This window comes from Sander vitreus, chromosome 6 (genome assembly GCF_031162955.1).
Source record: "Sander vitreus isolate 19-12246 chromosome 6, sanVit1, whole genome shotgun sequence".
Classification (NCBI taxonomy): Eukaryota; Metazoa; Chordata; class Actinopteri; order Perciformes; family Percidae; genus Sander; species Sander vitreus.
In genome coordinates this window covers 33,561,376-33,705,554 of record NC_135860.1, presented here as the reverse complement: position 1 = coordinate 33,705,554, position 144,179 = coordinate 33,561,376, and the positions used below count along the sequence as shown (strand labels likewise).

The following is a 144,179-nucleotide window of genomic DNA, read 5'->3' as shown; positions in this document are numbered from 1 at the left end:
CAACAATGGCAGCAGTTTTATCACTGGACTGGGCTTTTGACCGCCTAGAATGGAACTACTTGTGGCAAGAAATGGAGAAGCTTGGTTTGGGAGCCAGATTTATTGACATGTTACGTACTTTGTATGCAAATCCCACGGCCATAGTCTCAACCAATGGCCTGCATTCTCAGCCATTCTCCATCGCGCGGGGCTCGAGACAGGGATGCCTGCTATCTCCCATGCTATTTGCAATCTCTCTTGAACCGTTAGCCCAAGCCATAAGGCAAAACAAAATATGTAATGTCCAGATTAAATTCAATAACAACTCAATATCGTTATTTGCAGATGATATTTTGCTGACCTTGAGGACTCTGTTCCAAAAATCCTTAAGACCGAATTTGGCTTAATCTCCGGCTATAAAATCAACTGGAATAAATCTAATCTGCTCCTGTTGAACAACAAACAGGTGACATCAGCCACTAGTGATACAATATTACATATTTGGGCATCACCATCCACGCATCGCTACAGCGAGTTGTTTCAGGACAACTATGAAACTATATTAAGTAGTGTTCAAAAGATCTGACTAATTGGTCTGCGCTGCCGGCATCGATACGGTCCAGGATTGCTGTTGTTAAAATGAACATAGTTCCTCGTGTGAACTTCTTAAGTACAATGATCCCCTTACCCCCACCAATAAATTTCTGGAAGAAACTTGATGCCGTAATCCAGCAGTATATTTATATATATATTAGTATACTTAAAGTGTACCGTAGAGCCTTTCAGCTACGGGAGTGTGGATAGACCCCTCATCTACAGTCCCATGGAGAGAAATCGAGCAAAACCTCACTGGAAGTCTAAGACTGCAAGACTTCGCCTTTGCAGGTGTGTGTCCAAAAAAGTGTATGCTAGCCTATGGCCCTATTATCACCAACACATTGACCAACTTTAAACAGGTGGAGGAGCAACTTTGCTACACCAATAAGTGGCATTTGAGCACCCCAATTTGGCACAACATGCACTTAATGTCTGGTAACAAACCTTTTGTTTGTAACCAGTGGAGCGACAGAGGTATGTATACTCTAGACCAGTTATTCAATAGGGAAGGTATGTTAAGTTTTGAGGACCTGAGAACTAGCTCTGAGATCCCTAGGACATCCTTTTTTCCTTTATCTTCGCTTAAGATCAGCCCCAAAATGTTATGGAGTACCATGGGAAACAGTCTCGAGACCTACAGTCTCGAGACCTACCCAATCAATAAATGGCTTGTTGATTTTCCTGCGGGAGGATTGGTGTCCAGGATTTATGCTAAATTGATGCAAGTATCTGTAGAACTCCCAATACTAAAGAAATGGGAGCGAGAGCTGAGTCCGGAGGGGAACATAATTAAATGGCAGACAGTTTGGGACAACATTTCCCACTGTTCCAAGAACCCAAATCACCAGCAGATCCACTTCAACATATGTCATAGGTAGGGCTGTCAAAATAAAGCGTTTATGTCGATTAATTAATCTGAGAAAAATAACGCGTTAATAATCCATTCCATATTGACGTTTGACCCGGAGCCGTTCTAGCCACCATTCAACTGTAAAATGAAGGAGGGAGATGAGAATGTGCTGCCTGGATCATTAATTGGAACATTTACTTATAAAAATCGTATTCCCGCCAACCCTGGCTACCGAAATCTGGTGCCACTGACATGTCTGCGCTTCTCTCTGATGCTTTGAAACAGACGATACCGGCAACACAAACACCGCTGCACGTGACGCTAGTTAACACTATACTCGACAGCAGCTAACGTTAGCCTACCGCAAGCTAGTAGCTAGATTAAACACGGTTACAATGCTGAAAGCTAACGCTAAACGGTGTAAAGTTTGACTGTGTTTTACTGTAGAGGATTCAACACTGGTATCTAACAATCTGCAGCTGCCGTCAGAGAGACAACACAGACGGTGCGTTCAATGAAACTGGTAAACTACAGCCTCGTGGTGCATTTGAAGTTATTGTAAATGTCCTTTTCCCATCTGGTGGTTGTTTTTGTCGTTCAACACCAATTTATTAGTGAAATAAGTTATTGTTATTGTTATACATTATTATTAAATCATTTAATTTTGACCATATGGCCTTAGCAATAAACAAGCCGTTCTTTAATGTCACCGACTGTTGTTTAGTACCCTTTTTTTTCTTTTCTTTTTTTACTTTCTTAAAAAGTATCAGTTCAGGGACCGTTAATTATGTATGCGATTAATTTTGATTAATTAATCAAAGAGTATGTAATTAATTAGATTACATTTTTTAATCGATTGACAGCCCTAGTCATAGGACATACTGGACTCCTCAGAAGAGATATGTCTCTAAAGGCATTCCTACTCCCTACTGCACGTTCTGTCAACCTGAACAAACTGGAACTTTCCTGCACATAGTCTGGGAGTGTGAACAGGTGCATGAGTTTTTGGAATAAAACATCAATAATATCTGATGTGATAGGATGTCGAATTCCTACTGACCCAATGTTTTTGTTACTTAATGATGACTCTAAATTACATTTGCGTGGGAGACAAAAGAAAGTTTGGGTTAGCTGGCTCAACCGCGACCAGGAAAATGATAGCTCAGCGCTGGCTCCCCCCCCCCCCCCTCGCTTTGTATAAAACAGTGGTTGGCGTATTTTCTGGACATAATTATGCTTGAGCGTTCTACAGCAATGATTAACAAAGCTAAATCATTTACTATAGACCTATGGAAAGGTGCAGCAGCACAGGTATCAGTCCTAATGACCTCAGCATCACAACAATTAGAGGAGAGTGACTAGGGAAGGTGTGATCTCTGTTTTTGTTTTTGTTTATTTGTTTTTTCTTTCTTTTCCTCAAGACCGCGGGGGGTGGGAGAGAAGGATTGTTCTTGTTCAAGTGTGTTTGTCTGTTCTGTTGTTGTTGTTGTTGTTGTTTAAAATGAAAAAAATAAATAAAAAATTGATCTTAAAAAAGAAATTAACATAGCAGGATGGTCAAAGCAGTGTCCATTTTATGTGTGCCATTGCAAAGAACTAGTCAAATGACCTTGGCAGCCCCGCTTCCCCCGTTTGCTGACCTATTCTACACCTGCAGTTGTCGCTAGCCTTCTGGCTCAAAAGACTCTCTGTCGTCTCCACCGAGAGTGGACACCTGTTTAGGCCAGTGAAAATCACGTTTGCTGCTTCCCTTCCACTAGTAACCACGGCCTGGGGGTCAACCACGGGGGTCAACCTGCTTCCTGCTGTATAAGCTCGCAACGCTCACAGCTTTTGATGTGTGCGCCAACTTTGGTGAGTTTGAGTATATTAAGGGCATCAAAAAATTTGGTCAAAGGTTAAATCTAATTAGGGGGTGCTATAGAGTTTTCATGCATCCTAAAATCCTCAAACGTGTTCGCAAAATGAAAATGAACACACAAAATCCAAGATGGCTGACTGTCGGGCAAAAAAGGTTTCAACAAAATTTATATATGTTCCTCAAGATGAATGAATAATCTTCTCACCAAATTTCGTGAACATAAAAATAACTTTACAGGGGGCGCAATTGTGCCAATGTAGATGTCTTCAGGCCTGAACTATCATAATGTAAGAAAAATTTGGGGTGGATCGCACAATGTACATTTAAGTTACAGCTTTTTTCATTGCGTAACATCGAAATTAATTGTGTCCCCACAGCAACACCGTTCAACGAAAACTCCCAGTCTTCAAAATAAAGCATCATCAAGGTCTTAAACAGTATCTTAATTTTTTTTTGTTAACCTGGGCCCTATTTTCCTATGTTTTTGTGTCTAGGTAACTGATAGAAACAACAATCTGTGAAATTGTATTAAGCAAGATCACTGCAGGCGGCAGTCAGCGAAACAAGCTACAATGTAAGTTGTTGGGCAATTGTGCACCCTCAATGTATGTCCGCAAAAGTGTTTGTTTTGCCACTGACAGGGTCAGATTATTATTTAAAGTTTCTGACAATATAATAGAAAGGATTTACATGGTACCTGCTCGACTCGCCTCGACTCAACACACTGTGCGTCCGTTTTCCATTGCAGATGTTAGTACCGCCTCAGCGTGGCTGGTCGTTATATGCCGGCTCGACGCAAACACCAGCGCACAAGTATAAACATCAGGCCACTTGAGCTTGTTTTACAATTCTGTGGAGGCTCCACGCAGAGCTTTCGCCGTATACTATGTAAGCGGCCTGATGTTTATACTTGTGCGCTGGTGCGTGCGTCGAGCCGGCCGTGTGTGTGTGTATGTAGGCTATGGCGAAAGCTCTGCCTGGTGCCTCCGCAGAACTGTAAAACAAGCGGCGCCGCAGGAAACTGCCATGACCTAACGCGACACACAGAACGTGGAAGGTGTGTTGTTGTTGCCACAGCCAGAAGACACATTTAGTTTCAAATGAAGCTGGAGGCAGCAAAAAAAAAACACAGCTGGCTAAACTATTTAAAAATAGCGGGTTTGTTCAGGACACCCCCGTCTGTCGCTTTCACGTCACCTTTTCGGTTCGCCTCAGCTCGCTTGGAACCTCGACTGAGGTGGTACTAAAAAAAGTACCTGTTAGCAGGTACCAGGTACTTTTTTTCATAATGGAAAACCAAAAAAGGCAAGTAGAGTCGAGGCGAGTCGAGCAGGTACCATGTAATGGAAAAGTGACTTTAATATGCATGTGAATGATGCGAGCGTTATGTTCGCATGCTTCATTCTTGATGATGATGCTGGTTGTATTATTTTGCAACAGCATCATTTCATTGCAAATGATAGCATATGAGTCCATTAATGGGAAACCCACTGCAGGGGCTACCTTTTTCCAATATCTGTAGGGGGCGCTATATAGCCAATTTGCCACACCCACGCCCAAGACCCATATCAAATGTAAATTTCCAGCACTTCTGATATGTCTGCAGAAGTTTCCTAACTTTTTTAGCACATTTAGGCCCTCAAAATGCAATTCATTTGATGAAAAAATAATAAAAAACTAAGCCCTAAATATCCTTTAGGGCCCTTATAATCCTATCAACTCCAATTCTGCTGATTGACGGTGTCAGTGCTCAGGTCCTAATACAAAACAAAGAAAGAAAGAAGAAACATATTTTGAATTTCAATAGGACCTTCGCCCCCGACATTGTCAGTGCTCGGGCCCTATTTAGGGCTGCAAACAACAATGACCAGGCCTTTGCAACTCCCTGCACATCAGGGCTACTGGTGGGATGCCGGTTGACGTTGCCATGCATTTCTACAACCAGCACCAGAAACACAAAACTGCGCAGAATGCAAGGTGCTGGATATGATGCAAATTTTGGATCACATGAATTATGTTGCTTTATATCAAGTTTAGACAACACAGTGCAAATTTAACGTAAGTTGGATAATGTTTATCATAAGACTGACTTCCTGTTGCGAGTGCTATCACTATGAGTCAAATTTAGCAAGTAGATGTCCTCAGGCCTGGACTTTTATCAAGCATGTGAAACTTCAGGCAGATTGGACAATTGAGTTACACCAACTTCCTGTTTCAAGGCAAAACGTCCACTTCCTGTGTCCACAAGTGTTAGAAACAGTTCACGAGTTATTAAAAGGGCCGTGGAAAACCGTCACCAATGTAAAGGAACTCTCTGCTGAGTGTAATGTTGCCTCACAAAAGAGTCTACATCAAACGGTTCATTAGTTATGAAAGGGGCGTGGCTAAAGTAAAGTGGGCGTTGCAAACTGTCACCAATAAACATTTTGGGCAGTTTGGACACTGGAATTTGTACAATTTCCTGTTTAATGGCATAATGCTCAAAATTGCCATCACGCAGCGGCAGCGTTGTTTGACAAAAAAACATCACAAAAAAAGTTTTTAATAACTTTTCATCTTTAGCGTGTTTAGATTGCACAGAAAACCTTTTAAGTCAATTGGGAAAAATCTGTAGGAGGAGATCATGAAAGTACAGTGCCTTGAATATAACGCTGACTTCCTGTTGCCAGCATGTGGTGCCAGTATTTGCAGTTAGATATCCCCAGGCCTGGGGCCTCATTTATAAAACCTGTTATGCAAGAAAAAGTTGCGTGAAGCAGGGTGAAATTTGCACTTGCAACATTCTTCGCAAAAGTCGGGATTTATAATGAATTTCCATGCGTAAAAATGTGCCCAGTTTTCCGCAACGTTTTGACCTTGCGTGTGACAACCTGATCTCACAGAATTCTGTGAAATGAACACGGCCCCTTAACTCTAAGTCTGTGGCAGTTTCACGGAATCGCAAAACATTCCGTGATGGGCCCACAGAAGAATTCCGTGAAATGAACACAGATCGCCGAAAATTCCGTGATGGGCCCACGGAAGAATTCCGTTAAATTCCGTAGTATGTAATTTCGGCCTTACATACTAATCCCGTTCTTTCCAAGCCAACCCAGAGCAGGTCGCGGCGCCCAGCGAGGGGCTGCCAGCAACGGGGAGAGGCAGGGGATCCTCCCACACCGCGCAGTGGAGGAAATGCGCTTTTCCTCTGCTGCTCTCCCCTGCCTCTCCCCGTGAAATGCGCCCCCTACAACGGGGAGAGGAAGGGGATCCTCCCACACCGTGCAGCGGACGCTAAACGAGACTTTTAGCGTCAATAAGAACGACAAAGGCACCTGACCAAACATCCATATTTTACGAGATGGGAGTGAGAATCTGTTGATGTGAGTTCACTCTAAATTTTAATAATAAAGCACAATTATGCTTTTTATTATTTCTTCTAACTCAAACTCTCATTTTTCTGTGAAGAACATAAAAAATAACTTATTTTCAATGACTGCACACGGTACAACCCCCTACACATAACTATTACATATGAGGTGTTGGGGTCTACTGGACCCGAGTGTAATAACTGTAGGTGCTATGAAACTTAACTGTGTCCTCCTCCTAACTAACTGGGCCTGCTGGGGGCGTCTCTGTGTGTGTCTGTGCATCAGTTTGTATACGGTTAGAAGATGACTGTGTCTCATGTGACCTTGTTATTTGTACATGCTGTGACTATACAAATCACAACATGTAAATAGGAAAATGTTGGCGTTATTTTGTCACTTATTGGGAGCAGTAGGCTAGATGGAGCTGGTTACTTACCTCCAAGATCTGGGCTAAGATCAGTGTTGGGCAAGTTACTTTTAAAAAGTAGTTACAGTTACTAGTTACTTCTTCCAAAAAGTAACTAAATTAGTTATTCAGTTACAAATTATAAAAGTAACTAGTTACTTCAGAAAGTAACTATTGCGTTACTTTCAAGTAAATTTTTAAATGCTCAAATGTGACCACACCTCCACCCCTCTTTAATGGAACTTAAAATACATGTGCATGTTCAATTATTTATGATAAATCTGAATATTATAATGAAATGGACACTTAGGGTGGGGGGGGAGACGAAAATCTCTTAAACTGACCTTTGTTGATCTGAAATGAAGACAGATTAAGCAACTGCAAGGCCTATTTCTCCCTTAAAATGTTTTCAGAAACACGTTTCGGGGAACTATTTTCGTAAAAAACGAGATCGTATTCTGAACGAGCCGCCATTATGCTCTGTTGTAAAATCCGGGAGAAGCCAGAGCCACGTGACGCGTTCGTCCAATCAGCTGCCGGTCGACGTCCCTGGTCCCTCCTCTTTTCACTGCGTAGTCAAGATGGCGCCCGTTTAGTGCGCGTAGTGTCCATCGTTCCCAAGGGGGTAAGCTTCTCCTCGGACCGCGAACCTCCTATGGCGCCATTTTGATGCTAATAAGCCATCACCTCCCGTTAGCATTCCATTGACTGCCATTCATTTTGGCGCCACTTTGACAGCTAATAACTTTACATCTGAAGCGTTTAAAAACTCTATTTGTCCATTGTTTATTTCTAAAGAAACACGACAATGTATAAAAGGCTCCATTACCTTGTACCTCACGTTATGGCTCCGTAGCAGACGTTTTTGTAAAAATAGGCTAACGATTGTGTCATAACCACGCGACTTACTGTCGCATAGTAGAGGAATTACCGTATAGTACAGGAGAAGCGCGCAGGCAGTTTCGTCTCACATTAGCTGTTTAACTTTAATTACTAATGTTAAACTAGCAACTAGCAATAATTAGCCTGTGTCCATGTTATCTCCTTACATATAACTATGCTCTCCGTCTCTGCAAGATTGGGAATAATTGAGATTTCTCTTGGCACAGCTACCAGAAGACTTACAACTTTCAGACACATTGCTCACGGCACATTTACGTCGTCTCTCTCAGTTAGAGGCTGCGCAGTAATGCTCAGCCATCACCGGAAAAGTGCTTCTAAAGGCCTTCACTGGTCTCCGTCCAGAGCAACGGGATCTGTTGGTCCATGCTTATATACTGTCTATGATCCGTTTTATACCGTTTTTAGGGGGTCATCCGGGTACTTTCAGTGCACTGACTTTTTGCGTTATCTACACTATATACTTAAAACTAAGTGTTTGAAGTGTGCAAGTACGCGGTTTGAGACACAGCTAAAGTGTCTCCCCTGTTCTTTCTGACCACGGTGGAAAATTTGTAGCAGGAAAAGTTAACCCTCTCCTTGATTTCATAACGCCATACCTGTCTCTCTCTCGTTGACTGACTTGCTTGTGTTGTTCTTGTGTGTCCGACTATGCGTGCTTTCGAACACCCGCCCAACTCTACCTCTGATTGGCTTACAATGACATTTTACTCAACCTCAGCCAATCGTCAGCATGTATGCGCTTGAGTCGTGCACTGCCCACTAACAAAGGAAGAACAGTAAAAAAAAAAAACTCTGCCTCTTGGCTCAGACTCAGAGATCTAGTTGGTCTGATGAAAAAAACAGCTTCAAATATAGTAACACATTTTTTGGCAGTAACGGTAACAGCGTTATTAAGATGGGAAGAGTAATCAATTAGATTACTCGTTACTGAAAAAAAGTAACACCGTTATTCCCATCACTGGCTAAGATAGGCTAGCGGTGGGTGCGTCAGACAGAGTTACGACACGCACGGAGATGAGAAGATTATGTATGGACTTATTGAATTCAATTCAATTTTATTTATAGTATCAAATCATAACAAGAGTTATCTCAAGACACTTTACAGATAGAGTAGGTCTAGCCTCTTAACAAACAGCTGCATTTTCAAGCTTTTTGGTCTAAACGTCATACCCAAATTAAAAGTGGTACAGCTCCCATATACTTTGACACTCAGGGATGTGCCTGGTATCAATGGAAAGGAAACACTCTCAAGTTGTTGTTACAAGTGTCAGGGTGATTCTAGGCCTTACTGACACAGAGTTACAGAGGCTAGAATGGAGGGTTTTTATTTCCGTCCAAGTCATACATCTGTAAAATTATTAAAATACACTGCTGTAAAATCCAGAAGCCAAAAGACTCAAAAATGGATTTTATATGAATTTTCTTCTACATATATGTCTGTGCGTTTTTCTGATTTCCATTTGAAAAGTGCAAAAAAAAAAAAGCCAATAAAATACAAAATAAAACACTTCTCAAATACACAAACACACCCACATCAATCATACATATACTTGAAATAACTATATACATAAATATATAGAAATAAGTAATCATACATTGCACAGGGAGCCATATGCTTATAGGAGGTCCTGTTTTTGCTTTGACACAGCTCCAGCCATTACAGGGTTAAAATTCCAATGGCATATTTGGTATCTATCGACTTGTCTGCTCATTGGCTAAAAATGTAGATGGGAAAAATGCACATTTTATTCAAAATGGCTGACTTCCTGTTGGGTTTAGGACATACCTCCAAGAGGCTTTTTTGTATGTCTGCAGATGTTACATATGAACACCATTGTTTTTTTTTTTAAGATTATTTTTTGCCCAATTTTCCGCCTTTAATGATAGGAAAGCAATGAAGGGGGAGAGAGAGGGGGAAGACATGCAGGAAATCGTCCCAGGTCGGACTCAAACCCTGGACCCTCTGGTCGAGGCATCCTGGCCACGATCTTCCTCAAAAGTTATGGGCTATGTATATGTTTACCTAATCTGTTGGCCAATACTTTTGGTAAACTTTTGTGAACAAAATTGAGCAAAGAAATAGCTGATCCATGGGATATTTTCCTTTTTTCAATAAGACATATGTTTGCCTCATAAAAAGAACGTAGAATTTTTCTGGCAGTTGAATCATTTATCATCAACATCTTTTTCCAGAAAATGCCAATTGCTCTCATTTAGATGTGTCAGAGTTACAATAATAATAACTAAAGAACTGCTTGTGGAAGTAGATGTATAGAAATCAGAGTAAAATTATTAAAAAAGATTGATGATGAAAGTGTATCACTTAATTCAAAGTGTTTTTTCCTTGTGTTTAGTAGCACACTACTAATTTCCCCACTACTGATTTCCTCTCCAAAGACATATTCAAATTTTTAGAATCTTGATATAGTCAGACTGTACTAGAAATGTTTTATATATGTGCTCTATCTTGTTCAATTTCTGTCAGTCTTATAAATATAGTTTTTTTTCCTTGAGGTTTCAAAAGAAATAAGTCATCTAATGGTAACTTTAAGTGTTTCCCAGAGAGTCACGGCTACTATTGATCAGGCATATGAAAGAAATAAACTCGATATAAAACTCAAACATTAACTCAAACATGCCTTCATCACCAGAGCTACTTATGCAAACACACCTATTCCAAAACCCATACATATCTGCACTGTCTTCCTCCTCTCTTATTAAAGGTGCTGTAGGTAGGATTGCGAAGATCCAGAACTTAGCCAAACATTTTTAACAAGGACAACTTCTCAGTCCCTCCCCCATTTCCGCTAAGCCCAAAACGGTCTCATAAGCCCCTCCCCCAACAAGGGAGAATGAATCCTTGTGCATGAGCAGTGATTGACATGCAGTTAGACACCCCCCCTGGCCCTGATTGGTGCAGGGAGGTGTGGATTTTTGCAAATCACACTACAGGCCAGCCCAGTCTCATGGCAGTTCATGAAATGGTCACGTTATGTTATGTTCTCGGGGACATTTTTCTCGTTTTTTTCGTGGTGGCCAGTACGAAAATGTGAAGTAATGTATTTCAATGGGAAGCATATTTCGTGGTCACAGCACAAAAATGGTAGGGAGTAGTATGAAGAGCCGAAAATCCGCGTAGGGAGGTTGGTCGGGGTGGTGGATGGGTCAAACAATACAGGACTTTCATCAGGATCGCGTCCCGCGTGTGGCGTTTTGTTTCCCCATAGTCTTCCTAATCACAACCGTCCCGTTATTGTCGCATGTCCCCAGCGGCCGTCTCCCGGCGTGTGAGGCGTCCTTTCCCCGTAGTGTTTTTCCTAAACCCAACCTCCGCCATCCCGTTATTGTCGCGCGTGTGAGGCGTCCTTTCCCCATAATCTTCCTAATCACAACCGTCCCGTTATTGTCGCGCGTCCCCAGCGGCCGCCTCCCAGCATATGAGGCGTCCTTTCCCCGTTGTGTATTTTGTGCTGGCCACCACGAAAAAAACGAGAAAAACATCCCTGTGAACACGTATCAATAGATTAAAAATAACGTGACATTTACACGAACTGCCGTGAGACCGGGTTGTACAGGCTGTAGGTGGTGCCAGAGGAGCTGGATTCTTTTTTTAATTACCTGCTTCATGTAGTTCTACTCGAACATAGGGTCAGTTTCAGCAAATATGACAGAAAGTTAGTTACCTTAAGTCTTACCTACTGCACCTTTAAACAATTCTGCATTTGTCTTTCCCTTCATTACCTCCCTAGTTTCTCCTCTTTCCTGTTTTTTCATGTGCTGATGATCAAACATAACATTACAAGGACTGAAAAGCTATGCTATTGGATATGACTCATAATCATATTATCTATCCTCCCACACTGCGTAATGAGGCAGATTACCTGATATTTTTGGGCTCTGCAGCAGGTTGATAAGATCCCTAAATGCCATTAGCTGGAAAAGGTAAGACATATATAGTATAACACACAGCTGGCAAAAATATGACTGAAACATTGTAAATTCTTAGAAATGGAACTGAGTATTAAAGCCTCTGTCTATTATGTTTCTATGCACTTGAAATATATCATGTTTTCAATGATTTCCTATTAGAACAGCTTTAGTGAGCCACGACAAAGGAAGAACCAACACTCAACATTGGGTTTCCATTGAAAGATGATCAAAGCCATTTCAGCCAGAACTGCACAAAGTGAAAGCAGGAATGGCTATGGACAGTGTCAGCCCTATTCACCTCTGCCATACTTTCATTACACAGGAGTAGTCGATTTTAGTTGTTATATTCTGCTTGTACTTAAAAGCTTTCTCAGTAATATATTCGGTAGCACTTTATAATAACTATCCATAATTCGTCATTTATTAAGCATTAGTTACCTATTACTTAATGGTTTGTTCATTATTATGTATTTATTGTTCATACATAATTTATCATTAGTAAAGCATTTGAGCACACAGTTTTAAATGGTTTGTTCATAGTAAATAAGCCTATTAGCTAATGGTTTGTTAATCATTAATTTATTGTTCATACATAATTCATCATCAGTAAAGCATTTGTTCACATAGTTATAAATGGTTTGTTCATAATAAATAAGCCTATCTAAAAAAATATGTTTGTAAGTACATGATTTATACTTAACAAATAATGAAACAACCATTTATAAATGAAATCATTTTCCCATTATAAACCAGTTGCAAATTATTACTAAATGCTTTGTTCATCATTTGTAAAGCATTGCTCGTATGCTAATTCTCATAAATAAAGCATTTGTATACACACTCATAAATGGTTTGTTCATAGTAAATAAAGCTATCAATAATTATGTTTATAAATAGAAGTTTGACACTTAATAAGCGTTGCAAAAACCATTGGTAAATTAAATAATATTCCCTTTATAAACTACTATTTATTTGTTTATCATTTGTAAATCATAGTTCCTACATTCATTCTAATCAGTAAAGCATTTGTAAATACAGTTAGTAAATGGTTGGTCTATAGTAAGCTCATGTAAAATGTTTATCAGTTTTATTTTTTTAATAATTCCAAAATGATGCATTAGCCATTTGTAAATGAAGTAATTTTACCATTATCAACTAGGTACTCAGGAACGTAAAAGGTTGTTTAAAACTAGGAAGTTAATGATTAACAGACTACACCTACATTTGTTCATGTCCTAAATAAAATTAACACATCTGTTACAAATACTTACCAATAATGTAATCCATGACTAATTCAGGAGTTACTGATGATTAGTTAAGTATATTGTGTGAGCCCATCTAAAGTGAGCACTTTCTATGCTTTACAAAGCATTTATAAATGAGGTGCAAAGGCTAACAGAACCTGGACACACACGTATTGTTCTAGTTGGACATGCCTTCAGAAATATGCCTATGGATAGTTAGTGTGTTAATGCTCTTTAACAAGCACTTACCAAAATATCAATTCATGATTAACTCATTAGTTACTACTGATTAGTTGACTACATGGCGTGAGCCCATCTAAAGTGAGGACTTGCTATGCTTTACAAAGCATTTATAAATGAGTTGCAAAGGCTAGCAGATACAACAGAAACACAAGTAAAAACAGTATTTGTAAACCTTATTACAATGTAGTAAGAATGTACATTCATGAAATAGCTCGTAGTAGTGTTATTTAGTTGATATCAGTGTGAATTTGGACCAGAACCAGAAGAAAACTCGATTGTTAAGAGCCAGAGAATTGAACATCAATAAAGAGACTAGCAAACCATGATAAAGTGTATTAATATACACAGAAACATGGCATACACATATACAGATAAACAGGTATGAAAAATAACAACTAAAATAATAAAGTGCGCACATAAAAGAAACCCTTTTCAGTTCTATGAGCTCAATTGTTCTTTGATGACAAGAGTTCAGAGATGTTCAACGTTGGGGCCCATATGAGTTTGGTTTCTGTTTGTCCTACCACCATGAAGAAGGAATCCAGGGCAATCTGTATAAGTTCAGAGTCTCGATCCTGTAGCTCGCCACCCAGCCAACTGAACTGGGAATCTCTAAACCCTGGAAGACTCTGGGATCTGAAGAGTCAATGTGATCCAATATCCCTCTCTAGACCAGACCTCCCCTGTGTAGCGCTTCTCAAATCTCCACCTCCTCCACCTGTAGATAAGGCCAAATCAGTTCTCTCAATTACTATTCAGTAATAAAATCAATTGCTTAGGCTACAATGAAAATGAAATGAGGTGATATTTCGTTAACCCATATTGAAATATCTAAATCTCTATTCAGTTGTACAACTGTTCTTAAACTTCTTCTCTTAAGTATCAAAAGTATATAAATCCCTTTCAGGTATCAAAAGTACATTTATATTAATAGGTAACCTTCATACAAAAAATACATTTCTAATTCAAGTTGTACGGAACCTACCTTAGTAACATTAACACTATTCTTAATATAATTGCATAAATTGCACGTACAAATCTCTCAAATTGTATTATTTTCCCATAACTTAAGCTACAGTGTTGTAATCTAGAGGCATTAAGACATGCGTGCTTATTTATCCCTCCCTGCACCGGTAACAGTAGAAAGAATGCACTAAACACTAGCCTCTTTAAAGTTACTTCTCCATAAACTCCAGTTAAACAATTAATCTCACAACTTGTACTAACTTTCATTCAATAAAATACCCACAGCTAGCAATAGTGTTGAAAAGCAACATTACTTTCCATAACCAATAGATAGAATTATTAGCCTTTTCATAGGCAATACACAGTACTCTGCTAGCCTTTTGTGGTTAATTACCCTATTAGCATATGAATACAGCACCTTAGCTAACCCGTTAGCTTTGCACTATTAGCACCGTTCTCTTAATACATCCATGATTAGCACCGATTAGCATCGATGCTAGCGAAACTCAAGGCCTAGTGCTAAGGAATGACTCACCATTTTAATGGAATTCACTGCCTTTAACTCTGTGACGACAGTGGATTCAGGCACAGCTCTCTTTCGTTCTATTCACAACAAGGCATAGCCAGCATTAGATAGTATATTATATGTAGAACTGATTTAATTCACTAAATGCTGTTCTTTTTTCTCTTACCGAGTGAATAACAGCAGCCTTATACGACGTTCCGATGTAGCGCCTAAAGGACGTGAGGGGACGTAAATCTGGCGATCTAACATAGCCTAGTTGATAGCTGATTGGTCAGCTCACAGACCCAAGTTCACCCATTGGCTTATTTACAAGCCCATCAAAGTCAACAATAATGGCACCCATATTTTATTTTATTTTGAGACATTCCTTTTGTTTTCCAAGTTATTAAAATGTGGTCAAAAGTAGTTGGTAAAAGCTATGGGAGAAAATAGTGGAAAATGATTTAACTTTCACTTACCTTTGATGGGCTTGTAAATAAGCCAATGGGTGAACTTGGGTCCGTGAGCTGACCAATCAGCTACCAACTAGGCTACGTTAGATCGCTAGATTTACGTCTCCTCACGTCCCTTTTGGCGCTACATCGGAACGTAGGTGGCCGTTATTCACTCGGTAAGAGAAAAACAACGACATTTAGTGAATTAAATCAATTCTGCATACTACATACTATCTAATACTGGCTATGCCTTGTTGTGAATAGAACGAAAGAGCTGTCGTCACAGAGTTAAAGGCAGTGAATTCCATTAAAATGGTGAGTCACTCCTTAGCACTAGGCCTTGAGTTCGCTAGCATCCATGCTAATCGGTGCTAATCATGGATGTATTAACAAAGCCCGTCTACGGAAAGCCGCTCCACTCCCTATTCAGCCCCATTGTACCTACTTTGGATGCAGTTCCACCAGAGTTCCACTGGGGGTGATCACGGTCCAGTGCAAAATGAGAGCTAACGGCTAAATTTGTCTCTTTCGCCTGATTGTTGTTGAGAAATCTCAGATTTGATTGTAGTTTTTGCAAGTTCAACATGGATTATAGGTCAAAAGTTGAATGAACAAGTACTTATGCCCTTTCGATTTGTTACAGGTTGAGTCGTTGTTGCCCATAACACGCTAGCATTCTGCTAATGAATGCTGATTGGTCAGTGAAGGACTGATTACGATCGGAGATCCCACTTGACGGCATCCGAAGCAGAGCCAGAATGTCAGAGTGAATATTTCGGCGTGGTCTTTAAAACATTAGCAAACCTCTTTCTAGCACGTGTATTAACAGGGAGAGGCTAACCTGTCAGCTGTGTTGTCGATGCCTCGAGAGAAAAAAGAGCTTGCCGTAAAGCAGTATCTCTGGCCGTATATGTGTATGATGTCATTGACATTTTTAGAACAAAAAAGCCACTTTAAAAAAATCTAACACCCAACAATGTGTATTTTCTTAGCCTCCCCTTTCGAATGCAATATTCAAATTACTAGACAAAAAACTATATCCTGAGAAAAGTGGATTTTGAGGGGTATAGCTCCATAGAGTCCCATTCATTCTGCACTGGCCTGTGAGCGCCCCCTATATGGAACTCTGGTGGAACTGCAACCAGTTCAGAAGCAGGAAGTAACGAGAGAGTGGAACTTCTTCCCTTATTAGAAATTCTTTGATGTTACTAAGGTTGGTCCCATACAACTTGAATTAGAAATGTACTTTTTGTATAAAGGATACCTATTAATATAAATGTACTTTTGATACCTGAAAGGGATTTATATACTTTTGATACTTAAGAGAAGAAATTTAAGAACGGTTGTACAACTGAATAGAGATTTAGATATTTCAATATGGGTTAACGAAATATCACCTCATTTCATTTTCATTGTAGCCTAAGCAATTGATTTTATTACTGAATAGTAATTGAGAGAACTGATTTGGCCTTATCTACAGGTGGAGGCGGTGGAGATTTGAGAAGCGCTACACAGGGGAGGTCCGGTCCAGAGAGGGATATTGGATCACCTTGACTCTTCAGATCCCAGAGTCTTCCAGGGTTTAGAGAGTCCCAGTTCAGTTGGCTGGGTGGCGAGCTACAGGATCGAGACTCTGAACTTATACAGATTGCCCTGGATTCCTTCTTCATGGTGGTAGGACAAACAGAAACCAAACTCAAATGGGCCCCAATGTTGAACATCTCTGAACTCTTGTCATCAAAGAACAATTGAACTCATAGAACTGAAAAGGGTTTCTTTTATGTGCTCACTTTATTATTTTGGTTATTTTTCATACCTGTGTTTTATCTGTATATATATATATATATATATATATATATATATATATATATATATATATATATATATATATATATCTGTTTCTGTGTATATGAATACACTTCTCAAACTTTATCCTGGTTTGCTAGTCTCTTTATTGATGTTCAATTCTCTGGCTCTTAACAATCTAGTTTTCTTCTGGTTCTGGTTCAAATTCACACAGATATCAACTAAATAACACTACTATGAGCTATTTCATGAATGTACATTCTTACTACATTGTAATAAGGTTTACAAATATTGTTTTTACTTGTGTTTCTGATGTATCTGCTAGCCTTTACAACTCATTTATAAATGCTTTGTAAAGCATAGCAAGTCCTCACTTTAGATGGGCTCACGCCATGTAGTCAACTAATCAGTAGTAACTCATGAGTTAATCATGAACTGATGTTTTGGTAAGTGCTTGTTAAAGATGCATTAACACACTAACTATCCATAGGCATATTTCTGAAGGCATGTCCAAATAGAACAATATATGTGTGTGTCCAGGTTCTGTTAGCCACCTCATTTATAAATGCTTTGTAAAGCATAGAATGTACTCACTTTAGATGGGCTCACACAATATACTTAACTAATCATCAGTAACTCCTGAATCAGTCATGGATTACATTTTTGGTAAGTATTTGTAACAGATGTGTTAACACCCCAGCTATTAGTTTAGGCCTTTTTCTAAATCATAACATTTTATTTAAGACATGAACAAATGTAGGTGTAGATAGTCTACACTTCCTAGTTTTAAACGACCTTCTACGTTCCAGAGTACCTAGTTAATAATGGTAAGAAGACTTCATTTACAAATGGTTAATGCATCATTATGGAATTATTAAAAAATAAACTGATAAACATTTTACACGAGCTTACTTACTATAGACCAACCATTTACTAACTGTATTTACAAATGCTTTACTGATTAGAATGAATCTAGGAACTATGATTTACAAATGATGAACAAATACATTACTAATAGTTTGTAGATAGTTTATAAAGGGAAAATTATTTAATTTACCAGTTGTTTTTGCAATACTTAGAAAGTGTCAAACCTCTATTTATAAACATAATTATTGAGAACTTTATTTACTATTAAACCATTTATGAGTGTGTATACAAATGCTTTATTTATGAGAATTAACATAGGAGCAATGCTTTACAAATGATGAACAAAGCACTTAGTAATAGTTAGCAACTGGTTTATAATGGGAAAATGATTTCATTTATAAATGGTTGTTTCATTCAAGTATAAATCATGTACTTTTGTATGTAAACTATGTATGAACAATTAATAAGTAATAATGAGCAAACCATTAACTAATAGTTAACTAATGCTTAATAAATGATGAATTATGGATCGTTATTATAAAGTGCTACCATATATTCTAATATAACCTTGATTGGTTTGTTCTCTTCTAAGTTAGTTACTGGGTTTCTGGTATTGTACAGCTATGTGACTGTGCACTTACAGTATTGCACTCCTACATTCTGTATCCATAGACAGCATAGATGAACAGCGTAGATGAAAATTTAGTTTGAGTGTCCCTGCTGAATCCTTAATGACATTGTACATGTAAAAGCTTGAATTACATGAAAAATATTGTAAATTCCTTACTTGTTCCTCACGCTGCTGCTGTCAGTCAACTGCTGCTGAAACATCCTTCTGATTTAGAGGTCTTGTAGAAGATAATTTGTAATTTTTTTGTCATCATTTTTGCAGAGCATTTTAACCAAAGGCACTCATATAAGAGCTGAATTGTCTTTACAGTAAGAGGGTCTTATGCAGTGGATAGGGTTTATGTGGGAGAGACAGGGAACACTGTTGCTGTAGCCTTGAAAGGCTGCCTCGCCAAGGTTCTGACACGTGTTATTTCGTCCGTTTCTTTGTTTTTCTTTTTTTGTCAGTATGTTCATTTAGCACAAGGCCTCTCCCCATCTCTCTCTCTTTTCCTTATTTCCTGTCTGTCTAGACCAGTGGTTCTTAAACTTTTTACACCATGTATCACTTCAGAAAATATTAGGCTAAGTACCACCATTATGGCCCACGTTAAAATAGAGTAGAATAGCCTACCTATTTAGCTACAGACAGTTCACACAGGACACAGGTTTATTCCTAAAAACTATATTTATTGTCGACAGCCACAGCCACGCTGTACTTCCTCCGTCCTGCTCCAACTGAATCCTGAAATTTGAGGTAACTCAGGGTTATATCTCCTTACTGTTTTGCATCGTTTGCAGTTAGCAGGTGCTGTGGAGACTAGCACTTGCGCTCGTCCACTATAGTTTCAACAGAGCTGCTTGAAATATTACACTTAAACAAACTAATTTGTAGTATTTCTATAGTATTGTTTTTAAATTAATTAATAAAATTTTTTTTTTATATATTTCAGAGATTTTATCCGCATCATGTCTCATTCTATTACATTTGATTAATTAAATGAAAAAACACCTGGTGATATAACAAGTTTATTGTCAAGTCAAGGTGAGTTCCAACCTGAACTCTAGGATGAATAACTCTGAACTGTTAAAAACGTGAGAGCGTGGCCACGTGTGGCAGAATGTTTCCAGTTTCAGAACAGGTGATAAGAATTAGGTCAATCAACTTTCCGTTAACCCTGGGTAAAGGGCGTGCACAAGTATATAGAAATCCCTCATTAATGTGCAAATAATATGATACATTATGGCAACAGGAGAAAAAAAGCTTGAACCTCCTATATCTCCACAGTGGAGTTAGAAATATTAATTAAAGCTGCAAGCAGCAATGGACAGGCCCTCACGCCTCTGCGCGTGTCGGGGTTACTGGCAGACACCGCTCCTTGCGACCGTGCATTTGCGCGGCACTTAGACACTGCAAATCATCACCAATAAAAAGGGAACTCCCTGCAGAGTTCAACGATACCTCACACAAGACTCTACGTCATACAGTTCATTAGCTGTGAAAAGGGGCATGGCTAAAGCATAGGGAGCGGGTCAAACCATCACCAATTAAAAAGGAACTCTCTGCTGAGTTCAATGACACCTCACACAAGACTCTACCTTAGATGGGTCAGCATTCATGAAAGGGGGCGTGGCTTAAACAGGGGGCGGGCAAAACCATCACCAATGAAGAAGGAAGTCTCTGCTGAGTTCAATGATACCTCACACAAGGGTCTACCTTAAACAGTTCAAATGTTATGAAAGAGGGCGTGGCTTAAACATAGGAGGCGGGCCAAACCATCACCAACGAAGAAGGAAGTCTCTGCTGAGTTCAATGATACCTCACACCAGGGTCAACCTTAAACGGTTCAAATATTATGAAAGGTGGCGTGGCCTGAGTAAGTGGGCGTGGTTATATTATAGGGGCCGGCTTAGTATCACATGTAGAACACACATTCTAAGTTTCATTTAAATCGGATGTTGTCATATAAGGCAGATTTCCTGTTGCCAGCGGGGGGCGCTATGACCAAAAGTCAATATTGGCCTGTATATGTCCTCAGGCCTGGACTGTTGTTGATTGTGTGAAATTTCAAGCAGATATGACAATGTATACTGTAGTTACAGCCACGTCCTCGTTCATCGTTAAACACTCAAAATGGCCGCCATGCCACGCCTACACCGTTTGACGAAAAGTTTTTCTTTTAATAACTTTTCATCTTTAAGGTGTTGGGATGATACAGACCAGGTTTGAAGTCCGCCGGATGAAATCTCTAGGAGGAGTTTGTTAAAGTATAGCACCTTGTCTTTTAGCCCTACTTCCTGTTGCCACTAGGGGGCACTATGACTTTAAGTAAATATCGGCCTTTATTTGTCCTCAGGGTTGGACTCTTATGAATCCTGAAAAGTTTCGAGCCAATTGGACAATGTACACTCAAGTTACACCCACTTCCTGTTTTGATGGCGAAACGCATAAAATGGCCGCCCCGTCACGGCCACGCCCTATGACGAAATTTTTTTCTTTTAACAACTTGTCATCTTTAACGTCTTAAGATGGCACAGACCGAATTTGAAGTTGTTTGGATGAAGTCTCTAGGAGGAGTTCGTTAAAGTACGACATGTGGAAATGGCCAAAATCGCACTAATTTCGAACTTTGAAATTAAAATGGCAGACTTCCTGTTGGGTTTAGGCGTATAAATTACGTTTTCTGTACATTTTGACATGTTACATATGTGTATCAACTTCTGTGAGTCTACGTTAAACACACTGCAGGGGCAAATTTTTTGTAACTTTGTAGGGGGGGCGCTAGCGAGCCATTTTTGTGCGCCTATTCCCGAAACCCTTAAAATACGTAAATTTTCACAAGACTTGATGCGACCGCCAAATTTGGTGAGTTTTTGAATATGTTAAGCCCCTCAAAAAGGCAATTCATTTGCCGGGAAAAAGAATAATAATAATAATAATAATAATAATAATTCCTTCAGTTCCAACAGGGCCTTCGCCGCTGTCGGCGCTCGGGCCCTAATAATTCCTTCAGTTCCAATAGGGCCTTAACTAGAACTGCAAGCAGGGGTTCAAGCCTCCTCGGCGCAAGTCGCCCCCGATGAGCTGCGGACTCTGCAAAAGTGGAACCCAAAGCGCGATGGCGGCAAGGAAACGCTATTGTAGGTGTGGCCTCAGGAGTGGCCCTAGATGGTACTTTTCGTATAAGTAGTGCCTACACCCCAATCTTTGCCAAATTTGTTGGCTAGCCCCATAGTGTCATGCCGAACAATTTAAGGTTTATATGTAAATTTAATTTGGCCAAGATATGTAAAAATTCGTGTTTTTGTAGCTAGCTACACAAATTTGTTCATCCGTGTGTTCGTGTCATAATATAAAACAAATGGAGCAGTGTGATTGATGGTTAACCTTACTTTATTTTGGAAATTGTTATTGATTGATATAGCGATTTTTGCTTTAAAACTTTCATATTTGTTTGCTGTGATTTTTCCTTGTTTGCTGTGGATTAATTTATTATATTGTTTGCTGTGGATTAACTTTTATGTTGTTGCTGTGATTTTCCCTTGTTTGCTGTAATGTTGCTGGACAATTGATAGTACTGTTTTCCCTCTTTCACGAACTGCAAAAACAAACACTAATTGACACACCTGTAGAACCCGGTTCACATCAGCGATCAGATTTGCCAGCTGATCAGACCACTCCCAATAAAAGGAGGCTAGGGCTGCGTCTCATTTTTCTGTCTTACCCCTACCCCTTACCCCTACCCCTTAGTTTTGCACGCTCCCGTGAGAGTAAGTGCTGTCCCAATACTCATTTTGGTCGAGGGGTAGGGCTAAGGGGAAGGGCTATATACCCCTTAACGCCAAGTAAGGACGCGAGCTTACTTGAACAGCAAGGGACCCAGATTCATTGCGCAACAAGGAACATGGCTGCCTGGTCGACCAGAGAGATCCATAAATGTAAGTATTTTTGGCTTAAAGAATTGATTTAAAAATTACGACGGTCTTGTTTTGTGCTCTACACAGTCCTGTACATATATATTTGCAACCATATTTGTAATTGAAACGTTTTTAAAAATCGCTAGCTTGCTATGCTAACACGTTAACGTTAACGTTCGCTACATTGCTTATTTGCACAACGGTCCCGCATTTCTCTGCCTTGAATGGACTCCATGCATGTCTACAGTGTTAACTAAACTCCATTAGCAGCGAATTTCGTTTGATATCAGTGTATAACACTACTTGCTTTGGAGACATCGATACGTGCTTTGTCCTGTATCACACAGGGACGCTAGAGGAAACCCAGCAGCTGATCCACTTTCTGAAAATGAGCAGAAGTTTCTGCGTTCATGTTGTAGCCATTCATTATTGTATTGGTACTGTATTATTGTAAACATGTGTAATTCATTCCTGTTCATGCACCTGTACATTGTTGTTGGTTATGATACAGGACACTAATGAAAGAAATGGGGTATGAGGGGAAAGGTTACTGGCCAACAGGCATCAGAATGGGGTCTGGAATTTCAGAATAGCTGTAGTTTTTTGTTTGTCTGTGGTCTTGTGTCTTTTTTTAGTTTTATACATTTGAGTGCCTTTTTTATGTGTGTGACATGTAAGTTATGGTTCTAATAGTTGTAATAATGTTTACTTTATTGGGCAATAAAGACAGCTTTTTGTTAACAAAGAAAGTGTTTCTGAACATCAATGACATTCAAAACAGTGATAACTGAAACCACTAATTCAACATTTGTATGTATACGCATGTCTTCATATGTATTCAGGTCAAACCCAACAGGCACAAAACACACTTGGCAGCAACGTAAGATGGAATATAAAAATATATACATCAAACAGGTATAATTTTATTTCAAGTAATGGTGATGTTTAGCCTAACCTACAGTAGTGGAATTTTTTTAAGAGGAGTACATTTTTCAGCCATCTCAAAATTGTCAGTATTTAATATTGTCTTTAAAAGTAACATTAAGGGGATCACGTGACCAGCCACCGCTATGGTTGCAAGAGACTGAGGCTCCCACACTCACCTCTATATTTCATTAAATAACCAGGTCTATTACTTTTTCTTCGACGCCAAACCGTTTTGTCTGATATCACGGTGACTCAGTGAAACGCCTACAGGCACGAAAAAGCGGGTCTCGCTGTCGCCTAAACTATTTTCTCGTTCAGAGAAATTTGTTAGCATGGCGGCGGCTAATGAAACGTTAGCTATTGGAGCAACTGATGTGAGGACTTAATCGCTCGGGTTTTGGAGAGGCAGCTAAGTGTGCTTGAATCAGTGATCTACAACACAGTGAAATGAGTGTTGGCGGAAATTAATATCACATCGGAAACACATCGAGGCAGAACCTGAGATGCAGGAAATTATGGTATGTGAGCTGGAGCAATCTGACTGTGTCACATTCACAATCCAGCGGCTTCGGGTGCCTGAAGGGACTCAACACGAACTACACGCTGAACGCAAATCGGACTCGTTTAGCCGTCTGCCCGCCCTGGGAGCAATCCACGGAGGGAAAGGGTTCGCCTTCGCTACAACCGCGGAGCCGGGTGTTTTCTGGCTGGAATTAGAAGTGGAGGAAGACGCGCTACATGCACGGGTCGCCCCACGCCATGGACCGTTACCGACAGAGGAACCGGAGGGCGGCAGTGAGACTTTGCGTTCGGTTCCGGGGACGCGACTGGAGGACTCAGCACCGGTGGACTAACGGTATTTGGGCTACTGTACCCAGGGGCGCCGCTGGGAATATTGGGCCCCATGTCAGCTAGCGGTTAGCCGAATTAGCTGTTAGCTAAACTAACGTTAGCTTCCCGGCAGGAAGCGCGGAACAGATCGTCATTTGTGCAGTGTCGTAAATACTCGTGACGGATCGTGTAGGCAGCACAGATCGGGTACTGACACCCCCCCTCCTCACCAGCATGAGTTCCACCAGTCAGAGGCATCACTGTGGGATTGTGGGATTGTTCAGGATTGTGGGTAATGTAGTACTTATCCAAGACATTGCGAATAAAAGACATTTATCTCAAAACAAGGGTCGTGCCCCATGATTTGTGGCGTCTATATGAGCATATACAATCACTGAGTCATGTCAGCATGCTGGTTTTAAGTCTACCATCGACGGTTACGATTTTATGGCTTATACTCCAATTTGTCAATGGAGAAATTGCATTGTATTTTTACTTCCGGAACCCGCTGGGGGCGGGACTGTTGAGCTCTATACGGCGCCCCTGACTGTACCGAGTTTGACTGGAGGACGCTGTGCGTAGGTTTTGGAACCAACCTTTGAAGGGACATCTAACCAGAATGTAAGAAATGATGAATGCTGGCTACTCAGTCTACAGTGTAGGCTTTTGTGGACATTTAATCGGGCTGAAAAAAACATGATAAATCCTGAGGATACGGTATGTAAGTTTCAGAGCCAGGCTTAAAAGGGACACTTAACCAGACTGAAAATACATGATAAATACTGGCTGGTCAGTTTACAGTCTATGTTTGGAACATTTAGCTGGACTGAAAGAACATGAGGGATGCCATCTGTTCAGCTCATAGTCTGCTTATTGCTCCCACTAGATTGGTGTGTTTCACACACAGCTTATTCCATAAATTGTTTCTCACATAGCCTACTTCAGAACTTAACAGCTGGTTGAAACCTAGTTCTAAGGTGTTTATAATATTGTTCATGTTTAACATAAGAATTCACTAGACCTGTTTCAATTTAACCTGTGACTTAAGACAGGAGGTGCAGTTTTGAGCTGGAGTTTTGCACAAACTGCGTTTAATGTGGTCACGCATCTTACCGGCAATTTCCACTGGATGCATAACGGCTGACGGAGTCATTAGGTTTCCATTAAAGTCAATGTGTGTATTTCCACTGACTGCGGAACGTCTGCGTCCCTACTCCGTCCCAGCTCCGGCAGTCCGCAGCCCTCCGGAGCAGATACGCAGAGCTTCTATTTTTGCCGGACGCCGGAGAGCTCCGCAGCAATTCAGCACACGGCAGAGACAGGGACACGGGACAGGAAGTCGAGCACAGAAACAAAATAAAAATCCGGTTAATTTTCTAAGTAAAATACACCGTGCTCACGGCGGATCATATTTCCCTGCACTACACCTTGAAAACACAGCACAGAGTTGTTTCTCCTCTACTCCTCTGGATGGAAACAAACTGTTGTTGGTTTTGTGGTTTTATTCTACGTGAATTCGCGAGATATTGTGGGTCCTCGTGACTACAGCTGTCAGTCATGACAGCAGCTGTGCCACAAGAAATCTGGACCTAGTGGATATTGATGGACGGCGGAGCACGCAGCCGTTCCGCAGCGGAGCCGTTCCGCAGTGGAGCCGTTCCACAGCGGAGCCGTTCCGCAGTGGAGCCGTTCCACAGCGGAGCCGGTCCGCAGACGTTCCACATCCAGTGGAAATCCACAGTTACAGATAGGGGAGGGGGTCTGCGGTATCAGGGGGTTAGGGGATTCATTTTACTTTTTATGTTTTTGTCACACCTTGCTTAGAGCTAACAGTTCAACTTTTGCACCGGCTACATATGAGGAAAGTTTCTTCCCACGCCTAACCAATGAATTGCTCTCTCTCAATGAATATTAACTAATTATAGGGGGAGACATGAATGCAGTACTAGATTTAAACCAGGATAGATCAGAGGTCAATCACACAAAAGCCCAAAAAACGCATATCGGACATGTTTAAAGCAGTTGTGGAATCCCACCATTTTACAGCCATATGGAGGATGCACAATCCTACTAGCAAGGATTACACCTTCTTTTCCACACGTCACCAGCAATTTTGTCTGATCACAATGCACTGATAACCATATTCCGTTGTGATATGTTAGGAGAACGATCTAGGAGATGGCAATTTAACAATTCCGCTTTATTGAGAAGCTAGTCCACCCCGACCAATCAGGGTTTATACCAAAGCGTCAAGCTGCAGACAATATACGCAGATTATTCCATGTAATAGAAGAAGCCAAAAACCTTCCAACAACGGCAGCAGTTTTATCACTGGACGCGGAAAAAGCTTTTGACCGCCTAGAGTGGAACTACTTGTGGCAAGTAATGGAGAGGCTTGGTTTGGGAGCTAAATTCATTGACATGGTACATACTTTATATGCGACTCCCACGGCCATAGTCTCAACCAATGGCCTGCATTCACAGCCATTCCCCGTCACATGGGGCTCGCGACAGGGATGCCCGCTATCTCCCATGCTATTTGCGATCTCTCTTGAACCGTTAGCCCAAGCCATAAGGCAAAATAAAATATGTAATGTCCGAATTAAATCCAATAGCAACTCAATATCATTATTTGCAGATTATGTTTTGCTGTACATCTCTGACCTTGAGGACTCTGTCCCAAAAATTCTTAAGATCTTTAACGAATTTGGCTCAATCACCGGCTATAAAATCAACTGGAATAAATCTAATCTTCTTCTGCTGAACAACGGACAGGTGACAGGTGATCAGCTATTAGTGATACAATACCAACCCAAAGCTAAATTAATGGTGGTGTCTGTTTTTCCCCTCCTCTGTTTTTGTTTTGTCTTCTGTCTGTTGTGTGCTGAGTGAGTGTGGCGCTCCTGGCTCTCTCTCCTTCCTCATCAGGACACCTATGGCTTCCTACTCACCTGAAGTATATCCAGTAATCACCACTCCTGTCTAAAACCCCGGCTTCCCACCCAGTCTCTGCCAGATCATCCGTTCACCCAAGTGGTAACACTCGCTACGGCCAGCTTTAGTGGTTTTTGAAAGTCTGCCTTTTTGTATTTCCTGTTGAAAGCTTAGTTTGTCTCCTGCTCTAGATTCCTGCTTCAGCTCTGGAAGCCCAGTCTGCCTGCCTGAGCCAAATTGTTTTTTTGTTGGACCTCTCGCCTGCCTGCCCCAGAGGATTTCTAAGCACCTACTTTTTTGTGTTCAATAAACCTCTTAACCTGTTCCAACCTTCTCTCTGTGTCCGCTCCTGAATCTGGACAGCCCAGCCTAACAGTACGATCTGGCCATGACGGATTCAGCGGATATGGAGTCAAACTCTATTTGTCACCAGAAACCAAATTGCCATCAGCAACCAAGGAGCACTGCTCGGACAACATGAACAGCTGATCCGGACTCTCGTGGAAGACAGGCAAGCCATATCTAATCAATTATCACTTCTGACTGAACAAGTCTCAGCCCTAACCCAGCTAATTCAGCCCCCCACAGCCAGCCCCTGTAGCCCTGCAGCCTCTGTTGGCCCCGCTGAGGAGTTGTATGCCCCGGACCCTGAACCTTTCTTCGGTGAATTCTCTAAGTGTAGAGGGTTCCTGTTGCAATGTGCCATGGTTTTTACTCAACGCCCGCACACATTTGCTTCAGACCAATCCAAGGTACGATACATTCTGGGATTGTTAAGGGAAGGGCACTAATGTGGGCTGAGGCGTTTAATTCAGACTCACCTGTTGCCACGCTGACTCTGTGTGAGTTTGAGTCTAAATTTAGAGACGTTTTTGATCACCCAAACCTAAGCGGGGATACCACTAGGCGGCTATTAAACCTTCAGCAGGGCTCCAGGAGTGTTGCTGATTTTTCTGTAGAATTCAGAACTGTAGCTGCCAATACGGAGTTTAATGATGCAGCATTTTCAGCAGCTTTTTATAAGGGACTGAGTGAGAGGATCAAGGATGAGCATGTGTCACATGAAGAACCCACTAACTTTACCTCTCTTGTCTCCTTAGCTATCCGGTTGGACAATCGCCTGCGTGAGCGGCGCAGGGAGAGAGCCAACCTGCCGGAAATCTCTCCCCAACGGCAGTTTCCGCCAACCAGGTTCCCGGTTTCCCGTGATGCTTCAGTTCCCTCAACTCCACCCGAGGCTGAACCAGAGCTTATGCAGGTGGGCCAAGTTCACCTATCTCCGGCCGAACATCCCCACCGTAGGAGATCCGATGAGTGCCTCTACTGCGGAGGGAAGGGTCACTTCATTGCGTTCTGCCCCGTTCGGCCAAAAGACTGGGAAAGACTCCCCAATAAACGTGGAGGTATTGGAGAGCCAAAGTAACCTCCCCATTTCTAACCCCACTCGTATGCAGCTTCCAGCCACCCTTTGTTCTCCCCACCTCTCCCTCTCTGTGCTAGCCCTGATTGATTCTGGTGCTGAGGGCAACTTTCTGGACTCAGAATTAGCCACCCAGTCGGGGTTCCCCATAGAGAAACTCTCTGAGACACGCACTGCCAGGTCCGTGGATGGCAGAATTCTGGCCCATGTAACTCATGTCACCCTCCCCATCAACTTAGTTCTGTCTAGCAATCACCATGAAAAAATATCCTTCAACCTTATCACTGCTCCCAGTACACCAGTTATCCTAGGGTTTCCCTGGTTAACGTTACACAACCCACACATGGATTGGTCGGCTGGAAGAATCGCTAGTTGGAGCCCATTCTGTCATTCAAACTGTTTACAGTCAGCCCTGCCCCCTGCTGGAAGTACCAGTAGAGACACTTGCGCTGAGCATCCTGATTTGTCCACTATCCCTTCTGAATACCATGAGCTTAGGGAGGTGTTTCGTAAAGACCTGGCACTTTCCCTTCCTCCACACCGACCCTATGACTGTGAGATAAAACTCCTCCCTGATGCACCTTTACCCACCAGCAGGCTCTATAATCTGTCACGGCCAGAGAGGGAGGCGATGGAGAGTTACATCAGGGACTCATCCATCCGTCCTCCTCTCCAGTTGGGGCAGGGTTTTTCTTTGTCGAGAAGGATAAGACCCTCCTACCCTGCATAGACTATTGAGGTCTTAACAACATAACTGTCAAGAACCGGTACCCCCTACCTTTGATTAACTCTGCTTTTGAGTCCCTACAGCAAGCCAAGATCTTCACCAAGTTGGACCTTCGCAACGCCTATCACCTGGTTCGGATTAAGGAGGGGGACGAGTGGAAGACCACATTCAATACGCCCCAGGGTCACTTTGAGTACTTGGTGATGCCTTTCTGTTTGACTAACGCGCCTGCGGTATTTCAAAGCCTTGTTAATGATGTGCTCAGAGATTTTTTTTAACCGCTTTGTCTCGATGACATCCTCATTTTTTCTAAAGACACTGCTGAACATGTTTCCCATGTCCGCCAGGTGCTCCAGAGACTACTCGAGAACAAGCTCTATGTGAAGGCGGAGAAGTGTGAGTTCCACGCTAAATCTGTACGTTTTTTGGGGTACATTCTTGAGAGTGGGCAGATGATTCCCACTTACCGTAAGCAACGCTTACAACGCTACAACGCTTCCTGGGTTTTGCCAATTTTTATAGATGTTTTATCAGGGACTATAGTAAGGTTGCGGCTCCGCTCACTCGACTCACTTCAGTTAAGAGCCCATTTACCTGGCCTCCGGAGGCACAAACTGCTTTTTGTTGGCTTAAGACCCTGTTTACTTCCGCACCAATCCTAGTCCATCCTGACCCCGATAAGCAGTTCATTGTTGAAGTGGATGCTTCAGACAGCGGGGTGGGGGTAGTACTCTCCCAGCGTTTTGGACCTGACCAGAAACTGCACCCATGTGCCTTTTTCTCTCGCCACCTTAGTCCGCCGGAACAGAACTATGATGTGGGGAACAGGGAGTTGCTTGCCGTGAAGTTGGCTTTGGAGGAGTGGCAGCAGTTCCTGGAGGGCATTGTTTTTTTGGACGTTTTAACTTTGTGTTAACCTACAGACCCAGCTCCAGAAATGTTAAGCCGAATGCCTTGTCCCGAATTCATCAACCCGTGGAGGATATCCCCTGTACAGACACTATCCTCCAACCCAGTTGTGTGGTAGCGGCTATCTCCTGGGAGATTGAGGCTTTAGGAGATTACATATTTGGGCATCACCATTCACAGCAAGTTGTCCAGGACAACTATGAAACTATACTAAGTAGTGTTCAAAGAGATCTGGGCAATTGGTCTGCGCTGCCGGCATCGCTACGGTCCAGGATTGCTTTCGTTAAAATTAACATAGTTCCTTGTGTGAATTTCTTAAGTACAATGATCTCCTTACCCCCACCAATACATTTCTGGAAGAAACTTGATACCGTAATTCGGGAGTTTATTTGGAATAATAAACAACCTAGGCTAAATACTCTACCCTGCAACCTACCACAAACACGGGAGGCCTGGCCCTCCCCAACCTTAAAGTGTACCACAGAGCCTTTCAGCTACGGGCCCTCAGAGTGTGGATGGACCCCTCATCTACAGTCCCATGGAGAGAAATAGAGCAAAACCTCTAGTCTAAGACTGCAAGACCTTGCCTTTACAGGTGTGTGTCCAAAAAATGCACTTGCTTCGCTGCTCTGAGTCCACTCCCAAGCCACGCCTACCGTTTACAGATAGATAGATAGTCATTTCAACCATATACACGAAACAACGTTTCACTGTAGCTCAAGTGGTTACACAATTCAAATATATAAGTTTGTAAGTTTATTTGATTAGTTAGCACATTAATCAACATTTCTGTAAATACACCAGTGTTAGCCAGTCGGCTAATTTTCAACTGTAGTCCTAATTACCTAGCATGCATGTCTTTATGGTGGGAAGAAACTGGAGCACCTGGAGGAAACCCATGCAAAAACACGGGGAGAACATGTAAACTCCACACAGAAAGGCCCAGAACAACCACCTGGATTCAAACCCAGAACCTTCTTGCTGTGAGGCAGAAGTGCTAACCACTGAGCCACCGAGCTGCCTAAAAATGACATTATATAAAAACAACATACGAAACACATTATATGCTCCGTAAAGTTCAGCTAACACATATTAGCATTAGCGCTTGGTAGGCTGTAAACAGAGTATAAACACAGCCGTAAATTTGCATGGAATGTAGAATGGTCTCATCTAACAGTCACAAACTCCACCAGTGGTTAGCAGTTAGTTGGATACAAGCACCCCATTTCTGCAACAGTCCATGTTAAAAAAAAGCCCACCTCCACTAGCTAGTATTACCCGGTGACAGTGCAGCACTGTTGTTCAGCCATGTTTCCACAACAAAAACACAGCAGTCTCTGAACTCGCGTTGGGAGTTTCGTTGAAGTTGGATGTAGTCCAGTTTGTTGTCCAAAGAGACACTTGCAAGCAGGATTGATGGGACAGGTGGCCGGCTAGCATTAGCTTTCCACCTAGCTCATACTCCTGCATATGAGCTAGGAGTATGAGCTAGGGACATCCTCCGCGTTTCACCGCTGAGGATACCCCCTTACCGGTTAGCGGCATCGAGCAACACTGCAGGCTGATGTGCTGGCCTCCGTAGCAGGCGAAGCCTGTCAAGTATTCCGGCTAGCGGCACCGCAGGCTGAGGTGCTGGTCTCCGTAGCAGGTGAAGCCTGGCACATGTGGCTGGCTAGCGTTAGCTTTCCACCTAGCTCCAACTCCTACCCTCGTCCCACTTTCCGCACACCGCTGAGAATGTCCCCCTACCGGTTAGCGGCATCGAGCAACACCGCAGGCTGATGTGCTGGTCTCCGTAGCAGGCGAAGCCTGTCAAGTATTCCGGCTAGCGGCACCGCAGGCTGAGGTGCTGGTCTCCGTAGCAGGCGAAGCCTGGCACAGGTGGCCAGCTAGCATTCGCTTTCCACCTAGCCCCAACTCCTACCCTCACCCCGCTTTCCGCACACCGCTGAGGATGTGTCCTTACTGGCTAGCAATGTATCCCGGTGGTACATGTGTGCGGTAGTTTGAATGCACATAATTGTTGTTCTAAAATTTCCTTCAGGATGAATAAATCTGTATCTGCTGAGAAGCTAAGCGATGATTCAAGATGGCTGACACTAGTTTTTACCTCGGCAATCTCCGGAAAAAGCAGACAGTCCAACCCCCTATGGGCTATGCGGAAGTACTGGCTGTAGTCCAACGCCTCTGGAAAAATGTCTACCGATGATGTAAAACGACAATTTTTGCATCATCGGTAGACATTTTTCCAGACCCACAATACAGAGATCTCTCCTCTCAGGGGGACATGAGGGAGGGAAGCACGGTCATTAAAAAATACTACCGTGTTTCTACTGATACAAAGCTTAATGCTAAATTGGTGAAGTATCCCTTTAAATGATCAACCAGCCTGGTTACAAATTGAGCAGGCCTCATGTCATCTTACCTCTGTTAGCGCACTGCTATTCTCCTCCCTCCTTATGCCATCGGAATTTGTTAACACCAACCCGGTTGTAAGACAGTCCCTTAAAATTTGGACTAAAATAAGACAGCATTTTGGATGGCATGGACGTTGTCTCCTTGCTCCTCTTTGTGCAAACCAACAATTTCATCCCACCTATTAGAAAACTCTTTTCAATTATGGACTCGCAATGGCATTATCAAAATGAAAGATCTTTACATAAACAACACGTACTGCGCAATACATTCAATCTGGCTCAAACCCATCGATTTTTACAAATTCGTAATTATATTAGATCAACAACCACTACCTTCCCTAGTGCACCAGATAGCACCCAGATTGATTCTTTTTTTCTTCGGTGGATCCTTTGTCTATGGGGTTGATATCGTATATCTATAACTATATGTCCAATCAGTTTGATACATCCCTAAATTTTTTTAAATCTGCTTGGGAGGACGACTTGGGCATTGGCTTAATGGAGTCTGTCTGTAATGGAGTCTGTATCAGACCATGCCTGGCATGGTCTGATACAGTTCAGGGTGTTGCATTGTCTCCATCTTTCGAAAGTCAAGCTATCTAAAATGTACCCTAATATAAATCCTCTATGTAACCGATGTGGAATATTTCCTGCTCGTTGGGGCACATGTTTTGGTTGTGCCCAAAGTTATCCAGTTTCTGGGACTCAATATTTAAAACTTTGTCTGATATTCTGGGACACAGTTAAACCTAACCCAGTGTTGGCTGTATTTGCACTACAGGGAGAGGACAGTCCTCTTACAGGACCCCTTCTCTCAGTAGCAAGATTAATAACCCTTCTAGTGTGTAGATTAATTCTATTGAACTGGAAACAAGCACAATCTCCTACTTTCACTATGTTGATCAAAGAGACCTGGTGCTAATATGGCACCGGTGCCTTAACGACCGTTATCTACCGGACCGAATAGCAACGCGGATTTTGGTGCCTTATTTAGGTGCCACTTAAATGCCTGCGCTTCTCTCTGATGCTCCGTCTCTGTGTGTGTCTGTATGTGGGCGTTTTTGATTATAGGTGTCTGTGTTTGGGAATGTTGTCTTTCTGCACCTGCTATTCCCACACAAAGTTACAACATTGTTACAGTTCAAGCACTTTCACCTGTTCTGATTAAGTTCTAAGAAATAAGCACCAATAATGATGAAAAAATCTTGTTTCTATTTTTTACCTTTTTTATAATTGAATTTCCTTGTTTTCTCACAAAAAAACGAAAATGATCATATGATCATAAATGTGATCTCACAGGGGTAAATGGCAAATATGAACCATAAATGATATATCATTGGTAATTGAGCTAAATCTGTTAAGTAATTTTACATAAATTGTTATGGCTGTATTGATTTAAAAGTCTAATAATGTGGTGGGTTAAGACCTCCAAACAGGATTTTGTTTCGATGTTCTACCTCTGTTAGGAGCACCTCGATCTCACAATCACTGAATTGTGTTTTTTCCCCATTTTTCCATTTCATGTTTGGTTATTAAGGGCTTCTTTACAAGGCTGCAATATTCATTGATTGATTAACATGGACATTATTAGGACAAATATGGAACGACCTTGGGAGGAGCGTGAGGCTCATGCACGGCCGCATAAGGTAACGCACGTCCATATTTATAACGAGAAGAGTGCGTACTGGTGTGTGCCGCAAGGTGTTATAAATCAGAATTTTGTTTTTGTGTACGAAAATTCTGACTTTTTGGCGCACGAAATCTTACAGAATAGAATCTACGCACAGTTTTATAAATGAGGCCCCAGCTCTTCGACAGACTCTACCTTCTCCATCAGTTCCCTCTGGGAGCTTTGTACTGCCTGGAGAGTCTGCTCCAACTTATCAAACCTGTCATTAATGTGTTTGAGGATCTTGTCAGAGACCTTCTCCCAGATCAGCGGCAAATCCTCCATGTCATTGCCACCTGTAGCCTGACCAATAGCTTGACTTGGAGAGCCACCGCTAATATTGGAAGCGTTAGCATTAGCTGAGGCTGATTGGAGCGTTTTAACGTTAGGCTTCGTAATATTAGGCATATTGTTGCGAAAAGTCAACTACCCGGACTCCACCCGTATCAGGGAAGTTCCCTAGGCAAGTAAAATGAGATTTGAGACTATCAAAAATATTAAATATGAAGATTGGCACGGAGGAGCCTCTGGAAGCATGTCTACTCCCTGCGCTGCTGACTAGTGCCCCCCTAAATCCACTTCTTATGTTCATTTTTTCGCAGATTTACTGTATCTTTAGCTCCTTAAACTCATCTCTCTGTTTCCTGGTGTCTGCACTCAAATCTGGATATATGCTGATTATTTTGCCCCTGTACATCAAAGGTGCTCGTCCTGCTGCAGAACGAATAATTGTTGTTTTCAGCTCAGTGCTGTACAAGCGGACAATCATGCCGCGTGAGGTCTTGTGGGAGGTGGGCTGGTACGGTGAGCAGTAACTGCAGGTGAAATGGGTCCCATTTTCTCCTTTCCAAACAACTCACAAAGAAATCCATTAATAAAGTTAGTAAGATTGCTGGCCTCGTTCTCCAGACCCAGGAGATGTTGCTTTTTTATGGGAGTGCAGGTCTTTGTTCTCCCTTTGTAGAGCCTCCTGATCATTTTCAAGTCGAGAAAGCCGTTTGGCTGAGTCATTAGCAAAATATTCAAGTGATCCCAAACTTTCTTCACATTTATCCACTTTTGATTTTAAGCTTGTAATTAGTTAATTTACAGGTTGCAACTTTGTATCAAATGCTTCTGATATTTCCTTGCGGACAATGTCACGCAGTGTGGCTGCCAGCTCAGTGTTGCAAATTGTTTGTTTGGATTTCGGCATTGTTGAAACAATTAATAAATTTGTAGAGTGACCGAGGAATAAGTCCTTATTTAATAAGTTGTTTCATTATTTACGGATCATCCATGAGGGGGTTTCATTCATTCATTCCATCGGAACCAGAAAAGCAACAAAAGAACCGGTTTACCTACTGAAATGCGCTCTATAAATACAGTTGCCTTATCTTAGTAGTATCATAGCAGCCAATGTACCTACTCAGACTGTGTATGTGTACTATGACTGTTGCATGTCAGTGCATCAGGCCTTAACCTGCACCAAGCATTGCAGAAACCAGGCTAAGTCTGTGAAGTTGCGGATTTTCTTCTGCTTTCTTAATCCTGGGCCAAGTTCAGCATCGACAAAACGTAGCAACACGTTTTTTAAAACTGAAACGTGGGTACGTTGAATACCATGTTGTGTGCGCAAGCGCTCTGCCTTTTTATTACGAGTTTACAGACACATCTCTGGTGATTGGGTATCACCTGTGACACAGCAAATAAATGAGAAACACACCCACCAAACGAGAGAAAACATCTCAAAGCCCCTTGCACACCATTCCGAGGACACATGTCGTTCAACCAGGAAACTGTAGCAAAACGGTGGACACCGTTTTCAGATTGAACGTGCCCCAGCTCACATGTTATTCGGCTGCATCAGTGAGAACAGATGAAGAACTTAGTGGCACCGCCGCTTGCACTGACTGAAACGTCATTATCTATATAAGGGAAAAAACACAGGGACAACCCCAGAGTAATCACTTTTAAAGTTTTATTCATTACACTGCAGTTTGACTACAGCATAAGTACAAGCATAAAACCTTTGACTACAACAGCACTTAGAGCAACATTTTTGATTTTCTTTCTTCTTCTTTTCTGTAAAAGTATTGCAATAACAGACCTTAGGCCTAAAACCTATTACATTTGCACAATTATCACAATTGCTTAAAGAAAAAGAGGCAAAAATACACAACAATTTTACCTCTGTTTGTGTGTGTGTGTGTATATATATATTATATATATATATTATATATATATATATATATATATTCACAGCACAGAGGTGGGAAGGGGGAACGAGGATTCATTTAGTAAATAAAGCGAACTGATGTTACAATACCCACGATGGAAGGAGTTCTATAGTAACTGTCGAGACAAAGAGAATACCAAACTGCTGTGTCGTTTCATGTTATTATTATCATCATTATTATTATTAAAATCTGTAAGGACAAAAATAGCTACTTGTTGTTAGCAGTCGAGAACGGTGGAAAAAGGGAATGGGGGTGGGTGTGTGTGGATCAAATAAAATTCTGTCTGAGCCCCAGTCAATTCTTCAAGCTAGTGCAGGAAATGAACAAAAAGGTCTATTAAGAAGAAGGAATGGCACTCCAGCCAAAGTTACAATAGAGACTTTTCCAAATTGAAACTACATTACTGCCACTATTTGGTGATTTGAAGAGAAAATGTGGCGTTCCTATGTACACTATCTATAGATAAGAATGAACATGCTCTGCGGTTATTGTACAATGGAGTTCTTTTCAGTAAATAAATGCTGCAGATTAAAAATGACTTTTGTTTCAGTATACTGTGTCACATCTAACATTGTAATGTAGAAAATTAAAAACAACAAAGAGAGAAAAGTCAAATGACAGTTTTTCCACTCGCTTTACACTGGGGCACGTTTCCAATCTTGACCAAAAAGGGAATGACCGCTTTTCCTTAAATGTTTAACACTCTTCCTGTTCAACTTTAATGCGCCCAACATCCAGCCACATATTTTGCAGTGCTGAGTGTGCTCCACAGATTTATACTTTGGCAGATATACACAGGTTCAGCTGAAATTAACTAAAATGTTGTTAAGATCTATGAGTACGGACACATATTGTTCCATATTTGGAAGTGCTGACGGCTCTCATGTGCAGTGGTCATGTGATGCGTCTTTCAAACTACACCGCTTCGGCTTTTTGTTCAACAATAGAGTAGAAATTCAACCAGAGCCGGGCTGAAGTCGTGGCATAAACAGCAACTGATGTGTGTGATTTCTGTTTTCCTAAAAGATCTGTGGAATAGAACTATACATTTGTTAGTCGATTGTGGTGAAAATAAAACCACCAGCCGATACCCAAATGGTGCAAGAACTGTGAAAGCTTATTCTTAGATGAGGAATCCAGTAAACAAGTAAATAATATCCTTTCTCAACAACTTCCTTAACACAGAGGTTATCTAATTCTTATATAACAGACTATTATTTATAGCAAAATATTATAAGTAGTAATTTGTATTTGTGTTGCAACCATATTTTTAGCATAATTTGCAAATCATGGTTTCTCATAAAAAAAGACAAAGCACTTTAACTGTAGGCATTTACAAATTTGATGCTGCCTTCTTAAAATTCTTATATTGTCTGTACATTATATTACATTATTCACAAATTCTTTTGTGGCTTCTACCCATTGGGTAGGATATGTGCATAATATATTCAAGTTATATACAGCACCTTACAAACAAACAAACAAAGACAGACTACTGAAAAAAGCACCGTTGGAAGTGAGGCACAACAAAGGTGGGAGCTTTTTGAGTGCAAGTGAGTTCCTATGTCTGCTCCACACGCTGGTCAAATTACTGGTTGAAATGGTCTCGGTTGCTTTGCAAAGAGTGACCACTCCTGGCTGGCTCAATGGAAGCAGGCAGGCTGGCTGCCCATGAACACCGCTGGTGCACTTGTATGCTAAAGATAGTCAAGGTAGAAGTGCAGTTTAAAGAGGCAGCCGGTGCTTTGCTGACAAGGTACACTGCTGGTCCTGTGGTCACTAAATTTATAACTTCATGTAAAGCTTGAATTAAATGTTTTTGTCCACTTCACTGCAGGGTCAGATTCAGTCTGTCATCAAACAGGAGCTCAAGAGCTGAATGAGAAACCCAGACCAGACTCCTGAAAGAAAGTCACCACTGTAACATCTGTCTATGACTTTACAAAAAGACAGGAATTATTATTTTTGGCAAACCTAGCTAACGTTTTCCCACATATTTCCGTTCCATTCTGCCAGACAGCCAATCAGCCTGAGACAAAGCACCTGCAAGGATTCCAAGCAGCAGTTTGACTGAGGTGTGGTCTGCTCAAACATGAACATTAGGCACCTTATTTACTCGCATAATAGTAACATGCAAACCTTGTAGAAAACATATAATTCATCTTTATATCCTCAATTTACTAGCTATGACTGTGCGGACAGAACAACCCGAGAAAACAACAAAAAGAAGGAAGAAAAGAAGGGTTTAAAGCAAGTCTGTAGAGTCAAAGGCTAAAGTGTTGGGACAATCTCTCTTCACAACTGAGCCGCCCAGGTCGGGTCTTACAGGTAACAAGACCATGTTTTGTCTCAATACTTGTGCTTTTGACGGCAGATGGTCAGATTTCTCTTCTAGTTTTTGGACGAGTTGAGGGGACAGGATGGACAGTGGGGGTGGGGGCAGTAGCAGCAGTAGCAACAATATTAGCAGCAACAGCAATAGCAGCAGCAATGTAGTCACACACACGCACGCATGCACGCACACACACACACACACACACACACACACACACACACACACGCCAGAAATGTCCAGCAATTTAGCTTAGTTGTTACAATGTGACCCAAGTAGGGAACTTTGGTCACATGAGAACAAGTGGCAGTATATATATGGGGGAGAGAACCTAAAGCACTTTCTCTGTTCAAAGATAGCCTTTGGTGTTGGGCTAAGGAGATTCATGTCCAATGCCAAGGACCACCTTCAGAAAACACAGGCAAGTGGACGATGAGTCAAGAATTCTTTGTCGTATTGAGGCAAAGTAACACACTGTAGGTTTTAGTCTTTTTGTGGGATTTCTTAAAAATAAGAAACATGAAAGAACACCAGCCTTATCTTCTTACCTCATCAAAGAGATAGCAAATTGTTTTCCAAAGATTTAGTACTAAAAACATCCTTCTGTGTTTCCTTTGTGCACTGCATTGACAACAAGCATTTTTAGTGTACATACTCGGTGTGTGAATCTACTGTAGTAACTGCTGAGTTTTCCTTGTGTTGCTTTAAACGGAAGCTGTGGAGTGGAGTGGACCGTGACACTCTTTTACACTGAGGTTTAATGAAAGCTTAGTTAATGATGTGTTAATATGGACAGTGCCAAATAAGTTACATATCCTTGAATCTCTCAGACAAAGCAGTCGATTATTAAGGAACATTAAGTGCTTTTTTGTATTGTTAAAAGGACACACACACACACACACACACACACACACACACACACACACACACACACACACAGCCAAAATAATGGCTCCAGTCCAGTGTCCACTTTAAAGGGCTTGGTGGACTCTGCATCATTTGAACACACTTTTTCTGCACATGGATGAGAGAGGGATGATAAACAGTGTTTACCAGAGACACTATTAACAAGCTGAGGTGGAGAACTGATGTTGAATGCTAACATAATTAAGAGACAGAAAGCGCAAGAGCAGGGTAGAAGGCAACGATGAGCAGAGAAAAAGGCAAAATTTTTAAAAAGGCTTTCTTTAACAAAAAGGACTCTCCCATAGCCCTTTAACTTTGACCACAGACAGTTTTCGTTTAAAATCTGATCACTGTGCTGGCAGATGCAGACAGGAATCTTCACTTTGTTGTCCTGTTTTTTTTGTGGCTTTAGAAATGTGAAGAAGGAGAGCTGAGCCTTCTTTTTTTGTTTTGTGTTTTCGTTGTTGGCTGGGTTTGTGTTCAGTGTGGCTGTTGGCAGAATGAACTGTGCATGTAGATATGAGCGGTGAGAGGAGAAGGTGGGGGTGAGGGGTATTGAAGCAGGAAACAGAAAAGAGGAAGTGTTAGGTGCTCAGATTTTGGGACAGAGTTAAAAAGTGGATGACCAGTTAGATATGTTTTTTTGTTATGGAGTTATGTTATTCTTGGTTAACTTGATATCCAACCATCTGGTCAGATTTGTTAGTATGGAGCATGTTGGATCTCGCCACCAGCTCTCAACTTTTGAGAAACTTTTAACAAACTACCAGAGAAAGTAAGAAATGTTCCGTCCACCCAGCAGCTGGCACGAGGCAGATTTCTTTCTCACAGACATGAGCAGTACATTGTTATTCTCTTACTAAGTCTCCCTGTCCTGTGGTGTAAGCAGACAGAGATGTTGTAGGCTGGGTACGAGTATTGTTTTCAAAGAAGGAAGGACATAAGCTTATAATAATTGTTTTTTTTTTTGCTCCCAACTGTTTAAACAGCTTTGGAGGCAAAGTTCAGTCAGTCAGTCCATTCATGAAAAGGACGAAACAAAAAAGAGAAAAACAAACATCATTATCATCACATAGCATAATTTCCCTCTTCTCTTTTACAACAAAAATATAGTGCAACTTTTAGATAACTTTTCTTTTTTGTGTTTTGAATGTTAGAACGAGTCATTTTTACCTCTTTGTTTTGTTTCCTCATAAACCTTGGCACTAAGATTTGGGTTTGTGAGTCTCTTGTTTTGTTGTGTTCTCTGTAAGTCCTTGATTCTCAGTTCTCGCTTTGTGCACAGATCCCGGTCCGAAAAAGGAACAAAAAATAAAAACATCATCCTCAGTTCCCCGGGACAGAGCCATCACCCCAGAGGACAAAAAAAGAAAATCGTTTCAATCTGTGCTAGCAGTATGTTTTTATCTCGAACGTTGGAAAGAAAGGAAATAAAATAAACTCTTGGTTCCTCTCTTTCCTTGTTTTGTTGTAGCTAAGATTGATTTTTATTTGTGCATGGGAGTGTGGAGAGAGGACATGAGAGAGACAGAGAGTGCGCAGGATAGAGAGACCACAGCTTACAGGTGATCAGGAGTGAAGTTAAGAGACAGTTTATAGTCTTGGGTGGTTGGCCCCACCCGCCCCCCTACCCTTTTCTTCATACCAGGTCCTTCGGTTGGCCATCCTTGGCCTTGGCAGGTACTATTGTGCTTTCTGATTGGCTCCTGTCCCCCGGGCTCCTGTCCCCCGGGCCCCCCACCCTCTGGTTATTGCTGTGCTGGTGTAGAAAAAACGCTGAGCCAGGGTAGTGGCCCATCACCTCGCTGTACGCTGGCGGGGGGCCCTCCATGCGCTCGTGGCTGCTGGAGTTGACCGCACTGATACCCGAGTTACTGCTTGGCGGCCTCGGACCGCCTCCTCCTATTCCTCCCACCCCTCCCAAGCTTCCGCCTCCTCCCATGTCGATCAAGTCACTGTCGTAGATGGTCCGGTTGGGCGGTGCCCTCACCGACTCACGATTGAGCTCCATCTGCTGCTCAGGGTCGCGGAGCTGCAGGGTACAAGGCCCCTGGTAAGGCGGGGGCTCCTCGCCGTCCGACAGCGAGATAGTGGGTGGCAGGTCGATCTGGTGCTGCAGGTAGGGGTAGGTGGGCTGGAAGCGACTGAAGCGGTCACGCTGCATGAAGGAGGGAGCAGTGAAGCGATCCCTGGCCTGGGGCGCATATAATACCTGAGAGAAAGACAGAGGGAGAGAGGGAAGGAAGGGGAGGCAGAAAGGGAGATTCAGAGAAAAGAAGGCAGGGGAAAAGAAGGACGGAAGAGGAGGAAGATATTATATTTTCAGATATATACCACAATATGGCAAATGTATGCATATAAATACCAGCTCAAACCAAAGAATCGCGACTTGCAACTACTTGCAAATGTGCCAGTCTGCAACGTTCTGAAACCTGCCAGTTTACACCAATGCAACGAGACGAGGCAGGGAATCATCTCCAAGGCAACGCCTCTCTGTACTTCTGTTCTAATTTCTGACTTTTTTTGTAGCTGGATATATAATTGTTGCGTCTAAATATGAATGGGGATAGTGATAGTGAGATACTTGCCACAGTGCATTCCTAGTAATTAATCGGCAAAAACGTAGTAATAAAAAAGAGAGGGTCTTCAATTTGGAGCCATCCGTGGGATGAATAGGCCGCCATCGTGGTACACGGTATCTTAAGTTTCTTAAAACTTGACTCCCAGGTTGAGACCTGACTAAACTGTATCTCAAAATCAGACCTCATGACATGTATTACAATGGAGTATGCCGAGACAATAAAAGGAATATATTTATACTGTATATATATTAACTGCTCAGAAAATACATTTGTCTGTGTCAAGTATACCTACATTTAATGTAAACACTTGATTTCAATGAATGATGATCCTGTTGCAGCAACTGCACTCACCGATGTATCACCAATTCATTATTAAAGATATTAAAGTGTAATAACAGTAAAAGGGGACACTGAAGGGGAGAAAAGATCCATTGTGCCTTCTACAACCGGACAACATCCAACATATCGGTTCATCCTCCAGCTTTTGTCTTATCTTCACCTCAATAAGCTCTTAAGACTCTGATTGCATGGTCCATTTCTTAATTTCTCACATTTCTGTCCAACTTAACACATTTCTACTGTGGCAATTCATTATCAGAGGGAACCCATTTCAATTAGTGACTGTGGCTCTAATAGTCAACCCCCACTGACAAGGCAGCCTGGATGGAGAGAACAACAGACTGGGAAAAAAACATCTAGAGGATTAAAATAAAGAGACAAAAAGAGAAAGAGTGGAACTGAAAGGATTAAAAAGAAAAGCTACAGAGATAAGGACAAAGGACGAGAGAGTACTGAAAGGAGAGAAGAAAAAAAGCCATGAAGGTAAAGAAGAGCTAGAAAGATAAAGACAGGAAGAAACAGAACAAAGAAAAAAAAAGAAAACATATGAAAGAAGACAGACAGATAGACAGACAGGCAGACAGAGGGAGGGAGGGGGAGAAAAAAAAAAGAGGTGCATAGCTGATAGAAGGTGCATAGCTGATAGAGGGCGCAGAGCAGGGCAGCTCTCAGACGGCTGTCTAGACAGTGTCAGGGGAGGTGTTGCTGATTAATGGGACCGCCCCATAATGGAACCCCCTCCCCCCCACACACACACACAGCCCCCTTCCTTGAATCTATCAGCCACCTACACTCATTGGCTTTGTGTCCCTCTGTGTTTCTCTCTCCATGGCCTTTTCCTTTTTTCCAGATCTTTCTGGGTGCTTCTACGTTGACACTGTTTTTACCTGCCTTCACCTGCCGTCTATTGTTTTCTCTCTCCATCGACCCTTCATGTCTGTTTCTCTCACTTCTCCTTTTTGTTTACACATAAGGCTTTTCTGGCACGGAACTCCAAATGAAAGCAATTTTTTGTGTGTGCTTGTTTTGGTGTAAACCTGCCCCTATGCCCACACAAAGTTGCAATATACTATTGTCTGGGAGTTATCAACAGTATCATGTGATTAGTTGCATTTTCAAATGTTCTTTGAATTGAATGTTCTCCTCCCACCGCAACTTGTAAGCTCTTCCATCTGGCATTGGCGCAATTAAGCAGGTCACCAGTCACAGTGAGTATACTGGCATTTGTTTGCAATTCTGTATTGGAAATGTGACACGCTTACAACACTATTGGAATAAAACAGAGACTGCCAAAGGCCTTGTCCGTTATATCACTTGTTTATAGCAATTATCGCAAATTATATTTAAATAATTATTATAAATTATTTGACAGTGATTTCTTAATACGGAATAATACATACAGCATCTTTTAAAATAATGCTTCAAGTGCGAGTCACCTGACGTGGTTGGGGTAGAAGAATTATCCTGCTTTTGTAGTTTTGTGGAGACATTAGTTGCGTTTTTTTTTTTATAAAAGATTATTTTTTGGGGCTTTTCCCTTTATTATAGTGACAGTGGATAGACATGAAAGGGGGAGAGAGATGGGGGATGACACGCAGCAAAGGGCCGCAGGTCGGACTCGAACCCGGGCCACTGCAGGACTCAACATGGGGCGAACGCTCTTACTGGGTGAGCTAGTTGCGTTTTGACACAGAAATAGGAACCTTCTAACGGAACTCATTGCATTTTGCCCGCAGGGACCAGAGTCTAAATTAAGCGCAGAGGACATTTTTTACACCCCCAAAAGTCTCTGATCAGAGGGTAGTACTTTCTGAAAGTACAGGAATCTTCAGGGTGGGATTTGCAGGGATGCGCGTTGCCGATTGGTCAAACACACACAGTGTGGCTGATTAACTCACCTACTGCTTTATTTAAGTACTCTCAAATCGATTTATATCCATTTTAGATGAGGGGAGAACACTCTTTGTTTGATCAAATAAAAACTGCTTTTTTTAACCCCGGATCCAATCAGATTTTTTTAATATTGAATATCTGCCGATACCGAGTCCCGATCCGATACTTGTAGTTGCTCAGTTAACAGAGCTGAACACGTTTTTTTTGTTTACAGAAATGACTAAGTAACTAAAATATCTTAAGCTTAAAGCATAACTCTGGCCAAAATGCAACCTAGGGTCTTTTTGTGAATGTACCTTCAAACCTGTCAAACTTTCGTTTAAAAGCATATTTAGGACGGAAACGCCACTTTTAAGATTTACCGTATTCTCGTTTTCGGATAAATGGCCTTTTGAATGGGAGCGCTAGGGGCACTACTATGATAGCATCAAAATCACTATTTTTAAAACACTAAGAAGACTCGACACAACATTAAACTTAGCTCCAAGTATCACCAGGGGCTGTACACATGAACTCCAGCATTGAGAACATTGTTTGTGTACACAGAGTTTACTAAAAAGAAAGGTTTTGAATGACTCACTTTAGCAGTTGTTTACGCAATCCGCCATCTTGTCAGTCAATAAATGTCGATCTCCGAATGCGAATGAACGGACTCCATAGGAGGAAATGTCATTCTTATACGAGGCTCCTTTTTCAACTACAAGGTCAATGTTGTTTTTCACTAACGACAAAACAACAAATTATCTGTATATTTATATGGAACTGAGCTTTGCGATCATAGTAGTGCCCCTAGCACTCCCATTCAAAAGGCCATTAGACCAAAAATGAGAATACGGTAAATCTTAAAAGTGGCGTTTCCATCCTAAATATGCTTTTAAACGAAAGTTTGACTCGGGTACATTCACAAAAAGACCCTAGGTTGCATGTTGGCGTGAGTTACGCTTTAATACATTAAAACTGTGCAGCAAATGAGTGTTTTTTCTCTTTTGTCTCAACTTCCCCGCTGGACAACGAAAACTTCACTTAGTCCTCTCGCGCTTAATAGTCAGTCTTTGATAAAACTAAACTTAGTGACGCATCTTGTGCTTAATAGTCAATCTTTGATTTTCTTATTATGTTTACCAATGTTGGCTCCAGGGAATGACTGACTGTAAACTGGTTTCCTGGTGGAATCACGGAATAGTAATCCACTTCTGTAAAAAAGGGTGACTAATAAAGACGGACTTTTTTACTTGTTGCCAAGACATTCTGTGGACGGACACTGGTGAGTGGTCGCGCCATCTTGGTTTGAAAGTGAAAATCCAGGCAGTCTGCCAAAATCGGCTCCGATCTGATACTGTGATTGGGACATCCCTAATTAAAAGTAAATTAAGGCTTTGCTGTCGGCTTTCCGACTCATTTTTAAAAAGACTGAGAAAAAGGAAGATAAACTGCGCGAGTCAGCGGACACTGAATTAAACTGATGTTGGTTGCGAGCTCTGGCAAGCGAGGAGAGCGACAGAGAGAGAGAGAGAGAAGAAGGACCTGGAAATTAGAGAAATACAACTTTATGTTCTGATTGTATTACAGCGGTTATGTTCTAAAGCACTAATAAATAACCATCAAACACTCAACAGATGATTTACTGTGGAGACAGATGCTCTTATAGTTTCATTCTCCTCTGCATTTCATTCATATCTGTGCAGCAGTAAACAAGAAAGTAGGCTACTCTAGCATCGATTTATAATAATTTTAGGACGAGGGGAGAATGGCTTTGCTGTTGGCTTTTCGACTCATTTTAAAAAAGACAGAGAGAAAATGAGAGATTTGCGTGAGCCAGCGATCACACTGAACAAAAGGGTTCAAAAACCATTTTTTATCAAATTACCGACATTGTGAGTCTCTTACTCACCTAAATGTCTTGTAGTCTTGTAGTAAATTAAACGGTTGAATTTTCATAATTGAAATTAAAAATAAATCCATTACAACTGAAATTACTCACATTCAAAGATCACTTGCTTCAAACTATGCACTACCACTTTCTCTCTAAGCTTTATCAACAAATGAAAAAGTATGTTATACCATGTAACAAACATGCATGGGATGATTATTAAAAAGCTTTGCAGGAACAAATAAACAAAGACCGCAATGTTGAGGAAGGACAAATACTGTAATGTGCTGACAATAAACAGTTTTAAAAGTCATAGGAAAAAGCTTTTTTAACCTCAATTCTGAGAGGTAAAAATTACTATTAGTTTTTTCCCCCGTTGTGAGCAGAAATGTGCAGCCCTGAATTAAACTAATCAAAGTCCATTCAAGTGAACAAGGCTTGGCTAGGGGTCAGTGTGGTGGTGGTCTTACCTCTGAGGCACCTTGTCGAGAGCTGCTGTCTGAAGGCCACAGACACCCATCCTACACATCGAGACAGACAAAACAAAAAAGAATAAGAACTTTTTAGTTCCCAGGAGGCTTTAAGATTGCTATATACTGAAGCTTGTAAGCAAGTTTATGTTTGAGCTTTAGAGTGATTTTTACATATGTATGATATGTATATTACAAATATATTACTGTATCTTTACTTTTAGTGTTGACAAAGTTATCAGTTCTTTTGAACATGCCAGATTTACTGCCACTGATAAAGCTTTAGAAATCAGCAATCATTACTGCTTTCTTGTTTTGCTGTGAGACCAACATACAAACTTTCTTTCTTAACAAAGAATGATGAAGAGGGATAAGAAACACTCAAAAAGTAACAACTTAATGAGGATGAAAGATGAAACAGCAATGCTGAGAAACGCCTGATGGCTTCAAACCCCAAATCTTGCCCTGTTTATGAGCGAGGACAACAAGAGGTGGGATAGTGTGTAGAAAGACAACTATTACATGATTGTAATTGCAGTTTTCCTTTGTCTACGGTTGACTTGAGGATTATTTTGGTGGTGCATATTTAGTTAGAAAAAAGAAAGGAGGACAAACATGCATACATCCTTTAGTTTATGTCTGTTAGGGATAAAGGCTATTGCCCTGCTACGCCCAGCTACGCCCTGCAGTGCCCTGCTAAAACCTGCTACGCCCTGCAGTGCCCTGCTACGCCATGAATTACTACAGCAACTACTATTTCTAGTCATAGTTCCATTATCGCCACTGTTCATCACATCCCCAACCGGAACCGCCTACCAAGAGTCTGGGTCTGTCCCAGGTTTCTCCCTAAAAGGAAGTTTTTCCTCGCCACTAAATGCTTGCTCTTGGGGGAATTACTGGAATTGTTGGGTCTTTGTAAATTATAGAGTGTGGTCTAGACCTATCTGTAAAGTGTCTTGAGATAACTCCTGTTATGATTTGATACTATAAATAAAATTGAATTTGAATTGAATTTGCTATTCTTACAAATTGCACTCTCTCTGCAACGGGTCTTTCTCTGCTTGTTGGTTTCGGATGTTGCAGTTATGGCATTCTGTTTGCATAATATTTGTTTTGATTGGACGGTAGAGAGCATAGAGTGAGAGGAGAGATGAAAAAGACGGGATGAGAGGACGCAGAATATAAATTATCTGTAATGGGACAACCAAGCATACAAAATCTTTCATCTGTTTTTCTGATACTGGTCAAGAAGCTGAATATATCAATGGACCAATAATTTTGAATTATGGATCATATTATGTACCTGAGCCTATTTCACTGGGTGCAATGTTGAAATCTGTGTATAGGCAAGTTCGTATGGGTGTGTATTTGTTCTAAAGTGTCGACATGTCAGTATAGGGGCAGAGCTGCCGCTGTCTAGACAGCACTGAAGTGAACAAAACAAGTCCTGACAGAGTCTGGCTCTGAAGAAATCAATTCAGCAACTTCACCTAACAGACTGGAGTAAAGCGGTTACCTCAGTGAAACTGGGACAGAGATTTTGACTGGGATAAAAGGATTTCATTTAGCTCAACGCAGCTTTACAAACTGGTGAGCTACATTTGTCCTAGTTGAGAAATAAAGAAATATACTGTCACAATGCAGGGACATTCAGTGAAAACAGATATAAAGGCACACACGTAGTTTAGATCAAAATGTTATTGGCATGGATGCTGAAAGAACTGCCAGAACAACTACAGTAGATACAACTAAACAGTATCTTTTAGTTTGTCATTTACTCTCACACACACAGTGTCACTGACCTGCTGCAGGGCATGGTTGTTCCTGCGGGCCTGGCTCTGCCTTGTTATGAAGGACCAGGTGGAGAGCTTGTAGTGGTTGAGCAAGCAGATGATCACCACCACCATCACTGTCATCACCACAATGATGATGACGATCTGAACAAACTCCAGTTCAGCTGCACATAGACACAAAAGGAGAGGGGGATTAGCATCAAACATTTACAAGAGATGTGGGTACAAAATATCTTTAATCAATGTACATTTTAAACAATATTATGCACACCTAATACATCTGCACAGTTACAGAAAGCCTACTTTGAGACTAGCTGTGAAGTATGAAATGTAAGTACAGGATAAAGATAGAACGAAACCTACAGCCTGGTAACAAGAAGTCATTAAAGTGCAAAGAAAAAGTGAACATCTACAAATCCACAACAGCTGGCCAACTGCGCTGAGGGAGATTGAGTGATTGAATCAAAAGCTGCAGAACAGCTACAAAATGGACCTTGTGGTTTGATTTTGTTGTCAGCAATCTGCTAATTGTTGTCTTTAAGACACTTTGAAATACTTAAAAGTGCTCATATTATGCTTTTTGGCTTTTTCCGTTTCCTGTGTTGGGTTATATATCTTTTTTGTGCATGTTATAAGTTTACAAAGTGAAAAAGCCCAAAGTCCACCCCAAAGGGACTTACCATCTTCCAGAGAAAACACTGTTCACAAACTTCTCCAAACAGCTCTATTGTAGTCCAGCATTTACTTCCATGACGAACTTGCGTCACTTTGTAACACACGTTATAATGCTCGCCTAGCTGCTAGCATGGCACTCACTCATGCTCTGCAACTGACTAGCTAGCAGTACTTACTGCGCATGTGTGACTCCCAACAAAGATGGTACAGAAGTGAGATGTCTCACTCTGTAGCTAAAACAGAGAGCTCAACACACAGGGTGAAAAGAGGAGCTGCAGCAATGTGCAGTACAACAAATATATGGTGTTTTCTGAAAATTAAACCACATAAACCTATTCTAGTACAACCTCTAAATACAATTATGAACCTGACAATTCAGCATAATATGAGTACTTTAAGGCAGTAGATTAAATTATTATTGGCTTGTAACCCTTATATAACAAGTAAACATGTCTGCTGTGAAAAAGGCCACTTGTTTTAAGTGATTTAACTGAAAATGTTAATACTTTGTAAGGAGTCACATATTCCCTGATTGAGTCACTATTCTAAAAGGAAGTTTTTCCTCGCTACTGTCGCACTAAATGCTTGCTCTTGGGGGAATTACTGGAATTTTTCGGTCTTTGTAAATTATAGAGTGGTCTAGACCTAGTCTATCTGTAAAGTGTCTTGAGATAACTTGTTATGATTTGATACTATAAATAAAATTTAATTGAATTATTCTGACTAATTGTTATAATTTGTGTTCACCAGCAGAGGGCAGCACAGGTCAAACTCTATATGTGCGAGTGTGGGCCTGAGGGTTCGACAGAGGAAAGCTTCAAATCACAGAAAAGATGAGTGTTGAAACTCTGGTGTTTGTCCCAGCGTACAGTGGTTTCTATGTGGAGATACTGAATAACTATGGCGTTTCTGTCCTCAACAAGCAACATTCAGTGACACACACCAGCATCAGAGCTGATAACCTCCTAGATCAGGGCACCACTTGGAGACAATGATTGCTGCCTTACAGTCACATCTCCCTCTCGTCTCTTGTTCATTGTTTTATCCTTTTTTTCTTCTCCTCCCACTCTCTCTTTGAACCCTTCCTGCATCTCCACTTGCCCCTCATCTCTCTATGCAGCTTTCATCTAACCCAACTTCTCCACCCTCCTTTTTCTCTCCCACAAGTCTCTTTTTGTATTCTCCCAACTATGTATGCCTTTATCAATTCACCCACCATCATTCTTTCTCTTTAATTCTTATTCCCCAATGTCTCCCACTTTAAGTATCTCTCTTACTCTGTCTATCCCTCCTTCCTCTCTCCCTGCCCCCCTGTCTGCAGTCTGAGACTCTTTTGTTGTGGAGTTGTCGGTTCTGAGCAAGTCTTGACCTTGTCTGGTCTTGGCACCCAGTTTGACCTCTGACTCACATCTTACTCACTGCTGGACACTCGCGTATTTTGTGTGTTTGTGTCCTTTTGTGTTCATGCAGCTCTGTAGGTGTATACACTCAGCTATTTGAATTACAATGTCTTGATTCTGTTTGACAGCTCCTCCAAAAATCTCTGTACAATTTTTGAAGTGTATTACCCACAATCTACCTGGGCAGTTTTTGATACAATAGAGATTTGTTTCAGGTAAAGAAAACAGTAAGTGAAAATCCAAAAGAAGAAGAAACTTTCAGTTTTGAAAAAATAATTATATACATTCAAAACAAAATAACATATGTATTCTTACAAAAAAATGTAAAACATGCAGGAAACACAAAAATTAAAGCCGAGTCCAGTAAAACCCAACCTATGCCAGTCTTCCCACACCACAGCAGCCACAGGGGAGGGGTGGGGTAAGACGGAGAGGAAGAAGGCCATCTACCCCTCCATATACCATATTGAGGGGATGAAAAAGAACGAAACCTAAGCCAGTAAAACCAATCGTCATTAACCTCCAAAGAGTGAAGGAATGAGTGCAGAAAAATAACAGACAAGCTCAACAACTTTTCTTTTGAAAAGTGCCCATTTTTTTCACCAGACATTTGAAAATGAGTTTTTAAGTTATTCGTAAGAATATGAGTCACCTAATGTGGAACAGGTAGGACTGAGGTAACAAAGTGCTCAAAGTGAAGATGAAGAACCAAAATGGCACTAAATGCCCCTCTGGCAATGTCATCAACCTAACATAAGAGGAAAGAAGTGGAGTGTTCTGGAAATACTAAGTGCCCTGAGCTTGTAGAGCCAAATTTGCCATGAGGTAGAGAGGCTGAGGTAAAGTTACATTCCAGGAACCAGTGCTGTGAAAACTAACATAACCTATTATAGCTGGTTTCTTCAGGTCAGGTGAACCCCTATATCCCTGGTTCCCAATTTGTTTGTCTTGTGAACCAGTAATGTCGTGTACAGCACCTTTAAACAAGGCTTATAGTGAAGTGACAAGTGGTGAGTGCATTAGAGCTGAAGATCTCTGCCCGAACCCGACAGGACCCGATAATTTCTATCATTTTACACGGGCTCGGGCCGGGCTCGGGCTTGCGCTCCAGATTGCGCTCCAGATTGCGCTCCAGATTGCGCTCCAGATTGCGCTGTAAATGAGCGGTCAGGTGATGCGTTTCGATTAGCGTGTAAATGGATGCTGAGGAGGTGAAATGGAGGCTGGCCTCTGGAGGACTTATTTTATTTCTTTGTTCCAACTTCCAAGTGGCCTATAGCCTACGTTAGTCATGAATAAATGATGTTAAAAAATTTATAAATGACGAAAGACAAAAGAGCTGTGTGCGTGCGGCGCAGTCTCTTTTTTTCTTTTTCTCCCTTTTCCGCCGAGTGGGGCGTGTGCCCACTCGCGTTGTGAAGCGTGCGTCTGCGCTATTTTCCGACATGCACTCTAATCACTGCTGATAGACGGCCTTTTGTACAGTCGGGCTGTAAATGGGTTCGGGCTTTTAAAAAGCTATCAATCAAAATGTACTTGTTGGGCTCGGGCCAAATTCTGTCGGGCTTGGTCCTTTTCAGGCCGAACTTTTAATCCTTGTGTTGTCTTCCTGTCAACCTTGAAAAAAACACTTTTTCCCCCGACGTTTTTGACGCCTTTTTTGTTTGTTTTTGCTTTTTCCAACGTTTTAAATTGTTACAAATTTCTTCTACACATTTTCAGAGCTTATTTCTACGTCCCATATTTTCTGATATAAAACGGGTCAATTTGACCCAAAGTCAACACACATTAAGGCCCGATTACAGCTCTAGGGTGCATCACCCACTTTGTCACAGTTTTGTGGAGCTGATAACTGATAACTAGCTTCGTATCAATTCATTTAGCAATGGCTTGAATGTAACAGACGTTCATTAACATAAAATAGTTGCACACTATAGCTTTAACTATGTGTAGCTTGACACGTTTCATTCTCTTCTTCCTCTATTTAACTGCAGCCATTTTCAGTATAGTACTACGGTGGCCCTGAAGTGCAAATCACAACAGCAAATAGAAAAACGCAACAGCAAATCATAAAACACAACGGCAAATAGGAAAACACGACAGCAAATATGAAAACACGACAGCAAATATGAAAACACAACGGCAAATAGGAAAACACGACAGCAAATAGGAAAACACGACGTTGTGTTTTCCTATTTGCCGTTGTGTTTTATGATTTGCTGTTACGTTTTTCTATTTGCTGTTGTGATTTGCACTTCAGGGCCACCGTATAGTACAGTAGAGCAGAGATCTTCAACAGGGGTCTGCGACTCTTAGGGGGTCTTCTGAGTTACTCCAGGGGGTCTGCCAAATTTTTGTTTGCTAAAAAATGTAAATGTCTGAAAATATACATTAATATGAATCCAACATACATACATTCAAGCTTAAGGATTCACTGTGCCTACCACATGTATGTTTAACATTAAAACATGATGTATAAATAATGTATGACTATCCATCCATCCAGTTTAATATGCAACTTAGTTTTATTCAATATATGCAGTAGGGAGTCGCAGCTCCATCTCTCTTTCAGCTAAAGGCTCTGAAACACCAACCCGATGGCCGACCGTCGGCAGAAAAGGCAGTCGGACTGATCAGTTGGCTCCCATCTCTCAAAAAAGTGCTTCGGAACACACTGAAGTGACGACTTGAGCGTACGTTCTGCGGGTGTCAAGATGTAATTCGTCTCCATAACAGCAGGCGGCGCTAATCTGTATTGTCGCCCAAAAAAATGAAAACCAAACATCTCTCTAGACATGGTAAACACAGAGCACGCTCATTCTCAGTCATTGTGCACTACAGAGTACATCTCTGTAGTGCAGACTCTGTACTACACTAAATATTACATTTAAATAATAATACATAATTAATAAATAACCAGCTTTTCAAAACAATAGTTGCAATGTGCAATTTTAAGCTCATTAAACTATTTTCAAAAAAAGTGCTATAACAATTTTACTGGCATTGCTCCCATTATCCTCCGTGACACGCACTTTTCCACTTTGCCTGACAACTCTTCTCCAAAATAAACAGCTCTGTGATAATAGCTCAGCCCATAAATTCACTCACTCAAGCAGATAGTATGCGTGAAATAAAAACAGGACACATAATTTCACTGTGTGTAGTGTTAACTACGCTAACTAACTGTGTATTGTGAACCGCGTGTAGTGATTAAAACAGACAACAGCTGTGTCTCAAAGACCGGGCAACAGCCCATCACCCCGTCTGTGCCCGGGCATGCCCCAGCTGCCGCACATTTGTTGATAAACTCCGACGCACACGCAACGGTGAAATGACGATTTATCCCTTTAAATGTGAAAAAATGACAGTTACAGTCACCGCCAGCAAATGCTCTTTCCGTTGTGATTGGTGGTATCTTGACAACTCGCTGTTACCTTGTTTCCTACAGACTGTGTTGATGTGACTTGTACATTACAGCCACTCAAACAGGACAGAGTAACACGGCGGTTATATATATATTTTTTGAAGACTCAGTTAAGGCGGGCCGCCTAAACTGCAAAGTGCTGCGGGAAACCCTGGCGTTGTCAGCTCTCGGGCTTCTTCTTGTGGAAGAATCACTGATTCACTAGTCAAGGGCTAGCACTCCACCAATCAGATTGGTCATTGAGTCCGACTGCCCACTGGCTGATTCAACAAGTCAAATCGGCCAAAATGGATGCAGACGGCTCCTCCGACTGACGACGGTACGGAACACACCGAACAGACTCGAGTCACCGACCTCGCTAGACTGTCTGATGGTCGATAATCAGGTTGGTGTGTCAGAGCCTTAAAAACGAAGACCCCTGCAGTAGAGAACTAAAGCAATAGTAGTTGTTGTAGAGACTCTGGCATTGTTAGAGACTAGGGTTGGATATAACTTAAAATTTGTTTTGATTTAATACCCTAGTTTCTGCCAAAAATGTTATCTTTTTTGATATCTTACTTTGAGGAACATAAGTATGTTGCTTTTGTCTACAAAACCCTTTATTTTTAAAATGATGTTTCTTGGCATTATTACCATTATTTTGATAGTCAATAGTAAAGAGGTGATTGGAAATTAAGGGAGAGAGAAGAGGGATGACAGGCAACAAGGTTCCGGAGTTGGACTTAAACCCTACATTCAGCTTTCAGGACTTGTCGGTTTTTGATACTCGGTGCTACAGATATATTATGGTCAGTACTAAAAAATATTGAGGTTTAATACCCAGCCTTACCAGACCCAAACAGCAGTCACAATAGCTTGTCCCAATGTCCTTTCATAAAAGCTAACACTAAAATTGAGAATAAACAGCATGGAGAGAGAGTGCATACAAAGTGACCCAATGATGGCCCTTTGACCTTTGGCTGTGTGTGTCACACAAGTCAGCAAAGTGAATGGGAGGTCAAATAGTTCAGTAGACCTGTCAGTAAAAAAAGGCAGTCGCTATCAGAGCACAACACTGAGGAAAAATTAAGTAAAATACAAGCGATATAATTTTTATGATGGAACATTAATTACTCATAATTACGTAGTAATAAGTAAGTAAATAATCCGTATATTTCATTTCTCCAAGTTTTGAGATATCAATCTTCAGTACTTCACTGCAGATGTTTTTCAATGGAATTCCATAGAAGCTCAAGTCAATTGTTTTTTGAATGGGTTTTTGGTTTGATGCCCGAATGCCCCTAAGTAAGGTCTGTGGTTAACACCATATAATTTATAAAATATGGACATAGTCTCTGTGGCGTCACCCATAGGTTTCTTAAGAGCCAAAATTAAGCTCAAAGTGGGCAGCAAGAATTCCCCCGCAAATGACCTACCATATTTCGTCAAACACCAAGGTGGTGCTGTGTGGGTGCTGCCGTGGCGGGGATAGGGTATGCACCTCCGATAACCTTTAACGGGCATTGCCCAAAAAGATACGGAACCCCGACCCGAGTGCGATGCGGTGGCCTCACCCTGGCCGTCCTCCGTGCACCTCCAGGTAGCCAACTCTCGGAGTACAGATATGTCAGTAAATTTAAGTAAAAGCAGGCTTCGCTTATCCCGTGCAAATGCGCCACACGAAACTCAGATGTGCGGGGAGTAATTTCTAAATCACACAAGGTCCCCAGATGATACTTATCCCATACAAATAGGGTTTAAGACTACATACGTCATCACTCCTAAACACCCAAAATCAGTATGAAGCCGTTGGAAGCTAGTGGTGCATGTGAATGTGGTGTAGTCATTTATAGCCTTACGTTAGCTTTTTACTTTTGGCAATTGCATTTATGTTTAAAAAAGAATCATAAAAATCGTGTTTATTTGTGTAGATTATCTTGCTGAAAAAAACTTGTAAGTAACAGTAATGTTTGTTTGCCACAGAGTTTATTTTCTGGGTGATGCTAATTTCCGGCTTGGCCTACAGAAATACGTCATCCCCACAACACTATTTAGTACACTCTCATCTCGAACATGGATCTGTTTGCTATTCCCAGCTATCTTAGCAACAGCCTGCCAGGTAGGCTACAGGGAGGTCCGAGTGGATGTGATTGGGTTGAAAGTCACAATCATAAGGGGCAGTGCCTCCCTTTGTTTCCTCCCCCAAATTGTCAAAAGTCAGATGTAAATGGACTGTATTTATATAGCATCTTACCAACTTTTAGCGAGTGCTTTTACATCGTACAGGCACCATTTACCATCCACACACACATTCATACGCTGCTGGCCGAGGCCGCCAAACAAGGTGCCACCTACTCTTCAGATAAACATTCACACACCGATGGCACAGCAGGAAACAGACAGTAATGACTGGGATTTGCGTTAACAATAATCTAAATAAATAATCATCTAAATAAATAATCATATATATATATATATATATATATATACACACACAGAATACAGTATATATATGCTTGCTACTGTAGCCAGTCTGACTAATCAATAACAGAAATATAGAGCCAACTGGGGTGTAAGAAAACTCGATACACTTGAGTATCACAATATTTTATTTTGCAATACTGTATTGATTTTCAAAAACGCAATAGCTATATTATTTTTTTTTGTTTACGTGCAAAAATATTCATGTAAGACAGTGGTTCACATTTATGTTGTGTTTAAACCCCCTACCGCTAGATGGCTATGTTGAGACGCACCACTAGTGTCCTTGCCTGACAGTGCCTAGCAGTGCCTGACTTTTTGCTAGAAGCTAACAATGCAGCTATGGCTGAACTTTAGCCTACTTTAGCATATAAAAATTTGCTCACTAAGAACCTATGAACCACAATCCCAAACTGCCGGTTTGATTTTCTGTGTACTGAATTGTTTAACTAAAGTAAACTTCTTTGACTTTTATGCACATCATATCTTTTTTGAAATATTAGTTTTTCTAAAATTAAACTTTTAAAAAATCCCAATATATCGCCTTACGCACAGTATCGAAATATATTGCAATATATTGAATCGTGACCCATGTATCGTGATACGTATCGTATCGCCAGATTCTTGCCAATACACAGCCCTAGAACCAACTAATGATAACCAAATAAAAGGAATGCAACGTTTCTGTCGTCTGTTCTGTCGCTGGGATATTCACATATCTAATGTACCCTAAATGAATATTAGAGCTGCCTTAGCTAACAGTCTGACTAATCTGTAACAGAGATTTAAAGCTAATAAAGCTAATAACGAGTACAACGCAATCACAAATTCCATCATATATAACTCCATTTTGCGGAACATTAACCAGGCATACATATGGCAGAATGTTTTTTATTATTCAGCATAAGGCTACTTCAAATGACTAACGTTAAACGGTTCATGGTCTGTGTGCATACGTCACTACGGTAGCGAGGCTAACAATAGCCATGTAAGCTGAGGCTAGCTCTAATATTAACTTTGAGTACATCGGGAAGAATATTACTGACAGCTGCATACCACCTCCACCTGCCGTTAAATGGTTTGCCGGTAGAGCACAAGCGGCATGCCACTCCGCTGACCAGCACATACCGGTGTAGTGAGCGGCCTGTGCCGCCAGGAGCTCAGCTTATGCCTCTGTGCCACAGTGGCATGACATCAGCCTCTTTTCGATCTTGGTGCTACTGTGACAGAGGAAGTTCTGCAAGTGTGATAGTCCCAGAGTCCCAGGAATTCAATCTGTGGGTCTACTTCTACATGTACAGTATATCTGTAAACTATAAACCTTTATTATAATATATGTAGAAGGTAAAAAGAGACAGAAAACCCAAAATAAATGACGCTGTCTTTGCTCCAACTTGCTCATCCTTCTCATGCTGCCCAGAGAGCTCCAGCCCAGCTAGAGGCCTGCTGAGTTCACAGTCTGCTGCCCACCACACACACACAAACACACAGCCCTCTCTACTGCCACTGCCGTTGCTATGGTAACCCTTGGGCACGGTGCCGTGATCAACAAGGCCCGAAGCTGCTGGGGCGCCACTGCAGCGACCTGGCTGGCACACATGGTGGCACAGAGAGAGATAGAAGGAGACAAGGAGGGAGAGGAAGCGAATGCTAAAAAGACAATGGCAAGTTAAAGGGAAGGAGAGCGTTTAGTAGTAAAGGGACAGAAAGAGAAAAAAAGAGGTGTACACACACACACACATACACACACACACACACACACACACACACACACACACACACAGCCAGCCTCCCTTGGGAAATGTGCACTGTAATGTCTAGACGGTTGGTATCAGCCTAGCAGCAACAGTGTGTGTGTGACACAGCATGTAGTAGATATCAGCCTAGTTACCACCTCACCTCCTTCACTACAGTCAGACAGTCTCTCTATAGAAATAAATTTTGGTGCTGCTTAACCTAGCGGTGAGAGGGCCTGTCCGTGTGTGTTCGTGTGTGTTCGTGTGTGTGTGTGTGTGTGTGTGTGTGTGTGTGTGTGTGAACGTGCAGGATACTCAGCCAGGTATCTCGGGGTCAGGAAGAACATGGAGACAGCGAGGAGAGAAAGAGACTGGAAGGAGGAAAGAGGGAGGAGGATGTAATGAGTGTGTCAGTGATAAAGGGAAATGCAGATACAGGAAGAGACACTGACAAAAAGAGAGACAGAGAGAGAAAGGTGCCAGACATGCAATGGGGACTCAGGCAACAAGAGAACAAACAATTACAGCTATGTCTCTTTTCTCCACTCGCTCTCCTCTCTCTATCCATCCCTTCTTGTCTCGCTCTTACGACACAGAGAAATCAGACAGCCTGTCTATGCTTCACGACAGAGACTAAATGGGATTAAAAAGCAGGTCTCATATATGATGTTCTAGTTCTTATTTGTGCATAGGACAGGAGACATTCTGCCATGCTTTACTCACATACTTTTTTATTTCGGAACTTGAAAAACCAGCAGCAGAACTGCACACAAACACATTTATTGGTAGAGCCTGAAAGGTTTATGACAACCTCGTAGGGCGTATAGGACATACTTTAAATAAACAGAGCACTGCTTTCACTTCCATGTTGTGTTACATTCCTGCGAATTTACAAATCTTTGCATCAAAATAAGTAGAGCTGGACCCAATTATTCAACTATCCGTTGCCATACTTTCCAGCATTTTCCTGATTCTCCTGCCTTGCCGTGTTCCTGAAAACCAGACCTGTCTTCCGTAACTGACTATGATTCCTGCCTCAGCCCTTTCTGTTTCTTGTTCTTCTTTTAGACCTGGATTCTGTGGACTCTGTGTGAGCGTGAGCATGCCTTCCTTCAAGCCCTGTACCTCTCTGTTGCAATCAAAGACTCTGCTTCCCAGTATTCAAGGCAAGAGAGCCATAGCAATTTGAAAAAAATAAAAAGGTCTTTACCAACTTTGCCAGTTTTCTAGTGTGCTGCATTTGGGTCCTAACCTTACCCGTAACACTTGCCCCACTGGACTTCTTTTTATTGATGGTCCCTTTCCTAGAATTAAGCAATTGACTTATTAAAACATTGTAATTTCCCCTTGCAGGATTAATAAAGTATACATTATTATTATTATTATTATTATTATTATTATTATTAGGTACAATGTTATTTTTTTTACTAAAAACATAAATAAATTCCAAGACACAGGATTTATGAACAATTTCCAGAGAATTAAAAGGACTCCACACGTGAAAATTGACCACTTGAAGTTGTAGGGATATCCCCTAAAATAGAATCATCAATTGAGAAACCCCAGAGTTGAACCTCATTTTGTCAGCTGAATAATTGCACCTTTTGTTGCTGCATCATTGTACACTGTGCAACATCGTCAACATCAGGCTATAAACTTTTACAAAATTGGTCTGGTCTCAAAATCACCTAACTATAAAACTAATTTTCATAGAAAATCAACTTGGACAATTCTGATTCATGTACAGCCCTACTAACTTTCATCAAACCATCATATCAGACAAAGAATATATTGATACTAGGTGAAGGGAAACATTTAGCGGTACATGGTTATAGTCTAGCCTCAGATTGTTTCACTCATTTACTATCATTACATTCAAGACACACTGTTTTTGTGAAAGATAGATTCCTAGTAATTTTTCAAAAACCCAGGTGATTTAGTTTCTAGTGCTGGGTAATGTTTTGCAATATACTGAGAAGTGTTTCTAATATGTTGACCACCCCATTTATATCAATGAGGCTACTAAACATTAGGAATCCTCAGTATATCAGTCATGGCTCCAGACTGCGGCCTTGCATTTTGCAACCATGTTTTGAGACGTTGAGACGTGCAAATTTGACAACTTTTTAATTTTTTTTATTTCATGTTGAAACACAAGTCTGCCAGAGTTGGTCAATTTGTGTAAGAGGGGGTGGGTCTGTGAGTGTTTAGCTGCATTCACATTGCCTGCATTTGTCGTTCGACGGTGCAGCGAAAACACAGGTCTTTCCATTCATTTTGAATGGGGGTAGTACGTTTAGGCTGCAGTGGGGGGGGGCGGGGGATGCTGCAGGGGAGAGCTGGAATAAATGAAGCGGCCTGTGGCGAAAAGTTGAGACCGAGTCAACCTTTTTGAGAAACGCAACCAGTCGTCATGCTGTGGTGGCCAAGCATGTAACCAGCAATCAGACTTGTCACAGCGGAAACACACAGGATGCGGCCACAAAGCAGAGCTGTTCCACGTTATCCAATCTGTCAGTTCATACCAGCTGCGTTCAGGAGCGGAGCGGCCCCGTTGGCCGCACGCTACAGCGATCGTTTCGGCGTCTCCTCTATTTGTTCCGCGAGTGTGTCAAGCCAGGTAGGTAATCAGTATCACATACAGAAAGGCCACAGTGCAGCCGGATACTTTACAAAATAAAACACATTTCAAAATAAAACACCCAGGTTTATGGTGATTTTGGCACACGGAGAGAGAGAACGAACAACGGACGGACAGAGAGACAGACAGAGTGACACACACACACACAACCATTCACTCACAAGGAGAGAGAGAGAGAGAGAGAGACAGACATTCTTTAGAGTGGAAAAGGAGAATGATCGCTTTGTAACCGGCGCCAAGAAATAGGCGGCTGGTATGAACAGCCAGACGCGATCAGGCACAAATCTATGCGAAGCTTCACAGCGCTTCGCAGGCGGTGTGTTCCCGGCATTAGTCGGTTTTGAGGCGGTGAGAGAGTCCTGTACAGGAAACATTAATGTCTCAATCGCTGCCACAAGAAAGTTTTAAAACCCCAAACACAAGCACTGAACTGCCCAAGACTATGGGTAACAGCTGAATGTTTGCCAAACAACAAAGTACAGTTGATCCGTCTCTTTTCTTTCTCTCTTCTCCGTGAAATAAAGCTATATTCAAGTGTGGTCGGGAACTACAGTACAGTACTCCCCTTTCCATGGAAGTTTAATCACCTTAGATATAATTGCTATTTCAGTGTTAACAAAAAAAAGGAAACAGATGAGGGAGGGAGAGCCTGTATGAGGCAGAGGCAATGATACATTACATTGACAAAAATAATTGTTTACATTTCTGAATGTGCATTTGTTGAGCACCATTCAATTAAAATGTGACTGTGAACTAAAATATGACAGCAGATTGTAGTCTGGAGCCCTGATAGCTCAACAGCACCACAAACTACATCCCTCAAACTAACAGTTGAACGAACACCTCTCTAAAACAGTTTAAACAACTATAACTTTCATAAAGGTAGAATTTATTGCAGAACTGTTGCATTAGACTGTTTTAGTTTTAGCTGGGTGTACCTAATTAACTGGCAAGTGGAGTGTACGTATGTGATCCAGATGGACAGAAGAGTCTTTACGCATTACGTTTAAAACCTGTGGTAAGTGCTGATAGCTCTGTGACTCGATTGTAAACATAATACATGAAAGACACAAACTGGGGTTAGGTCATAGTCATTCCTTGCTGCTTTCACTCTATAACATCAGCCTATTCATTCTCGTCTATCACATTAACTAAACCTTCTCACTCTGCCTCTACATGCATTTGCGTTACAGCTAAATGTTTTTACCATATTTTCTGTAATCATAGATTAAGTTTGATTATTGCTGAGGTAGGCCAAATTAATGAGACTCTATGCTGAGCAGACAATAAAACCCCTTTAGCTCCTGAAAAGGACTAATGTAGCCATATCAACTCCATCTACATGAATATAACAGGAACAAAGATACCAACACAACTGGGGCTCTGTGGTTACATAATATCAAAATTACAATATAGTCTAAAATTATCAATATTCCAATGATGTAATATTCATGAACAGCAGTAAATCAGAGAGGGGAGCAGTGTTTAAGTATTCATCAAGTTGGTGAGATGGCAGACGAGTGGCTGGCTAAACATGTCACTTCACACACCTAAACACACGCTCCCCTGCAGTCTCTTAGGTGTGTGTACACATATCAGAGCCAGACAGACAGGATAGCGTCTAGACACCTCTACCCTCCAATCCTACTGCAATAAAGCAAGGCTGACTACACTCTCTCTGATTGATTGCACCAGACTGGATGGTCGGTCAGGGTTAAAGTGAGTGTGTGTGTGTGTGTGTGTGTGTGTGTGTTGGGGGGGGGGGTTGTTGACCTGGGTCTGCCAGGGTCAGAGCATGAATGTGTGTCACATTAGTGATGAAAACACTATAATGTAGAATACTTTATCATTAATGCGAGAAGTATCTGAAAAGAAAAAAAGAAGTAGTAGCTGTCCCCTTTTCTCAACAAGGCAAATTCCTCGTTTGTGGAAAAAAAGGCTTAGCAATAAACCTATTTCTGATTGCCTAGGTGCTTGTTGTTGATAACTTCAACTATATTTTTAAAGGAGATTGGGCAGTCTGTTGCACTATTTCTAAGCATGCTAGTAGCAAATGACTGAAAGACAGAAAGTGAAGGCAATCAGTCTAAAAATACAACAATAGCATGGACCCAAAGCCCAAGCAAAAACAGCAAAGCAATAAGCTGTGAAGGCCACTGCATGGAGGGTGGGGGGTTGGGGGTCCAGACAATGTTGTCCGACAGACCATAATAACCTAGAGCAGATTAGGAGGATTCGAAGGGTTTGTAGTAATGTGCTTTAACCTGGAAGCAGAGCTTTGACAGTGAATGGCAACGACGGGCTTCATTAGCCTCATTGCTAACATACTCACCATCATCAACCTATCCTGTCAAATAAAGACCAAAAGGCAAGCACATGGATATAGCTGATATTAATATTGTGTTTTACTCATGTAAAGATCACATTTGCAAACCCATAATAGGCTAAATAATCGTAACGGATAGGTCTGGCAATGTTCTTGATTTTTGTTATTGTCAACTTACCATTAAAAAAAATCAATTATAACAATGAATTGATGTATTATAGTTAGGGATGTCCCGATCCCGATCACAGTATCGGATCTGAGCCGATTTTGGCATTTTTTAACTGATCGGGGATCGGCATTTACCCCAATTACCTTAATCCGATCATTATATAAGCTTGTACTGATCGCCTCCTTTAATCACACACGCCCTGCACCACAGAGCCATGCCGGGACTTTCAAACCAAGATGGCGCAGCCACTCACCAGTGTCCGTCCAGAGAGTGTCTCATAGCTTGCCAGCCCTTGGCTTGCCAGATTGCACATTGTGCCAGTCCCTGCTAACTGTGTGTCTAATGCTGCGTTCCAGGCAACCCGTAACCCGTGTTTTCACGACCTTCTACCCGTGAAAGTGCCCTGGAACGGCAGTCAAACCCATAACTTATTAGCCGTGAACTCGTACCAGATCGTTGTACTCCCAGTTACAGTTTTTGACGTCACACACACATAAACAACAATGGCGACTTGTGTTGATGCTGTACAGGCGCTGGTGATTAACGGTGAAAAATAGAAATAAATAGACATAAATAGGTTAGGTAAGTAATTCCACACATTGTAATCAAAACAATACACATACGATTGTGTACTACTATGGAGAAAATATTTATTCATAATTCAAATTGAAAGTCCAAAGAGAAAACGAAGCAAGATCAAATTAAAAATATTATTATTTGACTACGCTACTAGGAAAAATCATGCCATAATTAAATTGAAAAAAGAAAAAGGAAACTGAAAAAGCAAAGTTGATATGTAAAATGATTTATCTTTTGAATTTTCCATTTTGCTTTTCCAATTGGATTTAATATTTGGCTTTTCAATTTCAATTTAACATTTGGCTTTTCAATTTCGATTTAACATTTGGCTTTTCAATTGGACTTAACACAGGTCAATGTAAATGATGAGGCGTGGCCCAAAGGCTGGTGGGAGGGTCTGAAACGAAAGGGGTGCAGAGGCACCTTATGAACAGCAGGGGGAGCTGACAGCTGGGGAGCACACTGTTGAGCAACTGGCTGCAGCTTCACCACCAGGCTGACTTGGCCTCTTGTTTCACATGATAGAAACTGATGATGTACGCTAAACACAAACGACATTTCATGCAACAACAGTAAAGTTTTCATGTAGTTACTATAATTGGGCCTGTGTTAGTGAGGACTAGATTAGGACTGTATTTAAAGCTGATTCTGGTTTCCAACTTCGCCCCAGGTGTGTCTGTTTAAAAACACGGACGGAGACAACTTCTCTCTTTGATGTTTTATTTAATTAAGAAACAGTAGAAACATGGGTGTGGGTAGCTCTGCTACGTGTGTTTGTGTGTGGTCAGATCTTGAGGACGCGCACACACACATACACACACACAATCTCAACCGGGTAGCCATCGTCCAAACTGCGACCTCTCCTTTCTCTTTCTCTCACTTTTTTCTCCGGGTGGTGCGCGTGGTGTGAGGTGCGTGTCTGCGCTATTCTCCGACATGTACTCACAACAATCACTCCTGATTGACAGCCTTTTGTACAGTCTCAGAAAAGCCTCAGAAGTGAATTTAGTGGTGAAATAGCAGACAAAAATTGTAAAAAGTTTCCAGTTGTTTGCTGCTGCTGCTACAGCAAACTCCCGATCTAGATTATAGAATCGATTGCTTTTTTATAATTTCCATCTGCTATTTCACCACTAAATTCACTATTGAGACTTCTTTATTAACTGTGTAGAGTTTGAATATGGGCAGTTTTACAAACATTGATGGCCAACTGCACATTTTCTCTGATGTTGTCAGAAGCTTCAGTCTGACGGGACAGCCAGCTGGTGGCGGCTGGGATCGCCTCCCTGCTGGCCGACCAGTGATGCTCACAGACACCGCTGTCAATAGAATCATGGACATGTTTTTTTCCTGAAATATGGCTCGTTTTCCGTTTGAACACATTGTCATCAATATTAACAAGGTTTAAAATGACCCATTCTTCAAATTTGGATATCGTTTCAAAATCGGAAATCAAATGAACGAAAAAGTACACGGGCTGTACAAAAGGCCATCAATCAGGAGTGATTGTTGTGAGTACATGTCGGAGAATAGCGCAGACACGCACTCACACTGCGCACACCACCCGGAGAAAAAAAGTGAGAGAAAGAAAAAGGAGGTCGCAGTTTTGGACGATGGCTAACCGGTTGAGAGATGTGTGCTCCCCAGCAGTCGGCTCCCCCTGCTGTTCATAAGGTGCCTCTGCACCCCTTTTGTTTCAGACCCTCCCACCAGCCTTTGGGCCACGCCTCATCATTTACATTGACCTGTGTTAAGTCCAATTGAAAAGCCAATGTTAAATCGAAATTGAAAAGCCAAATATTAAATCGAAAAGCCAAATGTTAAATTGAAAAGCCAAATGTTAAATCGAAATTGAAAAGCCAAATATTAAATCCAAATGGAAAAGCCAAATGGAAAATTCTAAATATAAATCATTTTACATATCAACTTTGCTTTTTCATTTTCGTTTTTCAATTTAATTATGGCATGATTTTTCCTAGTAGCGTAGTCAAATAATAATATTTTTAATTTGATCTTGCTTTGTTTTCTCTTTGGACTTTAAATTTGAATTATGAATAAATATTTCTTCCATATACTACTAGAGGTTATGTTTATTAAATAAGCCCAAAATATGTCGCCGACTAGAAATCGCTAGTATCAGATAGGGCTAGCTAACGTCACCATTAGGTAGCCGCTAGCTAACTTTGTCGTAACTTTGCCTAGAACGCTACCAAGTCGTTAGTCGTGACTTGAAGTCGTAACTTATGGGCTGTATAACTGTGTTCAAGGTATCTGCTGATGGAGCCTGATTTGGAGCACAGGAAATAAAAGGCCCAGCTTCCCGGACTTTGGCCTTTCTTTGCTCTCTCATCTCTGCCGACACCAGAAGCCCTGTTAGGGTTTTGTTTGTTCTGTTGTTCCTTTTTGCATTACAACACCCTACACACATTTTACACACATCCACACGCACGACTGATGTTACTGATTTTCGCACCTCATATTTGTATTTAGTTTAACCTTATATATACTTTTGACTCTTCCTAGTTTTTGTCATGACCTAGAGCAAGGTTTATGACAACATTCACATAAGCACATGCGCGCACACCATATCACCCTACTGGCTTCTATCAGCAACTCAGCTGGCCATTCAGACACAGGAACTTGTTTTGGTGGAACATGTGTACGTTCAAAAGTTGTTTTAGTCGTGCAACAGAAAACTCAGATTGGACAGATAGTCTAGCTAGTTGTCTGGATTTACCCTGCAGAGATCTGAGGAGCAGTTAACCATAGTCGTCATAAATGGACCGGAGTTTAGAATGCCACCACAAAGAAAGAGGAAGGTGACGGACATCTGGCCGAAAATGAAGGATATCCGGCGGAATTTCCGGCGGCACCGGAACAATATATATATAAAGGCTTGGCCACCGCAGCATGACGTCGGGATGCGTTTCTCAAAAAGTTGACTTGTTCTCAAGTCTTCGCCGCAGGCTGCTGTATTTTTTCCGGCTCCCCCCTGCCACAGCCTAAACGTACAGCCCTTATTCTAAATGAATGGAAAGACCAGCGTTTTTTGCCGCACTGTTTGATGGCCAACGCAGGCAATGTGAATGCAGGTAATCACTCACAGACCCACCCCCTCTTACACATGTTGACCAACTCTGGCAGACTTGCTCTGTCCTTGTGTTTCAACATGAAACAAAAAAAAATAAAAAAGTCATCAAATCTGCAGGTCGCACATGTGCGAGTAGTTGTAAAAAGTATTTGCACTGTCTCAAAACATGTCATAGTCTGGAGCCCTGACTTACTACATACAGTCAACCCGATTTCAACATCAACATATCTTTTAAAAGATCTACATACTTACACATTACAAAATAAACTAATAAAATACCCTATATAGTAAAACCTATGCTAATTTAAAGGATATATACCTCTCTCCCTCTCTCTTTCTCTTCACTGTGTTAAGAACTGAGCCTCCTAGCAAGCTAGATAGCAATCTAGCCAGCCAGCCAGCAGGCCAGACACAAAATTAGTAAGTGAGGGAAGGAGTGAGGTAAAGGGACCCTAGGGTCTATGCTGCCGCAGGCTGATTCGGCTGAGAGTTGTATTGTATGTATCATAGCAACGGTTTGTACACGGTTTCCTTTTTTGAATGACGAATAGATTACCGCTGCTTGCTGGCATGTACAGTTATTTCCTCTCACGCAGGAGTATGTGCTAGTTGGCCGTCGACTGTAGTCTTTGCACTGTGCTCAAGTGCAACCTTTTGGCCAAAACACAGGCGACTTAAGTGGGTGGGGTGTCACGGTGTAATATTTCAATATGCACTCATTAAAGTTAATTAGACTGTCAAAACAGTTAAAGTCCTTCTTACATTACACAATAATAAAAGTCTTAATTTTTAAGAACTAAAAAGTTTTGGATAGATTTTTACTTCTTCCAACCATATGTTAAATTAAGAGTCAATGTACATTTACACATTGCAATAATATCATAACCCTACAATGAATCATTGTGAAAACAAAACTTTCTAGATGTTGTGTTGTTACTTTGGCCAGGTCATCATCAAAAAAGCGAATTAGTACATTCATGATTTGTCCATGTTGATATTAGTTGCTTCAAGTACATTTATTAAAAACGTTGCATTGCATAGCTTTTCACATAGCTAGACGTCTAAACTCTGGGACAAGGCTGCTATGTTTAAATAAGTGCCATGCTGATTCCAAACAGACAGCTTTATCAAGGCAGTTTGGGCTTCAGATAGCTTTTACACAGTGGCCATCACTAATGACAAATCGTGTTCCGCTATGAACGTGCACACACATATTGTTTGTATCACGGTCGGTCAGTGAAGGCGCAGTCGCAGCGGTAGCCGTCGTTGCCGGTAACTTACTCGTATGACAGAGTGCACGGACCAAAGATTTGTGACTAGCAAGCAATTTCTTACCGCTGCTGCCGTACAGTGTCTTCCTTGAACATGAGCTGCAGAAGCAAGCACCCGACTCCCTCAATTTGAAGCACCAAGTCCGAAACAGCTTCCCGTCTCCACCCTTTTCCTCTTGTCCTCTATTCATTCCCAGCACCATTTGTTTTTAACTCTTTTCTCAACTAAAGCTGTATCTACATGGTTAGGTAGAGCTGCGTTCCTCTCATATGATTGGTAGGTGAAATTCTTGACTTGAAAAATCCTAATTTTATTTGATTTTTTTCCTCACGGCCGCACGCCGGAGATCCGGTGTGCCAGTTTAGCTGGTGATCATGTTAACTGGTGATATTTGCATGAAATCAGTGAATATTCAACAAGGCCCTGCCCTGAGTTCTGCTCTGCCTCCACCCCTCGAGTGCCAGAGGCTCACATTTTCCCTAAGTGTTTGCAAGTGAGACAAAATAATTGATATCGCTGAAAACATCACCAGTTTATGTGTAATACATGTCCGTTTAAGCATTATCCACACAAATACGACACATACTGTATGAATGGAAAGAAATAAAACAACGCACTAGAGATCTAGCTGAGATTCGAACCTTGGATGTCATGGACAAAAAAGTTGACAGACTAGCTTCTATGTCATCTATACCACTACACTACACTACACATCACTGAAATACTTTTGTGATTTCTATCTATATATTGGACTTTTAGTCTAAGTTAACACAGGTTGAGAGAACATATGAAAGAAATATACGCCCATGTTAACTGGTGATATCACAATTTAACATTAAAGTAGGTTCATCTTTGCCTCACATACCAAAACCTAACTGATGTACAACAAACTGGCATGACCCCAATTAACACTTTATCCCGTTTTGGGACCAAATATACATTGGTATGTGTCATATTTGTGTGGATAATGCTTAAACGTTAAACGTAACGTAATGTATTACACATAAACTGGTGATGTTTTCAGCGATATCCATTATTTTGTCTCACTTGCAAACACCAGGGGCGGAGGCAGAGCAGAACGCAGAGCAGGGCCTTGTTGAATATTCACTGATTTCATGCAAATATCACCAGTTAACATGATCACCAGCTAAACTGGCACACCAGTGCCAGAGCCCTGAAAACGTGCAGAATGCGAAAGAAACGGCAACAAATGGTCCGTATTTGTTTCATTTTCATTTAGTCCTTGGTGTGAAAAGGCCTTAAGATGGTTGCCATATGGTTCTATACTGAAATGGCAAGTCAGAATGACATGTCATATCTAGTTTTATATCTATGATGGCCAAAAGTATGTGAACCCCACAACATCTCATTCCTTTACTAGGGGCATTTTATTTTATTTTTTTTACATTTTACAGAGTAAACCAATAATCATGAAAATAATGATATTAATCGATAATGAAAAAATAATCTAATAGTCTAATATATCATTGCATGCAATATCATTAAGATTTCCCTAAGGAGCCAAGTCCAAACTCTAACCTTTGACATTTTAAAGACTGAACGGTTAACTAAAAAGAACATGTAAGAAGTACATAGAAAAGATGAATGAAAGATGAATAGATAATGCACATATTTGCAAGAGATATACTAAAAAACAAATACGTGGACTAAAACATCTAAAACACATAATGAAGAAACAGAGAGCTCTGTGTCGTCACAAGAGAAATGGCCTCCTCCTCTGGTGTGTAATTATACCCCGTATGTTTCTAATAACTCAGTTTAATCTGCTCAGCTTTTCTTTTCTTTTTTTATCTTTCACAGCCAATCACAACTGGTTTTCATTTTGGAAAAAGATGGCTTCTCAACAGCAACATATGCTTGCGTGGCGTTTTATTCTGCTATGACTCACTGTAATATTCGCTGTCTCTCCACCAAGTTGGACTGTCTCTCTCTCTATTTTAGTCTGCGTTTCTCCTCTCTCTCATTATGTCTGTCTCTTCTACTCTTTTTGTCACAATCCTCTCACTCTCCTTCAGTCTGTTTATCGGTCTGATTTTTAATCCATCTATCCTTTTTCTTTCATCATTGCTCTCCTTTCTTCTGTCTCTTTCAGCCTCCTCTATCCCACCTCTTCTCTTTTACTTGACTATATATTATTTTTGCCATCTTTTCTGCCTCCCTCTCTCTTAACCCATCCACTCTCTGTCTCCTACCATCCCTCCCACTTTTTCCTCCTCTCCCACTCCCTCAGATTGTCAGATGAAAGGGTGTGTTGCTAGCACTTTACATTACAGCTCAGTAATACCATGATAGGTGGGGTAATAGGATAATAGCCGTAATATTGAAGTAATACCATATAATTACCAACCAGGTAAAAGCTTGGTATTAACAATGGGTAAATCTGGGTAATATTAGACTGAATGTATGTAGCAGGGTAATAAGGGGCCAAAAACAAAAGCTAATACCAGGGAAACATGTAAAGATGGCAATTAGGCAAAACTTATATAAACTATATCCATGACGTTCCACTTCCGGGATTGCTCTGGTGCCACCAGATATTCCGCTGGATGTCACTCTTTTCAGCCGGATGTCTGTTACCTTCTGCTTTCTTTGTGTTGGCGTTCTAACCTCCGGTGGATTTCTGAGGACTATGGTTAACTGCTCCTCAGATCTCTGCAGGGTAAATCCAGACAGCTAGCTAGACTATCTGTCCAATCAAAGTTTTCTCTCGCACAACTAAAACAACCTTTGAACGTACACACGTTCCACCAAAACAAGTTCCTTTCGGAGGCTATTTTGCAGCGGCATCGTGGCTCCGCGACTACGTCGGTACTACCGAGGACTAAGGGTGTCACCATTAAAAAAAAATTTGATCGAAATTAAGTCACAATCTTGAAAATCGAATAAAAAAAATGGAATCGTCAATACTGCCACGCCCCCCATGTCACGTCCGGTTGGCTTGTCAAGCGGAAAAAAAACGTGTTGAAGTGCTGCGAGTCAGTCAACCTCCTGTAACTTAGCTAGAGCCAGTCAAAAGATAGCATGGCAACTGCAGATGCTGGAGACCCATCGACAGAACTTGAGCCCCCTCCTCTTTCACTGAAGTGTGTGAAAGTGTGGAAGTATTTTGGATTTCCAGTGAGTTATGTTGACAATGTTTGTGTTCTTGACAAAAAAGCCACAGATTGCAAGCTCTGCTATGTGCGTGTACCATATTCTGTGTGTTTACCATTGAATATTAGCCTAGCAGCTAGCGGATATTCGTTCTGCTTATAGTTTTATCCCAACAAAACCGCACGGTTGAATTTCAGCCTGCATGCACGTTTTGTAGCCTAAACAGTGCAGCTTATATTGGTTATATTAGAGAGGGCAACAAGTTAGCGAACTGCCCGAGTCGCCCTCTTTGTTATCGGTCTGCTCAGCTGCTGTGCTGGTTCGATGTTGTTTTAAGCCCCCAACTAAGCCTTCAAGGCAGCGTTACCTGGAAGACGATGTTGGGGGCTTTAACACCAAACTCCGTGTGTGAATAGTCTGCCCTCAGGATTGTCGGTAAACTTTTTTTTTCTTTTCACTTTATTGACAAATTGTTAAGTTTCCAATTGACTGAAGACATGTTATTGTTACATTATGTTGTTAATAAATGTTTTAAATTTGACAATGTAATGTGGTACATTGCGAACGAAGCAAAATTATTTTAGTAATCGAGTATTCTACCGATTATTCCATCGATTAATCGAGTAATCGGATAAGAAATACTTAGTAAGAAATACTTAGTAAACAGCAATAGTAAATATTTATTATTGCTGTGTTCTTGGTGTCCCAAATCTTAATATTTTTCACCTCCTTCCCCTTCTTGCCTCTGGCTCTTTGCACTGGATATGCAAAAGAGCTGTTCATTAACCAGAGGGTAAATGTGACGGTACAAAGCTTACAGCAGAGCTATTCAACTACACTGTTCTGGGGGACACATTTTAAGAAGGCTAATACTGAGTGAGGAGAAAGAATAAAGAATGCGGACATCACCGGCATGATGACGTCATTCACGTGCATATTAAGTGGCCATGCTGGGGGGAGAAGCCGGTTTGTCTCCGGCAGCAGTTAAGTTTCCAAAGATTAGTAGCAAACTAATAAACAGTTAGACTACAAACTGACAGCTTTCGTTTTAGCTTGTTGGTAAAACATCGCTATTTGCAGAGTAGCATGCTGTAGGCTAGTTGTGTAAAACAGCGCGGTGGACGAGAGCAGCAGACATTAGTTAGCTACCTTCTGTTGGGTTTGCTCCATGGAATGGATGAGTAGACTGGATGTTTTCTACAAAGATGATGTAGTAGCATGTTTGCAGCTTAAAATGATCCCAAACTTTCTGTCGTTTTCTCTCGCCTGTCTCTTCTCTTAGACCCTCGCTATTTTCCTCTTCGTTCATTTGTAATCTGGGTCGTCAGTCTCGTGCATAGACAATATATAAACGTTGTGTGTCCACAGAAGCGTCAACCTGTTGTGTGCGCTAGTAATTATCCTCCGTGCGGAAACACAGTGAGCCGTACAACCTTAAACACATTGATTTAACAAAGCTTCGAGGCAAAGAATTTTGCTTCGAGGCAAAGAATTTTGCTTCGAGGATTTTTTGTAATCGAATTATTCGAGTTATTCGAGGAATCGTTTCAGCTCTAGTCAGATATTATATTACATCTATATATATATATTACATATGGCTTTTTTAACCCATGGGAAATCATGCGTTTTATTAATTTGCGCTGTCCCCTTCCATAAATAAACTAAACTCAAACATACAAGTCTAGTCTAAAAATGAGATAGCAACCTGTGCTTTAAAAAAAAAAAAGTAAAAATCGAGAATCGAATTGAACCGTGACCTTAAAATCGAAAATGTAATCAAATCAAGGATTTGGAGAATCGTGACACCCCTACCGAGGACCGATTCAAGCTAAATCAAACGGTACCAAATTTCGATACCTGAGAGCGCGTAAGGTCAAGCTTATCTGTCCTCACTGCGTATTGACAGAGAGCGGAGCTCCGACACACACGCACTCGCAGAGGTGCGGACGGAGTAAACGTGGGCTCTGCAGTTTTGTTGAAGTCACAGTGAGTCACGGCAATGCCGATAAAGTGGTTTCAAGTGTGGTTACAGTTTTTCAAAACTTCACGCAGACAGCTGACATTAATGGCGAGGCGAAAGTGGTCGCAGTGCTGTTGACGTTACACTTCCTCTGAGACAAGCAGGCACAACAGTTGTTTCTATGCCCTGGTGGCAGACTGACAGGCTGAGGTTGTAAGGCAAGGCAACTTTATTTCTACAGCACCTTTCAGCAACAAGGCAATTCAAAGTGCTTTACATAAAACATTAAAGAGCAATTAAAAACGGTCATGATGAAAATAAAACAGGCTAAAAAAGAATAATATACAAACACAAGAACAAAAGTTACAGTGAGTAAGAAATGAATAATTATTCAATTGTTAATAGGTTGTAGGGACGGGTTTGGAAGGAGAGAGGGAGGGGTTTTATTTTTATTTTTATTATTTCTTTAGAGTGTAAAATATTCTAAATAAATAACATAATGTTCTAAGTAAACAGGATAAATAGGTTTGGAATTATTTTTACAACTGAAATCATTTTTTGTAATTACAGAGGGAAAGTACCGAAAAAAGGTACCGTTGGGTACCGGAACCAAATTTCAGGTACAGGTATCGATACTGGTACCGATACAAATGTGAACGGTACGCAACCCTATTTAGTAGTAGTATAGTAATATTTTGGTAACGGTAACCAACAATAAAATGGTTATATCAGTGCAATAGCCTGATAATATTGAGGTAAAAGGTTGATGTTTGGGCAGTGGTCAATGAAGAGGAGGTGCCTGCAGGAGTTCCCTTTGAAACTCACCACGTGTCAATTGTCTCGAGGATCAGGTTGTAATGTCTCACAGATCTTCCAGTGATTTTGTTTTGACTGATCTATGCTTTCCATTTAAGCTATCCTGAGAAGCTAAGTGGCTTCTTTAAGTTCATCCAGGTTGTCCTTTTAAACCTTGATGATGGGAGAAAGCAGCTCAAACCTAAGTTACAGGCTTTGAGAAATTAGCTACAGAGTAAAGGTATCAACAGGTTCTGTTGTTTAAGGTCAGCAGTGTTCTGAAAATTATCTTTTGGCTTGCATGCCAAAAACAGTACTTGTCTTACATAATCGGTTGGCGGTAAATTTCAGCTGTAGTGGAAAAACAAGCACAAATGAATACACTGTTCCGGCAAAGTTTTTGTATATGTATACTTGTGAGGAAACATTTAGAAAGAAAGAAATCTAACCTCACAACATTAAAAAGAAGAGTGAGTTTTAATACTCAGATTTTGACAGAAGTATACATAACTAGACTCATAAAACGTTTTGTAGTGTAACAACAGCGGCGCTCAAATATTGATTATTCAATAATTGATTATACAATTGAAAGACAAAGTGACACAGTGATAAAGACAAGCGAGAAACAGAAGAAGCAAAAAGGGGGATAAAAAAAAAGTGAGTTGCAAAAATAGACGAGGAGAAAAATGCAAGACAAAGAGAAATACATGTGAAAAAAAACCTTTTCTCCTCGCTAGAACACTTGGCCGTGACCGCGGGCTGAACCTCGGTATGGTGCTGAGCAACAGCTGCCAACAACAGAGGAAACTACAAAAAAAGAAAAGAAGCTGCAGAAGAAGAACAAGCAGCAGGCAGGCAGGCGGGTTTCGGCAGGGAGTGAGAGCCATTCTCTAAGTAATAGTGGTGGTGTTTTGGAGACGACCAGGATGTTTTAGGCTTGCTCAGGGAGGGATGCAGGTATAAATAGACCTGGAGTGGGGGGCGGAAGGGGGATTGAATGGGTTCAAACAGAGGGGAGAATAGTTAAATGAGGAGAGCAGCTTGTGCCTTCCTTAAAAGCAGAAAAACTCAAGTCCTCTGGGCAAAAGACCAGTCCGGATGCTGCAGCAATACAGTATCTCTCCATACCAGCAACTGACTGCTTCCCTTAACTAAAGCTAAAATAATAAAAAATATAAAAATAAGGTTAAGAATTTCAAGGGGTTGGTTCACCAAAATGAAAAAAAATTCTCTCACTAACTCTAGCGCCGGGGTCAGCAATTAGGTTCAACCATGGGGCAGTGTTTTTCAGCATTGTTCAATGGGGGGGGGGCAACATCGTTTTACAGGCATGGTGGAGATACAGCCCTATTTGTTGTCATTTGTTTGTTATTATTGTTTTTGTAGTATTTTTGCAGTTTTGGTATGATCTGCTCTGGTTTTAAAATATCCATCTCCAGAGTGGTGACTATTAATTGATTAATCATATTGTCTATAAAATGACAGAATATAGTAAAAAATGCCCATCACCATTTCCTATCGACCAAGGTGATGTCTTTAGATTGCTTGTCTTGTCCAAAACCTACAGACAGTCACTTTACTTTTACATTAGACAAAGAATGGCAACAAATCCTCACATTGGTGAAGCTGGAACTTGGGAACGTAGAATGTTTTGCCTAAAAAAATACTACAATGATGAATCTAGAATCAGTTTTAAGTCATTGCGTTTAGTAGGGGTGACCCCAAATAGTCGAATATTCAATGCTTCGATCGAAGGAGCGCGATTTGACTGCCAATCTCACAGTCAAATCTTCGGAGGCGTAAAGCCCAGTCCAGACCAAAGATCTGCGGTGAGACGAGTTGAAACTTGCAATGTGCCAGTCTGCAACGTTCTGAAACCTGCCAGTTCACAACAATGCGACAAGATGGTATATCATCTGCACAGCAACAACTCTGTGTACTTAAGTTCTAACTTCAGACTCTAACAGGCATTTTTTGTAGCTGGATATCATCTGTTGTGTCTAAATATGAATGTGGATAACGTTAGTGATAGTGAGATACTTGCTACAGCTGCTTTTCTAGTGGAGCTGAAACGGAAAAAACGTTTTATTTCTCTGATTCACTGCTTTGTTCTAAGGATACTCGCTCTCTTCAGTCACTCTCTCTAAGTCGCTCAACCATATACCGTGCTGGTGGGTGCTCGTTGAGCCTCCGGGCCGGTTCTGACCGCTGCAACTTTTCCCTGCAACGTTTTAAAACGGTTTTGTCTCATCACGAATCTTTGGTCTGACTCTAAACTGGGCTTTATAAAACGTGGTTCATGCCATTTTGGCTATATGGGGGTGCTCAATGTCAGATTTTACAAAGAACTACCCGTTTTCTCCCAATAAGTTAATATCCAGCCTATTAGTAAATAAAAATGTGAAAAGAAAATAGCTTTCAATAAATCTTTTTAAAGTGCATGAATGAATCCAACCGCCCCATGACATTTTTAAGTTTCACTTTCCATGATCCGATTGTTAAATCACAACAATCAACATTACAGCTCAACAAAACACATTAAGCCCAATGCCCATATAGATGAACATACACATACAAGAGCAAGAACACTGAGGCTGGGGATAGAGGTTCAGGTAACCTAATGTTTGAATACAAAAATTTCCAAAACTTGCGTACCGCTTCATCAATTTACAATGTATGTTCTAAATGTATAACATAAAAAGTGGATACTGGTAATTATTTCATACAATATAAAGGTTGGCTTGGTCAGCAATCGTACTACTTACGATTCTAGGCTAAGTCAACTTAGAGTGCAGCTGAATTGTTTAACAATTTATCTATAAATATTACTTTAAGCTATTACTTTTAGCTAACTATTTCAACTTTTAACTATTTTAACCGTTTCTCCATCATTTTAGCAAATTTTAAACAGCATCCAAACTGTCAGGTCATTACTTTTAACTAGTTATTTATTTCTACCATTCATTCATTACTTTTAGGAAACATTCTGTGCTCACTTGCTAACTAGCTTTCACAAATTCTTACATAACTGCAACACATACTGTAGTGTTTAGGGGTTACAACTCACTTTGTGTTAATATGTATTCCAATGAAATCATAGTTTCTATTTTTTCAAATTAGTTGAGCTACTCTACGATTTTTCCACATACCCCCTGGCAACTGCAAAAGTATCCCTGGTTGGGAATCACTGAACTATGTCATGGTGCATTGCATTTCTGGCAAACCGCATTATTCATTTTCAACAAGGAGCATAAAGCGACAAATCCAAATCAACAGAGAACCCTATAGAAAATAATAATACAAAAACAAGTGTAGTGAATCACACTGTGCACCTTTAAGTGCAAAACTCCAGGAGTTACTCCAAATAATGTGATTCCTGGGTCTGCTCATATCTCATTACTACAAATATTAAAGAATGTTTCTAAGATGGCCGACCAGAATGGTACAAGACTTGGGCAGCTCCAAAACTTATGGTACAGAGTGGATTCATCCAGAGGCCTGTACTACAAAGCAAGATTTGGCGTTAACGAGTTAACTTCAGGTTCAACCCAGGGTTTTGTGTATCACGAAGGTGGATCAGTCGTTACTGGGTTAAATCACCGTGGTAACTTATGCTGAACACCTAACCTGCTCGGGAGCAGGTTATGTTGGTGATTAGAGATCAACCAGTGTAAAAGTACTGCCTACTGACCAATTAATACTCAGTGTCACCGTTCTTAGATCCGGTGGAGCTTGTTGGGCGGAGAGAGAGAGGTGTGCTCATAAAAGTTAAAACATTTAGAGACCGACAGCCCCGTTAACATTCCCTGATGGGTATTTTAATGAAAGATATAGATGTTCAGCGGAGGTAATTGGCTATTTGTCAGATTGTTTAACCGTGTGTTGCCAATGCGCACATCGGTTTGAATTATGTTTTTATATTTTATATTTGCTCTTACGATCGCTTCCCACTGCCAGGGTTGCAACTGAAATATAAGGCTAAAGCAACGGCAGTTTATGGAAAGCACAAGTGTAATTATGGTCAGATCTTGGTCCTGACTGATGGGGAAGTGATATTGATAAGCGTTGTGATTTACGCATTTACAGCATTGGCTATTTTTTTGCCAGCTTTACTTCCTGTTTTAGGAAGCAGCGACTGTATTGCGTTTTGCCTGTAAAACCATGTCTGTGTTCTTCATATTTAGGGTTCTTTGTGCGATAGACTACAGACTCTGTACTACATTTAACAATTATTTATAACTTAACTTAAAAAAAATTAAATAATATATAAGAATAAATAAGAAAGTGCAAAACAACATTCAAAATGTGCAAAGGTGATCACAGTCACTGCTTATGGCAGAGCTGACATCTAGCATCGCTACAGGCTATGTAAATAATGCACATAAAATACAAACGTGAACAAGGGCGTGCAACAATCGCCATTATATCAAATCAACAGGCACGTGCAACCTAGCTAGCAGGTGAAGAACTCAAACAACAAAATCACCAGCTAACTTACTTTAAATTTGCAAGAACTATAGACTAATACAATAACAGGCTTAAATAAACCCAAAACATAAGTTATACGACCTACAGTTCTCACGTGGACACGAGCAATATCCACTGGCTAGTTATCCTCCGGACAGCGATGGACCATGTCTCTTTTTCATTCTCTCATTTCGGGCGTGTGGCGCGCGTGCCCGCTTGCGGTGTGAAGCATGTCCGCGCTATTCTCCGAGATGCACTTGACGGCCTTTAGTGCAGGAAAATTTTTTTTTGACGACCTAGTTAAGGCAGTAGAGTTCCCCAGCTTAGCCGGGCCACCCAAACTGCAAAGTGCTGCGGGAAACACTGGATTCATGACTATGGGTACTACAGCTACTACATTTGATCCTTGGTCTCCTTTCTGTTTTATGTTATGTACCTTGTTGTACTGTTTTCGTCGGTCAAATGTACAAAAACTCAATAAATACATGTTTAAAAAAAATCTAAAAAAGTGATCCCGACTGGTCCTGGCTAACGCTGCCATGCTAACCCTGCTAACCCTGCTAACTGCTACTGGAAGACCAGGCAAGCGGACCACAGCTGTTCACAACGTGTAGCCTGTTCAGCAGCCATAGCCAACATTGGCGAGTTATTTTAAGCCAAGAGAGGGGGGCTGTAAATCGGGAAGAGACAACCGTGAGTTTGCAGTGCGTATAGCGATCTGTGCCGTAATTCTAAGCCAATAAAGTTGGGTGGAGAGTACAGCAAGGTTGTTGTGTTTTTAGCGGTTCCTACCATAATTCTAAGCCGAAAAAGTGTGTCTGTCAGTTTGGTACAGAGCTCCGCGTGAGCATGGGCTTTTATAACTGTCAATATAGCCAGCATCTAACGTTAGCTACTCCATTGTGCTGTGAAGTAATGTCTGGCTACATGAGACGTCTAGCAACATTGTTATGAATGCTGCGGTCTCAACCTGGCAACCTCTGTGAACTTCTGAGTCTGGGGAGGAGGGGGCGGGGGAGACGGCTCTCTCCAGTATTTTGAATTTGTACTGTAGTAACTATTTTAAATAGACATGCACCGATTACAATTTTCTAGGCCGATTCTGATTTCCGATTTTTCATTGAGTTTGACCTGCCGATACCGATTTTAGCCGATTCCGATTGAATTTCTTCTAACACTTTACAGCACACACACAAATATTTATTTTCTATCTTTTCTTTAATAAAACATTTTACATTTTGCATAGAACATAGATCATTTTTTTAACAGATAATCGATTGCTATTAAATAGAACTATATAAATTACTATTATCTATTATCTAAAGTGCAATGTTATGGAAGAACCATTTCCTTCTTTTCACATCCAATATCCAACAAAAAAATGTGATATATTTAGCAAACTAAACCGTCTATAAGCAGTGATTGTTAAGAGTGCATGTCGGAGAATAGCACAGACACGTGCTTCACACCGTGAACGGGCATGCTTGCATGGAGGATATCTAGCCAGTGGAGTTCGCGTGTGTGCGCGTCCTTGAGAACTGTAACTCGTATAACTTATGTTGTCAGTTCATTGTTAGCTGGTGATTTTGTTGTTTGTATTCTTCACCTGCTAGCTAGGTTGCACGTGGCTGATGATTCAATATAATGGCAATTGTTGAACGCCCTTGCTCATGTTTGTATTTTATGTGCATTATTTACATGCTACAGTAGTTACACTGCATTAAGATAATGTAATTAATAGTGGGTTTATTGTTATTATTTGCTAGCATATATATATATATATATATATATATATATATATATATATATATATATATATATATATATATATATATAATTCCTATGCATTGTGTATGGTAGCCTTTACAATGTTATTTATTTACAGCATTTGACCGGCATAAAATCGGCATATGTCAGACTAGGCCTGCACGATATTGGAAAAAACTTACATTGCGATATTTTTTTCCCCTGCGATATATATTGTGATATGAAAAAAAGACTAACTTTTACAAGAGGACATAAATAGCCCTATTTAGAAATACTAAATCATTCTCAACTACTGGGGTGATTTTGTAGGGGAGTGCATCTACAAAGAAAATAAAAATGAAAAAGGAAATTTTCTTATGTGAACCAGTCTTTGTTGAACTTTAATGCTTTACAAAAACCAAAGCAATTAAGTGCTGTGACTACTCTTCTGAAGTGATTTTGGAGAGGGAAATTAGGAAGAAATATACTGGTTGACTGTCATGACACCATTGTATTCATATAATATCAATCCAGGCTAAAGTGAATGATATTAATAATGCATGCATGTTGCAATTTCAGGTTGTAGTCGACTAGCGGGGCCTGCTTTGGTTGTTTGATAAATTGATTCAAATTGATCATGATTGGTGGTTTGCTGTGCATGCAGAGCCTGTCACTGTGTATCCAAGAGCACTTAAATCAGTGTAAATTACGTTATATCAGAAACAGACTGCTGTTGTAGATTAGTGTTACGTTTCCAGCGTCACATCTCCGAACCATAACGTTAGTTGGGACAGACGCCTTCTTTCTTTAGGCTAACTATAGCTAAGTTAGCTTTTGCCTGGCTGGTAGCAGCTTTCTGCGGTGAAAAATGGCCGGGATATGTCGTGATTACGTTGCATTAATTAGGTGATTTAGTTTGTCTTTGCAGTGAACATAAAACACTGACTACTGTAGCTTCACTACCCATGGAAAAGCATGTGCATCACTGTGTCAGCGGCAGCCCTATGTCAGACTGACCGGCCGGTCATTGAAATGTCTGGCAATCCGCTGGCCCAGAAAGACTTTTCCAATAGAATTTACATGGCGAAAGAAACATCTATATTTCAGCTGATAATTTTGGGGTACATCTACTTACAAGTCCGAACCATAGACTGTTATATGAATATGAATGAATGTTGAATATTAATGGCCAACACATCCTGTTCAGCGAAGTGCTGCAAATGCGGAAGTGCCTTAAACCTGCATTCTATCTGAATTCCAGCAGGGGGCGACACGTGCGGTTGCAAAAGGAGGTAGGTTTCTGTAGAAGTCTGAGAAAGTGAGACACTTCTCACTTGATTTATTACCTCAGTAAACATTTTCATAATGAGCTTATGGTCTCAATCGCTAGTTTTAAGACTTCTGCAACACAGAAATGTTAATTTTTTTAATTATGGTCTCGTTGATTTTAAAATTGTCAATAAAGCAGGGGGTGTTTTAGGGCGTGGCTATGATGTGATTGCTAGTGAAAGTGTGTAACGTAGAGTGCAAGCAGCTCCTCCCTCACTCCTCCCTCTCGTCTAAAATCGTCACATCCGCAACCAGGATGGCTGCACCCGTAACAGCAAACTCGACAACTCATTGCAGATCTCCACAAACCATGGGTGACGTCACACATGCTCTGTCCACTAATTTACAGTCTATGGTCCGAACACTTAAATTAAATCATGATGTTTTAAATGTTTTAAGACCCAAGGGACTGCGCCCACGTCGCCCTGCACTGCAGGCTCAAATGACGGTTCTCCTGAGATCCATTCTGTAGCTGTAATAAGGGATATAATGGCTGTTTTCATCATGTGTATTATCTTACAATACATCTGTATGCTGTAACACTGTATGCTCATGATGTACCGTTATTAACGGCTCTGTTCCCAAACTGTCGGGGCTATCGGCTAGTAGCTAACGTTAGCGGTAGCTAGTAGCACAACATAATGATTGCATATCCTTGGATCTCTCAATACATCCATCGTTTTAGATAAGCATTTAACAATGAGAAACAATGAAAATCCAATGTTTAACGTTAGTGAATATTTTAGATGAATGGTGAGTTCTCCACGTATACTTGTTTCTATTTATCCAAGAGAGAAGCTCATGAACGAGTGGTGTTGCTACGACAACTCAAACAAACTGTCGCTAGTGCACGTGTCCATTGTGGTCAACTCACAACTATAACGACAACTGCAGTGGCGAACAATATTGTTGGTATCAGTTTCAGAGCGATTTGATGAATGATAGAAACACTGACAGCCAATCAAAATCCATCTGAGTTTACATGTCAGGGCAGAGACACTGTAGAGAGATTTCTTTCACACAGGTGGTCAGTGGCATGACATGACTTTTCCCCTCGATGGGGCTACGATCCTTTAGCTCAGTGTGTTTTTGTATCTTTAGTTTACATTAGTACTTTGAAAGTACTGTATTTATCATGTCACAGAAACCACTGAGAGTGAATCTTGTGTTTTGGGTGTTATTATCATACTGTCTGTGTTTTTGTTCCAGTGTTCTGCACAGATCTGACACCCGCCCGCTCCCATCACCGGCTCTCTGGAGCTCTGTGCGCCACTGTAGCCTGGGTAAGGCAGCGGTGTCGGCACCCCAGGGACCGCTGGTAGACTTTTTTGGTTCATAAAATGTACCTGAATTTACAAATATGTAGGTACAGACATTCCTGTAATCTTACGTTGAAATGTCTGCTTTATTAGTGTATTATTTATAATTATCAGCTGGAGCGTGCAGTGTGTGCTTGACGCCACTGTTTGCAGAACGTTATCGTTAAGCAGTGTGGATGCTCACATCGTTATAGGTATGGCCCTTTACACATCTTAATCCCTTTCTGAAGATGTAAATTCCTATAGGCTGTTTTTTCCTATTGCAATATATATCCCAGACAAAAAAGATATTGCAGTAAGTTTTTTTTTCCAATATCATGCATTGGCTGTAATAGGCAGTAGAGGCAGTGCCTGTACACTTGAATTGACACCTAAACTGAGACCATATTTTGAATGTGTTAATCACAATGGGGTTTGTCAGGTTTTTCTTGCTGAGAGGTACTAGTGTACAGAGCATAGATGTTGACGACACTGAAATACATGAGCCTGCTCCATCTCAGCCCATACTGGTCCATTGCTGTATTTGTGAACTGACCCTTTAATGTGTTGGGATTATTTTCGTCATATTTTTCTTAAAAGAGAAAAGTCTATATAAAACAGTCTGTGTGTGTGTGTGTGTGTGTGTGTGTGTGTGTGTGTGTGTGTGTGTGTGTGCTCGCGAGGGCGTGTGTGCTGATGATAAAATAGGATCGGTCCATTTGGGGGGGTTCAGCTCACGGCAGTGAGTGAATATTGCAGAATGAAAAGAAGCTTCTGACTCAATGAGGTAGAACTCTTGGGCAACACAAAGACAGTGTAACCAGAGATATTAACAACTTAACACCCACCTACAGACACACGCTTTAATATCTTTTAAGTCATCTTTGCAGTACTTCTTGTTTGTGAAGGAAAGTCAGGTCAAAATCATGGTGAGTTTTCCATTTCCAATTCATTGGACAGCTTTAAATAAATGTTTTTAACTGAGGTGTTTTTACAATATGAGTAAACTTAAATCTGAGTAAAATTGGGATTTCTTTAACACTAGCCCCGTAAAGCATGTTAACCGCCAAGTCTGACGCCCAAGAGTGCCTGTATACTTTTGTTATCGCTGATGGGCAATTTACGCTTTACCCCTCTCCATCTCTATAGCGCTGCATTAATCTTTATAGCAGCAAGGACACACACAGCCCACACACACTATTCACAGCCAGATAGCTTATCTAACAGCTTGAACCCACACAAAAGTGGTGTACTCTTAGCAGTGTAAAATGTGCTATTTTAGAAAAAAATATTTTCACGCTGCCACCCGATTATAGTCCGGTCTTTTGTGCTGTGTGTCGTTCAGTTCAGTTTAGTCAACACAAAATGTCAGGGGTTTCTGTGAAACTCCCACAAATAAATCAATTTTGATGAAAAAACACATCTATTTGGTTATATCTGATGCTGTTTTGAATTGTAAGTAGTGTATAACCTGCCGCATACAATCTAAAAGGCATGAAATAAATGCTGAAACATTAAAATAAACTAAAAGGTAAATATAATCACTAGGCTTGAACCAGTGTAAAAATGTTCAAACCGGTTTGATTTCAAGCCAAACACCGGAACAGACCAGTATACTGGCACTTGCCTCCTTTCAGATGCTTCAGCATAAGGTCAGTTGTGCAAATGTTACAGTTCACCGCCTTTTTGTTAGCATTAAGAGTGGAATGCTCCCTTACTTTTGATGTTTTTTGTTATGACGGTGTGGCCATCGCATCGCACTGTTTACTTTACTTTACTCACCTCACGTAAGTGGTGTCAAGGGCAGTGACTGATGACGTCACTAATCAATGACTAAATTTATTGCAAAGTTCAATGGCGTGGGCTATGACAGTTCTAGTGTTAAAGCAGAATTAGACAATCTTGGATTGAGGCTGATTCATTGCCATTCAATGCTGCATGGAGACTGACTGACTGAAAAACAGCTGAAAGGGCATGTCGGTCTTTAGGGCTGTGACACGCACGCACGTACACATAATTGCTGTAAATGAGCAGCCCCGGGTGCCACATAACTGGTAGGGGTCTAAGTGTTTATGGAAATAATCATTAATTATTATTATTATTATTATTATTATTATTATTATAATAATAATAATAATAACAATCACAAATGCACAGGACTTTTGACAATTTACAACATAAGTGAGTGTAACATTTAAGGATTTGCAATATATAGATATAGATAAAGGCATCGTTCACACGAAGGCACAGATGTGTAAGATTTTGGGTGGGGCCCCTTTATGAAGCCTCAACTGGTGCAGACCTCGGTGTAGGTGATCCGCAGGGTTAATCTGGCCAACATATGGGGCAGGCTATGGGTAAGCAGGGGCCGTGTATTGGGTACATACTGTGTATTGTAGTGTTGGGACCGCACTGGGCTAGGCCAAGCCGGATGCTGTGACTATGACCTATATAAATAATTCATATGCAGGATCTTCATGCTGCTCATTGGCAACACTAGCCAGGATGGCGCCTGTTAGCTTTCAACAGAATGCCAAGCGCAAAGTTAAGAGATGGAAGATGGGTAGAAAGTATATCTGTCTCACTCTCAATTTTTCATGTGTGTAATTTAAAAACAAAAAATATCTCCTTTATATAGTGAGAAAGGCTGTGTGTGTGTGTGTGTGTGTGTGTGTGTGTGTGTGTGTGTTCAGTGCATGTACTTCAAAAAGTGGTAAAGTTGAACACAAATGGCCACTTAAACTCAAGTCAAATGCTGCAGTTAGCCTACATTATACATTTGTCCCTTCAGCTTTCTCTTCACAGCTCCTGACTAACTTTTTTTTTATTTATTTTTTTACTAGGAGCACTGTAGCCCCTAACTGAAAATGACCTGCATTATAAAAAAGCTCCCTATATTTGATCAAATCACATTTGAGTATAAGGTTTATTTATTTTATATCATTTGGCACTCAGTACCAACTAAAAACGCAAATCTTTTAAAAAAACATCAAAAAGGGCTCAGTAACAGCTGAGCACTGTTGTTTTTAGCAAACATGAATCAAATAAGAGTAAATAGAGTGTGTGTGTTAATGGTAATGAAGGAACGCATCACCCAGTGTACCAGTGGGGCTTATTGATGCGTTTTCATAGGTTTTGGACAACAATGGAGCTCTATGGCACAGAGGATACACAGACAATACTTGTTATCAATAATTCATTGTTGGTTTTTCATAGTATGTTGACAATAGGAAAATACAGAATATTTCCAGCCTTATACTTTAATCAAGAGTACTTTTCCAATCTCTTAACACCAGTTCATTTAAGGGAACGACCGATTACAGGCCTCAGCATTTTTACGATTATCGGAATCTGTATTTTTTTTTATCGACTGCAATCAAACAAATTCATTTTAAATGTACTACTTTGCTCGAGGCCTTGATCATGCTGCTTCCAAAACCAGGAAAACCTAACACTAAATGTGAGAATATGCGACATATAGGTTTAATAAACACTAATACAAAAATCCTCAGTAAAATTTTGGCGAAAAGGCTAGAGGTGCTTCCACGTATTGTGGGGATGACCAAAATAAATTTGTAAAGGGAAGGCTAGGATTCCATAATGCACTGTACTGCCAAAAAAAAGACACCAATACCTATTTACTTTCACGCTCTCATCTAATTTCACATATTTGGGCATCAAAACAACACCTCGTTCAGAAACTATAGCACCAACAAACTATGAAATAATAATGAACTCAGTCTCGGTTCAGAACTCAGTAATTCTATAGAAAGATTGATGCCCTTACCTATGTAAGATATATGATAGGGAGAATAAATATATTAAAAATGAACATATTGCCTAAATTCTTGTATTTATTTAAAAATATCCCTCTCGCTCCACCTGCAGGAATGTTTAAGAAAGTCACAGCAGGAAGGCACTTCAGGAAACTTATATGGAATAAGAAATGTCCTAGAATCCTCTTATCTCTGCTGTATCTTCCATTTGATACTGGGGGGCTGAAATGTCAAAATCTTTATTGGTACTATTTAGCAACACAATTGAGAAAGAGATGGTCCGTCATGGAGTCGTTCTCCTTAAAAGGTACCATTGCATTTGTACCTGTATTCAGCTAAGCTAAAGTACTTAAGAACACATACTGCTCACCCTAGAGTTCTAAATATGATTAATGTATGGTATGAGGTAGAAAAAAAAAATGACCATATTGGACTCTCTGTCACAGTTCAGCGTGTGGGGCAATGTTTCATTTAAACCAGGCAAGCTGGATGCATGATTCCAGATATGGGGAAAAAAATAACCTTTGAAGAAATATCACTAATGTATGACATTCTCATCCTTAGAAGAAACTATAACAAACAATTGCAATGAGAGGGGTTTGATTTCATCAATATAACTGGCTTGCATCTGGCTCTAAAGAAACATCAATAACCAGACTTAAGACATGGAGGGCAAAAAGGACTATAGCTCTCATCTGGAAGAAAACTGAGGCACCTACACTTGGTGCTTGGATCAGGAATATGGTGCAATGTATGTTAATGGAGAGATTAACATATATATTAAAAAACAAATAGGGGGTGTATGAGAAAATCTGAAAACTATTTGACCAGTTTATGAAAAAAGGAGACATAGGGGAGCTTCTACAGGAGGGTAAAAGCCAGACAGGATACCTAAAATTCAACAAGTGGTGAACCCCAGAAGGGGAAAGGTCTAAGACATGTCTTGGAGGGAGATAGCAAAGGTGCAATTCTTGTTTGTTTTTGTATGTGTGTGTATCATGGCTTTGCTGGAGGTGCCATTGTTCTGTACATGTGATACTGTCGTACAATTTGCTTTTCATTTTTTTGCTGTTAGACTACAACAGAGGTTAAGAGAGACATTTTATTGTGGGCTGGGACGTGGGGTTGTTAAAAGTTGTAATACAAATAAAAAAAATCAATTAAAACATAGTACTACTCTCTGTCTAAAGTTACCACTGTAGTCTGATTAGTTACACGTTACGAGTAATAGCCTATCAACACTGAAGGCATATGCCTCTGATGGGCAGACGACAAACGCATTTGCAGACTGTAGTTGCTCCAGTGAACAAGCAGAGCTGTGTGTCTAACATAAGGCAGCATATATTGCTGATGTTGAAATAACACCCAGTGTTTCCGCCACGGCAAAAAGAGACGCACGAAAAAGGTAGTTACTAGATGTAATGTAAACTTCAGTTCTATGAGTACTGCAAGGAGAGTAAGAGGGAGTGAGAAGCCATTGCAGGTGTGTGAGAGGAGATTCAGATAGATAGATAGATTCAGACAGATAGATAGAGAGACAATCACGGAAGCAGCATGCTGTAGGCTGACAGCGGGCAAACCACACACTTCGACACGGAGAACACTATTGAAGACAAAAACTCTGAAAGACTATTCTTGTTTTCCCAAAACACAAATTTTGTAAATACACCTTTTAAAACCTTAAATCACCAAGGAGCAGGCTCTCCTTGCTGGGGCTACTGGGAGCACAAGAGCCGGCTGTCCCTCCCGATGACCGAAGCCAGCAAGCCTGGCTTCAGAACGCGGAACATGAAATGACACAGCAACTGGGTGAGTCAGTTTAAAGGTGGTGACACACAGAGCCGATAATCGGCTGTCGTACCGTCTGGCGAGGTCTGCGACTCGAGTCTGTTCGGTGTGTCCCGTGCCGTCGTCCGTCGGAGGAGCCGTCGGCCTTCATTTGGGCTGACCCGACATGTTCAGTCGGAGACAGGGCAGTCGGGACTCACCCGGAAATGACGAGCGAATGAGCCTCTCAAAATCTAACTTTTAAACTGACCTTTTTTTCTATCTGAAATGAAGACAGATTCAGCAACTGCATGGCCTATTTCTCGCTTAAAATGTTTTCAGAAACACGTTTCGGTAACTATTTTAGTACAATATGAGATCGTATTCTGAACAAGCCGCCATGACAGTCTGGCTGTGAATTTCCGGAGAAAAAAATAACCACGTGACGCGTTCGTCCAATACAGGCTGTGTGTGGGGCTGCTGTCTCCGTCGACGGCAATGAGACGGGTCAGAACATGCCAACCGTAGTACGTCTTTAAGACCCGAGTCCTGTACGATGCTGACAGGTCTGCTGTTAGTTGCCACCCGTTTCGCAAGAGCTGTAGTAATTTTTTGGTATTTGGTTGCATCCACAGGTCGGCAAGTAGGCTAACGGTAGATTGTAATGGAACTAAGCAGCACTTTCTACCTTCAAAAATCGCAAATAAAAGGCTTCTAAACCAAACACTCCCAATTGGATGTTCCAGGAGGAATGCCACCCGATATTGGGGAGAATTTAACAAATTGAACAAATTCTGTTTGCATGTAACGTTAGCTACTATAGTTAGCAGTGGACACTAATAGAATAAAGCAGCACTTTCTACAGTCAAAAAATCGCAGATAAAGGCTTTTTAACCAAATACAACCTAACCGGGAATGTTTAAGAGTAATGTGACATGTAATTGGGGAGAATTTAACAACACTGGCAGCCAAGATGACATTTTACTGCCATTAGCATGTTCTAGTTAACACCACTGCAGTAGCGTAGTAAAAAAACACTCTAGTCCTGCCTACCTGGAGCAGATGACCAATCATAGGAGGGTGGCTTAGAGTTGCTTGACCCTTAGCCAAGAGTAGAAAAAACTGTTGAAACCGGAGTGTGGAAATCTGAACGTTTTAGCTCATGGGGGTTTCTCTAAAATACGTTTACCTCATTATTGGAAAATATGAAAAAGCATATGTCCACTTTATACAAACCATCCTCTCCACTGGAGCGGTAATTCCATCTGGCTAATTAATATGCAGACTTTGTGTTTTTCATTCTTTCTAAACTTAACTATAGTATTTTGATATCAGGAATTATTTTATTGACAATAGCTCAGGGAAATGTCCAGTCCCTGGGCACTGAGCTGTCTGTGTCCCTGCCAGGCTCTCTACTTTTTACAACTTGTTTATTTACCAGTTATTTAAAAAGTACAATCATGAAATACATTCTTAGATATTAATGTAGCTGAACTTGTGCTGAATAGAAAAAAAATCGTGGTGCTTTAAAAATACATCTTAGATTTATTCAACAGCAATATCAGATAACAATATCCCGGCCGCTCTATACCAGTAATTGTATCCTTTATTCTGAGATTTGGCTCATTTTCAGGTTATAGAGTTAATATCTCCAAAAGTGAATTATATCCGGTTAGTGCTCTGGCGTGTCAACTGAATCAGTCTAATATCCCCTTCAGATTGAGCCCCTTAGGTTTTAAGTATTTAGGAGTCAATGTAACCAGAAAGCTAACCTCCCTTTTTCTGCCAATTTCTTCCCTTTAATGTCTAAAATTAAGTCTGACCTTCAAAGATGGAGGTGCTTACCTTTGTCGCTTATAGGAAGGATCAACACCGCAAAAATGAACATTCTGCCCAAGTTCTTGTTTTTATTCCAATGTCTCCCTCTATTCCCATCAAATATTTTTTTTTTTAAACTATTGATCAGGATATTTCTAGATTTTTATGGTGTGAAAAGGCATCCAGAATAAGTAAATCTCTTCAGAGATGTAAACTTAATGCCGGACTCTCTCCCCCAAATTTCCAACTATATTACTGGGCAACACATATTCACAAAATCTCATTTGGGTCCAAATCTACGCATCCCCCATGGTGCAAGTTAGAGATACATTAATGCAGCTCATCCTCTGTTGGCTTTGCTCAGCTTTTCTATTTCTACCAACCTCTCTGGCTTTACAGATAACCCAGTGGTAAATTCCACTGTAAAAATCTGGTACTTCTCCATCTACTTCAGCTCCTTTGCTAAAAAAACATTTATTTCAACCTGCATTATCTGATCCCACATTTTCTACATGACATGACAAAGGCCTGAAAACTTTTAAAGATCTCTACAGGGATGGTACTTTTCGTAGCTTTGCAGATTTGTCAAGTGAATTTCAACTCCCTCTATCTCACCTCTTCCGTTATTTCCAAATTAGACTAAATCCTTGTTCCCAGCTTTTCCCTCTTTACCCCCAATTCAATTGTGGGAAGAGTTCCCCCTCAGAAGTCTTTCATTTCAAAAATCTATAACAAACTCCTGAATCATGATAGCTCACCCACCACTAAAGTAAAGGCTGCCTGGGGGTGAAGTTGGGTTGAAGTTGCATGAAACTTGGTGGGACATTGGCCTCAACAAAATCCACACTAGTTCAACCTGTGCCTGTCTAACTTTGATACAATTGTAAGTATTGTACAGGATCCATTTTTCCAAGGCACGTCTGTCACAAATCTTTCCCACTGTCACTGACAGCTGTGACAAATGCCATGCTATTCTTGCTGTTAGTTTTTTCCTTCTGGCAGAGGTACTCTGATACCATCTCCAAAATACTTGTGATGAATGTAAAAAAGTCTCTTTTTAACTTTCTTTAAATCTCTTCCTGTTTACCCCGATGATGAACACCCCCCTTATTTTCATTTATCAATTATTGGGTTTTTTTTATTTGTTTTTTTCTGTCTGTGTGTATTTGTGTATGCCTGAGTTTGAATTTTGTATTTTCTTTGCTTTGTGTATGTATGTTTGTTTAGATTTTGTACAGTTAAAAAAAACAGCTAAGTATGGCTCTCTTTTTTGTTGACCTCTTAAGATACACAAACAATATTTGACACAATTACTTTTTTGTTTACTCCTTCCCTTTAATTGTGTTATCACTACCTCACTGTAATGTATTTTCCATTGTGCCATATGTTTCAATAAAAATATCTAACAAAAAAAGAAAAGGGGGATTCTGATGCCTACACATATTCGTTATTAGTGTTAGTTACGGTTAGTATTGTTATCTGTTGGGAACACGTCAATTTCCCCTTAAACAAGGTAACTTAAAATCAGATGCATAATTCTAATATTTGACTGCTTCTGACAAGTCTGAAAGACAGGCAACTGTATCTACCTAGATAAAGTACAACCAAAGGCGTGGAATTATCATGTACTTACTATACAGTTATGATTTAGCCATTTACAGTCTGATCACCAAGGATACATCTTACTATTATCTGGTCAGGAAGGGTTTAAAATTGTTAGCATCTTAAACAGTCAAACTGTGTGTAAATAGATGTTGACCGAGACAACAATCTACAAACGACCCCCATCACAGTCACACACACACACACTTGATGGATGGCCTGTCTTCAAAGCATACTAGGACTACAAATCTGCCCTGGTCCCAAGGGCATTTTGGGAACTAAGGGACGAGGTCTGGGGTGTGTGTGTGTGCGCCTGTGTGTGCGTGCGGTGGGGGGTGCAGAATCTAGACACAAAGGCAGGATTTTCCCTGGGTGTTTGGAGCACTTAGGTGCAAATGACATCAAACGCTCATTAGCATGTTGGTGACATCATTGCGCAATTATTTGTCTAAAGCTTAGTGGTCGTCAGAGATCTCTAAAGCGAAACATGGAGAAGCAGCTTGTTACTAAAATGAGAATAGCTGGTCCACCTTAAAGCCAACCCACCTTAAGTTAGTAACCCTGTGCTGAAGTTGTCGCTATCTCCATGCCAGCTAACCCCATTCGCTTTAACCAGCAGATAGCAAGCAAGACACAGGAACTTGGCTTGGGTATCGAGTGTTTATTAATTTATTCACCGACAGATAAACTATACACACTCTGCACTGTTACATTTACAGCTACAACGTTACTGCTAATTTCATACTCACTGACAAACCCACCTCCCTCTCTTTCTCTCTCTCTCTCTCTCCACCGCACACTAATGTGTGGGCTGCAGCTGCCGCTGTGTGTGCAAAATGCATGGTGTGTGTGTGGCTGTGACATAGTGCCACTGTGTATGCAAACCGTCATGTGGCACGTGTGCAGAAGACAATGAGCGGACGCCTGTCGTGTACGTCGGCTCCTCTACAGTCTATGGTTGGCTCGTCCAGATGTTCTCCATTTTTTACGTTCATACGCTGCGCAAAAACGCTTAAGCGCTGCACCTAAGCGGTATAATGGCAGAGAAAACCTTGCAAAGGGAGCCCCAGCAGCCCATGACAAGGTTGTGATTGCTGCTGCTGCTGGAGCACTGAGCAGTGAAGGTGCGGCCAGGACATTTGAAAGGACGCAAGGACTGACCTTTTTCACTGAGACACATGCTCGGACACACGTTCCGCACTCCATGTCCGCAGACAGCTGCAGACTACTTACCGGATGCGCAGCCATTATCATCCATGCATTATCGTGGACACATGCAGCCACTTTCCTGAAACCGCTTGCAGGGCCGACACAGCGGTCCACAGCGGTTAGTGGCGTTGAGCCCGTCTCCACTCATTCACCTGCGAGTGTCAGCTGTATGTCTGCCTGCTATACTCTGTGTGTAGGATGGCCGATTTAACCCATTAGTCCTAGATATAGTGACATTTAGCTCTCTGCTGTGAGCACTCTCCAGCAGAGAACCACAAGCAGAAAAAGCTTAAAATGCAACTTGCTAGTGCAAAGTTAGCACTTTGCAAGTTAACTACCAGTTAATAAATAGATTGTATAGCATATTTTTTCATTCATTTGAATTCACAACTATGTAGAATTACCACATACATCACATTTGTGTTCTTAAGTCGCAACGTCTGCTGTGATAGCCTAAGTGGTCAAAGCAGCCAATAAAAAAATCATATATACAGCACAGTTGCACAATACAGATCAAGGCAAACACAGCTTAAACATGTTTCACCCTTTTTTGCCATTACTTACTTTCCGCTCAACCATTTTCATATTCCTTCAGTACATTACTTTTAAACAGTTAACTTACTGAGTGTCCAACATGTTTTCAATTCCTCATGACAGCTGTTCCATAGATTTACTGCTTTAACTGAAATACAATGATATTTTGCATTGGTGCTCACTAAGTGTATTGAATTTATAAGCTCCTCTTAAATCATGTTGACATCCTCTTATTGTTAACAACTTTTGGATACTTTCTGGTAATTTGCTTTGTACATGATTTGTAATGTTTTTAGTTCAACTAAGTCTTTACATTTTGGAGCCTTTATTTCAGTAAACAAAGAGTTTGTTGGTTCCCTGTAGGTGAATTGTGTTTTATATGTAGTTCCCCATACTTCCACACAGTAAGTTATGTATGGAGCACAAGGGAACAATACAGAGTATATAATGATTTTTCATTTAAGAAATCTTTTACTTTATATAGGGGTGCAACAGATCATAAAACTCATGGTTCAGATCGGATCACGATTTTGAGTCACGGATTGGATACATTTTTGGATCAGCACAAAAAAGGGGGGACAATATTTATAGGCTTAAAAGCCTATAAATATTGTCCCCCCTGATGATGAAGTTCACTTTGCCAAAGGAAAACTAAGGACTTTTACCCCGGAAATGCGTGTTCCTTTGGAGAGTTTCAATCCAAACCACGATCTTTTTCCTAAACTTAAGTCATTTTGGTGCCGTCGCCCCATAACACTCACTTTTTGTCGCCTAAACTAAAACCGTAATGTCCACCGAAACGACGCAGCTCACTGTGCCGTGTAACCGACAGCTCGCTGTGCCCTGTACCCGGCTTAAGTTCCCCTATTCTCAGGTAACTTAACTACCAACTGCCGCTGATACGACGGAGCTCTGTTGTAGGGCTGCACAACATTAGAAAATACTGAAATTTTTTTCTGCGATATACAGGTGCTGGTCATATAATTAGAATATCATGAAAAAGTTGATTTATTTCAGTAATTCATTCAAAAAGTGAAATTTGTATATTATATTCATTCATCACATATCTTTCAAATGTTCATGTCTTTTAATTGTGATGATTATAAGTGACAACTAATGAAAATCCCAAATTCAGTATCTCCAAAAATTAGAATATTACTTAAGACCAATACAAAAAAGGATTTTTAGAAATGTTGGCCAACTGAAAAGTATGAGCATGTACAACACTCAATACTTAGTTGGGGCTCCTTTTGTCTGAATTACTGCAGCAATGCGGCGTGGCATGGAGTCGATCAGTCTGTGGCACTGTTCAGGTGTTATGAGAGCCCAGGTTGCTCTGATAGTGGCCTTCAGCTTTTCTGCATTGTTGGGTCTGGCGCATCGCATCATCCTCTTTACAATACCCCATAGATTTTCTATAGGGTTAAGGTCAGGCGAGTTTGCTGGCCAATTAAGAACAGGGGTACCATGGTCCTTAAACCAGGTACTGGTAGCTTTGGCACTGTGTGCAGGTGCCAAGTCCTGTTGGAAAATGATATCTGCATCTCTATAAAGTTGGTTAGCAGCAGGAAGCATGAAGTGCTCTGAAACTTCCTGGTAGATGGCTGCGTTGACCCTGGACCTCAGAAAACACAGTGGACCAACACCAGGAGATGACATGGCACCCCAAACCATCACTGACTGTGGAAACTTTACACTGGACTTTAAGCAACGTGGATTCTGTGCCTCTCCTCTCTTCCTCCAGACTCTGGGACCTTGATTTCCAAAGGAAATGCAAAATTTACTTTCATCAGAGAACATAACTTTGGACCACTCAGCAGCAGTCCAGTCCTTTTTGTCTTTAGCCCAGGCGAGACACTTCTGATGCTGTGTCTTGTTCAAGAGTGGCTTGACACAAGGAATGCGACAGCTGAAACCCATGTCTTGCATACGTCTGTGCGTGGTGGTTCTTGAAGCACTAACTCCAGCTGCAGTCCACTCTTTGTGAATCTCTCCCACATTTTTGAATGGGTTTTGTTTCACAATCCTCTCCAGGGTGCGGTTATCCCTATTGCTTGTACACTTTTTTCTACCACATCTTTTCCATCCCTTCGCCTCTCTATTAATGTGCATGGACACAGAGCTCTGTGAACAGCCAGCCACTTTAGCAATGACCTTTTGTTTCTTGCCTTCCTTGTGCAAGTTGTCAATGGTCATCTTTTGGACAGCTGTCAAGTCAGCAGTCTTCCCCATGATTGTGTAGCCTACAGAACTAGACTGAGGGACCATTTAAAGGCCTTTGCAGGTGTTTTGAGTTAATCAGCTGATTAGAGTGTGGCACCAGGTGTCTTCAATATTGAACCTTGTCACAATATTCTAATTTTCTGAGATACTGAAATTGGGGTTTTCATTAGTTGTCAGTTATAATCATCAAAATTAAAAGAAATAAACACTTGAAATATATCAGTCTGTGTGGAATGAATGTATACATTATACAAGTTTCACTTTTTGAATGGAATTACTGAAATAAATCAACTTTTTCATGATATTCTAATTATATGACCAGCACCTGTATATGGCGATATGAAAAAAGACATCTTGTAATTTTTACAAGATGACATAAATAGCTCTATTTGGAAATAATAAATCATTCTCGATTACTGGGGTTATTTTGTAGGGGAGTGCATCTACATAGAAAATAAAAATGAAAAGGGAACTTTTCTGATGTCAACCATTCTTTGTTAGAGGTGTGATGAGATCTTGTCCCACAATATTTCTCGTTGAGTAAAAGTTGTCTCACGATATCAGTACACAATCGCAGAATTGGGGGCTGACCTCCGACACACACACACACACACGTTACACTTTTCAAAATTTCATGCAGACAAAATATTGCATTTTCAGGATAATACTTGTATTTTGTGTTTATACTAGAACATATTTACATGCTTTAATGTTAAAAAAAAAACCACTTTGTTTTTCTCATACTGCCCATGGCTGCTGCACCTGTATTCACCCTCTGTATAAGACGCTCTGTAGGATTGCCTGTCTCTTTAAGCCCCCCTCATGAGAAAGCCCAGTCTGCTCTAATTGGCCAGAGCGTTTCCTGGAATCTGTGCTGCGCAGCCTCTGCTGTTGTTTCCAAGGGGGTAAGCTTCGCTTCAGAACTCGAACCTCCTATGGCGCCATTTTGATGCTACAAAGCGATCACCCGACGTTAGCATTCCATTGACTGCCATTCATTCTGACGTCACTTTGACAGCGAATAACTTTACATCTGAAGCGTTTAAAGACTATTTGTCCATTGTTTATTTCTAAAGAAACACGACAATGTATAAAAGGCTCCATTACCTTGTACCTCACGTTATGGCTTCGTAGTAGACGTTTTTGTAAAAATAGGCTATTGTGACGATTGTGTCATAACCACGCAACTTACTGTCGCATAGTAGAGGAATTACCGTACAGTACAGGAGAAGCTCACAGGCAGTTTCAACTTCCATTAGCTGTTTAAGTTTAATTACTAATGTTAACTAGCATTTTAGTTAGCAGTAATTAGCCTGTGTCCATGTTATCTCCTTACATATACCTATGCTCTCCGTCCCTACAAAATTGAGAATGATTGCTTTCTCTTGGCACAGCTACCAGAAGACTTCCAACTTTCAGACAGGTTGCTCACGTCACATTTACGTCGTCTCTCTCAGTTGGAGGCTGCGCAGTAACGCTCAGCCATCACCGGAAAAGTGCTTCTAATGGCCTTCACTGGTATCCGTCCAGCGCAACGGGATCTGTTGGTCCATTATTATATACTGTCTATGGTTGTTTCACTAGTTGAAGCTGGAGCCACTGCAAAAGAGTATATAGCAGAAAAATCCCCAATAAAGGCTTCTAAACAAAATACTACACAACTGGACATGTCCCAGCAGTAAAGTGACCCGAAATTGGGGAGAAATGACCAGCATTGGCCACCAAGACTACAGCTATCTCACGTTAGCATGCAGCTACTTACTTATCAGCACTAGGCTAACGTTAGATTGTAATGGAACTAAGCAGCACTTTCTACCGTCAAAAATCGCAGATAAAGGCTTCTGAACCAAACAATACCTAATCGGACATGTTTCAGCAGTAATGTGACACAAATTGGGGAGAATATACATATTCTACTGCCATTAGCATGTAGCTACTATAGTAGGGTGACCAGACGTCCCGATTTTGAATTGCGTGTCCCGAGTCCCGACAAAAGCCTGTCGGGATGCTAAAATGTCCCGGTTTACACCAACCACTATGACATTGTCCCGGTTGTCAGCGATTACATAGCCGACGTGGTCTTATTATAGCCCGATCATTAACTAAACCCATGTAGAAAGACTAATAAAGCGTCCAGCGTATGATTTTAACAATGTGTGTGTGTCAGTCAATCACCTAAACAACAATCAATGATTACCAAATTTGTCTTTCATATTGCTCTGGTTATGCGGAGCAATATGAGAGAGAAATTGATCGTTGTTTAGGTACATTAAACCATGTTAAGCTTTTTCCTTACAATAGCCTCAATGAAGCAGAAACGCTTAATGTCAGATAACGTCCAAAATAATTGGACTTTGGGTTAGATTTTTTGACAGTTTTCAGTGGTTATGAGGAGCAATATGAGAGAGAAATTTGGTGATCACTGATCATTGTTTAGGTACATTAAACCACGTTAAGCTTTTTCACATTTTCTTTACGCTTACCTAATGCTTTAGTTGATGTGTGGTTCATGCATGAGGTCATGAATGAGAGGCTATGAACCCATGTCAATTCCTGATGTAGTAATGCACAAATCATAAATTAATTCATGCATGAATTCATAATTCATGTACCCTTACCGTAAAGTGTTACCATAACTTTAGCCTGTGGCAGCAGTTCCAAATAATTTGTTTAGTGCCATGCAATGAAATACCTTTTCATAAGTTCAGTGGGTATTTTTCAGAATTAAAGCATTTTCCAAAAAAATGCTTTAATTCTGAAAAATAAAGCTGGTCCCACACAAAACTCACTCAATGTCTTTTAATAATATTTCTTAGATATGTAGGCTACATACCAAGAAAATTCATGAATATTAACTGAGATACCACATTATGTTGTGAGCAGTAGGCCTACATGTGCTGTTGGCAAAATTGTGTCTAATCTGTCTATGTCTGACCTGGGCTGGCACATGTTCATGTTAAAAAGCGTGTGCGTGCACGAGCACTGCGGTCACGCGCAAAGTGTCTGGTCACCCTATACTATAGTTAGCAGTGGACTCATACTACAATATAGCAGCACTTTCTTCTGCCAAAAATTGCAGATAAAGGCTTCCAAATACTACATAACCAGAAATTTTCAGGAGTAATGTGACCTGGAATTGGGGAGAATTTAACAACACTAGCAGCCAAGATGACATATTTTACTTTAATAGTTACATTATTCTTCTATTCAGAAAATAGGTTGGGTAACCTGTCCTTCCAACCTCATTTCTTTCATTTAATATTTTCCAAGTATTTTTAGTTATTTCTGTTTAGGGCTGTCCCTAACGATTATTTTTGTCATTGCTTAATCTAACAATTAATTTGCATGTCATTCTAAAGATTTCTGAACTGAACATTGGAGAATCAGTATTTTTACTGAAGTACTTGACATAAAACTTAAAATGACATGGATTTATTTCATCACTGCAGTTAAGATAATCAGTGGATCAGCGCATGGGTTAGAGCTGAAGATCTCTGCCCGAACCCGACGGGTTCGGTCGGGTTCAGTCTTAATTCATCATTTTACACGAGCTCGGGCCGGGTTCGGGCTTGCGCGGTAAATGAGCGGTCAGGTGATGCGTTTCGATTAGCGTGTAAATGAATGGGTGAAACAGAGGCTGGCCTCTGGAGGACTTATTTTATTTCTTTGTTCCAACTTCCAAGTGGCCTATAGCTTACGTTAGTCATGAATAAATGTATAAATGACTCATTCTTGACGAAAGACAAAAGAGCTGTGTGCGTGCGGCGCAGTCTCTTTTCCCCCGATTACCTTACTCAGGGTATATACAGAAATCCTGGAGGTAAATTCAATACCTTTTAGAACACATTTTCTAACATTAAACAGAGTTTGAGATTTATAAAACTACACCCAATAGAACAATGCAGATTGGGAAAGTCAACAGAATAGATTGAGACTCACTGACTTTGGAAACATCTTGCAACCCTAACCCATCTTGCATTTATTTCACCTTTAGAATAAAATTAATAGATGAAATAAAATGATAAATTAAAGTGGTTCAAAGAAAGAAGCATTCACTGATGCCATTATAACCACTTAAAACTAAGTGAACCTTCTTCTGTATGTACAGACACCCAAATGAGTACATAAAAAATATTCCATGAGGTAAGTGAAATACAAAAAAACAGACATACATACAGACAAGCAAACAAGCATTCACTGTTTGAACTTGTGATGCCATTATAACCATTTGAAACTAAGTGAACCTGTGATCTCATGGTAAGTGCTTCAACTGAATTGCTATTTCTTCCCCACAAGGGGTGCATACTGCTCAAAACCAACATGAAAAACATAGCTAGTAATGTTCACTCAGCGTTTTTGTTTTAATAAAATGAGCGGTGACGTTAAATCACCGGTTTCAGGTAACGCCACCGTCTATTTCGGTGTTTCTCAACGGGGGCAGTACCGCCCCCCAGGGGGCGTTCAGAAGATGACGGGGGGGGGCGCTGGAAGCAATATTTTGGAAAGGGGGGCGTTGAGGTGCCCTTGGGGGGGCGTTGGTTTGAAAGCTAGTTTAAACCAAAGATTCACAATAACAATACATGTTTACAATTTAAACTACTAAAAAACCAGTGGTCTGCAACATTGAAACCTGCCAGTTCACGGCACTGCGACTGGACGAGACGGGTATCATAACTCTTTTGTGCTTTTGTCAGCTTTGTTTGGCGCAGCTCCGTGCTGCCTTCACGGAAACGGGACGTCAGAGCATCATCCTAAATGAGCTCTGTACTACAGGAAGCTGCGTTCAGATTAAAAAAACAAAAAAGCAATCGCCGCGACGTCCTGTTGTGTTCTTTAACCCCCCACTGTAGCACAAGTAGACTTTATATTTCACAGTAACAGTTTTTTGTCAGATCGTTTATAGAACACAACGTTTCCTACTGCACTTGAAGGCAGCTTCATTTCACGGAGAAAGAGAGAAAGAAAAGAGATGATCGAAAGATATCGACTGTGCTTTGTTGTTTGGCAAACCATTTAGCTGTTTCACAAACTCCCGGGCAGTTCAGGGCTTGTGTTTGGGGTTTTAAAACTTTCTAGTGGAAGCGATAGAGGCAGTGATGTAACGGTTTACTGCAGGCTACAGGATTCTCACACCTCCTCAAAACGCAGCGCAATATGGGGTTGCATTTCTCCAAACGTTTTTTTCAGCTATTTACTCGCAAGACAGGCGATAGCAAACCTATAGTCTTCTAACCTATACTCTTCTAAGCATCTAGCTGTTTCTGATTGGCTACTGTTAGGGTTTGTAATAATAATAATAATACATTTTATTTAAGGCTCCTTTCATGACACCCAAGGTCACTTCACAAACAAACATTCACAACAAAGACATTCAAATTATAACATCTTATTAAAGGTGCTGAGGTTCACACCAGGGACATGCAGCAGGCCTTTGGATAATACCTAATTATAGTTTGAATGTTGCATATCTAGTCGTTCTGATTGGCTGCCGTTATTTAAATTGAATGTCAAATGGTTGCATTTAAAAAAACAACAACCTGTAAATATATATAATTTCTATTCACATGGCTTTTTTGATACCTGGGAAACAAATATATGTGTTGTTGGTCATTCAATGATATGATTTTTTGATTATTTTTGATAACAATAGTATATTAGGGGGTAATCATTAATATTCGGGGCAATTAGCCTACATATTATTTGATGGGGGGCGTTAGGGGCCTGGATAATGGATAGGGAGGCGCTGGCACAAAAAAGGTTGAGAACCACTGGTCTATTTGCTGGATGGTTTTAAGGTAACGGTCGGTAGCTAACATTAGCAGATAAGCCCATTGACAGCGACGTTATTGTTCATATTTTGGCACAACCAATGTTTCTGACCGTAGTAGTAGTGGTCATAGTGACTGAAAGTGTGATGTGAGATGCTAAAAATAAACTACACGCTGTTTTCAGGTAACACTACTTTTTGACGTTCAACACCCCCACCCCCCGCTGCTGAAAACAATTCTAGAGGAAACACTGTCAACCATCACAGCATCTACATAAAGAGCTAGGAGTACATAGTATATTTTTTCAGAACTTGTTCAAATAAATTATTTAGGTAAAACCAATGACACTTCCACACTGTTAAGAGAATGCACAAAACCACCTTGCATACTGAGACCACTAACACGTCCTTAATCAATCTGAATAGCCTATCCACTTCTACTGTCCCTATACAATATTTTCTTACCAGTTGAGATGCCACCTGCCAACTGCTTGCCCTGGAGGAATGTTTGCGCTATACTCTTCATCTGTGTAATGCACCACTCAGGATCTCTGTTCATCTTTGTGGGCTACAAACAACTTGAAAACAAAGAAGAGCTGCTGCTGGTTAACAGCTGTCTTTTGAATCGGCTTTGGCTGTGACTCTAGAAGACTTGGGAGTTAAGCTTTTCTTTGAGAAAAGAACAAAGAACGGTACTGAAGTCATTTTTAAAAAAGGAATATGTGTTCGGAGTTTTGCCGACCAGATACGGCAAAAGTTTAATCTATCAACTAGCTCCACTATCTTCTTCTTTGCTCTGCTTGGTTGTAGCGTGCAGAGGGAATTTGAAAGACAACCGTTGATCCCGCCCCTCGGATTGAGCCCTGCCAATGGTGCGTTCCCAGACCCAACATCTTGCTGTGGGTCTGGCTTGTCAGGCTTAGATAGGCTATCACCCGATGCGGGATAGGATATAATATCACACAAACTTTAAAAGATCAACTTAAATAGACATAATAAAACAAATGGACAACTCATAGTTTGCAAAAAAAGTATTAAAAAAATTAATACCTCGTAAAATGGCGATTAATACCTTTTAATGGCCTTCATTTTTACTAATTTGATTTACTACCTTTTAATACTTTTTAAAACCCCGTGGACACCCTGCTTACTCCGATCACTTACATCAGCTTGTAGTGATCACGCCTTTAATCACACACGCCCTGCGCCACAGACACACCGCCAGACTGCCTGGATGTTGGCACTTTCACAGAGTGTCTTGTAGCTTGCCAGCCCTTGGCAACAAGTAACAACGTCAGTCTTTCTTAGTCACCTGTTTTTTACAGAAGCGGATTACTCAATTCTCCAACTTCTTCCGTGATTCCACCAGAAAACCACGCTTTCAGGCAGTCATTCCCTGGAGCCAACATCACACGAGAAGAAAATCAAAGATTGACTATTAAGGTTAGTTTTCGTTTTAAACGGTTTATGTTTTGGTTGGGGGTTTGCTGGGATCCTAAAGAGAACTGTTTCGGTGTTGACAGAAAACACTAATTTGCTGCACTAAGTTAAATGTATTCAGCTTAACCCTTGTGTAGTCTACTGGTCTGCACTCGTTCTTCTGGGTCCAAATTAACACTTTTTTTTTTTTTTTTTTTTACCGTTGACCGTTGGAATTCATGGTCAATAAATCTCATTTGTAGGAGATTATACCTAATTTTATTTGTATTAATAATTGTATAATTAATTGTACTTAATTTTTTGAGTAATTTGGTTAAAAAGAAACCCACATTTTTGATATAGACGTTTTGAGAACGGGTCAAATTTGACCCGAGGATAACATGAGGGTTAAGACATATTTTAGTTACTTTGTTTACTTAGTTATTTTTGTAAACAAAAATCGGATCAGATCTGGGGTCAAAAAAGCTGATCGAGACATCCCTAGTTTTAACATCTGTGCTGAGTGATCCGATCACAAGTACGTGTGTTCACACCTGCCAGTAGAATGTGTCTCCAGGTGCACCTTGTTAAAGAGCCCCTATTAGGCTACGTTCACACTGCAAGTCTTAATGCTTAATTCAGATTTTTTGCTCAGATCAGATTTTTTGTGTGGCTGTTCACATTACCTTTTAAAATGTGGCCTATATCAGATTCCAGTGTGAACTGTTTGCGGATTCCACAACAACACCAACAACAATGACATCAGACGCAGCACGCTGTTGCACTAAAGTTAGGGAGGTTATGGAGGAAGTAAGCATTTTCACTTTTATTTCAAAATGTTTGTGTAATGGCAGCCGTAACATTAATGAGCAGGTGCTGAGGAGGAGAAGAATGAAGAGAAAGAGAGCCAAATTGGCTATTTCACTCCTCGGAGTTTCAGGCTCCTCTTCGCCTGCTTACTGGTCACCTTGCTATTTTGTAGTTGACGTGCGACTTTACATTCTCCTACATGCTGATTTACTATCCCCAGAGCCGTTGAAAGACTGACTAGCCCACTATTTGACATGTTAGCTAACGTTAGCTAAAATTAGCTCGTGGTAGCTTAGACTGCGGTTAGAGTTTTGTAGTATGCAGTTCGGGACTACAAATACAAACATCTATCTGCTTGTTTAGGAACACATTCAGACAGTTGGAACAGAAGAACACACCTGAATAGGCCTGTTTAGTAAGCTGTATGTGATGGCCACATTCCTACTTATAAAATGCAATTCAATGTGGAAGTAATCCAAGTATTCAGAATACGTTACTCAGATTGAGTAACGTAACGGAATACGTTACAATCAATCGTCCAATGGCTGACAGCTGGGTTTATCGCCCAAAACACGGCTAAGCTCGTTATAAAATGGGCAGGTGATGCGACCATGACCGCTTTGGTTATTGAAATCATTAGTTTCCTTAAATTTAGCTTTAAGGCTCTTCACCTTACTTTGACACTGCAGCCATGTTCTCCTGTGTCCCCATTCTTCCATTTTGTTTGCAATTCTTTCAAAAACGGAGCGGTTATGGTATGATCCTTCTAGTTTTGATTGAATTGAAGTATCTCCCCATACACTAATTAGGTCTATCACCTCACTCTCCCTCCATTGACTTGTTCCATCACTGTTCTCCATTTTGTAGGCCTAGTCAAGTTTTTAATGTTACTGTCTGTGTCTAGGGCTAACTCCCGCCTGCGCATAATTGTGACAAATGTTGATGTAGATTGACGGAAAAGTCGCATCAAATCCGCCTTGGTTGTTCACACTGCGGCCGCATTGAAAAAAAAAAATCAGACCTGGGTCTGATTCAGGACCACATATGGAAGTGGTCAAATCTGTTTTGAAAAAATCCGATCTGGGCAAGATTTGAGTGTTCACAGTACTTCTGAAGAGTCTGACCTGGTCACTTGACCCCAAAAAAACCCAGATTTGGGCCACTTTTGCCTGCAATCTGAACGTAGCCTTTTACTCCTTTTCGGCATCACAATGTACTCTTGGGGTCTGCTAGAATAGGTTTACATGCTTTGATGTTCAAAAAACATATTATGTTTCTCATACTGCTCCTCTTCCAAAACATTACCATTGACCCACCAGTGGTAAATCATTACATGTTGTTTAGCCAAACTTTGTTCAAACCCACAGAACTTTACTTTAAATTATGCTGGAGATCACAAAGTTTACATAGAAAGACATGCAGCAAAGGGCCGCAGGTCGGAACTGAACCCTGGGCCGCTGTGATAAGGACTGAGCCTGGGTACATAGGGCAGATGCTCTACCAGGTGAGCTACCAGGGTGACCCTAGAATCTTTCCATTTGATGGAATGGTGCAGCTAAAAACATGCAAACTTGGGGTTAAATATTTCAATGTGGAGGTGCAACGATTAATCAGTCAATCGATAGAAAATTGCCAAACATTTTTAAAATCAATTTACCATTTAAGTAATTAAGGATAAAATTGCAAAAGATTCACTGGTATGATGTTCTCCTTTGTGAATATTTACAGGTTTTTTTGCATGTCTTAAAAAAAAAAAAAATTAAAAAGAAATAAATTAAAAAAGTAAATTACTTATCTTTTGGGTTTGGGCCCGACTGTTGGTCAGACATTTGAAATCTCTAGGAACTATTCATTATTTGCTGACATTTTATAATCTATGATTAAAACAATCTGTCCTATTTCACTCATTGTTGACTTCATATAGCTTCAATAAAGATCTGGAACAAGCAGATAATGAAAATACAGTTCATGCAATTCTGTCAGACAGTATAAAATAACCTTTAAGCTTAAGCTAAAATATAAGGGTAGTATTGGATTTTAAGAGGCTAAAACACCGAAAGGCAATGGCTAATTAAGATAAATATTTCAGCATCCTGAATTTGCTAAATGGATGTAATTGAGAAAACTAATATTCTCTCCAGATGACTTTACAATATGAATATTGTTGCAGTGCTCTCTACCAGAAAATGTGTTAAAGTTACCTTACACCTCCATGGTGTAATAGGGTCTGGGGACTCCTCTGACTTACATAAAACAAAGAGCTCATTCTTGCTGCAGGTCGAGTACCACTGTTCACTGCCACAACCCCTCAGCTCAGGAGAGGTGGCAGACTGAATAAGGACTCTAACCAAGTGTAGAAAATCCCTGTGAAATGAATTACAGAAGCAGTGATCACAAAATAAATCTGTCTGGGAGAAAAAAAGATTTCTTTTTAAATGCTGTTGTTTGGTTGTCTTAGACACTCCCCTCCCCAAGGTGTCAGAATTTCTATTCAGACTCACAGTTTGAAGTCTCTTTTTTCCAGGGCTTATTATTGCAATTCATTAATAATAAAAATGAATAAAAAAGCCAAACCAATTCCAAATGAACAACACCTCGAACAAACAAACCAAACAAAAAAGGGGGCAAAAAAACTTGCCCCCAAAAAACTAAGAGCTTAGTGAGAAATTGGATTGGCTGTCTGGCGGGAGACTGCAGGGTAAATATTGTCTGAGCCTGAGAGTGCCTGTGTGTGTGTGTGTGTGTGTGTGTGTGTGTGTGTGTGTGTGTGTGTGTGTGTGTGTGTCTTTGTGCATGTGTCTGAGGGAGAGTCAACAAGTAGCCGTGTGCGTGTTTGGCCTGAGGTAGTTGACAGATGACCCTGCTGCCACCTACACACTAACACCACTCATACACAGGATTACAGATCAGGCCGTTCACAGCCGTCTGGCTGGCTGGCTGGCCTCTGCTGCAGGCTAACTGTTACATACACAGAGACGCAGACAGCTACTCAAGTCTCTGACACACAGACTCAGACCTTTCCCAGATGGCAAGTCCATGTATAGTGCTACTATATACTGCTATGTGTGCATCAAAAGAACCAGGAGGTAAATAATAATTCTATTATGAGACGATATTCTAAGATCATTATTTCATACAAGGATCTTCCAGTCCTTTCTTTAGAGAGACACATTTAAAAAAAAAATCTTCATAGTAATGGCTGGGTCTGACTTGAAATTTGTTGATACTAGTGCCAATATTATATCTGAGTTTTGGTACAAATAAAGACAATTTTCAGATGCCTTACAACAAGAAAAGTAAATGTCTTGATACAGAACCATTTTTCGTTTGGTCAAAAATGCCAATGTTCTTAAATGTTAAAATGTCTCACCCATAAGGGTTTCTGCAGGTTTCACAAAGTCAAATTTAAGAATTTCTAAGACCTTTTTAAGACCATCATGAATTAAATTTAAGACCTATATAACGACATCAAAAATGCAACAAAAAAATGTCAGATGTCATAGTCGGGAAACATCATCTAAAACAATTCTCCAATTACCTCATTTGCATTATAGGACTGGTGTCTAGTCACCCTGTGGAGGACCCAGAGTAGGGTTGGGTATGGTTTCGTTTTTTTTCCCCCAATACCGGCCCTAAAAGGATACTTTTAATTACTTATAACAAACTTATTTTACCAGTCAATTGCAGTTACACGACAAAAAAAGAACAACTAGATGACAAAAGGGTATTTTACAAAAACATGGAATGCACCACCAGCTTCCCAACTGTAATTGAACGTACCATTAAGTCCCGTCTGTGTTGTTTCTCCGACAACTCTGAAACCACCACCAGTGTCTATGGTGCAGCTACTCTGTGTCTTAACTGCAGACTGTTGGACGTCCCAGTGTGAAATACGGCCACACTTTACACCATTTAGCTTTCAGCATTTAACCGTATTCACGCAGCTACTGGCTAACGGTAGGCTAACGTTACCTGCTGCAGCGATGCTTCTGTTGCCTCTGATCATTTCTGGCATTTAAGTGGCACCACCAAAATGAGGCACCTAAATCCAAGTTCCTATTCGGCCCGGTAGATACATATTGGCACCTAGTTTCAGTACCCAACCCACAGCACCTCCGCTCTGTTGGCTCTGATCCAAAATCGACACGGAGGTCGCTTACGGACTTGCGGAGCTGCTGTCTTGGTCTCACCTAGGCAGTGTGGAGGTCGTGCTGGGGCCGGGGCTGGAGACGCCAGATACTCAGCAGAACTGGCTGATGGCTTTCGTTAGCTGGAGACCCTCCACAGCAGTTAGATGTTTTATCACTTTCCACATGAGACTCCAGCGCCCATATACCCAACGTTCCCAGTTTAATTGCTTTCTCGCTCGCATAGGAAGCAGTAGGCTTCAAATACGTTGTAAGCACCTGGATTTTTGCCCTAAATTCAGTTTTTTAAGCCAAGTATCGCTAAACTTCTACATCCACATACCTAAAGAATAAAATCCTTTTTATGTCTGTGGTATAAATCGAAAGAGACTCACACCAATAACACTAAAGTTGATTGGCTGCAATTTAAGTTGCATGTTGTCTCATTTGTAGTCATTATAAAGAGAATTATATTTGCACTAGCGAAAGAAAGAACTACAACATCACAGAATTAAAAAAAAAACATTCTAAAGCGCTGCGAGAGCATTTCAATGAGCATTAGAGGCAGCATTACATGGAGGTAGGAAAATTAAGACCTGTTTAAATTTATTTAAAACCTAGACACAATACTTTGACTTAAATTTTGATTTTGAAATGTCAGACTTTTTAAGACCCGCAGAAACCCTGTCTAAAGTATATAAATGCATTAATCTCTAAATCCACTTTTTCTTTTTTCTTTGTTTTGTCTGCTGTTTTTCAATCACTGTACAGCACTTTGAATTGCAGTTTGTCATTTGAAAGGTGCTATATAAATAAAGTTTGATTGATTGACTGATTGATTTAAGAACTTTGCCAAAAATAAGAGTAATAAATTGGCAACGATTTGATTTAAATCAACTAACTGATCAAAGACCAAGTAAACAGGACATAAATCTAACCAGACTTTAAATGTCAGCTTTCTGTACTTGACAGTTGTTTGTACTTGGTGCTATAGACACATTTCGGTCATACCAAAAATGTATTGAGTTTTTTTCCAGGCAAAAAAGACAAAAATTAAGAAGATACTAAGTTAAGAAGGTACTTGTCACACAACAAAAAGTGCTTATTTTTTTTATTCAATTACTTGCGGATGACTACTACCTGACTTAATTACAACAATTACTTCTTGCAAGCAAAAAAAAGAAATTTTGAAGTTACTACACTACATTAAAAAAGTTAATTGTAATTTCTAGTTTCTAATCCTTGTTTTTCAGGTTATTTTCCTGATTGCTGGTACAGTTTCACTTTGTTTAAGAATCTTCTGGAATCCATAATACAAAACAAACCACTGCACAGCGATCAAGATAACGTCTCTTGATTAAAAAAAGAAAGGGGTTGCATTAGGTACAAGTGAAATGACCTCACACAGTCATGGCATTTCCCCACTTGTTTAAGAAAGACAGTAATCATAGGTGTGATTGGCAAAGGACAAAAAAGCAGAAAAATATACGCCGCACCCATGACGCTGCATTTTTTTAAGTTTTTGTCAAAAAAGCTTTCAAAGTTTTCTTTATTCATGGTCAGTAAACCGAGTTTAAAAGCAGAAATTATAATTTTTATATATATATATATATATATATATATATATATATATGTGACATGACTAACAAGTGGATCACAGATCACAGACTGGTGTATGTTAAAGTTTAATCAGGATACTGTGTTAAAACCATTTAAACTTTTTTTTTCAAATTCCATAAAATTGAATGAAACACCCAAAATTCAATGAAAGTAATCATTATTATTACTTGCATAGAACGTTGTATGGAACCCATAAAACAAATTTGACCCAAGGACAACACCAGGGTTAAAAGTCCATATGCCTGGAGGATACTCCGAAACATGTATTTACCACTTCAAAAAAAAAATGTATGTTGGAACATGAAGACGCTGGCGTGAATATTGCCCTTCACAATCTGCAAAATTAATATTTTGTTGTGTTTTTAGGTAAATTAAGTACCCTAAGTTTTAGATTACTTATCAACTCAGGACTCTGTGCTGCTGCCAGCCTGTGTGACGTACGTTACTAACCATCGATCGACTGTTAGCTTCAGCTGGCTAACGTTAGCGGTCAAGCTCCCGACTAACGGTTACCGCTAGCTAGTGATGTAGCGAGGATTAGCCCTTCAGACCACAGTGGACTTCAGTGGACTCTCCATCCAAACTCCCGACTGGACCTTCGTCTGCCACAACTGCTGGACTCTTTCAAATACACGTACTCCCTGTCTCCGCCGATCACTCGGTAGCGTTGGTCAGCTGTCAAGCTTACGCCAGCTAGCTTCTGTTAGCTTCCACCGACTGACGGCTCGCCCAGCACATCTGTTCGCTGTAGAGCTCTTTTAGCCATGTTTCCCGGCTCAACACTAAGTTAGTGTGGGCCACTACCTCTCTGCACTGCCGAAAATGGTGCTCCTAAAATATTCCTCACTGCAACTTCTCAACGTCATCTGATACGTCGCTTCAGCTTGCATTGCCAACATAAAATAAAAAATATTGTCCCGTTGTCAGCTTTAACTAAGAACATAGTTCGCCCCCACACGTCCAAAATTCTTATTCAGATAACCTTCTGCAATGATTGCAGGCTCTTTGGTGGAGCTCTGCTTTGAATGAAGTTACATTGTGACAAATTAATGGACTACGAGTGATATAAATCAGAGGCACAAAAAACTTTGACAGCAGTGACTGGTCATTATGTTTACCAACCAGTTTTTGCTCCTCCAGATGATATTATTAATCTAGACAGGATGCCGTTTGATTTTTCAATGTATCTGTCACTTCTACAACAGGTACCAAGCAGCAACAGTGGTTATTTCGGCCATACTGATGACAAAAAGAAACGCTCTTGGTGCCCACAGCTCTCCAGCAGCATGTGGCGCGAGTAGCACGAGTAATGCAATTAAACTGCAATGATTCCAATATGATCTCGCAATCAAACTCACACGATCAAACTCTGGCAATCAACTCACAAGATCAAAGCAACGTGAATGTTGGCTCCGCCTCAATGTCAAAATGTTTGCAGATGACCTGCCTATGGTGTCACCCTGCATGGACTATAGCTTTACACAGAAATCTAAAATTTCTATAAAATTTGATTTGCAATTAGATGAATGATAGTTCTTATCACCGTGGGTTAAAAATGTGAACAGAAAAAAAGTATTTTCTGGGCTGCTAACAGTAGGTTTAAGCTAAAGAATGTGCACAAATACTGCTTTTATGAAGCTGTGCTGTTTGACCTCAGGACTTTATAATACCATACCTGTGATATGAGATAACTGTACTACACAATGAATCCAAGCACAGCAACAACAATCCCAGTGTGTAAGCATGGGGTTCGATTCCTGGCCGTGACACACTGTCTGCACTGTGATCCCTCTATGTTCGTAGTCCTTTTCAATTTTCCTCCTCGTCTGACTAAAGAGGAAACACCAGTGAGACCGCCTGCTTCACTTAAAAAAAAAAAAAAAAAGGCAGACTGTAGCTCTTTTCTTCAGCCAGAGAAATCATCAAAGCATGAGCTACATTATTCAGCCTTGCCGAGTCTGCATGACAACACAGCCGACAAACAAGAGCTCTTTTCAAACCAGACGGCCACTACAGTAGGACACAGCTATTTCAAACCACTTGTGAACGGAGCTCCCTCCAACTAGTGAGTTGTTCAGATGACCAGAAATACATAAAAAATACCAGGCCAGCATTTATTTAGTACCAAACACAGTCGCATGCATAATCGTTAATATACTACGCTGTTAAATACGCTGCAAGTATCAATCTTTGTTTTGCAGCTCTGCTTGTCTGCTCAGTTTGGAAGTTTTAGGCAGTTATACTGGATTATCTAATTACACTCTCTCTGCTATACAGCAGAGAGAGTGCGTCTGTGAATGCACCAGTTCATGCCTTACTATGTGTTTTTCCTGGCTGGCAACACGATGATACCACAGAAAACGAATGGTAGAACACCAGTCCGTCTGCCGGACAAACACACACACACTTCTTGGTTACATTGTGGCGGCAGCGCAACCACGCTCAGCTGCCAAATCTACATCTAATATCCTGCGTTCACCTCACTTTGCCCAGGCCTGGCCTCGGCCCTGGTGGAAATTACACATCACTGTAACTCTGTCCATCCGTCTGTAGCTTGTCTGTCTGTCAATATGTCTGCCTGTCTAGCTTGGGATGTGTCTATCTACATTTCTGTCTGTACTTGTCCAGCTATCTGGTTATAAATCTGCCTGCATGTCTGCTAGGTGCATCCTCTTGTTATTTGTCTTCTTCTGCCTGTCTGCAGATCTGTCAGACTGGATACATACACTGTCTGGCTGTCCTCTGCATTTCTACCTGTCTGTCTGTCTGTCTGTCTGTCTGTCTGTCTCTGGTTCAGTCATAAGAGGAACATCTGCAGTGGATCTAGCAGGCAGCAGTGTTAGGGCAGAGCTGATAATGATAGTTTCTCTCTGGGCTGCTCAGAAGGCAGACAGACATAACATACCATTCCAGCGTTTCCTGTCTATGCTGACAGGCAAACTATTTAACCCTCTGTGGTGATCCATCAGCGCATATGCACAGCCCAGCAGGCCTATAAGGCTAAATCTTCAAGTTTAAATATAAAACCAACCCCTATGGAAGAAAACGTACATGAAATGTAAAGCAGATAACTTAAAGTAAGAAGAAACAGTAAAAGGAAAACTCACAATAGAAGACTTCTCGTTAAAAGCAACTACAGTAAATCTTTATTACATATCAAGAACTAAAATAGAAGTATGTAAAATGCTAATGCTATACGAATATGACATGTTTTTTCACTGTAAGCTAACTGTTGAGTACTAATGTTACAGCATGTCTATGTAATGTTAATGGCTACTAAAAGCTTAGCCATAACATAAAGTTTGATATAACCAAAACACTATAAACTCAATATTGTGTGGTACAAACTTTAAGTCAAATAAAGACAATACAATAGATTATAAACACCAGTAAGTACTCTAAGGTCACCATAAAGTTTATATTTGACATAGCCTACTGTAAGTCCCTATAGAAGTATTATCGCCTACTATAAAGAATATCATTGTGAGAGGAAACGGTCGATAGCGAGTTAACAGCAGAATTGGTTGACCGTCTTGGATTAATACTTTGTCTGATTTGTTTTTTCTGTTGCTACACTGGAGAGTACACATACAACGGAGAGGGCACTGAAGTCTCTTGGTAGATTTTTTACCGTGAGGAGAAACGCAACAAATGTTACTCACATATCTCCATTCCCTGTGGCTGGGAAGCAGAGCAGTTACAGGAGCAGGTGACATTGGAGTTGCCGGGGCCGCCAGGGGCCGTTAGGTTTTGCATGAGGCTGGGCAGACCGGGACACCGCTCCGGGGAGAGAGCCGCCGCCACCGTCGGGGCCCCACGACTGGAAAACTTCCAGTCAGCGGCAGCAAGGTCCGCCGCTACGAGTAACTCCCGACAGTTTCGCACTTATTTTCCACGGTTTTTCTCACGCCATATTTGTCTCGGAGCGGCTCGGATAGTGAATTAGAAGGAGATTTGGGGGCGAGCCATTGCCCGTGGCTAACGCATTGTATGTTTTCCCGTTCCTTCCTCCGCCGCTCAGAGTAGCCTGTCCTTCCTCTACTAGAGCAGAGCACACACAGCAGGCTCACGCCCACGCCTCGCCCACAAACTGACAGACTGCCACTCCGTCCAATCAGAGGGCTCCAGAGGAGAGCCAGACAAGGAAAAATAGACGTGTTGCCTTCAGGAGCGGACTGAAATACCACGATTCTAAGCCAAAAATATAATAAAATGCCATTCTCTCAGACTTCACTGTCTCTTACAATGACACGTTTCAGGGAGTGTGTATGCTCAGCACATGATCTGACTCAACGACATTATATGTTCATAATTTGCAATAATGCAAATTAGATATAAAAATGTATTACTTAAACACTTATGCTTGTGATAAGTAGTCTACTTTTTTAAATAAGTAAAAGATAATCTTTGTTTATGCAGGGACCCCTGTCTCAGTCATGCTTGGTGTCGTGCTGTGTGGTGTCAGTATTTAATATTCATGAACATCCTTGCATATATTAGCTGCAGAATGCATTAATTGACTATTGTGATGCCTGATTATTCATAAATATTACAATTTATACAGCTGAGAGTGCTGCACCTTTTATTACCACCTGTTTAGCAGACTACTATCTTAGTAGTTGCTTTAAGCAGCAAAAATACTGAAATGAATACTGGATAACACCATGGTTTGCAGTCATCTACTTTAATTTATCATTTTAACTGTCATGCAGAATAAATTATGGTATTTGAATTGTACAGTTAAGCAGTTCACCAAAGTAAAACTACTGTACACATATTTCTCACCAATAGGACCTAAATGTGGCCTACATATTCGCAACTAGAATATAGAGCTGTGCGAGGAGGACTTGAAGGCAGCAACAGAGTAGGGATGGGGCAGGGGTTGTGTGTGTGTGTGTGTGTGTGTGTGTGTGTGTGTGTGTGTGTGTGTGTGTGTGTGTGTGTGTGTGTGTGGGGTGTCTGGGTTGCAGCCCCCACCCCCACTCGCTGACCTGACTCAGAAAGCTAGCAGACGGCCGGGTCGTGGTTATGGCTGAAGAGGGGGGAGGCAGGGCCAGGACTAGTCGGTCTGGTGTGTTCTTTGGGGAGGGTGGGGAGAGTGCTTCGAGTTTCACTCCCTTGTTAGGGTGAACCGCAGCCAGTGGAGACAGCTCTTTGAAGGGGCTAACCTTGAGGTGACCCGCTGCGCCAGTCTTGTGGTTCAGGGGCACATGTGCAGTAGAGAAGACAGCAGAGTATTCCTTTTTGCTGTAACGCAGTAATATAACGCATTACTAATTCAATTTTTGTAATATTATACTCGTTACAATTTCAGTAACGCAAGTTACAACGCATTATAACGCAACATTTAGTGGTGTTTTTAAGAATTCACCCACACCGCGAAACATTTCACAGGAAAAAAAGAAGCAGTGAGTGTTATTTCCTGTTGCTGTATTTGATGGTTGAGATGACTGCATAGACAGATACATTTGCGAGATAGACATTATTTTCAGGAGTTATTACGCTGCGTTGAAGCGAGCTGTCCCGTCACTGTTCCCGTGGTCAGAGCCAGAACCAGAGACGGTACGGACAACATCTGTGTCCCAACAGGTGACGGTACGTCAGCGCGGACAGCAGTGTATCCGAGCTGCTGACAGATATAAACATGTCGGGAAATGTCACAAGCTACCTGCCAAGTCAAACTTCCGCTGTTATTTTGGTGAAAGTAACTCAAAAGTAAAGCAAAAGTAGTGTAAAGCATTACAATTCAGAGACAGTAATATTGTAATATAACTAATTACTCTCAAATGACAGTAACTAGTAATCTATAATGTATTACATTTTGGAAGTAGCCTGCACAACACTGTTGACCAGCAGGTTCCCAAACTCTCAACTGGGGACCATAAGAGGTCATTGAAGAGTTTTTAGGTGGCCCTCCAATGTATAGTTAGATTTTTACTTAATCTGTGCAGCGGACAAAGAGTAAATAATACAGGAATGACTGTTCTGATCAGAGGCATGCTTTCCTGCAGTCCACTTCTGCAGCAAATCATGAAAGTAAAAAAAAAACAAAAAAACCTCCTGATCTATGGGATAAAATCTCATCACATTGACTGAAACTTTTTGGGAAATGCCTGCCCTAGAGGGGGGAAACACCAGTAACCAAAGACAATAAAATGGACCTCTGTGAAAGAAAATAAGTAAACGTTAAAATCAAAGACCTTCAACAGATGTTGTGCATTAAGTGCCGCATCACTAGCCAAGTTGCATTTTTTGCATCCAATCATGCAAAAATGTTTTCTTTAATGGCTTCCACACTCCTCCATGAGCGAACTGACACTTATGAAAGCGAAGAAAAAATAGTTGCATGACCACGACACAATTTACAAATGCCTGGCTGCTGTCAGCAACAAATTGAGATGCTGCTGTCTTGACAACTAAAGCAGCATTATCAATTGAGACACTGAGGAGAGTTTTGTTCTGCCTTGATGTGAGGTCATTCTAATGTCCTCACATAAAACACACTCCAGACATGCATGCACACACCAGACAAGCTCTCATATACAGACAGACTTAGACACACATCAATTCTCACTTTTGCAACCCACCTCTCTCCACTCACAAACACCCCACCACCACCAAATAACACTTACACACACTCAGACACATGCACAGTCTGTCTGGAGCGTCAATTTAGTCCCCCGGGGAGCACGCAGGGTGACACCACTAACAGGCCAGACCAGACTAGACAGCCAGCAGACAGATAAATACTAGGCACAGCTGAATACCTAATGCACTCTAGTCTAGCAGCTTGCCTACCATCCCCCATGACTGCAGTCTGCAAACACACACATACACACACACACACACACACACACACACACACACACACACTGCACGCATAGCCTCTCTGTGTCTCTCGGGAAACATCTGTCTCATCTTGTATTTGAGGAATACTAACCTTAGGTTGATAGGTTTATCACGCTCTGCACATGCGTATGAGTCTATTTAAGGAACTTTGCATATGGCTTTCCTGCTTACATATGGGTTTAATGCTTATTCAGGAGTTCACTCTGTGTTACTGTTGCTGTTTTGTGACCATTTGATTCAAAGCATGGCATGTTCATGTTGTGTCTAAAAGATCTAAAAATATATCTTTTTTTATATTAAATGCAGGCGGGAAAGGAAACACCACCACCATGTGTCTGCTCACACAACCATACCGATGACATTACCACTCCGCACTTGAAGCCATGATAAGCCTGTTGTTGTGTGTATCACATATTTAAAGATAAAGTTAAAAAGGTTTAATGTATGTTTTTCACCATATAGGTGACTAAGAAAGATTAAAAGAAAAAATCTTTCACTCACGTAGTTTCTTATCAGCCACATATGCTTAAAAGTTTAGTTGAGATTTTGTTTGTGATGAGACCATGGACGCATCAGGTATGTGATCAGGCTGATACTGAAAAAAATAGCACAGTAAAGGCCTTAGTGGAAGATAGTTCCATCCCTCCCCTCTCTAAAAAAACAAACCCTTTTCTCCAGAGCAACCTCTTTGTCTGAACTTGTGTGGTGCTGAGAGAGACACATTACTTCATAGCGCCATCTTGTGGCTCAGCTTGGAAAAGCTTTCTTTTATGCCTCATCCCAAACATTGACTGAAAAAACTTTTCCACTTCTCTGGTGTCTGCTTCAGTCCCCTTATGTCTCTTCTTAGTCACTCCATTACTTGTGAAACCAAAGCCGCCTCCCGGGCACAGGTTTAAGCTTTGAATCAATTACAAGTTGTCTTCATCAGAAACTACAATCGTACATGGAGGAGGTCTCAGGGAAAATGAGAGTCCCAGCCTACAGCTTATATAGCGAAGTGCTCTGTTCTTGCAAAGAGACAGCAAGGCTGAGAGTATTTCTAAATTCATACTGAGCAGAAATGTCATGTGAATAATAGTGTGCAGTTTGAAAAGGAAAGCACATACAAAGCTAAATATAGCAAATTTCTTGTTCTTGTTCTCTTTGATCTGGGGCTGTTTTATGGTTTGGGCTTAGCCCCTTAAATCCAATCCAGGAAATCTTAATGCAGCAGCATACAATCATATCTGTTCTTAGTTAAGTAAAGTAAAGTTCAGTTTACTTGTCAGGAGAAGTCCAAGTCAGATTGTAAAAACAGTTGTATGATGTCTTGTGTGGCTAGTGAGGACACTTTCCAAAGTTTGAAAAATTAACCCTAATGATGTCATCAGGCTTGGTCTTAAGACTAAACATCTTTAACAGAAACCCTTCATTACAAACTATAGCATTTAGAAGGCAGGGAGGGTTTAGTAAAAGACACTGTTGAGTTGCATTATGGAAAATGTTGACTTGACCCAAACTAACTAACTAATTAACTGTGTGGTTCAATTGAACTCAGGTGTGTTTGCCTATTTAGTTTGGTTTGTTTTGGCTGGTGTGAAAGCTGTCAATCGAGCTCTGTTGCAGTCCAAACAACCGAACTGAGACCACCTAAAAAGGAGGGTCTCAGAATCAGAATCAGAAAGGAGTTTATTGCCACAGTAGTTATCCTACGTGGAATTTTCCTTGAGAATTGGTGCATACATACACAAACAAACATATTAAACATTAATAAGAATAAACAATAAATACAGTATCAGAGACAAATACATACAAAATACGGTTGGGTTCAGGAAAAGGTCATGGGTGGGCTTACGGTTTCGTGACACGTGAGAAGAACGGAACAGAAAAGAAGAAAACGACTTTAGGAAACGTGACACAAATGGGACACGAACTCCGGTCTCCTGGGTGAAAGTCCTGTGTTGACCCATCCACCACCCCAACCAACCTCCTTATGCAGAATTTCAGCCTTACATAGTACTTGCTACCGTAGTTGCTTTAATGCAACGTCATCTTCTCATTGACTTTACATTGGCATTGTTTTCCGTGGTGGCCACACGGAAAACTTTACACATTCCGTGCCACCACCACGTAATGCGCTGTTAACAGTTTGTGATCATTTCATGGAATTCTGTGAGACCATGCTGAATGGGCAGATGTACAGTCCAGGGTGGAGTCCAATCAAGGGAGATAGAACGAAGGAACAGTCATTACTTATCACATACGTTATTGGTGCAAAGCCTGTAGCATTCTACATTTGATTGTAATTGAGCATCTTTGTTATCAATAACTAACCAACCATCAAACTTTGAATGCTATTTGATAATATTCAGCAGGGCTAACGTTAGCCAGCTCTATCCATAATGTTTCCTATTGTTGTCAGGAGGTGGTGCTAATCCCCAAATTGTATATGCCTCAATGAATCTGACCTCTATCACTTACTGGTCTGCTACTTGTTACTTTGTTAGTCAAATAAAGTTAGAATTTGCACAAAAAATCCTCTAAGTAAGAAATAATCCTGGTGAAACGTAAAGGACACAGACAGGAAGCTGTGGTGTTGGTGAGTGATAGCAAATGTTATGTTACAGCCTCTCTAGCTTAATCAGAACTGCCCCGTTTTATTACGTATCATGATGTAGTAGCTACCTTGGCCATAACAGGGGCTTGACTTAACCCTTGTGTTGTCTTCCAGTCCACGCTTTTCTGGGTCAAAATTTTAAATTAAACGTTTATTTTTCTGTTGCTTTTTTCTAAGTTTTTTGTCACTTATTCTTGTTTAGTTCGTTGATTTATTTTCTGTGCTAGTTTTTTGACGCTTTTTTGTTTTTTTTTCTCCACTTTTTTGAACCTTTTTTTTCTGACATTTTTGTCATTTTTTTTCAACGTTCTTTTATCAATTTTTTTTATCAATACTATAAAATTAAATAAAACACCCAAATTCAATAATAGTAGTGAACAGATCATTTATTTTACTTGTGAAGAGCGTTGCATGGAACCATCCATGTTATTTTTTTTTGACAATGTGGTTAAAATAAAACCCTAATTTCTGATGTAGAAACTTTTTTGAAAATTGGTCAAATTTGACCGAAGACAACAGGAGGGTTAAGCTATATGCAGTTGCTGGAGAGAGCCATGATCTGTTTGGAGACCAATTACAAGGAAAAGAAACATGCAACATTTTAAACATTAGTCAACATCACGTAATGTGTTTCATTTTATTTTGTTGAAGCATTTTTGACTCAAAGGTGAAACAACACAGATATGATGAGTTATAGTGAGACTTGCAATTCAGTTTAAATACATGGTTCTACGTTTTGTCAGGGCTGAAGCTCACCCCGGTTAAGGTGTATACATGCACGAATAACCCGGTTACTAAATGAGTTATCTAGGTCTGTTCACTGGGGTATGATAACTCTTTTTGCCGGGGTACGTTTTTTACATGGTGTTTGAGAAACCGGGGTATTGCCTTAACCCAAATATAATCAGGTTTTTAAATGCACCAGGGTCTGATTGGACCCATGAAGAAAGAGTAATTCGTTATTAGAATTTTGCTTTGATCCCAAACTTTAATAGAACCAAAGTTTGGGATCAAAGCAAAATTCTACAGAACAGACCTAGATAACTCATTCAGTAACCGGGGTATTCGTGCATTTATACACTTAAGCTTAGGGCCGTGTTCCGCCCCGACAAAACATAGCAAACCATTTATTTAAACTGAAAAGGGTGTGTTGAACACCCTGCTGTGTGCACAAGCTTACTGCCTTTTTATTACCACAAGTTTACGTACACATCGCTACTAATTGGCAGGCCCAAACAAAATCTGCTGATACATTGTTTTTTACAGTTTTCAGCGGTGATCCAGAATGAAAATCTGCAGCGTCCGCAGATTCCATGTGGCCTTGCTGATTGGGTATCGCCTGTGACACAGCCACTAAATGAGAGACACACCCACCCAACGAGAGAAACATACCTCAAAGCCTGTTGCACACCGTTCCAAGGAAACATGTCGTTCAATGTGGAAACCGTAGCAAAATGGTGCACACAGTTTTGAGATTGAACATGCCCCAGGTTACACGTCTGCACATGCTCCGTAGGTTATGTCTGCCCCTCCCCACTCTGCTGCAGTGGTTTTTGATCAGGAAATAATCCATCAGCGCTGTGGAATTACAAACGCTGTGTCTTGGCAAAGAAGTGGAGGAACTAACATTAGTTAGCTAGCTTGTTACATACAGCACTGGTTACGGATAATAAGCCAAACAAAGTTGTCATTAATCTGGCGAGAGCATTGTGCTTTCCTACGCTGTGACAAAAGTATGTGAATGAAACATTAAGTTGATAAATTCTACTAATTTAGTGGGCCAACTGGCTAGTTAACTAACTTTTTTGCTTGAGGGTTCAGTTTTTAAGTTTAGTACCAACAATGATGCAGAGGGAGAGAGGAATACAGTAATTATATATAGAATAGTACTTGCATTTTGTGTTTGTACTAGAACATGTTTACATGCTTTAATGTTAAAAAAACTTTATTTTTTTCATACTGCCCATGGCTGCTGCATCTGTGTTCACCCTCTGTATGAGACGCGCTGTAGGATTGGCTCTTTAAGCCCCCCTCCTGAAAAAGTCCAGTCTGCTCTGATTGGCCAGAGTGTTTCCTGGAATCTGTGCTTTGCTCTGCAGCCTCTGCTTGACTACTGTAACGGAGTATATTCACCCTTTGCATGTGACGTCACGCTCCACTCTCGCGAATTATGAACGCCATGACGGACGGCGGAAGAGCTATATATATATATATATGCTGTAGATGGACGGCAAGCTAAACTCGTACGTTTTCGTTCGTGTTCTCACATTCACAATCTGCAGAGTAATCCTCACCAACACAAGCATGCAGAGTAATCCTCACCAACACAAGCATGTGTATGTATTGCCTTTCTGTTTTAAATGAGTGATAAATAAAATTATCCTCAACCAGCTAGCTGCCGTGCTAACCAGCTGTCCTGCTAACAGGTCCAACCCATGGATGTATCCAACCCGATGATGACCCACATAACTAGCTAACATCGGTTATTCACTGACCTAGCTACATATCCAAAAAAGAAATCCGTTCCCTTGATCATTTAACTTAACACACATACAAAAAATATCGGTTAAATTAAAGATGACATGGCATGGAAAATAGCTTCAAAAAGGCCAAAAAAACGAGTTAATTGCAGGTCTGCGGAGCTCCTACCCCGGCTAGCTGACGAGCTAGCTGCAGCTAGCTTTGGACTGCTCGCTAGCTGCTGCCCATTGCGTCGTAATATCCACCAGTCAAATCTAAATATAGGCTACACAGCGAATATAATCACAGATAAGACGTTGGGTAGAATACAATTATGTGTGGTTACTACTGATCATATCCATCCGTGATTTACTGCATGGATTAACGTGTGATAGATAATTAATGACCGCACTTCCCAGAGCTGGGATGTGTTCAGGCATCCATTAGCTAGGAAATTGCATTGGCACACCCAGTGAACAACGGTATGTGGGTAGCCACGACCAACCATGTCCTCTAAAAACATGGGCTACGTGTTATATAAATCTTTACCTAAGTAAAGAATAGATGTTAATACAAAATAAACCCTAGATTGATGTCTTATCTTTGCCATTATGAGGTACCTCCCCCCGCCATTAGCGTAGCATCGCGTACCTGTAACCCAGCCAGCTACAAAGAACTGGGAAGCATCCAGACTTTTAAAAGCTTTGAGATCAGCACCAGTATATGGGGATACCCCGTTTACCACATAGTGGTACATATCGTGTGGACTGAAGTCGGGCAGACTCTGTGATTTAATGAGGTCCGTGAAAACGGAGGGAGAAAGAATTAATCTCCAACTTCTCCAAATACCGCTCTTTGTGAGCACCTACCAGATGGCCTACCTCGACCGATAACGGCACGACAACTTGTTGTTCAATAGAAGAAGCCATAAAGCCGTCTACTACTGTTTAGCCTGTGCTTCCGCCGTCCGTCATGGAGTCGTCACGTGGTCGTGGTCACGTGTTTGCAAAGGGTCAATAGCAAGACTTTGTACCGTGAAAGCCCACCAATAAAGGCTTCTAAACAAAATATTACACAGCTGGACATGTCCCAGCAGTAAAGTGACCCGAATTTGGGGAGAAATGACCAACATTGGCCGCCACGATTACAGCTTTGTCGCGTTAGTATGAAGCTACGTAATATTTAGCACTAGGCTAACGTTAGATTGTAATGGAACGAAGCAGCACTTTCTCCCGTAAAAAATCGCAGATGAAGGCTTCTGAACCAAATACTACCCAATTGGACATGTTTCAGCAGTAATGCAACCCGGAATTGGGGAGAATTTAACAAATTGGCAGTTAAGATGACATCTTTTACTGCTGTTAGCATGTAGCGACTATAGTTGCAGTCTACTATAGTTAGCAGTGGACATAATAGAATATAGCAGCACTTTCTACAGTCAAAAATATAGGCTTTTAAACCAAATACCATATAGCCAGTAATGTTTCAGGAGTAATGTGACCCAGAATTGGGGAGAATTTAACAATACAAGCAGCCAAGATGACTTTGTAGATATGACAGAAAATACGGAAAAGTATAATATGTCCACTTTAAGCAGACAATAGTTCATCCATTCCTCATGGTTTCCTTCTCACTGTTTGAATCTGTATTCAAATTTGTCTGCCTGTTTCTCATAGTCTGCTTGGTTATTGCATATTTGTTGAATACAACCACATTTGCTAATAGGGAGGCTTTTTTAAAAAGTGGAGTGGGTGAAACGATTCATAGTGTAGGAAAGAGAATTGCTCTGTGTCCTTTAGTCATCAGTGCTCTGTCCTCCTGTTTTACAAGAATAAATTTGCTTTTTATTAACTTTAGCTCTTAGTAAGTCAAGAGAGAAATTTTTGTGTGTGCTCGGACGGGGTATAAATATGTGAAAAAATGCTTTAATGCATTGTACTACACAATAACATTATCGTATGAGTGTAAAAATCAATAAAGACTAAAAAACTAATTTGTTATGCATCATGGCTGATTGTGAACTTTCAGTGTTCATGGCAGCAATTGAGATTTTCCATTGAATGGGAGCAAATCCCTGCAGCCAGAGGTAGAAATGTTTAATAAACACCAAGCACGAGAAATAACATACAACACTTTGAATCTACACAATGCACTTAAAGCCAGTGGATAAACTCCAGTAAATCTGTTTCTATCCGGCATCTCTAATGCATGTTTATCCCAAAAAAATCTCCTGTGGGTGCAGCCTCTATCATGGGACCTGTGTGAAGAAAGTAATTGCGCATGACGATGATCCATTTTGAGTCTGACATAACCATTTTCAGTAGGACTAATAACTCAAAACACCCCGTGACTTCTATGTGGAGTCAGTATTACTGAAAGCAATTCCAAATGTCTGAACAAAAGATGGATATGACTCAGCCTTTATACCAAGGCTGAATGGGATTCATGAATGAACTGCAATGCATCTCACTAGCTGACAAAGCTGGAGAACGAGAGAAAGAGCTTGGCGTCTTCAGCGGAGCACTAAGTAACAGAAAGGCCACTCAAGACAGTCAGATTGCAGAGCAGAGAGTTGTGTTAAATAAATGTCATACCACATTATATCTGCTGCATGTTGCCCTTGTCTCAGCTGCATTGCCGTGTCATATCCTGTACACACAGGTGCACCAGCTGTGTGGTTTCCAACCCCTGTCACTTCTTCTTACACATACACACACACCTCGCTTCCACCCCTGTCATTTAAAAAAAACACCCCTCCCTACCTCTCTTACTGCAGCAGACACCACTGCAATGACACCACAGCACATACTGAAACAATGTGTATTTAAGAGACAGAGGGAAAAAGAGAAAAAGAAAGGAAGATGGCAGACAGACAGATGACAGTGTGTGTGTCTAAGTTTGGGTTTGAATAAGAGAAAGACCGATCAAGAAAGAGATAGACAGAGCCTGAGGTAGAGGATACTTGACTGAGTGAATGAATACACGAAGAGAAGACAAGAGAAGAAGAAATGAGGAGAGAAGAGAAAAAAAAGAAAGAAGAGCAGAGAGGAGAAAAAAATGAGAAGGAAAGAAGAGGAAATAGAGTGAAAGCAAAAGCAAGTGAGTCAGGGAGAGGGACACAGCCAGAGCGAAAGAGTAGATAATCAGCAGGTATTGAGCTCTTTTCACCCCTGCGGTAGGGCCCTGCTGAGCATTGTAATGGGCTGTCTGCCCAGTTGAGGCGATGAGCTCATGTCTGGCTTTAATGCCAATCTCCTAAACTGGCACACGGCTCGGCGGAAAGCTGGCGCTCCACCACTGCCAGAGGAAGGACAGAGCACAGCTGAGAGAGGACAAGAAAAACGTGAAAAAGAGACAGAAAAGTGATTGAGAGAGGCAGGGAGGGCGAAGTTGTGTTTATGTGTCAGGCCTGCGGTGTATGTGTGTGTGTGTGTGTGTGTGTGTGTGTGTGTGTGTGTGTGCGTGTGTGTCCGTCAGCTACGTTCGTTATAACCGATAAGAGCCTCGAAACAGACGACAATAATCACACAGCCAGTGAGACACACAGCAGCTATAAATGTGTCAGTCATAAACAGCAATGATTTAAAAGTGTGGATAGTGCAGGTTACAGCCTCCTGCTTTTAAGAGTCCATGCATATAGTTACACACACACACACACACACACACACACTGAAACACAGTTATTCCTCAAACATGAAATCAAAAGACATATATATATATATATATATATATATATATATATATATATATATATACAGTAGAGACATTCAGTCCCTCTCCCACTGTAGGGGATTAGAACGCCATTCTCCATTGACTTGTATTGTGTGAAAGTGCCTCCTCGTCAATTTCGTCTGCTAGCAAAAAGCAGAAAAATGCCTCAAGACAAGGTGATATTCACTACCAACAATGTAAAGAACCCGTAACTTAAGCTTTTATGAAAAACTGACACTAAGTGACCGTTAGGTATTTATGGAATGGACCACCGGAGGTAAATAGGAGAGGGTCATGTCTTTTTATTCTTTGTTGAGGGGAGGGTCAGCCAATATTTTTTAGGGGGGGGGGGGTCACCCAACTTTTGTATTCATGAAAACAGCAAAATTTCAAAGTGGCTTGTTTGGTGCATATCTTTTCATGTAGCTCTTAGTCTCGGCCCTCCTTCGCTACCAGATAGGTCTGACCCATGAGTTTGCTGGGGTCAGGGGGAGCACTCCCCTGGTGGCTGAAACAGGTAATTACATTGTTTAAAAAATAAGTGGAATAATTACATCTGGCATGACCAGATATTTTATAAATATCTTAAATAACACAAAACAACTAAATGGTGGTAGGTAATACATCAGATTTCATATACTGCTTTAGTAAAAAAAATATTACCTGGCTGACGATGGGAGTAGCAGGACGCAAAAAACTAAAATTACTGTTGCACTAGTCTGGACATCTTGCCGTGCCAACTTTGCAATAAAGGTTTCCTAAATGCCATGTATATAAATGTGATGTCAGCTTACTAATTGATTGCAGGTTTTGTGTAGAGTTAGACTTTGATACGTTTAGTCCACTTTGTTTAAACAGCGAAGTGGAGAGGCCTTGTTCACCTGAGCTGGCTGGTGAATGTGACACTCATATAGGCCTTGCTGGATACATCGTGACCCTTTTTGTGGATCTACTGATCGCTGTGGATTACTTTTTTTCCGTGTCATTGGATTACGGCAAAATACGGATCTTTTTTTCCTCAATGTGTCTTAACGTTTTATGGTGTGACTGTGCTTCGTTTCTGCGTTTGGAGAGGTATCGCAACAGACTGTAGGTTGAACACTGATTGTTCACTGTTACATTATATTTGAAGTGTCGGGGCATTCCGCCACCGTCTGTCTATTGTATTCCAAGACAGCCGTGCCGCAATTGGATAACATAAGGGCGAATTGTTAAATTGTTACATGTAATTTAAAATCTGCTTTAAAAATAAACATATGTTTTGGAATATAATCGTCAGCTTTACCTATGTGCTAAAATATACAATGACTGAGGAAGCCTAGTGACGAGTCCATAGCAACCAGTGTTGAATTTGTTATTTCCCAGTGTCTTATTGTTTTATTTCATGTGAATACTAGTTTACTAGAGGACTTGTTAGGGGGCTTGTTCTGACCCAGAACGCAGAGATTTCACACACAGACAATGAACGCAGTTTGTAAAGGTTTTAATGAACAAAAAGAGTACTCAGAGATACAGTGTGGGTTCTGTCTGAGCGGGGAATCTCCTGGCTGGTCCGAGTTCCGAGGCGAGCTGAGGGGGAAGGATCCAGGGCGTACAAGACACGAGGCGGACAGGCCAGGAAGAGTTCACAGTAGTTTCCACAGGTGGAGGATTAGGCTGGATGGTGAGGCAGGAAGCTTGTAGGCACAGCGGAGGAGGCAGCAGGTCAGAGCGGTCACTGGACAGAAACACAGGGTAAGTATGAGCTCAGGAGAACAAAGACAAAAGCTAGGGTGCACAAGACAACACGGACACAACTTTGAATAAACAGAGAACTCAGAGCCAAGTTACCACATGGGTGTAGATAACGAACTGGCGCCGAAGAGGTGATCAGCCCGGGTTTAAATATTGCTGGAATGAATCTTAGAGATGAGCTGCAGCTGTCAGGAACGGCTGTGCAGTGTTGATTTGGCTACGCCCCTTGACCTACTTTCCTCTGAACACACCTCCAGCACTCCAGGTGGAAAAGCACAGATACACACAGACAAACAGAACAAAAAACACCCAAAACAGGGCAGAGAGAGAGCTGCCCATAACAGGACCCCCCTCAACGGACGACTCCCGGCGTCCCTCTAGGCCTCGGCTTGTCAGGGTGAGCTTGATGGAAGTCCTTCATGAGTTGCAGATCCAAAATAAAACTTCGGGGTATCCAGGAACGCTCCTCTGGTCCATAACCCTCCCAGTCAACAAGGTACTGGAGCCCCCTGCCCCGCCGCCGAACATCCAAAAGCCTTTGGACAGTGTAGGCCGGGTGGTCGTCAATCATGCGTACAGGTGGTGGAGGATCTGCAGGCGGGCACAGAGGACTGGACGAGATAGGTTTCAGTTGCGACACATGAAAGGTAGGATGACATCTCATAGTCCGTGGCAACTTTAACCGCACAGCAGAGGGATTGATAATCAAATCAATAACGAAGGCACCCAAAAACCAAGGTGCCAACTTGCATGATTCAATCCGCAGGGGAATGTTCTTGGAAGAAAGCCACACCTGTTGTCCAGGCTGGTACTGGGGAGCTGGGGTCCTGCGCCGATCTGCCGAACTCTTGTTCTGCTCTGTGGTCCTGAGCAACGCTTCACGGGCGTCACGCCAAACCTGATGACAGCGACGCAAGTTCTCCCGCCAATTCCTTCTCTTGATCAGGAAACAGAGGAGGTTGATACCCCAGCGACGCCTCGAAAAGGGGATAGGCCAGTAGCAGAGGTGATTAGGGAGTTGTGGGCATACTCGATCTAGGGAAGGTGCTTCGCCCAAGAAGATGGATGCTGAGCCGCCACACAGCGAAGCGATGTTTCCAGGTCCTGGGTGGCTCTCTCAGTCTGACCGTTAGATTGTGGATGGAATCCTGAGGAGAGACTCACAGTCGTGCCGAGAGCAGAACAAAAATCTTTCCAGACCAGAGAAATGAACTGTGGGCCTCTGTCAGAAACAATGTCTACAGGTATTCCATGGGGACGGAATACATGTAAGACTAAGAGGTCCGCTGCCTCACTGGCACTCTGTAATTTTGGTAATGCTACATAGTGAGCAGATTTAGAGAATCTGTCCACAATGGTGAGTATTGTATCATTACCTTCGGACACAGGGAGACCAGTGACAAAGTCCAGGGCTATGTGTGACCAGGGACGACTTGGGACCGGCAGGGGTTGCAGCAGACCCGAGGGAGACTGGTGGGATGCTTTACCCCGGGCACAAGTGGTACATGCGGCCACGAAAGCCAAAAGTGTCTTCTCAGCAACGTAAGGGTTCGTTGCATCCCTGGATGGCAGGCGAAACGGGAAGAATGGACCCACTGCAACACTTCGGACCGCACAGATAGAGCACATAGAGCCGGCCAGATGGTCCATCAGCTGGTCCGGGATCTGATGCTTGGGCCACCTTGACCAGAGATTCGATCTCCCAGTGAACTGTGGCCACAACGCAGGTAGAGGGCAGGATGGACTCTGGTTCACTGGACTCAGAGATGGAAAACTGGCAGGACAAAGCATCAGGTTTTACATTGCGAGATCCTGGACGGTAAGTAAGAGTAAAGTTAAACCTACTGAAGAATATGGACCATCTGGCCTGGCGAGAGTTTAGTCTCTTTGAAGACTGGATGAAGGCCAGGTTCTTGTGGTCGGTCCATACCAAAAAAGGCTGTTCCGCCCCATCCAGCCAATGCCTCCACTCCTCCAGCGCCAGTTTCACAGCCAGCAACTCCCGGTTTCCCACGTCATAGTGTCTTTCTGCTGGAGATAACTTCTTGGAAAAAAAAAAGCACAAGGATGGAGTTTTTGATCCGTGGGGGAGCGTTGTCATAGAACCGCTCCAACACCGGAGTCAGAAGCATCCACCTCCACCACAAAAGGCAAAGAAGTATTGGGGTGAATGAGCACAGGGGAGGTGGAAAACTGTTTTTTCAGGGTACTCAATGCTAGATCAGCTTCAGGAGACCACACAAACGGAACTTTAGGGGAAGTGAGTTTGGTGAGGGGAGCAACCACCTGACTAAAGCCCTGAACAAATCTCCTGTAGAAATTAGCAAACCCCAGAAAACGTTGTAGTTGTTTGCGAGTCTGGGGAATGGGCCATTCAGATACTGCCTTAATCTTGTCGGGGTCTGCTGAAACCTGTCCCTTTCCAATAATGATCCCAAGGAAGGGGACTGACTCATGGTGGAACTCACACTTCTCTGCTTCAACAAAAAGTTTGTTTTCCAACAGACGTTGCAGGACGAGACGGACGTGGGAAACGTGTTCTTTAAGGGACTTAGAAAAAAAATCAGAATATCGTCCAGGTAGACGAAAACAAAACGGTTTAACACGTCTCTTAGCACATCATTTACCATGGTTTGGAATATAGCTGGTGCATTTGTGAGTCCAAAAGGCATTACCAGATATTCAAAGTGTCCAAGTGGTGTATTGAAGGCTGTTTTCCCACTCATCTCCTTGCCGAATCCTGACGAGATGATAGGCATTGTGCAGATCCAGTTTAGAGAAGACAGTGGCACCCTGAAGTGGTTCAAAAGCAGAATTGATTAGTGGCAAAGGGTATTTATTTTTTACAGTAATGTTGTTCAGACAGCGAAAATCAATACAGGGGCGCAGCGTCTTGTCCTTCTTGTCCACAAAGAAGAACCCCACCCCCACAGGTGATGAAGATGGACGAATGATCCCTGCGGCCAGGGACTCTCCGATATATTTCTCCATGGCCTCTCTCTCAGGTCTGGACAGGTTGTAGAGTCGGCTAGCAGGCAAGGGAGCTCCTGGAAACAACTCAATCGCAATCAATCAATCGTCATAGGGTCAATGGGGTGGCAGAGATAATGCTTTCTCCTTGTTGAATACTTCTGCTAGATCCAGATATTCCTTGGGAACTGATGACAGATCGGGCAATTTCTCTGATACAGAAGGGGTGTTCACGTTGGGAGGAATAGCTGAACCGAGACACGAGAAATGACAAAAACTGCTCCAACTGCTGATAGTTTTGTGTTGCCAGTGCCAGTCTATTTGGGGGTTGTGTACACTGACACTACTTTAAAAGTGATTTCCTCTCGATGGTTACTGGAGAGAACGAGTGTAACTGGGATGGTAGTGTAACTTTAGCCAGTAGCTGACTGTCAATGGTTGTGACATTGATAGGAAATGGGAGTGATTCAAGGGGAATGTCAGCCTGCTTAGCCAGATTAAAGTCATCTTCTGCCCCAGAATCAATAAGGGCGGATAACGGTAGTGACAGCGTACCCAAATGGAGAGTTGCAGGGAGCGACAGACGAGGGGATGTGGGCTCAGATACAGGAATGGGGCTCGCTAGTGTACCCACTCTCACTAACGAGCCTCCTCTTTTGGGCGTACAGGACAATTAGCGAGGAAATGGGAGGAGTTGCCACAGTACAGGCACTCACCTGCCTGTCGGCAGCGTAAGCGTTCAGCTGGGGAAAGCCGAGCTCCACCCAATTGCATGGGCTCCCCATCATCTCTCGCAGCGGGGGCAGGTGCTGCCGAAAGCTCTCTATGGGGAGAACATGAACTGGGTCTTGGTGTCCTGGAAACCTGAATGGGAACGGGTGCGGGTCCACTCTTCTCCCGTCTCCTCTCTCGGATCCTGTTGTCAATCTTAATAGCCAAAGAGACAAGACTATGCAGGTCACTGGGTTCATCGCGAAAAGTGTGATTCAAACCATGAACAAAAACTCCCTGTAGTGCCAGTCCATTTGGAATCAGCTGCTAATGTCCAAAAATCAATAGAGTATTCAGCCACACTCTGTGTACCCTGTCTGAGGTCCAACAATCTCTTGGAAGCGTTTCCGACATGATCTGGGTGGTCAAAAACAGTACACAAATGTGAGGAAACATCAGAAAAGGTTAATCCGGAGAGATGTTGATTGGAACACATAGCTTCAGCCCAAACTAGTGCCTTACCCCTGAGTAACCCCAATGCATAGTGTACCTTTGATGATTCTGAGGCAAAAGACAGTGGCTTCTGTTGAAAAATTAACCCGCATTGAAGCAGGAAGCCTCAGCACTTGTTCAATTCCCCAGAAAATGGTTCAGGAGATGTCACAGGGGGTTCCCGGAAGAATGGCCCAGATTCCATGGCAGAGGATGCTGACTGAGTGGGAGGAGGACCAGGGCGGGGTGGTGCACTAGGAGTACTGGGAAGAGACAGCGTTGTTATTTGAGAAGACAGCTGAGTTACTTGATTGAATAATTGTTGGTTGGTTTCCAGTAATTTATGGATTAACTTGTCGTGTTGTCCTAACAGAGCTCCTTGATTTTTAATGGCTCGAAAAATACCCTCTTCGTCTGGTAACTGTGAAACCTCTGCAGGGTCCATGGCCAGTTCATTCTGTTAGGGGGTTGTTCTGACCCAGAACGCAGAGATTTCACACACAGACAATGAACACAGTTTGTAAAGGTTTTAATGAACAAAAGAGTACTCAGAGATACAGTGTGGGTTCCGTCTGAGCGGGGAATCAGCGATGTGGGACCATGGGCGATGCAGGATGGGTAATGGACGTAGAAGGCCAGCCGGTCTCTAATGAGAGGACTTGCTGCATGCACGGACTGGGCAGGCAGAGACAAACTCTCTGGTGTCAGATGACATGGTCAGCCACCAGAAACGCTGCTGGAGCAGGGAGAGAGTACAATGAAAACTGGGGTGGCAGGCAATCTTGGAAGAATGTTCCCACTGGAGCACCCAGGAGCTGGCAGATGGCGGGACGAACATCTTATCAGGAGGACAGTTATCAGGAGCTGGCTGGTCACACTGAGCCTCCTGAACCACCCGCTCCACCTCCCAACTGGCCCCCCCATTTCACAGGAGGAAGGGAGGATGGACTTCTCATGCGAATCCTCCCCTGGAGGTGCAAACTGACGGGACAAGGAATCTGTCTTGACGTTCCTGGACCCAGGATGGAAGGTGAGGGTGAACTGAAATCGGCCCAGGAACGGGCCTGGCGTGAGTTCAGCCTCCGGGTTGACTGCAGATGAGAGATTTTTGTGATCCGTCCACACCAAAAAAGGATGAGAAGAGCCCTCCAGCCAGTGCCTCCACTCCTGAAGAGCCAGTACCACAACCAGCAGTTCCCTGTTGCCAACATCATAATTCCTCTCTGCAGGTGTCAGCCAGCGAGAGAAAAAGGCACAGGGGTGCAATCTGCTGTCACCAGGGGAGCGTTGAGAAAGAACCGCACCAACACCAGAGTTGGAGGCATCAACCTCCACCACAAACTGGAGAGCGGGATCTGGATGAATGCGCACAGGCGCAGAGGTAAACACATGCTTGTCGAAAAGCCATATCAGCATGCAACCACAAAAAGGGAACTTTAGATGAGGTGAGATGTGACAATGCTGCTGCAACTCTGCTATAGTTGCGAATGAATCTTCTGTAAAAATTTGCAAACCCCAAAAACCTCTGTAACTGCTTACAGGTGGAAGGGATGGGCCACTCGGCCATGGCCTGGATCTTGGCAAGATCCGCCTTTAACTGACCCTTCTCCACCACAAACCCTAAGAAATTGACAGATGTGACATGGAACTCGCATTTTTCAGCCTTAACAAAAAGTCTCCAGTTCTCAAGCAGTCTCTGTAACACGAGTCTTAAATGTTGAGTGTGTTCATTCATGTCTCTGGAAAATATCAAGCTATGATCTAGGTAGACGAACACAAACCTGTTTAGCATGTCCCGTAGAACATCATTGACTAGAGCTTGGAAAACGCATGCAAGGACGCAAAGACTTATCTTTCTTGCCCACGAAGAAAACCCCCGCCCCAACGGGTGAGGAGGAGGGTTGGATGACACCTGCAGCTAAAGAGTCTTGGATTTAATGCTCCATGGCCTCTCTCTCTGGCTTGGACAGGTTATAGAGCTTGCTGGAAGGTAGGGGTGTATCTTTAAGTAATTCAATGGAGCAGTCATAGGGACGGTGAGGTGGCAATGACAAGGCAAAAACAATAAACAATAAACAACAATAAACAATCTTTACTGAAAACCACCTGGAGGTCGTGGTACGCAGTGGTAACAGTACCTGTTTGGTTTTGGGGGGCTCAGATGGAGATTGGACACCAGGGAGAGTAGCTGATTGTAAACAGTGTGCATGACAGAATGTACTCCAATTAATGATGGAAGCAGCAATATGGGGGTTGTGTGGCTTTGGCAAGACCGAGGACTATGGGGTCAGTGGTTGAGGGCATTATGACCAGAGAAATTACCTTGTAATGGTTACCAGAGAGCTAGTCTATATCCTTGCTCCGTTGCCGCCGGAAAATTCACTCTGTTGCCTTGGGCTTCCTTTGTGTTGGCATTTTAAACTCCAGTCGATTTATGAGGACTATGGTTAACCTTTTCTCAGATCTCTGCAGGGTAAATCCAAACAGCTTGCTAGACTATCTGTCCAATCTTTTGGACAGAGTTTTCTGTTGCATGACTAAAACTTTTAAACGTACACATGTTCCACCAAAACAAGATCCTTCCGAGCCTATTTTGCAGCGGCACCGCGGGTTTTCTCCGGAGCGTAGCACCGCCGAAGACGATTGTGATTGGTTTAAAGAAATGCCAATAAACCAGAGCATGTTTTCCTCCCATCCCAAATGCTATATGTGTTAGGCCTGCTGCTGCTGCTAGATAGCTCTCTGTCTCTGCTCTCCCCCTCTCCTCTGTCTGTCCTTAATTGCAGGAGTGAAGTTTGGTGTGCGGGAGTCAGGGTTTCAGCTGCAGCTCATTCACCATAATCACCTCAGCTTTAAATACCTGGTCAAACTTGCCACTCATCGTCAGATCATAGTCAAGATGACCACGTTAGTCTTGCTGCTGACTCAACCTGCTAGTATTGCTCTTTGTGTTTTTTGATCTGTCCTGATTGTTTTTCCTTGTGCTACAGTATAATGGAACCTGACTCCTGCCTCCGCTTCACTCCTGCCACCCACCTATCCTGCTAGCCACAACTGGACCTGACAAAGGACTCAACACGGACACTTGGACTGTACGGTACTACTTCTCCGGCTCTGCGTTGTTGTCTGCATTTGGGTTCAATTCTGTCTAAAACATTACAGTATGATCTGACCATCATGAACCCAGCAGACAGTAACTTAGATGCCACCCCAGAGTTCACTCAGATTCGGACTGCCATAGCCAATCAGGGCATGTTACTTGGCCAACATGATACTTTGTTTAAAACTATTTCTGAAAACAGTCAGATGCTGCTAAACCAGGTGCAATTACTCACCAATCAAGTGTCTGCTCTTACTACCCAGGTTACAAGCCGCTCCTTCCCCCGATCCGCCTGTTTTTCCCATTCCACCAGCCCAGACCAGAGAGCCTTTTGTTCCTGCGCCAGAGCGTTATGACGGAAACATGGGAACCTGTGGTGACTTTTTGACTCAATGCTCATTAGTGTTTGAACAACAGCCACTCACCTACACCTCTGAAAGATCCCATATTGCCTACCTGATCAACTCAACTATCGGTTCCGCTCGTTCTTGGGGATCAGCAGTCTGGGAGAGTCAGCCGGACGTTTGCAACTCTTAAGTCCACTGAGATGAGGGAGGTTTTCGACCACCCCGTACGGGGCAAAGAAGCTGCTAAACGGTTGTTTTCTCTTCGGCAGGGGTCTCACAGTGTGGCGGAGATGGCAGTGGAGTTTCAGACCTTAGCAGCAGTGAGTGGTTGGAATGACGAGGCATTGCAAGGAGTGTTCATTAATGCTTTGTCTGAGACTTTGAAAGATGAACTGGAGTCACATGATGAATCGCCTACCCTGGATAAACTGATATCACTCACCATCAGGCTGGATAATCGGATTCGGGAGCGCCGCCATGAGAGGAGTGTTAGTTCCAAGCTACCTGTCTGTCATCAACCAACTCCTCCCCGCCTCTTCCCTACGGAGAAAGCAGTGCCTTCCCGAGTCACTACGAGGAGCGCTGAACCCGACGCCATGGATGTGGGTCGTGCACGGTTGTCCTCAGAGGAGTGTGCACGTCGTATTCAGGCTTAAGTTTGCCTGTATTGTGGAGGGGCTGGACATTTTGTCTCTTCTTGCCCAGCTCGCCCGGGAAAAGGACCGGCTCATCATCAATGGGAGAAGTTTTGGTGAGCTGAGCAGCAGGTTCTTCCTCTTCTCCCCGCATTCAGCTCCTGGCATCCCTCCAGTGGCAGTTCCAGAATTTCCCTGTTGGTGCGCTGGTTGACTCTGGTGCTGACGAAAGCTTTTTGGATCGGGAATTGGCTCAACAAATGGATTTAGAGACTGATCCTCTGGACTGTCCGCTGCAGGCTAAAGGTCTAAATGGACAATTGTTGACTCGTGTTACTCATCAGACTGTTCCTGTTTGTCTCAGAGTGTCAGGTAATCATCAGAAGAAAATTCAATTACACATAATTGACTGTCCGCAGACTCCCCTGGTCCTTGGTATTCCCTGGCTCATAAAACACAATCCACACATTGATTGGGTTACAGGTAGAATTGTTTCATGGAGCACGTTTTGTCATGTTAACGGTTTGTGTTCTGCTCAGACCCCTGCCAGTACTGTCCCTCAACCTCCACTGGAGTCCATGGATCTCTCTGCTGTCCCTGACGTGTATCATGACCTGGCGGCAGTTTTCTGCAAACACAGAGCCACTTCTCTTCCTCCTCACCAGCCGACTGCGCCATTGATCTCCAGCCAGGAGCCCCTCTCCCAAACAGTCTCCTGTACAATCTCTCCCACCCGGAGACGGAGGCTATGGAGGACTACATTCGGGACTCCCTGGCAGAAGGTATTATTTGTCCTTCTTCGTCACCTGTAGGAGATGGCTTTTTTGTTGGGAAGAAGGATAAGACCCTCAGACCCTGTATTGATTTCCATGGACTTAACAACATCACCATTAGCTTTTCGTGCATCCCTGTGGAGGTTGGGGGCATTGAACCCGAGTGGACAATGTTCAAAGTTTCCATTGCTGAAGCTGCGGTGAGGAGCTGTGGTCTTAGGGTCTTAGGTGCCTCAAGGGGCGGTAAACCACGAACATTGTGGTCAGGGAAGCCGTCCAACTGAAGAAGGAGTCTTTCCGGGATATGTTATCCCAGACGACTCCGGAGGCAGTTGCAAGGTACCGAAGGGCCCGAAGGGCTGCAGCCTCTGCCGTGAAAAAGGCAAAGCAGCGTGTGTGGGAGAAGTTCGGAGAAGACATGGAGAAGGACTTTCGGTCGGCACCAAGGTGCTTCTGGAAAACCGTTCGCCACCTCAGGAGGGGGAAGCGGGGAACCATCCAAGCTGTGTACAGTAAGGATGGGACGCTGTTGACCTCACCTGAGGAGGTAATAGGGCGGTGGAAGGAGCACTTTGAGGAACTCCTAAATCCGACTAATACGCCCTATGGTAGAGGCAGAGCTGGAGGATGATGGGGGATTGGCATCAGTTTCCCTGGTGGAGGTTGCTGAGGTAGTTAAACAACTCCACAGTGGCAAAGCCCCAGGAATTGATGAGATCCGTCCAGAAATGCTTAAAGCTCTGGGTGTGGAGGGGTTGTCTTGGTTGACACGCCTCTTCAACATTGCGTGGAAGTCTGGGACGGTGCCTAAGGAGTGGCAGACCGGGGTGGTGGTTCCCCTTTTTAAAAAGGGGGACCAGCGGGTGTGTGCCAATTACAGGGGTATCACACTTCTCAGCCTCCCCGGTAAGGTAAGGTACGGGGTGAGGGGGTCCCTTCTCAGGGCCATCCAATCTCTGTACGACCAAAGTGAGAGCTGTGTCCGGGTTCTTGGCAGTAAGTCGGACTCGTTTCAGGTGAGAGTTGGCCTCCGCCAGTTTTTGTTCCTACCCTCACCTATGGTCATGAAGGCTGGGTCATGACCGAAAGAACAAGATCCAGGGTACAAGCGGCCGAAATGGGTTTCCTCAGGAGGGTAGCTGGCGTCTCCCTTAGAGATAGGGTGAGAAGCTCAGTTATCCGTGAGGAGCTCGGAGTAGAGCCGCTGCTCCTTTGCGTCAAAAGGAGCCAGTTGAGGTGGTTCGGGCATCTGGTAAGGATGCCCCCTGGGCGCCTCCCTAGGGAGGTGTTCCAGGCACGTCCAGCTGGGAGGAGGCCTCGGGGGAGACCCAGGACTAGGTGGAGGGATTATATCTCTAACCTGGCCTGGGAACGCCTCGGGATCCCCCAGTCGGAGCTGGTTAATGTGGCCCGGGAAAGGGAAGTTTGGGGTCCCCTGCTGGAGCTGCTACCCCCGCGACCCGACCCCGGATAAGCGGATGAAGATGGATGGATGGATAAAATTAAAGCTCAGTTTTATTTTTCAATATTATTGCAATAGTTGTAACATTATGAGGTTTTCGTGTTTTACAGGTTTTTTTTACAGTCGCTAGGATACATTTCTCAATACTTAGGTCACTTTTTCAAAACTCTTAACACAGTTCTCTTAATCAACTTTCAGCTCGGCACAGCAGTTCATTTCACATTCAAAATGCACTAAAATTACCAAATCACTTCATACATGTCTCAAATCAACTCCTTCTCCCATAACACTAGCAAAGGTTGACAGCCAACAAACACACTTTGTCACCCACAAAACAATGACCTAAAATACACTAACAACAGGTATCATTATACAATGTTTTCTTATGTAAAACAAGGACACCTCTCTATTGTTTAGAATTCACTGCAATATATGTTACTGGAATGAATTAGACATGATGCAGTATGCTTCAATATATTGTATGTCTTTTATTTGCACTGAGTAATTCCAAAATACAAGAATTTGTATACACACCATCCACTGATACAGATACAATAGGAATGCTAATCTACTCTGTCTTCTGCATTTGGCCACAGGTTCTCATCCACATCACATCTTATAACATCTAACACCTGATTGTTTTTCCTTGTGCTACAGTATATTGGAACCTGACTCCTGCCTCCGCTTCACTCCTGCCATCCACCTATCCTGCTAGCCACAACTGGACCTCACAAAGGACTCAACACGGACACTTGGACTGTACGGTACTATTCCTGCTCAGAACCCTTGGACCTGTATCCCTCTGTAGACCTGGACTTGTTCTCCCCTTTTTTTTGAAAACCTGGAACATATAACATTGTAATAAACCTGTTAAATCTTCTCCGGCTCTGCATTGTCTGCATTTGGGTTCAATTCTGTCTAAAACGTTACAATATGGAGTAGCCAGACTCTCCTCCAGTGCGCTTTGGAGGAGGGTCTGGCTAAGCGACACACTCAGAGAGCTGGAAGGACAGAGGGGCAGTCTGGTGAGTGACATGAGCAAGCAACCTTCCATCCAAGGCTACCACATTCTTGGGCTCAGGGAGAGGCTTTGTAAGCAATTTAGCTTCACAAAAGTTACCTTCACAAAAGTGCCCGTTTGTCCACTGACAGACTTCAAAATTGATTGAGAATTCAAATTTAGAGTTGCAATGAGGTCCAGCAATATTAAAATTCACCATATACATTGCTTAAAGACCCAATTTAAAATCAGGACCTGGATTACAATAAATGTTCAAAACATCACCTCGACAACAGGCAAAAAGAAGAAAACATAGAAAATTGCTTTAAACAAACACAATATAAACATAATGAATCATTCTAGGCACAAACAAGAGTTCTCTTTAATGCAGGTTTTACATTCAACATCTTTAGTATTCTAAGCTAAGTGGTGTTCCAGTAAGGGGACTCAGGTGGTGCCAGGTAAACCCCATACTGCAGTCCTGACATGACCCTGCCACACCTACTGTAAGTGCCTTTGCACCATTGCAGCCAGCAGAGATAAGAATAACAGAAAAACATCCAAAACTCATCATGACTCATAGACATCATAATGACTTCCATCTGTTGCTGGTGATATCTTATTGATATCTTATTTCGCTTGTGATTGTAAATATCAATGAAGTCTACTTCCTCTGAACCCTCTGAGATGTGTTTTTTTTGTCTCTTTATTTTAGGATTTGTGGCCTCAACACGTCTTAGTTACTATACAGTATATTAATATTTTTTGGATTATTTAGGTTAATCAGAAGTGCAATCTTTTGAGGGATACTACACATGTTCTAGGACATTTTTCATGAAAACAACTTTTTGTACTTTTCCAAAGGTTTTCAACACACAGCAAATAGCGTACATGAATGGCTAAAGGAGAGCATGTTTTTTCGCCATTTGGATTTCAATGTCCGTTCAAATAGTGAGGAAGTCATTTGTATATGACTTACAATTGAAGCCATTCAAAATCCATCAGCCGCTTGTGTAGAGAGGAGATGAAGCAGAGGGGTGTGACCTCCCACAATTTCACTGGTTGAGGCGGCAGATATGGACTTGCCGGTCAAAGAATCAGGCTCCAGAGGAAATATATCTGGTTAACAGAGCTTTATTTTGAGTTGGTGTTTGTGTTTGTGGTCTACAAGAAACAAAGATAAATACAATAAGAATATCAATTTAAGCTGCAGTATAATTAATATCAATAATAAAGGAGCTATACTAATAATTATTAATGGTATAAGAATCAATTTTGAGGTGTACTTCCTTAGCTTTGTTAGAAACACAGTACTTATATGGTAGAAGCCAAGCCTTTCTCCAATTTATCATCTCAATTTTGGATCTCCACACAAACTTGCCCCTTGGCACAACTGCATTCTTTCTCTGAAAAATTTGGCGAATATGCTTATTATTACACTTTGTGTGCGTTACTTCAATTCCATCCAATGATAGTAAAGGCAATAACGTGTGCATCATAGGTTAAGCAATTTAAACTAAAGTTAAACTAAACTTAAAGTAGAATTAAACCATTTGGGATTGCACGAGTTAAAGAATTAAATTCTCTGAAAGGAATTGGAAAACTGTGTACATTCATAAACTGTTCATAGGATAGCATATCACCAGATTCATCGCAAAGATTAAGAATGTGATTTAAATCTCTTTGGAACCAATTCGGAAAAAATAAGGATTTCTTCCTAATGACTATGTTACAATTGTTCCAGAGGAAAGTCTTGTGCGGTGAAAAATTGTGGACAAAGGCTAGCTTCCAAGCTAGAAGTGCTTGTTGATGGGATTTTGATAATTTAATTGGCGAATTGGAGAATTAAATTGTCAGGGTTTTTAAGACATCCTTTTAACCAATTAACTTTAAAGGTGTTCACAGTGTCACTGAAATCTAGGACTTCAAGACCTCCTTCTGCTTTATTACTGGAAAGTACTTTTTTTTTTAGTTTGTGTGACTTACTTTTCCAAATAAAATTCAGAAAAATTCGATTTACTTCAGTGGTTGTTGAATCTTTTACAAATAAGGATAAAGATGGATACACAAAACGAGATAGGCCCTCTGCTTTAGAGAGGAGAACTCTGCCCAAAATAGACAAATCCCTTTGAAGCCAGATGTTTTCTTTAGTCTACTTGAAAAATTTAGATGTTGTCTAGCAATAAGATTTCTAGTTATAAATATGCCCAGATACTTAACAGAATCCTTAACTGGGTATATGTTATAAATATAATTATATATATATTTCCAATTACACAATCATCACAACCATGTAGAGATAAGATTTCACATTTGGACATATTCAATCTTAAACCTGAAGCCTTGGAAAATTGGTCTATCAAGCGAATAGAGTTACATAACTGGTTCTTGTCTTTTAAAAAGATCGTAGTGTCATCTGCCAATTGGGACATTTTTAACTCCTTACCAAATATTGAGATTCCTTCAAAATTTCTGTCAGATGTAATTTTAAGTGACAATAATTCGGTGACCAAAATAAATAAGAAGGGCGAGATAGGGCACCCCTGCCTGACCCCTCTATTCATTTGAAATCTTTTAGAAGTATTGAGATTAATTATAACCGAGCTATTAATCTCTTTATAGAACATACTGACAATGTCTACAAATTTGTTACCAAAGCCAAACGCTTTAAGGGACTGTAAAAGAAATTTGTGCTCAATTGTATCAAAGGCCTTATAAAAGTCTAGAAACAAAATGAGTGCCTCAGACTTAACTGCATCTGCATAATCCAACAGATCTAATATGAGTCTGATATTACAACTAATATGTCGATTTTTCATAAATCCTGTTTGAGTTTCAGCTATAATAGAGTTTAGCCCTTTCTTCAATCTGTTTGAGTAAGCTAAAGCCAATATCTTATAATCTATTGTTAAAAGAGTGATAGGATGCCAGTTATCAATTAATAGAGGGTCTTTGTCAGGTTTGGGGATAAGAGATATAATGCCTTGCTTCATTGTAGCTGTCATCTCCCCTTGACTGATGCATTCTTTGTACACACATAATAAAGAGTTATAAATGGGTTCCCAAAAGTGTATATAAAATTCAACAAATAGGCCGTCGATTCCTGGAGATTTGCCCTTCTTCACTGAAAATAGTACATCTTTAATTTCATTGACTGACAGGTCAGGTTCACATAGTGATTTAAATTCCTCATCAATTGAAGGGATGGTAGCTTGAACATTATTCAAGAAACTTGCACATCACTTGCATTAAATTGTGTTTCATATAAATTCCTATAAAATTTGGTGACAAAATTAGAAATGAGCTTTGGATCTTTAAAAGGAACTCCGTCAATATTAAGGGCAGATAAAGATTTTCTTTTAAAATTTCTCAAGAGCAAAAAAGTAACTGGTGTTCTTTTCCCCTTCTTCAAGCCATTTGGCTCTTGACCTAATGAACGCTCCTTTTGCCAAGTCTAAATAAATTTGGTCCAACTGTAGCTAGATTTTCCTTATTTCAAGTTCTTCTTCCAAATTAATGTTTACTTTTGTTAGTAAAAGGTTAAGTTTGTGCATCAATTCAGCTTCTTCACCTTACTTTTTTCTTTTTTTAGTTCCTTACTTATTTTAATAGCAATCACACATCTGACTTTGTACTTAAAGAATTCCCATTTTATCCTGTAGTTGTCGTTTAGGTCGTCATTGAGGAATTCTTCTGCTAGTTTTTTGATAGAGTCATTAAAGGAATCATCCTTCAAAAGAGAGTTGTTGAATTTCCAATACCCTCGAAAACCTGAGGTCTCCTGAGTAGCATTTAATTTCAAAATAATTTGTTTATGGTCAGTTAATGGGGCGTAAAGATGATTAACTTCTTTCACAAATTAAAGGATAGATGATGAAAACAAAAAAATATCAATTCTAGATTTTAAAGTCAGTCTTCTGTTACACCAAGTGAAGTCTTTGGTACTGGGATTAAAGAAACGCCATGCATCAGTCAAGGAAAGGTTGGAGCAGAGAAACAACACAAGGTTATTGCTCTGAGAAGATTGATTAAGCCTAGGGGGGTCTCTTTCCATCTCGTCATCAGGACATTCATTAAAGTCTCCACAAAGAATTATAAAAGAACCCTGGTACTTAATATTCAGATCTTTCAATTTGGATGCTATTTCATTAAATAAGACCTTGTTAGAGGCGTGGGAATTAAACCCATATATATTACAAACAATAAAGATAGCATTGTCTTGTTTAATTATCAGTGTAATCCATCTACCATCTTGAGAAGAAACCGTTTAAACCGTTTAACCCCTTTAAATTTATGTAATAAAATTAAAACCCCTGCTGAATGATTAGTACCATGGCAAAAATGAGCTGCATTACCCCATTGAGTCTTCCAGAATTTGGCATCTGATTCACAAGAATGTGTTTCCTGAAGTAAAATAAAATCAGCCTCAGTTCTCTTGCACAAAAAGATTGCTTTCCTCTTAGTAATATCCCTAATACCTCTGACATTTAAAGACATAACATTCAGAGAATTAAACATAAAATCCATATAAAAATTTTAAGGAAAAAAAGGAATACCTGTAAATAGCTTGAGCACCAAAAACTTTGAAAAGTGCTAAGAAAATCCACCAAAAAGGAGGTGGAGATTAACAACCATTTAAACTGGCATAACAGATAGTGACAGAGAAGGCGATGTTATATCCATCCATCCATCCATCTTCATCCGCTTATCCGGGGTCGGGTCGCGGGGGTAGCAGCTCCAGCAGGGGACCCCAAACTTCCCTTTCCCGGGCCACATTAACCAGCTCCGACTGGGGGATCCCGAGGCGTTCCCAGGCCAGGTTAGAGATATAATCCCTCCACCTAGTCCTGGGTCTCCCCTGAGGCCTCCTCCCAGCTGGATGTGCCTGGAACACCTCCCTAGGGAGGCGCCCAGGGGGCATCCTTACCAGATGCCCGAACCACCTCAACTGGCTCCTTTTGACGCAAAGGAGCAGCGGCTCTACTCCGAGCTCCTCACGGATAACTGAGCTTCTCACCCTATCTCTAAGGGAGACGCCAGCTACCCTCCTGAGGAAACCCATTTCGGCCGCTTGTACCCTGGATCTTGTTCTTTCGGTCATGACCCAGCCTTCATGACCATAGGTGAGGGTAGGAACAAAAACTGACCGGTAGAATGAGAGCTTTGCCTTCTGGCTCAGCTCTCTTTTCGTCACAACGGTGCGATAAATTGAATGTAATACCGCACCTGCTGTGCCGATTCTCCGACCAATCTCCCCGCTCCATTGTCCCCTCACTCGCGAACAAGACCCCAAGGTACTTGAACTCCTTCACTTGGGGTAAGGACTCATTCCCTACCTGGAGAAGGCACTCCATCGGTTTCCTGCTGAGAACCATGGCCTCCGATTTAGAGGTGCTGATCCTCATCCCAGCCGCTTCACACTCGGCTGCGAACCGATCCAGTGAGCGCTGAAGGT

At 41.4% G+C, this 144,179-nt stretch overlaps 1 protein-coding gene across 1 annotated transcript; it reads right to left on the bottom strand.

The window, feature by feature from the left end:
- Positions 1-39,758: 39,758 nt before the first annotated feature.
- On the bottom strand, positions 39,759-113,703 carry LOC144520127 (protein TMEPAI-like). Its single transcript, XM_078253815.1, has 4 exons — positions 113,544-113,703; positions 48,737-48,891; positions 46,935-46,985; positions 39,759-41,992 (listed from the first exon to the last, which is right to left on the bottom strand). The coding sequence occupies exons 1-4, from the start codon at positions 113,635-113,637 to the stop codon at positions 41,420-41,422; spliced, it is 873 nt and encodes a 290-aa protein (XP_078109941.1). The 5' UTR covers positions 113,638-113,703; the 3' UTR covers positions 39,759-41,419.
- Positions 113,704-144,179: the final 30,476 nt, after the last annotated feature.

Bases quoted from the DNA above. Each gene is read 5' to 3' on its own strand.
- LOC144520127 (XM_078253815.1), bottom strand. From the start codon at position 113,637: ATGCAAAACCTAACGGCCCCTGGCGGCCCCGGCAACTCCAATGTCACC. The intron at 48,892-113,543 runs GTGAGTAACATT...GTCTATGTGCAG, and splicing joins GCCACAGGGAATGGAGATAT to CTGAACTGGAGTTTGTTCAG. The intron at 41,993-46,934 runs GTAAGACCACCA...TCTTTCTCTCAG, and splicing joins CTCGACAAGGTGCCTCAGAG to GTATTATATGCGCCCCAGGC.